This window comes from Dipodomys merriami, unplaced genomic scaffold, assembly GCF_024711535.1.
Source record: "Dipodomys merriami isolate MVZ:Mamm:240054 unplaced genomic scaffold, mDipMer1.0.p SCAF_106, whole genome shotgun sequence".
NCBI classification, from domain to species: Eukaryota; Metazoa; Chordata; class Mammalia; order Rodentia; family Heteromyidae; genus Dipodomys; species Dipodomys merriami.
Genome location: NW_027202338.1, coordinates 1,499,824 through 1,626,085, shown reverse-complemented (window position 1 = coordinate 1,626,085; position 126,262 = coordinate 1,499,824). Strand labels below are relative to the sequence as shown.

Sequence of the window (126,262 nt, the reverse complement as noted above, 5' to 3'; positions counted from 1 at the left end):
TGACATCATTGCCCAATGCAGAGAACTCTTGTGAATGTGGAATCTCATGATCTTAAAGTAATAGAGAAAGATGGGATGTTATATCTGGAACACTGAAGGGTTGTTCTGAAGGTTGTTTGTTTTTTTTTTTGGGGGGGGGTCTTGGGGCTTGAACTCAGGGCCTGGGACCTATTCCTGAGCTTCCCTCCCCCCGCCAGGCCTGCACTGTACTATTTTGTTTGTTTGGTTTTTTTGGGTCCGGTCATGGGGCCTGAACTCTGGGCCTGGGCGCTGTCCCTCAGCTCTTCAGCTCAAGGCTAGCACTCTACCACTTGAGCCATAGCACCACTTCCAGCTTTTTTCTTTTTGCTTATGTGGTGCTAAGGAATCGAACCCAGGACCTCTGGCATGCGCTCTACTATTGAGCCACCTTCCAAGCCCCGCACTGTACCATTTTGAACCACAGCACCACTTCCAGTTTTCTGGTGGTTAATTTGGAGATAAGAGTCTCACAGGCATTCCTGCTTGGGCTGGCTTCCAACTATGCTCCTCAGATCTCAGCCTCCTGAGTAGTTAGGATTAGTGCCACAGGCACCTGGCTTTTGTTGTTGTTGTTTTTCTCCAAATAAGACTAAACAGAGCCAGGCAAGGGTAGAGTAGCTAAGCCTGTAATCCTAGCTACTCAGGAGGCTGAGATCTGAGGAGCACGGTTCAAAGCCAGCCAGGACAGTCAAGTCCTTGAAAACTGGGAGTGGCACTGTGGCTCAAGTGGTAGAGTGCTCACCTTGAGCTGAAGAGCTCAGGGACAGTGTCCAGACCCAGAATTCAAACTCCACCACTGATATACACACACACACACACACACACACACACACACACACACACACAAAGTAGGGATAAAAGTGTGTGGAGAGGAGAATGATAGGGAGAAGCTTCTGGAATGCCTTAGGACTAGACCTCTGAGAGGTTCTGAAGGGTTAGTAATCAGAGCAGAATCCAGGGATGATAACATCGATAAGATTCTGGAAGATAGGAAAAGACTGGGAGCTGGGTACTCCAAATAATGGGGAGGGGAGGAAGGGAGGCCAATACCATCCCCGGAAGTTGCAGTGGTGAGCCAGAGGCTGTTACCTAGCAACGAGCATTGAAGATGCCCTGGATCTCAGGCAGAAGGGAGAAATTTCGGCAGCGCCCCCAGCAAATGCTCCAGCCACAGGGTAGGATGTGGGAAGGGGGATGGAAATGGGTGAGGGACCATGGTGGCCTGTAGGGCCATGTGAGTGGGGATTTTGAGGTCACGCAAAGGCAAAGGCAGAACTCGTGGGCAGAGCCGGGCACTCTGGCCTCCAGCTGGGTCAGTCTCTGAATGGCTGTGATGAGACAGCCATGCCATTGTTAACTGCCCCAGGGGGATGCCTGTCCGTGAATGATGGTGGGCCCAGATTTCTAGGTGTTTGTATGAGATAGGGATTGCCGTAGGTGGCTATCACGGTGGAAGTGTAGCAGTGTGAGTCAGCCTGAGTGTCTCACTGCGAGGGAGGGGTGAAAGCTTCACTCGGCACACCACTCATTGGCAGGAGTAAAAATAAGGAACCGGTGAACCTAGATTTTTGTTTTTAGTCTGCGGTGGGCTCTGCAGGTAGTACCAGGGGCCAGTGCCTTGTGTAAACTTAGCCCAGGAATACTGAAGATGGGCTATTGCTATAGGACTAAGGAAACCTCAAGAATCAGATGGCTGGGCTGGGAAGGTGGCTCAGTGGTAGAGCGCTTGCCTTGCATGCATGAGGCCCTGGGTTCGATTCCTTAGCACCACATAAGCAAAAAGAAAAAAGCCGGAAGTGGCTCTGTGGCTCAAGTGCTAGAGTGCTAGCCTTGAGCTGAAGAGCTGAGGGACAGCACCCAGGCCCAGAGTTCAGGTCCCATGACCGGACCCCCCCAAAAAAATCAGATGGCTGGGAGAGAACACAGAAGTTGAACAAACATAGAAAGCAGGGGAGGGCGGCTAGGATCCTAAGTATGGGACTTCTCTGGAAGAGGTATGGTGTGACCAATCAGGAAAATGGAGGTGGTTAGGGGGCAGGGTCTGAAGCCCTACAAGCAGGGTCTTAGGGGGAAGAAAAACAAGGCTTATGTGAAAAGAGGGCAGAAATTTGTATTTACCCCTGACTCAAGTATGAGCAAGAAAGCTGAGCGAGAGTGCAAACCCCTGAGTTCAAGCCCCAGTACCACCACCTCCACCACACACACACATGCAAATTACAATGAGCTGCTGGTCACTGGTAGCTTCATGCCTCTATTAGCTACTCAGGAGGCTGAGATCTAAGGATTCCAGACTGAAAGCCCAGGTAGGAAAGTCCCTAAGACTCTTATCTCCAATTAACTACCCAAAAAGATTGGAAGTGGTTTCAGTGGTAGAGTGCCAGCCTTGAGCAAAAAAGCTCAGGGACAGTGCTCAGGCCCTGAGATCAAGCCCCAGGACCAGCACAAATAAAAGATGCAAGCAGTAAAGGAATCTAGTAGCAGGAAAGGAATCTAGTACCTTCTAGGAGCAGAAGCAGGGTGGTGCTGAATAGGGCAGAGCTGGAGTTCTCTGGGAACAGAATCTGTGGGTAGAAGAAGCCAAGAGTGGTTCTCCCCACCCCCCAGGACAAGCTCTTGCAGATGTTGATCCTGGAACAGAGAGATAGGGCCTTGGGAAGGGACAAATCTTGGAAAGTTTAGGGTGGCTCTGGGACCCTCTGAAGAAAAGACCTGAACCTGGCCCATACTATTTCTCTGAAGAGGCAGGGATAGTCGGGGATAGGATCTTGATATGTGGGCCAGGCTGGCCTTGAACTAGAAGCTCCTACCTCAGCCTCTCTAAGTACTGGGATTATAGGTGTAAGCTACCAGGATTTTCACTCCCAAACCAGGTGTTTTGGAAGTGTTTTGGGAGTGAAAATCAAGAGGCTGGGATCTGAGGAATCTAGTTCCAAACCAGCCCTGGCAGAAAAGTGCATGAGACTCATCTCCAGGTAACCAGCAAAATGCTATAAATTCAAGGCAGTACTGGCTCACACACACACACACCCCAAAAGATTTTCACCCCCAAATCTTTAGTACCCTTGGCGTGGGAAATGGGTACTGTGGGGCTGTGACTTGTACACCAGTCAGAACTGTGAGGGAGGATGTGGCCTGCCCGCAGAAATCTAATTCAGGGACCCTGCGCCTCCTTGTGCATGCCTCCCGGTTGTAAGCAACCACCTCATCGGGAACCTTTACTGCCTAAGCGGGTTTGAGGACTCGGTGCCCGACTCCAAGATTGCTTCTGCCGCCTTGAAAACTTCAGACCCCGGCCTCCCTCCGCCGCCCCCGCCCCGCACCTGTCCATCTAGCCCCGCCCCTGCCACCCCTGATTGGCTAAATGCAGAGCGCTGGCAAGCGCCGGGGTCTGATTGGCGGGAAGTTTGCAGCCTGCAGGCTGGGACAGTGGAGAAAGTGAGTCGTCCCTGGAGCAGGGGCGGGGGCGGAGGCGGGGCTGGGGTCCCGCGGAGCTGGACCGGCCGGACAGACCGCCCGCCAGGAGCCGGACAAGATGTGGCAGCTCGGCCGCCGCAGCCGACACCCTCTCTTGACGCTGATATTGCTGATGCTTGCGGCCGCTGCCCACCCCAGACCCGACCCCAGCCCCGGCCCCAGCCCGGCCATGGAGGTCGCGGAGGACCTGGGCCGCCCGGCCGGGTAAGCCTCCCTCTGCAGCCCCTTCTTCCTGGTGCACCCTCCACCCAGTAAGTCTGGAGGTCCGGGAGAACCAAGGCTTTCGGATGTAGGGGCGTACAAACACACGGACATAGTGATGAGAAGAGGACCGAGCCCTGGGATCCATTAGGGTCCCTATTGTGTAGGGGTCAGACTCCTAGAAGGACTGGGATTTTAAGAGGAAAGCGCCCCTCCCCTCCCCTAGTATGGTGCAGAGAGATGGATAAGGTCCTGCAAATCCAGGGACTTACTTTTTTTGGGGGGGAGGGGAGGCTGGGGAATATCCCCAGTTGATTTCGGAGAAGAGGCTTCTTCGGATTCTATTAAGAATGATAGAGATGAGCTAGGACGGAGTTGCCCAAATTTAGGGAAGTTCTCAAGGAAGAAAGGTGTTGGGAGCCTCAGGAGAGTGTTTACGGGAAAGTTGAGATGTATTGGATTTCCAGGGACACTGGATTCATTTACAAGGACCTTTTGATTTTTCTAACAGATTAGGAAGACATGGATTCTGGGGGTGCTGGCATGGGGATTTGGGGGGAATCGTGGGAGGGAGGAGATCTTCAGGTTTGGGCATGCCCTAGGACTCTAGGATTGAATGAGTTACCATTTATTTCGCGGCGGGAGATGCAGAATGTCCTACTGATTGGGGAGTTATAGGCACCCCCTCCTATCCAGGGGTGACACGATCCAAACAAACAGTCTGCCCAGCACCCCACCCCCTTGCCCAGCGGCCCAGCACTCCGTTACAAAGGCCTCGGGCTCTGCTCCCGCCTTGGTCTCTGCGAATGCATTTAGTAACCCGAGCCGCGCTGGGGGGCGGAGCCGGGAAGGGGTTAACCCGAAGAAAAAGCAGGAGGGATCGTGACAGGATTGAAGGGGGTGTCAGAAGTCCCTTGGGTGGGGGAGGGGAGGCCTCCTTCTCCAGTGGGCCCCACGTGTCTGGAATAGGTCCAATAAGCGGATGACCCCTTTCTCAGCATCCTCCATTGCTCTGCTCTGGGGGTCTGGGCGCAAGCCCTCATCCCTCACTCCCCCCCTTAAGCCTGAGGATAATGGACTTGTCTGGAGGGGGGGGGAGAGTGGTGCAGGCTGGATTGCCATGTACTTGGCCACTGAAACTTTTCTGGGTGTAGAGATGTCTTCAGGAAAGAGTCCTTCCTCCTGTCTAGGCAGGAAGCTGAGACCCACTGATCAGGAGATGCTGGCTCCAGCATGGAAGGCAGGAACGGGGTAGAACTCAGGCCTGGAGATTGCCTATCCTGGATGTCAGTAGCCCCTTCCACATCTCAGCACCCTGCTGGACCTACAGTCACAGGGAGCAGATAGCAACGGTGCCCAGTCGCAGAGACCTGAGGTTGTAGCACCACCTATCGACCAGGCCTCAGGGTGTCGCCTGAATCTCAGATTTGGGCTGGAGGGTTAGAATAGGGGGGTGGAGTTCTAGATCCTAACCAGTCGGGCATTTGGGAATGTTCTTAGAAATCTTTATTTTTTTTTTCTTTTTGTCCGTCGTGGGGCTTGAACTCTGGGTCTGGGCACTGTCCCTCAGCTCTTCAGCTCAAGGCTAGTGCTCTACCATTTGATCCTCAGCGCCACTTCTGGTTTTCTGGTGGTTTATTGGAGACAGGAGTCTCACGGACTTTCGTGCCCAGGCTGGCTTTGAACCGTGATCCTCAGATCTCAACCTCCTGAGTAGCTAGGATTACAGGGTTGAGCTACCTGCACCCAGCTTAGTTATTTTTTTTAAATAACAATTTAAAATCTATCCTGTAACAAAGCCATAGCTGCCAAGTGAACCTCATAAGATTACATGAAAGTAACTTTGCAAGCCAGATGCCCATGGCTCATGCCTATAACCCTAGATACTCAGGTTGCTGAGATCATGGTTCAAAGCTTGCCTGTGCAGGAAAGTCCATGAGATTCTTATCTCCAGTAAACTACTCAGAAAAAGCAAGAAGTGCTGCAGTGGCTCAAATGGTAGAGTGCTAGCCTTGAACAAAAGAAGCTCAGAAACAGCGTCTAGGCTTTAAGTTTGAGCCCCAGGATTGGGGGTGGGGAGGGGGAATAACTTTGTTTTGGCCTTTATTCTTCTAGTATCTAAGCCCATTGCACTGATGGGGAAACTGAGGCAAGCAGAAATTAAAAAAAAATAATTTTAATGCAAGTTTGTCACACACTTAAAGAATCCTTTCCTCCTTCCCTGCCTTCCTTTAGGGGAAGTTCTGAGTTGGGAATGGGAATGGGGTTATTCTTCTCCCCTATTTTTTATAGCATTGCTTCTTGCCATTGCTGCTTAGACCAGGCACCTAGGAGGAGCCGTTGTATCCGAGGTGGGTTCTTCCTTCTTCCTGATGGGATATGGGTAGGGGGTGAAAGAGGGTAAGGGCTGGAGGCAGTGGGGGGGCTCCATTCCCCAGTTTCATTCTAGTGGGAAAATGAGATGTACTAGGTAGGCTGGTCCTGCTTCACTTAGCCCTAGCTGTCTCTGAAGCCTCCTGCAGGGTCCGAAGCTGCCCACCTGAAGAATGCACAGGCCTCCAGCAGTGCCCTACCCTAGTACCCCCAGTGCCAAGCCCTAGTCCCAGCCCCAGCCCCAGCGAGAGCAAGAGACAGGTGTCCCTCAACTGGCAGCCACTGACGTAAGTGACCATTCACTTTCCTATCCAATCTTTTTTTTTTTTTGGTCAGTCCTGAGGCTTGAACTCTGGGCCTGGGCACTGTCCCTCAGCTCTTCAGCTCAAGGGGAGCGCTCTACCACTTGAGCCACAACACCACTTCCTATCCAATCTTTTGGGGACACCCTCCCCTCCTTTCACTATTGGCCTGTGTCAGTATTTCTATTTCTTTTTTCCAGCCTAGCTGAGATTCTTCAGTGTTCTGTTTCTGTCTTGCTGCTTCTCTTTCTGAATTTGTTCTTTTTCTTTCCAAGCTGTCTACAGAACACTGAGGCCTGTTCACTGTAAAGGAGCTGGGGAGTGGGTGAGGTGGGGGAGGGGGCTCATCTCCACTGGGAGACCTCCTGGTGTGGGAGGCCCTTTCCTTGGAGGGGTGGGGTGTCAAGCTTCAGTGCAGCCCAGCCCTTTCTCTGCACCCCCCCCCCCCCCACCAGGCTACAGGAGGCCAGAGCCTTGCTGAAGAGAAGGAGGCTTGGAAGGCCAGGGGGCCGGGCACTACTGAAAAAGAGGCCCCCACAGCGCGCCCCAGTGGGCCAGGCTCCGGGTAAGAACATCCGCTTTTCCTCCGCCTGGGGAGGGGTGGGGGGGGGTTCCGGGTCTGATAAAACCGTCTGGTTCCCACGGTCCAGCTGCCGCCTGCAGGCCACCCCTCCCCATTGTAGCTCAGTCTCCCCCACCCTCTCCTAGGACTAGGCCACCTCTAGGGACCCCTGCCTCCGGCTGTGCGAGGTGAGCCCGGGACAGGACTAGACGCAGGCCAGAGGCCCTGACCCGTCGGGGTGGGGCCGGGAAGCCAGGCGTCCGGGCTCCCTCAGAAGAAGAGGGGGGCGGTGGCCCACTGGCCCAGCAGAGAACGAGGCTGAAACCAGCCCAGACAACAAAAGCGATTGTGCGGGTTGGAGCCTGCCCCAGAACAGAATGCCCAGGATTGGGGGTGGGGGGCTGGGGGGAGTCAAAGCTGGCCCTCCCCTGCTGTGCCCTGGGGACCCTTCCCCGGCTCTCCCCAGACTAGAACACCATCTAGAATCAACCATCCTAACCGTCCCCCTTCTGCTGTGGTCTTCGGCCCAGATGTGTCCCCTCCTTCCTAAAGTCTTCCAGATGTGGGCCCAGGGCCAGATGTGAGGACCCCTGCCCGCAACTTCAATCCATCCTTTCCCTTTATCCATTCTGCTGGCTTTCTCTGACCAGGTGTGTGTGTGTGCCCCCTCTCCAGCCTCCTCTCCAGGATCTCGACCCCTCCCCCCCAATTCATTTAGATGCCACGACCCTTCTCACCCCCCAGATGTCACCTGGCTGCTCAGATGGGACACAACAGCTGCCTATCTAGATGATCAACCCCAGGCAGATCAGCCTTCAGCTGGCTTCCCAAATGCGAGACCCTCCCTCCCCCAACTCCCCCCCCCCTGCCCCTCACTACATTTTATGAATTTCCTCTTGAATGGATTTAACTCTGTGTGGGGGGTGGGGGAGAGGAAGTTCTTCCACCCCCACCTGTTCGTTTCCCGGATGCTCCCCTGCCAGTTCCTGCCACTTGTTGGAGTGCGGGGTGGGCGTGCGGAGGGGGTGCCCCCCTTCCCCCTGCGCGTCTAGCGCCCAGCCTTCGCGCCTCTGGCTAAGCGCCCAGCCCCACGCGCCCCTGCGCGGCCGCCGGGGAGGGAGTGGTGGGGAGGGGGGGCCTGGGCGGGGGCGCGGCCGCCCTCCCCCGCGGGCGGGCGGGCAGGCGGGCGGGCGCGGCCGGGCCCCTCGGGCGGGCTGGGGCGGCGGAGCTGCAGCCATGGCGGGCGGCGCGCGGCTGCTCTGGGTGTCATTCCTGGTGCTGCTCGGGCCCCAACCCGGGCAGGGCCGGCCCCGAGAGCGGCTCCGCGTGCGCTTCACCCCGGCCGTGTGCGGCCTGCGCTGCATCCATGGGCCCAGCGGCTCCCGCTGCACCCCGACCTGCGCGCCCCGCAACGCCACCAGCGTGGACAGCGGCGCGCCCGGCGGGGCGGCCCCGGGGGGACCCGGCTTCCGCGCCTGTGAGTGCGGGGAAGGGGGGGCTGTGATGCTGCGAAGGAATCGGGGGTGCCCTGAGGGAGGAGGACCCCAGGAGATGGGGGGGAGAGACAAAAATCCTGCTGGGAGAAGGAGCCCAGATTTTATGTGCATCAGTGCTGAGGGGTGGAGAGAGTTAATGCTTAGGGTAGTGAAGGAAAGATGAGGGGCTCACACTCCTAGATCGGGGTGGTGGGTCGTCAGGGTCTGGATTTTGCAAGCAGTTTGAGGTCCCGGGGACCAGTGTTGTCCCACGTGAGGGGGCTGGGGCCGGCTTTTGCCTCTGAGTCAAAAGTGGGAGCGTCAGAACTTTTGGGAAGGGAATTAACTTGGAGTCTCTATGTAATGGGTCCCCGGGGAACCAAGGGAACACTTTTTTCCTTTTTTTTAGGGCTGTGTGGGAGCAGCGGCGGAGGGGGGGTGTGGGGTGGAGGCTCCCACTTTCTGTGCCTTTGGGGGGGGAGAAGGGCATTTTACAGGGGGGGGTCCCACATGCTTCAGAAATCCAGAAAGGAGGCCTGGGGAAGGGGCGCCCCCTGGGGGGCGGAGGAGACTGGAGAAGAGTATGCACCGGTCGTGGGGGGGGGGGTTGAGCCTTAGGAGTGGGGGCTCAGGTGAGATGGAAAAGAACGGCGGACACCTGTTGTTCCAGATTGTGGAGGTGGGCAGACTACAGGGAGGGTCGAATCCTCCCTGCCTCTCATCCCTCAGGTCCTTTGGAGTGGGGAGTGGGGGCCCCTGGCGCCGAGAACTCGCCCAGCCTGGCCTCTAGCCAGCCTAACCCGGGCCCCGGCGTGAGCTCATCTCCCGCCTGAGCCCCCGCCCGCTGCCACTCCCTCTCTCCTCCCCTTCCTCCCTCCTTCCTTCCTTCACTCCCTCCCGGCCCAGCCCCTACGTGCCCGTGCCAGGCGCCGTGCCCAGGCGGGTGCCAAGCCCCTGGAGGCACAAGGAGGGGCATGTGGAAGGAAGGCTGACCTCAACAGGACCCCTATGTCCTCATCTCATCTAGCTGAACGCTCCAGCCTGGGCACCTTTCAAGGGAATCGAGGCTGGTAGTCTCAAACCAGGCCCAAGATAAGGCAGAGAAGGACTTTCTGCAGCTAGGAAGTGCCTCTGGGTCTGGCTGGCTTCCCAGGATTTCCATCCGAGACCCTTCTCATTTTGGAATCTCGATTCTTAGAGAAATGAGATTAGTGAAGCTTCTTATAGGCCCTGCCACTCAAAGCCCCCCCCCCTTACAGTATTTGGAATCCAGATATGCTTCTAACCAGGGACCCCTGAGTTTCTGCTTCTAGATTTAGAGTTCCCTCCACACCCCTGCTAACAGACTCTGGAGACGAACTCCTCCTGCCAAGTTCCCTCCCAGTCTTTTAAAGTAATTCCCCCAAACTGTGGCCCTCTCTGGAGAATGCTAGTATTGTCCCTTGACCACTTTTTCCATTTCCAGGAGAAACCCGAGACTTTAAGCGCTGTGCAATGATAACTCCTCTCCCTGGTTGGGGAGCCCACAAAGGGGTCACATTTCCTTAGATTTCCAAGGGAATACCCCAATCCCATCAGAGATCCCTAATTCCTGCCTCTCCAAATCCAGCTGATTCCCTTCCCAGGAACTGAATCTCCTCTGTCTTCAGAGAACTTCAGAGTTGGTCCTGATGGGTGGATTATCCCCCAAACTCCAGATTCATCTCTCCCCTCCCCTAAGTCAATTCAAAAGACCTAGGGCAGGGTGGTACCTAATCTCTTGGTTGAAGGGGTTTCCACAGTATTTTAGGGTCCCAGCCAGTGAAGGTTCTTAGGTGCTGGAAACTACCACTTCATCCATGCTTGCTCTGATTGCCCTGATTTCTACATAACTCTCCCCTAAAGGACTTAAAAGGGATCCTCCGTTTCCTGAGTTAGCCTTCTCTGTTCTAGAAACTTTAAGCTGTCTTTGAACACCAGAGTACCGGGAACCTAGCTGATGTCCTCCCAGGACTCCTGTCCCCTGACCCTTCTAAATTGAGGTGGCCTTTTCCTGTGCTTTCCCCCCCCCCCCTACAGTGGTGGCTCAGAATCCCAACTCCCCTCTCTGGACCGCCCTGGCGGTCTGCCGACCCTCCTTCCCCTCGGCACAGCTGTCTCCAGCTGTTTTCAGGGGAGGAAGGAGAGGGAGGGGTGCCTTCCATAGACACGTCCAATCTCCCTTTGGCTCTGTGGTCCCGGGGCTCCCCAAGGGTGGGGAATGTGGGGACACCGCCCTGCCCCCGCCGCACGCACCCCCTCTCTTTTGTTTACCCCGCCGCACAGCTGGCAGTGCCCCGCCCAGAGGTGGCCTGGGGCCCGGCGAGGGCGTGCTAAGGGGAGAGGAGTCGCGTTCCTGCTGCTTATCCCGCCCAGGTTCTACTGGGGGGGGGGGAAGACTGGGTATAAAGGAAGGAGGGCAAATAGGGGTGAGGACGAAGGGTAGACGGGACTGAAGGTAATAGGTTAGACGATTGGGTGAGGCTGGGAGACCCGCAGCAACAGGTGATGAGAAAGGGGTGCTTGGCCAGTGGGCGGGGCCCATGATCAATGGCAGCGCTGGGGCAGTGGGCGGAGATTCATGGTTGGTGGGCGTGGTCGAGGAGGTGGGCGGGGCCGGGACACCTTGTTCTTGCAGAAAGTGGATATTGCTGTAATATAGGCGAAAGCAGGTGTCAGTTATAGGGAACTGGGAATGTGGCTTAGTGAGGAGTGATTACCTAGCTTGCATGAAGCCCTGGAATCCATTCCTCAGTATCACATACACAGAAAAAGGCTGGAAGTGGTGCTGTGTTCAAGTGGTAGAGTGCTAGCCTTGAGCAAACGTCCAGGCCCCGAGTTCAATCCTCAGGACCAGCACACACCAAAAAAGAAAGGCTGAACCACTGTATCCGGTCCAAGCAAACAACCAGAAGATGTCCTCCGCCTAACCCCCCCTCCCCCCGTAGCTTGGCGGCCTACTTGCCACGCTGGAGGCTGACTTAGCATGGGGTGCGTGGGCATGAGGGGAACCTGCCCTGTGTGGGCGCTGGTCTCGCATGTCCTCGATTCCTCCCCACCCACAGTTCTGTGTCCCTTGATCTGTCACAACGGCGGGGTGTGCGTGAAGCCTGACCGTTGTCTCTGTCCTCCGGACTTCGCCGGCAAGTTCTGCCAGTTGCATGCTTCAGGAGCCCGGCCCCCCGCCCCCGCCATGCCCGGCATCACCCGCTCCGTGTACACCATGCCCCTGGCCAACCACCGCGACGACGAGCACGGTGAGGGGCGCAGTCCCTTGTCCCTGTTGTCTGACCTCCAACTTGGTGACATTCTCCTGTACCTCTCCTCCCGGCTCCCCCACCCCCAGGAGACACCCCTTTATAGACATCCCTTTGCCCTCTCTGCCAGGCGTGGCATCCATGGTGAGCGTGCACGTGGAGCACCCGCAGGAGGCGTCGGTGGTCGTCCACCAGGTGGAGCGAGTGTCGGGCCCTTGGGAGGAGGCGGATCCCGACGCCGTGGCGAGGGCGGAGGCGGCGGCCCGGGCGGAGGCGGCTGCGCCCTACACGGTGTTGGCCCAGAGCGCTCCCCGCGAGGATGGCTACTCGGACGCCTCGGGCTTCGGTTACTGCTTTCGGGAGCTGCGGCGAGGCGAAGTGAGAAGAGGCCCGTGGGGAGGGGCCCGGGGAGTGCCGTCAGGTGGGGAAGCGCTCATCCAATGCATCCCCCACAGTGTGTATCACCGCTGCCCGGGCTCCGAACTCAGGAAGTGTGTTGTCGAGGGGAAGGCGTGGCCTGGGGCGTTCACGACTGTCAGCCATGCTCGGAGCACCTGGGTAAGCCTCAAGGGTTGTTCCCCCCCGCCCCCCCCCCCGCCCCCAGGTACTGGGAGCCCCAGTAACTTTTTTTTTTGGTCTATCGTGGAGCCTGAACCCTGGGCCTGGGCGCTGTCCCTCAGCTCTTCAGCTCAAGGCTAGTGCTCTTACCACTTGAGCCACAGCGCCACTTCTGACTTTTTCTGCTTATGTGGTGCTGAGAAATCAAGCCCAGGGCCCCATGCGTGCAAGGCAAGCACTCTACCACTGAGCCACCTTCCCAGCCCCCTAGTAACTTTTCCTACTGCCCTCCCAAGGGCAAACCTTCACTAATTCTAGCTAGGACTAGAATTTTATCATTTTTATGCTACATCTACAATTTTCTTTTCTTTTTTTTTTTTTTGGTCGGTCATGGGGCTTGAACTCTGGGCCTGGGCGCTGTCCGTCCCTCAGCTCTTCAGCTCAAGGCCAGCACTCTACCACTTGAGCTACAGCGCCACTTCCGGTTTTCTGGTGGTTTATTGGAGATAGGAGTCTCACGGTCTCTCCTGCTGGGGCTGGCTTTGAACCGCGATCCTCAGATCTCAGCCTCCTGAGTAGCTAGGATTACAGGCATGAGCCACCAGCGCCCAGCCAATTTTCTTTTGTGGGGCTTGAACTAAAGGCCTGGGCACTTTACCATTTAAGCCATAGTGCTACTTCTGTTTTTTGAGTGGTTAACTGGAGATAAGAGTCTCACCAGGCCTGGCATCTTTGTTCTGCACCCACTAATTTCCTCTCTGCCACCCCTCTCTTCTCTCCGCAGGAAACAGAGTGGGTGGAGCCGATGGACCTTGCCCCACTGGCTTTGAGAGGGTTAATGGATCCTGTGTAGGTGAGGCGTGGCTTGTTTCTCGAGTCGGAGGGCTAGTAATCACGTGGCCCTTTCCACGGTGAAGTTTTACCCAACTCACGCAGATGTGGACGAGTGTGCGACCGGAGGGCGCTGCCAGCACGGGGAATGTGCCAACACGCGCGGCGGGTACACGTGCGTGTGTCCCGACGGCTTCCTGTTGGATTCATCCCGCAGCAGCTGCATCTGTGAGCTGCCAGCAGAGGGGCTGGATCCCCAGTCGGCTCTGACCTCAGACCACATCCCAAACCAATCCTGGGCCCTTCATTGTCTTAAAACGTTCCCCCCAATTCTGCCCCCACCAAACTTTTCCTGGGGTGATCCCTCTACCTCCCCAATCTCGCAGTCCTACCCCCCACTCCCCCCCTGCCCCCCCCTCAGACAATGCTCTCGCCTTCCCCCAGCCCAACACGTGATCTCAGAGGCCAAGGGGCCCTGCTTCCGTGTACTTCGGGATGGCGGCTGCTCGCTGCCCATTCTGCGTAACATCACCAAACAGATCTGCTGCTGTAGCCGTGTGGGCAAAGCCTGGGGTCGAGGCTGCCAGCTCTGCCCACCTTTCGGCTCAGGTAAGTGCCTCCAGGTTGCCAGGATCCACACAGGCTTCTTCCTAGGAGGTTTAGAGCACTCAAGCCCCCTGCCCCCCCTCCAATGGTCCTAGCTTTGGCCACGCCCCCAGTGCCCTCTTGATTGGCTAGAGGTTTCACCTTCATCCTTAGCCACACCCACCCCGGCACCACTCCACGTTAAAGTTAGTCTGTCTCCAGTACATTCTCCTCCCCTCAACCCCCTGCTCCTGAGATATGGAATTCTGTCTCAGAGCTTTAGTCAGAGCCCCAATTCTGGAGACACAGCCTTCAGTTTAGGCGTCATCACCCCCCCCTTAGAGCACTCCCTAAGAAGTTCTACCACAGATAGGGTTCTGTTCCCCCAACTCACCCTTATAGCTATCAAATTAGATTCTATTCTTACCCCCAGTCCCTGCCATCATCCCAAATGGGTAAAAACTGTTTGTAGTTTCATCTTCACTCTCGAAGACTTGCAGGACACCACCCCGTCCCTGCATCCAAGCAAAACTCCTGGCATACTCTCTCAAACCAAGCCCTGTCCCCTAGCCAAGGCCCTCCTGTCCACTCTTCTCCTCCGCTTCTTTCCTCTTCCTCTCCCTGTCTTGTTTCCAGAGGGTTTTCGTGAGATCTGCCCTGCTGGCCCTGGCTACCACTACTCAGCCTCTGACCTCCGATACAACACCAGACCCCTGGCTCAGGAACCACCTCGAGTATCTCTCAGTCAGCCACGTGCCCCAGCGGCCACCTCTCGGCCACCTACAGGTGAGCTGGTTCTAGGAAGTGGGGGGACATTATTTCAAACTCAGTCCCCACTCCCTAATACCTTTTCCTTACCAGGCTTTCTGCCTACTCATCGCCCAGAACCTCGCCCTCAGCCTCAGCCTTGGCCTCAGCCTCGACCTGAGCCTAGACCTGAGCCCCGCCCTGAGTCCAGACCTGAGTCGAGACCTGGCCCTGAGTTTCCTCTTCCCAGCATCCCTGCCTGGACTGGCCCTGAAATTCCTGAGCCAGGTGATGTAGAGAATGGAGTGTGTTGGTGGCAGGGATTCTGGAGGGAAGAAGATGCCGGAGGAGATCAAATACAGATAAGGGTATGGTAGGAAGAGATAAGAATGTGTGGAGGGTTGCATGGTAATTAGATAGGGTGCTGGCACCAGAATTGGTCTAAGTTCTCTATTAGTGGAGAGAGACCTTTAAGTCCTCTGAGACTCAGTTTCTTGTGCTGTAAAATGAGGACGGTCATGAGGTTTCAATGAGATACCTCTGAAGTATTCACCAGCTAGAGAGCCATGGTGGGCAGATTCTGACAGCTCAAATGCAAGTATTTCAAGATAAAGAAGAATAAGATTCTCCTCTAAGATTGGACTTGGGGAGAAGTGGTCCCTAAAGGTGTTTTAGGTGGAGAATTTGAGGGAATTGAGATCAGAATTGGAGGAACTTCACTGACTAGACCTCTTTCTGTTTCCCCAGGTCCTTCTTCTGGTGTGTGTCAGCGCAACCCTCAGGTGTGTGGCCCAGGCCGATGTATATCCCGACCTGGTGGTCACACTTGTGCCTGCGACTCGGGTTTCCGGTTGAGCCCCCAGGGTACCCGCTGTGTCGGTGAGCTGGACTGAGGAGGTGGGCGGGGCGTGGGTGCTGGGGATAGGGTGGGACCCTGCCCATCACCTGGTGACCCTCCCCTTCCATTCACTCAGACTTAGATGAATGTCGCCGTGTACCCTCTCCTTGTGCTCCGGGGCGCTGCGAGAACACACCAGGAAGCTTCCGCTGTGTGTGCGGCCCGGGTTTCCGAGCCAGCCCGAGGGCTACGGAGTGCCTGGGTGAGACACTTATCAGCCTGGCTCCAGGTCCCACCATTGCCTGGCTCTGGGCTCTGCTCTCACTCCAGAGTCGCAGTGACCTTCCTTTCTTTCCCCATAGGGCCCAGCCCCCTCCTTTAGATCAGCTCCAGACCTCTTTTTGGCTCCTGCCCTGCCCCCTCTTCCCAATCTGGCCCTTCTTTTCCTGGCGGTTGGCCTCTACTGTTGCCTAGCTTTCTTCCAAACCAGGCCCTGGCTCGGCTCTTCTGTTGTCCCCTCCTCTTCCCCATCTCTGACTAGCTCCGTCCCCAGGCCCCGCCTCTGTCCTACAAACCTTCCCGATTGCCCTGATTGCATCCCTCTCGCACCAGATTCCCCATCTCAAACTGCCCTTCTTTCTCTATCCCTGCTCCTGCTTTCCCTTTCTTGTGCTCAGAGGTTCCTTCCATCTCCTTCTCACATTGCCCCCTCTCACGGTCTTCCTCTGGTCCTAGCCAGGACAGCCGCCCTTGTCTGGCCTCCTGGCTCAATCCCTTCCTTTAGGCCTTCCCACTTTCGGGCTCCGCCCCCAGGCTCCGCCCCCACTTGGGTTCCGCCCATTGAATCCACCCCAGGACCAGGACCACGCTCGCAGACTCCGCCCCCACTCTGATATCAGCACGCTGGCCACGCCCACGGTGGCCACGCCCCCTCCAGTCTCTCCCGGGACTCGCTGCCCGCTCCCCAGCCACCCCAGTTCTGTTCTGCCTATAGATGTGGACGAGTGCCGCCGCGTGCCGCCGCCCTGCGACCGCGGGCGCTGCGAGAACACACCCGGCAGCTTCCTGTGTGTGTGTCCCGCCGGGTACCAGGCTGCACCTCATGGAGCCAGCTGCCAGGGTGAGGGGCTGAAGGGAAGTGGGCAAAGGGGAGCCTCCAGCAGGGATGAGGGTTGGTGAGTGGATCATGGAGAAAAGTGAAGTTGGCTTGGTGGAAACCCCAGGTCCTGGAACCAGATCTAAGGCCTTTATAGAGTGACCCGAGGCAGCAGAGGCCAATTAATGGGATGCAAGAAAGGCTGAATGCGAGGATGGAGAATTAGAACAACAGGGACAGGCAGGGAGGGGGTATGATGGAGTTGTGGAAGGTCAAGTTGATGGTCAGGGAAGCCAGGTGGAGCCTCAGGGAATAAAGGAGCAAGTGATCCTACGTCCTCTTGCCCCCACCTCTCCACCCCACAGATGTGGATGAATGCACCCAGAGCCCGGGCCTCTGTGGCCGTGGGGTCTGTGAGAACCTGCCTGGCTCTTTCCGCTGTGTTTGCCCGGCTGGCTTCCGGGGTTCAACATGTGAAGAGGATGTGGATGAGTGTGCGCAGGAGCCCCCACCCTGCGGGCCAGGCCGCTGTGACAACACCGCTGGCTCCTTCCACTGTGCCTGCCCTGCTGGCTTCCGCTCCCGAGGACCAGGGGCTCCTTGCCAAGGTGAGGGTGCTGGGTCCTGCAGCACCACTGCTTGCTGTGAGAGCCGTATTACTGTGGGACAGAGCAGCCTAATTGGGCTCAGAGACCAAGGCCAGGGGCAGAGGGATGGGATACTGAGAAGGTGGGGAGTGTGTCACTAACAAAGAGGCAGGGAAAGGGATCTGGACGAGGTAGGGTAGGCCGAGAGCCTATGACATGGGCAAAGAATGGTTTCATCAGGCACCAATGGCTCATCCTAGCTACTCAAGATGTTGAGATCTGAAGAACCCGATTCAAAGCCAGCCCAGACAGGAAAGTCCCTGAGGCTGACATCTCAACTAACCAGTAAAAAGCCAAAACAGGAGATGTAGCTTAAGTGAAATGAGTGAAAAAGACCTTGAGTTCAGGCTCCAGTACACACACACCACACACACCACACCACACACACACACACACACACACACACACAGCCTCCTGGGAGGCTGACTCAAGGCTGGAAAAGTAGATGGAGCTGACAGTGGGGAGGTATCTAGATCCCTTTCACAGCTTGACTGGTTCCCCTCTGACCCAGATGTGGATGAATGTGCCCGGAGCCCTTCGCCCTGTGCCTATGGGCGGTGTGAGAACACAGAAGGCAGTTTCCAGTGCGTCTGCCCCACAGGCTTCCAACCCAACGCTGCTGGCTCGGAGTGCAAGGGTGAGGCCGGGGAGGGAGGGAGGAGTGTGGATGGGGGAGGGCTTGTCAGGTTGCTTCTTCAAGGCACCCTCTCCCCTGCACCCTCTCCCCTGCTCCTCAGATGTGGATGAGTGTGAGAACCACCTGGCCTGTCCTGGGCAGGAGTGTGTAAACTCACCTGGCTCCTTCCAGTGCAGGGCCTGCCCTGCTGGCCATCATCTGCATCGTGGCAGATGCACTGGTAAGACCATGACCCCTGACCCAAGACCATGACCCCCAGACTGCCCACAAGCTTGACCTGACTCCTAACCTAACCTGGACCTTAGTCCTCTTACCTGGACAACAACTCCCAGCTGTGACTCTTTACCTGACCAGACCACAATCCCTGAACCCATCCTGGGATCAATCTATCAGCCAATCTATCTTGAATCTTATCTATCTTGAACCTGTCTTAAGTCTCTCTTATCTTTCTTTTTTGGTCAGTGGTGGGGCTTGAACTCGGCCTGGCTTGAACTCAGCTCTTCAGCTCAAGGCTAGCACTCTACTACTTGAGCCACAGAGCCACTTCTGGTTTCCTGGTGGTTAATTGGAGATGAGTCTCCCTGACTTTCTTGCCTGGGTTGGCTTTGAACTTTGATCCTCAGATCTCAGCCTCCTGAATAGCTAGGATTACAGGCCTGAGCCACCTGCGCTATTTTATCTATCTTGAATTATCTATTTATTTTGAATCTATCCACCTATCAATCTACCTACCTCAATCTTTGTGCCAGTATTGGGGCTTATACTCAGGGCTTCAGCACTTTTTCCACTCAAGGCTGGTACTCTAGCACTTGAGTCACACAATTCTTGCTTTTTGCTGGTTAATTAGAGATAAAAGTCTTCACAGACTTTCCTGCTGGGGCTGGGTTTGAACCAGGATCCTCAGATTGCAGCCTTCTGAGTAGTTAAGATTATAGGCCTAAGCTCACTGGTGCCCTCCTGGTCCATGAATCTATTTTTTGGGGGTCCGGTCATGGGGCCTGAACTCTGGGCCTGGGCGATGTCCCTCAGCTCTTCAGTTCAAGGTTAGCACTCTAACCACTTGAGCCATAGCGCCACTTCCAGCTTTTTTCTTTTTTTGCTTATGTGGTGCTGAGGAATTGAACCCAGGGCCTCGTGCATGCAAGGCAAGCGCTCTACCACTGAGCCACCTTCCCAGCCCTGGTCCATGAATCGAAAGGTGACTCCTGACTCCCTGACCTGTGAACATGAAACTTGATTGTGTCATTTGACCCCCATAGATGTGGATGAGTGTAGTTCAGGAGCCCCCTGCGGTCTCCACGGCCATTGCACCAACACCGAAGGCTCTTTCCGCTGCAGTTGTGCACCGGGTTACCGGGCGCCATCGGGTCGACCTGGACCCTGTGCTGGTGAGCAGGGGAGCGACCCCCCGGGCCTGAGTTAGGGCCAGGGCTCCTGAATGAGGAAGCCAGTTGGAGAAGTGTGAGAAGCTGTGAGAGGGATGGGCACTTAGGTGGGACTTCAGGGCGGAGACACAACTGTTGTGGGCGTGGCCATAGATGGTGGAGGCGGGCTTACATCAGTGTGGGCGGGGCTTGTGTCTAGTGGGCGTGCCGCTCTCTGGCGTACCCTAGCCCGCTGTGGGCGGGGCTTGTGTCTAGTGGGCGTGCCTCTCTCCCTCTGGCGTACCCTAGACATAAATGAGTGTCTGGAAGGTGACTTCTGCTTCCCCCACGGCGAGTGCCTCAATACCGACGGCTCCTTTGCCTGCACTTGTGCCCCTGGTTACCGGCCCGGACCTCGCGGAGCATCTTGCCTTGGTGGGTACCTTGAAACAGTGGAAGAGGGTCGAATAGGGTCTCTACATAATTGGGGAGGGGAGGGGTGTCTCCTTGCAATAAGGGAGGTGGGACTTCCGGGAGTGTCAGGGTGAAGCAGGGGAACGCCGACTGGGGGAGGAGGAGGAGTCTGGGTAGTGGTTGGAAAGGATCTTCCCTAAACCTTTGGGGGCGGGATTTTCAGAAAGGGTCGGGGCCTCGCCAGGTGAGGTAAGGCTGTACGGGCCCAGGAGTGGCTGGGAAAAGGGCAGGGGAGGGGTGTGTGGCTTGGGATGTTAATGGAGGAAAGAGGTGAACTCTGGTTTGGGACACTCTGCAGATGTGGACGAGTGCAGCGAAGAGGACCTTTGCCAGAGCGGTGTCTGTACCAACACCGATGGCTCCTTCGAGTGCATCTGCCCTCCGGGACACCGTACAGGCCCAGACCTGGCCTCTTGCCTGGGTGAGGGGACCCCTGATCTGATCGCGCCCCAAAACTCTTCCTCCCTCCCCTCCCAGCTTCGACATCCCCTCCCAGCTCCCCCTGCCACCTTTGTGGGAAAGACTTTGGCACTTAGTTGGGACTTGTGGGTGGAGCTACAGGTATATGGGGGGCCATGTCATCATGGGGCGGGGCTATGTGGTTATGGGCGGGGCTTAGGTCTAGTGGGCAGGCCAGGTGACCCCATCTCTTCTCTACTTCCCCTCTAATTTGTCTGTCCCCTCCAACTCGCCTGACCTCCCCCCTCCTTACCCCATCTGACCTTCATGCCTCCCTCCTCAGACATTGACGAATGTCGTGAACAGGGCCCAGCCCTCTGCGGGTCCCAGCGCTGTGAGAATTCCCCTGGCTCTTACCGCTGTGTCCGGGACTGTGATCCTGGCTATCACACTGGCCCGGAGGGCACCTGTGATGGTGAGACAGACCCACCACTCCAATCTGCTTCCTGGGTGATGAAAAGGGTCTGGGAGGAAGGCACCCTTCCCCTAACTCTTACCGTTCCCCTTCTTCCATGTCCTTGCATTCTATTATGGAGGCACAGGCTTAGGGAGGACACTTCCCAGTCACCTGGACAAGCCAAGAATCACCTAGCACAGAGCTAACCAAGGCAGGAGGCTGTAGGGCTTGTGGGCTGTACTCCTACTCAGGAGACTGAGATCTGAGGATTACAGTTCAAAGCCAGGCTGGGCAGGAAAGTTTGTGAGACTCTTATCTCCAATTAACTACCAGAAAACTGGAAGTGGTGCTGTGGCTCAAGTGGTAGAGCGCTTGCCTTAAGCTGAAGGGCCAGCACCCAGGCTCAGAGTTCAATCCCTACAACCAACAAACAAAAAATGCTTGTGAGTTGCCTTGGGCTCTCTGCTTGCTAAACCTCAATTAGTGTCACTAGATCTCATGCATTAATTCCAAAAGAACTTATTAAGCACCTAGTATAGTATGTGCCAGACACTCAGACCACAAACAAGAAAAGAGTCAGGGCTGGGAAGGTGGCTCAGTGGTTAGAGCACTTGCCTTGCATGCTCGAGGCCCTGGGTTCGATTCCTCAGCACCACATAAGAAAAAAGCCGGAAGTGGCACTGTGGCTCAAGTGGCAGAGTGCTAGCCTTGAGCTGAAGAGCTGAGGGACAGCGCCCAGGCCCAGAGTTCAGGCCCCATGACCGGACCCCCCCCCCCAAAAAAAAAAAAAAAAATTAAAGAGTCAGATGAAAATCTCTGTTCTGGGCTGGGAAGGTGGCTCAGTGGTAAGAGTGCTTGCCTTGCATGCATGAGGCCATGGGTTTGATTCCTCAGCACCACATAAGCAGAAAAAGTCAGAAGTGGCGCTGTGGCTCAAGTGGTAGAGTGCTAGCCTTGAGATGAAGAGCTGAGGGACAGTGCCCAGGACCAGAGTTCAGGTCCCACAACTGACAAGAAAAAAGAAAGAAAGGAAGGAAGAAAGAAAGAAAGAAAGAAAGAAAGAAAGAAAGAAAGAAAGAAAGAAAGAAAGAAAGAAAGAAAGAAAATCTCTGTTCTCATGGATCTAATATGTAGGAGATAGGCAATATGTAAATTAGTTCAGGATTCATAATGAATATTATGGGGTCCTTACTATATGTAAGGCACTGTTTTATGTCTTTATTTTTATCTTTTATTTTTTGGTTGGTCATGGAGCTTGAAGCAAGGCAGATTGACATGAGAGAGGAAGCAAGGCAGATTGCTGAATGGCGGGTATACCTGACAGAGAAGAGCAAATACAAAGGCCCTGAGGTCGATTCTGATTGCGCCATTTGAGAAATGACAGTGTTCTGGGCACTAACTCATCTCTGGAAGCTCAGATTCCTTGAATATCAGATTCACGACAACTTCTCAATTGTGGGACGTGGAGGTGGCATTCAGAGCCCATCCATCCAGCCCTTGAGCTCACTTCCCTCTTTCTTTTTCTCTTGAAGATGTGGATGAATGCCAGGAATATGGCTCTGCTATTTGTGGAGCTCAGCGTTGCGAGAACACCCCTGGCTCCTACCGCTGCGTACCAGCCTGTGACCCTGGCTATCAGCCCACCCCGGGCGGCGGCTGCCAGGGTGGGTGTTCGTCATGCAGTGAGTGAGATGTGGGGGGGTTGAGGTGGAAGTTCCAGAGGTGTCCTGATGTCTTTGATGGTTGCAGATGTGGACGAATGCCGGAACCGGTCCTTCTGCGGTGCTCATGCAGTGTGCCAGAACCTACCTGGTTCTTTTCAGTGCCTCTGCGACCAGGGATACGAGGGGGCAAGGGACGGACGTCAATGCGTGGGTACGGGGCTCCTGGGGGTGGCTGGGGCCGGAGGGTAGGGAAGAACTAGCTTGTCAGTTCGTGTGTGTGTGTGTGTGTGTGTGTGTGTGTGTGTGTGTGTGTTGGTCTTGGTTCTTGAACTCAGTTCATGTGTGTGTGTGTGTGTGTGTGTGTGTGTGTGTGTGTGTGTTGGTCTTGGTTCTTGAACTCAGGGCCTGGATGCTGTCCCTGAGCCTTTTTACTCAAGGTTGGCACTCTACTACTTGAGTCACACCTCCACTTAGGACTTTTTAGTGCTTAATTGGAGATTAGACTCTCCCAGACTTTCCCTGCCCAGGCTGGCTTTGAACTATGATCCTTAGATCTCAGCCTCCTGAATAGCTAGGATTAAAGATATGAGTCACCAGCACCTGGCTGATTCTAACCTGCTTTCTTTCCTGTCTGTCCATGAATCTGTATAATTTTGGGGGCAGATTCTATCATTAGACTGTGGGCCCTGGTACATAAATCCCTCGAATTCTTCAGTATTTATGCATATCATTAACTAAAATTCAGTATGTTTTGTGGGTATTTTTATTTGAAGTCCAATTCATATATAAAGTGCATGATTCTTTTTGGCAGTACTGGGATTTGAACTTTGAGCCTTTGGTATTTTGCTAGGCAGATACTTTTTTTTTTTTTTGTCATCCATAGGGCCTGAACTCTGGGCCTGGGCACTGTCCCTCAGTTCTTCAGCTCAAGGCTAGCACTCTATCACTTGAGCCACAGTGCCACTTCTGGCTTTTTCTGCTTTTTTTTTTTTTTTTTTTTTTTTGGGTCTGGTCGTGGGGCCTGAACTCGGCCTGGGCGCTGTCCCTCAGCTCTTCAGCTCAAGGCTAGCGCTCTACCACTGAGCCACCTTCCTAGCCCCCAGATACTACTATTGAGCCACTATTTTTCTGGTGTGTGTGTGTGTGTGTGTGTGTGTGTGTGTGTGTTGGTTCTGGGGCTTGAACTCAGATATAGTTGCTGTCCCTGACCTTTTTTATTTTTTGCTCAAGGCTAGTGCTCTACCACTTGACCCATACTTCCACTTGCTGGTTAAGCATGCTGGGGGCCTGGCCCAACTGTGAAGTGCCTGCCTAGCAAATATGAAGTCCTGAGTGTTCCATCAATTTCTAGTACCAGACAAAATTTTTTTTTTCATTACAGTAGAAAGCACAGATTTTCAGAGTTCAGGGAATTACAGATGTGTGTTCCTATCTCCTGCTTACAGATGTGAACGAGTGTGCAACACTGCAGGGTGTGTGTGGAACTGCCTTGTGTGAGAACGTCGAAGGCTCCTTCCTGTGTGTCTGCCCTAGCAGTCCTGAGGAGTTTGACCCCATGACTGGACGCTGTGTCCCCCCACGGACCTCTGCTGGTGAGAATGGTTTGTTTATTTGTTTAGCTGGTGGCTGCTGACCCTGTAGGAAAGCACTGTGGCCTGACCAGCCCTGATATGGACAGCTGCCACCAGTTAGTGCTATTGTTTTCAACAGCAACAACAACAACAACAAGAGTCCTGACCCAGTGGGTTGCCATGGATATTAGGACTCTCTCAGGAGATCTACATCCTGGCCTAGATGCTGCCAAATTACTGCATTCAGGAGGTGTTCACAGAGTGTTTAATGTGTTGAGACTTTATTGTAGCCACTGAGGTCTCAGTAATGTTCCAAATCTCTGTCCTTAAGGCCTCAAAGTCTAACAGAAAGCTAAGCTTGGTGGGTCACACTTGTAATCCCAACACCAGAGAAACTGAGGCAGGGAGATGGAAAGTACCAGACCAGACTGAGCTCCAAAGTGAGATCATGTCTCAAATAACAACAAAAGAGATGGGGGACAGTCATCTTAGCTAGTCGGGGAGGTAGAGGTCTGAGAATCAAGGTTCACAGTCAACTCACCCAGACAAATCTAAGTGACTCTGATCTTAATTTCATTAGCAAAAAAGCCAGAGTAGAAGTATGGATTAAGTGATAGATTGCCAGCCTTGAGAGAAATAACTAAATAAGAGTGTGAGGCCACTGGGCAGTGGTGGCTCACGCCTGTCATCCTAGCTACTCAGGAGGCTGAGATCTGAGAGGATCGCAGTTCAAAGCCAGCCTGGGCAGGAAAGTCCGTGAGACTCTTATCTTCAATAAACCACCAGAAAACCAGAAGTGGTGCTGTGGCTCAAGTGATAGCATGTTAGCCTTGAGCTGAAGAGCGCCAGGACAGTGCCCAGGCCCAGAGTTCAAGCCCATGATTGACCCCCAAAAAATAAAAAAAGTAAGGCCTGGAATTCAAGCCTCAGTACTAACACACACACACACACACACACACACACACACGTGTGCACAAGGCATAAATGAGAAAGATCATGACAGATTAAGAAGTATGAAGTGTTCTTGTGCCACTGATGACTGGTGCCATGCTCGGGGCCTCGGCTTCCCCCTCTGTGACATGGAGGGTTAAGTGTTCGACCCACACTGACCTAACTCCCTCCCCCCTATTTTTTCCTCTCTAGGCACCTTTCCAGGCTCACAGCCCCAGGCACCACCTGCCAGTCCCAGTCTGCCAGCCAGGCCACCCCCTCCATCCGCACCCCGCCGGCCCAGCCCACCTAGACAGGGGCCTGTGGGCAGTGAGCGACGGGAGTGCTACTTTGACACGGCAGCCCCGGATGCATGTGACAACATCCTGGCACGGAACGTGACGTGGCAGGAGTGCTGCTGTACCGTGGGCGAAGGCTGGGGCAGCGGATGTCGCATCCAGCAGTGCCCAGGCACTGAGACAGGTGGGCACAGGGTGAGGGTTTGGATAGAATTAGAGGACCATGGGAACTGAGGAAGAGGTCACAGGTAGCAAGCAGAAAAGCCAGACTCTGGTGCTCACGCCTGTAATCCTAGCTACTCAAGAGGCTGAGACCTGAGGATCAAAGTTCAAAGCCAGCCCAGGCAGAAAAGTCTGTGAGAGGCTGGGAATGTGGCTTAGTGGTAGAGTGCTTGCCTAGCAGGCATGAAGCCCCAGATTTGATTCCGCAGTACCACATACACAGAAAAAGCTGGAAGTGGTAGTGCACTAGCCTTGAACAAAAAGAAGTTCAGGGACAGTGCCCAGGCCCTGAGTTCAAGCCCCGGAACTGGGAGGGAAAAAGCCAGAAGTCATGGTGTAGCTCGAACTGTAATGGGGAAAAAGCCAAACAAGAGCACAAGGTCCTTAGTTCAAGCCCCAGGACCAACACGCACACACGCACGCAGCAAGCGCAGGGGTCTATTAGCCTTGTCTCTTTGTGTAGCTGAGTACCAGTCACTGTGTCCCCGCGGTCGTGGCTACCTGGCGTCCAGTGGAGACCTGAGCCTTTGGCGAGGTGAGGCCAGACTTTAGCCCCCACCCACCCTCCATACCCTGACCCACCCTTGGCCGTGTCTCTCTGTCTCTGTCTCTTCCTATTTTCTTTCTCTCTCTGGATTTCTTGATCTGTCTTCATTTTTAATTTTAATGAATTTATTTTTTTTTTGCCCCTATGTCTCCTGAGACTCTGCATCCTCCCCCTTCATTCCAGCGGTCACACCCTCCCTTCATCCAGCCCGCCTCCCCCCTGCCCTGGCTGGGCTCCATGTCTCTCCACCCTTCCTGCAGATGTGGACGAATGCCAGCTCTTCCGGGACCAGGTGTGCAAGAGTGGGGTGTGTGTGAACACCGCTCCAGGCTACTCGTGTTACTGTAGCAACGGTTACTACTACCACGCACAGCGGCTGGAGTGTGTTGGTGAGGGTCCTACAGCTCCCCACCCCACCCCTGTGCTGTGTCCAGTCACAGCGGGAAGGCCTTCTTGGAGTCTTGACTCCGTCCATCATACTGTCAAGGGACGAGGGGAGAGAAATGGGAAGGAGAGGAGGGCTGCCACTTAACAATCAATCCCCTTCCTCCATTGCTTCCCTAGACAATGACGAGTGCGCAGACGAGGAACCAGCTTGCGAGGGCGGCCGCTGTGTCAACACGGTGGGCTCTTACCACTGCACCTGCGAGCCCCCGCTAGTCCTGGACGGCTCCCGGCGCCGCTGCGTGTCCAATGAGAGCCAGAGCCTCGGTAGCCCCGCCCCCGCGGTTATGCCACACCCACTGACCCGCCCACCACCCTCCTTGGCTGGGCCTTAAGCCCATCTCTGGGCCGTGCCCTCAAGGCGACCAGGCCTCCCCTGTGGCCACGCCCCCAGGAGGCCACGCCCATTAGAGATTTTAGAGGCAATCTTTCACATTTCTTGTGTACACACACACACACACACAAACACACACACACACACACACATTGCATGTCCCCCTCTTTGGCCCCCTTGTTTTGAGGTAGATTCTTCCCCTCATCTAGTTGAGACTAGCATCAAATTCCTGATCCTCCAGCCTTCTGATTCCTGATCAAATTCTTGATCCCACTGTGTTGGGATTACAGGCATGTGCTCTACCCAAGGCCTCAGCTTTCCTTTTACACAGTCTTTGACTCTGGATGTGTTTGTATCTCTCTCTTTAGGTTTTTTTTTCTTCCTTTCTCTAGTTTTGGCTCTGTCTAGTTGCTCCTCTCCACTTTTCTGTAAGCTTCTGACACACTGTTTTTATCCTTCAGCCCAAATGTTCTTCTCTCATTTCCTGTTCCTTAACATCTTCACATTTCTGAGACTTCACTCAAACATTTCCCATAGGATGTCAGGCATGGTGGTCAATGCCTATAATCCCAGCACTCAGGAAGGGAACTCAGCCTTGGAGAGGATCTGAGTACCAGTCCCTCCTTCTGATGCTTGTTTTCCCTGCCCACAGATGACAATCTGGGAGTGTGCTGGCAGGAAGTGGGGCCTGACCTTGTGTGCAGTCGGCCTCGGCTAGACCGGCAGGCCACCTACACAGAGTGTTGCTGTCTGTATGGCGAAGCCTGGGGCATGGACTGTGCTCTCTGCCCTGCCCAGGACTCAGGTACCGCCCATCTAGTCCTTTAGGCTACCAGTATCACAACCCCAGGTCCCCCCAAATGTAGCATCTTAATCTATGTCATAGCCTGTTTCCAAATCTTGGTCCCAAAGACACATTTTAATTTCATTTTTATTTTTTGGCAGTACTGGGGTTTAAACTCAGGTCATTGTCCTCACTAGGCAAGTGTTCTGCCACAGAGCCTTACCTTCAGCCCAAAGTCACATTCTGAAGACTTATTACAACAACAGAAATCCCAGGGCTGTCTCAGCAGATCCCTTAGCTCCAGCACCATAAACTCCCCGAGTCCCATCTCTTGTACCATCAACTCTTGAGCTCTTAGACCTCAAATGCCAGTGGTCCAGATCCCCACATCCTGGTCCACAGACCAGGGCCCCAGATCCTAACATATAGCCCCTGGAGATCTGAGATGCCCCCCTAATCCTCAGCCTTGGAGAAACCCAGTTCCCCAAAACCCTAGTCTTGAGTCCTCAGATCTTAGGAGCTTAGCACCATGATTCTCCAGGCCCTATCCTCTCTTCCCAACAGGGGTGGGTGCATGGGGAGCGGGGGGGGGGGGGGGGGGGATTACCCTGCAGATAGAGGCACCCAAGTGCCAACTGTGATGGCTTGCTCTTCACAGATGACTTTGAGGCCCTGTGCAATGTGCTGCGCCCCCCTGCATATGGTCCCCCGCGGCCAGGTGGCTTTGGACTTCCCTATGAGTATGGCCCAGACATAGGCCCACCTTACCAGGGCCTCCCCTATGGGCCGGAGTTGTACCCACCCCCTGTGCTGCCCTATGATCCCTACCCACCTCCGCCTGGGCCCTTTGCACGTCGTGAGGCCCCTTATGGAGCTCCCCCTTTCGACATGCCGGACTTTGAGGATGATGGCGGCCCTTACAGCGATTCTGAGGCGCCTGAGCCACCTGGGCGAGGCGCCGGCTGGTCCTATCGGTCCCGGGACACTCGTGGCTCCTTCCCAGAGCCTGAGGAGTCTTCGGAAGCTGGAGGCTACACCGGTGAGTGATGCCCTGGCTCAAGCCAGGTGAGACAGAGAGCAGAGAGTAAGGAGGCCAGGAGGGACAGGACTGGACTCGGGAAAACAATCAGAAAGTCGGATGCTTTTGCCTCATGCCTGTCTTATCAACCTAGCTGCTCAGAAGGCTGAGCTCTGAGTTCTGCAGTTGGAAGCCAGCCTGGGCAGCAAAGTCCATGAGACTCTTAACTCCCAATTAACCACCAAAAAGTTGGAAGTGGAGCTGTTGCTCACGTGATAGAGTACCAGCCCTGAGCACAAAACCTAAGGGACTTGGATTTCAAGCCCCAGGAGCAGCACTAAATAAATGAATAACTAAATGCAGAAATAAGGCCAGAAATCCTCTGTCCTTGTTCCCTCCAGGCGCTCTGTCTGAGCGTTACGAAGGGCTGGAGGCGGAGGACTGCGGGATTCTGGACGGCTGTGCCCATGGCCGCTGTGTGCGGGTGCCAGAGGGCTTCACTTGTGACTGCTTTGATGGCTACCGCCTGGACATAACCCGCATGGCTTGCCTTGGTAAGGAGCAGGGAAGGGCAAGGCCCAGCCAGAAAGGAAGGAAGCTGGGGCCAGAGGTAGGAGGAGTCAGGGACTCTGGGAAAAGGGGATGAGACCAGCCTGGAGAGAGCCGTCCTTGCTGGAGGTTGGCACTTGGATGAAGAAGGGGGGGGGGGGTGTCCGGGTGTGACAGAGGTAGGGCTGGACTCCAAGGCCTGGACAACCACCCTGTCCACCTGACTTCTGAGGACTGCCAGTGCTATCTTGGACAACTGCATGACCTCTTTGGAAAACATCAGTCTTTCCTATCTGTAAAACAGGAATATTAATAACATCTGCCTAGGTTAGACAGGGGTCAAGCCAAGTGGTTTACAGGAAAAAACAAAAACAGCAGCTGGGGGGGAAGCTGGGCGCTGGCGGTTCAGGCTATAATCCTAGCTACTCAAAGGGCAGGATCTTTGTGGTTTGAAGCCAGCCTGGGCAGGGAAAAGTCCATGAGACTCTTGTCTGCAATTCACCGGCAAAAAGCAGGAAGTGCAGATGATCCAGTGGTAGAAGCGCCCACCTTGAGTAAAGAGACACAGCATCCAGACTTTGAGTTTGAAGCCCCAGAACTGCCATAGACAGGGAACCCCAAAACCTTAGTTATTGGGGCCTACCGCACCCCTAGGACGGGACCCAGAGCTGGGGCGGCCGGCCTGGGCTCCTGGGTGGGGAGGGGCCGGCCAGGCAGGCCCGAGTGGTCATTGTCCTTCGGCCCCCTCCGCAGACATCAACGAGTGTGACGAGATGGAGGCCGCCTCCCCGCTCTGCGTCAACGCGCGCTGCGTCAACACCGACGGCTCCTTCCGCTGCGTCTGCCGTCCCGGATTCGCACCCACGCACCAGCCACACCACTGCGCGCCTGCGCGGCCCAGAGCCTGAGCGCGCGCGACCCCGCCCACTCCGCCCCGCCCCCCGCCCCGCGCGCCTGCGCAGCCCGGGGCCTGAGCGCGCCCGCGCCCGCCAAGGCCTGCCTAGTACGCCTGCCTGCGCGTGCCCCGTAGCCTGAGCTCCCTCGACCACCCACCCAGTGCGCCTGCGCAGCCCCTGGGTTAGCGCGCACGCCACTGCCTGCTCAGTGTGCTTGCCCTGCCCCCGGCCTGAGCCTGCACCTGTTGTGGGCTAGAATTCAGGGTGCACTGATAATGTCCTGACAGGAGTAGGCCCCCCTGCTGTCCGGCCCCTCCCACAACTCCCTGGACCTGGCCATCCTTTGATCCCCTTTTATGAAATCTTCAATTAAAACCACCTATTTTGTATCTTTTTGTTCCTGCTTGCCTTTATTTTTATTTTCTTGGCCAGTCCTGGGGCTTGAGCTCAGGGCCTGGGCACTGTCCTTGAGGCTTTTGCTCAAGGCTCGGGCTCTACTACTTGAGCCACAGCGACACTTCTTTTTCTGCTTATGTGGTACTAAGGAATTGAACCCAAGGCTTCATGCATGCTAGGCAAACGCTCTATCACTAAGCCACATTCTCAGCCCTGCTTGCCTTTATTTCTCCTCCTGCACCTTTCCTCTTCCTGCTTATCCTTTACCTCTCTCCCCTTCTCTCCCTTCATCCCTAATGCAAGCATGAGGTCCTGAGTTTAAGTCCTTAATGTTGTTGGGAGCCAGAGGTTCACACCGGTAGTCCATAGCCGCTTAGGGGGCTAAGAGCTGAGGATCATGGTATCCAGCCCAGGCAGGATAGTCCATGAGACTTTTATTTCCATTAATCACCAAAAAGCCAGAAGTGAAGGTGTCGCTCAAGTGAAAGTGCCAGGCCTGAGGGAAAAAGCTCAGGCTCTCACACACCAATACTGTATGACCCAAGAAAGAGATAAAAGAAATCCCAGGCCCCTGCTTTTACAGAACTCCTGGGGGAGGAGGTGTATGCCACACATATCAATCTGTGTTGTTAAGACATACATAGAAGAAAAGAATACAAATGTGGGGCTGGGAAGGTGGCTCAGTGGTAGAGCTTGCCTTGCATGCATGAGGCCCTGGGTTCGATTCCTCAGCACCACATAAACAAAAAGAAAAAAGCCGGAAGTGGCTCTGTGGCTCAAGTGGTAGAGCGCTAGCCTTGAGCTGAAGAGCTGAGGGACAGCGCCCAAGCCCAGAGTTCAGGCCTCATGACCGGACCTCCCCCCCCCAAAAAAAAGAATACAAATGTGGCAAGCAATTTCTAAACATTTCCACTCTCTTCCTGAGAGCTCCTGTGGGCATCTCATTCCCAGACTTCCTCCCCGATCACCTGGCTGTGTAGCTGTTCTGGAAGCAGGGGACAGGCAGGGAGGCAGGGGTGGTACACAGGGTTGGAAAACTTTGAGGTCAAATTTCAACCTCAGGGAGGTCGGGGTGGGGGTGGGGCGGCTAGTTGTCTGCTGAGATCCCTTACCTCCTGTGCAGTCTGGAAATTGCACCAAGCATCTCCATTTCCTCCTGCCTATGTCCCCTGCATTAGGCCCCAGCCTTGGCCTTGGGCTTTTTGGCAACACTGTCTAGGATCCACCAGTTCCCCTCTGGAATGTCCAAAGAGAAAAAGTCCAGCCGGTCACTGGGCCGGCGGGACAAGCCCCGCAGCGGCCCCTGGTGGTCACCATGCCCTGGTGCAGCCCAGGCTGGGCAACACCCCCTAGTGGCTGATACTTGTATGGTCATCATTATCATCACTGGTATGGTGGCTCAGGCCTGTTGTCTTAGCTATGCAGGAAGCTGAGATCTGAGGATTGCAGTTTGAAGCCAGCCAGGGCAGAAAAGTTCCTGTGAGACTCTGACCTCCAATTAACCACTCAAAAAAAGAGAAGTAGCAATGTGGCTCAAGTGGTAGAGTACTAACCTTGAGCACAAAGAGGCTCAGAGACAGCTCCCAGGCCCTGAGTTCAAGCCCCACGACTGACCAAAAAAAAAAAAAAAAGGAAGTCAGGGACAGTGCCCAGGCCTGTCATCCTAGCTATTCAGGAGTCTGAGATCTGAGGATCACGGTTCAAAGCCAGCCAGGGCAGGAAAATCCTTGAGATTTTTACTTCCAAATAACCAGCAAAAAAGCCAGAGAGTGGAAGTCTGGCTCAAGGGACACAGCACTAGCCTTGAGTATAAAAGCTTACAGGCAGTACTCAGGCTTTGAGTTTAAGCCTCAGTACTGGTGCGCGCGCGCGCGCACACACACACACACACACACACACACACGTGCAAAATATATTTTTTAATCCGGAATATTATGGTTTGTCCCTGAAGATTTACTTGTTGGAAGCTTGGGGATGGAAGAAGGCACAGATCCCAGCAGGAGGTGACGGAACACAGAGACACCGCTCATGGAGCACTTGAAGGCAGTGCTAGTGGGACTAGATTATCTCTCCCGAGAGAGCAGTTAGAAAAGAGCAAGGCCGGCACCTCCCTGGGCCCTGGCTTCCTGCCTGCCCATGGGAGCTTTCCCTTTCCAGCAAGTTCCTGACATGAGGCCCTCCTGGAGCCAAGCATGGGGTCAATGCCAGGCCCTGAACCTCCCAAACCATGACCTAAACAAGCCTTCCTTCTCCACATACAACCTCATGGGCTGAGGATGGCACTCAGGGCCTGAGGCTGTTTGATAAGAGCTCTACCACTGAACTACACAGCAGATTTATGTTGAGTACTTTGTTATAGCTGTGGAGAAAAGTTTAATTCTCCCTCTCCTCCCTTTCCCTTCCCTCCCTTCTCCTACCCTCCTGCTCTCCCCTTCCTTCCTCCCCTCTTCTCTTCCCTTCTCTTCTTTCTCCCCACAGGAGAACTCTCCATCTTTCTGCCTCAACCTCCTAAGTGCTAGGATTGCAGGCATTCACTCCCATACCAGCCTTTAGTGTGTATTTCTCTTCTTTTCTTTTATTTTTTTTTTTATTTTTTGGTCCGGTCGTGGGGCCTGAACTCTGGGCCTGGGCGCTGTCCCTCAGCTCTTCAGCTCAAGGCTAGCGCTCTACCACTTGAGCCACAGTGCCACTTCCAGCTTTTTTCTTTTTGCTTATGTGGTGCTGAGGAATCGAACCCAGGGCCTTGAGCATGCAAGGCAAGCGCTCTACCACTGAGCCACCTTCCCAGCCCTCTCTTCTTTTCTTTGGAAAATGATCTTGGGAAAGAGGGAGGGGGAGAGGACTGAAAGGATCCAGGAGGGGACTTTGGGGGATGGAGATGTCCTGATGTGGGAGCTGGGAACACAAGTTGGTTCCTATCCACCCAGCTCTTTCTTTCTTTCTTTTTCTCTTTCCTTTTTTTTTTTTTTTTTTTTGCTTATGTGGTGCTGAGGAATCAAACCCAGGGCCTCAGGCATGCAAGGCAAGCGCTCTACCAGTGAGCCACCTTCCCAGCCCCTTATCCACCCAGCTCTTATAGTTTATGCTGCTACTCGTGTGCATCTACTTCAATAAAAAGCAGTTCTAAGCTGCATACCATGCATGGATCACACCTGTAATACTAGCTACTCAGTTTAAAGCCAGACAGGGCAGGAAAGTCCATGACACTGTGATCTCTAATGTATCACCAACAAGCCTGAAGCAGAGCTGTAGCTCCAGTGATAGATCATTAGCCTTGAGCACAAAAGCGCATGGATAGTGCCTAGGTTGAGTTCAAGGCCCCAGGGTTGCACAAAAAGTAAAAACAAGTTTCTATCTCGGAAGACCTACTGGCCTTTCCCAAGCTTAGCAGAGCCTTCAAGGCAAGTGGCAGACCAGAGACTGTGCAAGGGTACTGGGGCAGTCTGAGTACTTGTCGGGTTTCTGAGACAGTGTGGGGGCTGGGCTTTCCCTAAGGGGCTGAAGCCAAATGGGAGGACTCTTCTGTAACATCCCTATCCAGTGCTAAGGTCTGATTAGCGGAGAGGGACTTTACAAGCTGTTCCCTAAGTTTTCCAGGAGTGGCCTCTCTTCTGATTCTTTCCTTGTCTCCTTTCTTCCTTCCAATTTTTCTCCTCCACAAGGAAAAACAAAGCCTCGAGATGATTTAGATAAAGTATCACTCTATTGTAGCTTACCCCAAAGGAGCCAAATTCAAATTTTGACTTTTTAACAAAATTTGAAGAAATAATAATACTTGGGGCTGGGAAGTTGGCTGAGTGGTAGAACGCTTGCCTTGCATGCATGAGGCCTTGGGTTCGATTCCTCAGCACCACATAAGCAAAAAAGAACAAAGCTGGAAGTGGCGCTGTGGCTCAAGTGGTCGAGCGCTAACCTTGAGCTGAAGACCTGAGAGACAGCGCCCAGGTCCAGAGTTCAGGCCCCACGACTAACAAAAAGAAAAAAGAAAAATGGAGTGGTGCTGTGGCTCAAAGTGGTAGAGCTCTAGCCTTGAGTGAAAAAGTTCAGGGACAATGCCCAGGCCCTGAGTTCAAGCCCCACAACTGACAAAAAAAAAATAATAAGGGGTCTGGGAATGTGGCTTAGTGGTAGAGTGCTTGTCTAGCATGCATAAAGCCCTGGGTTCGAATCCTTAGTACCACATGAACAAAAAAAGCTAGAAGTGGCCCTGCGGCTCAAGTGGCTAACCTTGAGCAAAAGAAGCTCAGCAACAGTGCCTAGGCCCTGAGTTCAAGCCCCAGAACTGGCAAAATAATAATAATAATAATAATAATAATAATAATAATAATAATAATAATAATAATGTTTTCTGGGGCAATCGTGGCTCACATCTGTAATCCTAGCTACTCAGGAGGCAGAGATCTGAGGATCATGGTTCAAAGCCAACCCTGGGTAAATAAGTCCATGAGACTCATCTCCAGTGAATCACTAGAAAACAGAAGCGGTGCTGTGGCTCAAAGTAGTAGAGCTCTAGCCTTGAGCAAAAGAACTCAGGGACTCAGGACTTGAGTTTACGCCTCACAGCCAACAACAACAAACAAAAAGGAAGACAGAAAATAGGGGGAGGCACAAATATTAAAACTCTTGATGATTTCTGAAGGTGGGTGAAGGGTGTGTGTAAGTTTGCTTAAGACTGTTGTATTATTGTTTTGCAGCTTCTTCTATGTGAGCTTTCTCTCTCTCTCTCTCTCTCTCTCTCTCTCTCTCTCTCTCTCTCTCTCCCTTCTGTGTGTGTGTGTGTGTGTGTGTGTGTGTGTGTGTGTGTGTGTGTTTTACATAACTGGGTGAGCAAATTGTTTACACAGCCTGTGTTTTCGCCTTCTTAAAATGTAAGTAGTTCCTAAGTTAAAATGTCTCTGTGTAAACACTGATTCTAATGTTTCCATTCTGTTTACTCAGAACGGTCTCATCACCAGGGGCTGAAGCTGCTCCCAGTTTCCTCCCATTAGAAATAACGCCCCAACAGGCGGCCCTGGGAGTCCCAGGGGTGGCATTCAGGGGCCAAAGGGTGAGGATGGCTTGCTAACCTGCCAGCGCCCAGCAGCTGTGCTCTCCTCAGACAGAGGGAAGACTGCAGTACTGCCGGCTGCCAGCATGACTCAGCTTCTCTCTGTCTCTTTCTCCTCTCTGTCAGTCTCTTTTTGTCTGTCTCTCTTCTCTATCTCACCTCTCTCTCTCTTTCTGCTGTCCCTCTCTCCTTTTAGCTGCTGGTGGCTCATTCCTGTCATGCCAGCAACTTAGGAGGCTGAGATCTGAGGATCTGGTTTTGAAGTCAGCCCAGCAAGTCAAGCCTATGAGACTCTTATCTTCAATTAGCCAGAAGTGGGGCTATGGTTCAAGTGGTAGAGCACTAGTCTTGAGTACAAAAACAACAACAACAACAACTAAGGGGAAATCCCCTCCCGGTCTTTTGACCCTTGAGTTCAAACCATAGGACTGGCACACACACACTCACAAAGAGGCTGTTGGTACAAATTGTGGCGTGGGGAGAGCTTTCTAGAGGAGGGAGGGGCTGTACCGGGCCTTGAAGGATAACTTTTTTTGTCAGTTGTGAGGCTTGCACTCTGGGCCTAGGCGCTGTCCCTCAGCTCTTTAGCTCAAGGATAGTGCTCTAGGGCTGCGAAGGTGGCTCAGTGGTAGAGTGCTTGCCTTGCATGACTGAGGCCCTGGGTTCGATTCCTCAGCACCACATAAGCAGAAAAAAAAAGCCAGAAGTGGCGCTGTGGCTCAAGTGGTAGAGCGCTAGCCTTGAGCTGAAGAGCTGAGGGACAGCGACCAGGCCCAGAGTTCAGGCCCCATGACCGGACCCCCCCCCCAAAAAAAATAAAGTGCTCTACCACTTGAGACACAGCGCCACTTCTGGTTTTCTGGTAGTTCTGGACTTTCCTGCCTGGGCTGGCTTTGAACCGAGATCCTCAGATCTCAGCCCCCTGAGTAGCTAGGATTACAAGTGTGAGCCACCTGTGTTTGGCTAGGATAACTTTTTTTTTTGTGCTAGTACTGAGGCTTGAACTCAGGGCCTGAGTGCTGTGTCCTCCTCCTTCTCTTCTTCTTCCTTCTTCTTTCCTTTTCTTTTTTTTTTTTTTTTTATTATTTTTTTTAACCGCGGGGCCTGAACTCTGGGCCTGGGCACTGTGGTCTTCAGCTCAAGGCGAGTGCTCTACCACTTGAGCCACAACGCCACTTCTGGCTTTTTCTGTGTATGTGGTGCTGAGGAATTGAATCCAGGGGCTTCCTGCATGCTAGGCGAGCGCTCTACCACTGAGCCACATTTCCAGCCTTACTGTTCCTCTGTGTGTGTGTGTGTGTGTGTGTGTGTGTGTGTGTGTGTGTGTGTGTGTGTGTGTGTGTGTGTGTGTGTGTGTGTGTGTGTGTGTGTGTGTGTGTGTGTGTGTGTGTGTGTGTGTGTGTTCTGTCTTCCTTGTCTCCTTTGGGCAGGGCCCCAGAGGGGACCGGCAGGCACTGCGCGGCCTCAGCCAGCAGGGGGCGCTGTCACCGCGTTTCACTGTCCTGGACCACGAGCCCCCCCTCCCCAGCCAGCAGGTGGCGCTGTCCCACCGTGCTGCCGAGTCCCGGACCGCGTGACCTCGTCGGCATTCGCTCCGGCTGGTCTCGATCTTCCAGCCAGAGTGTCTGGTGGGCGCATGTGGAGCTGGAGCAGCAGCAGCAGCCCGGGCATCCGGGCCTTGCAGTGGGCGGAGCTTCCCAGACATGACTGGAATCACAGGAGGAAGGGGGGAAGACAAGGCCAGGAAAGGCGCTGGGGAGAGCAGAGGCGCTGGGCGTGGGGAATGGCTTCAGAGGGGCCGGGCTTCCCGTAGGGCCAGAGAGGGGGTGCAGGTCAGTTCCTGCGAAATGACCTCAGCGCTGGGGGCTGGGGGGCTTTATTCCAGGGTTCCTGAGCTGATTCTGGGAGCAAGAAGTGGGGGGCTGGAGACCACCACCTCCTCACTTTTGTTTCCATCCAGGACGTGACGGGGGAGATCTGGAGACCCCCCCATCCTCCTCACAGGAGCTGGAGGGATGGCTCCCTTTCCCACCTGCTCTCCGGGCGCTGGGCCCAGGGGAGAAGCGGCTTCGTTATCTAGGCCAGCAGAGGCCTGGCCTGTCCCCGTCCCTGGGGCTCAGGAGCAGAGGGGGTGCTTCTGGCCCAGCCTTAAGGGTCAAAGAGTTGGTTCAACGGAGACAGGCTTTACAAGATGGTCGAACTCAGGGCCGGCCAGGCTGGGTGCAGGTGTGTGGGCAGAGGCTTGGGGATGAGTCCGTGGGGATTATCTCTGGCGGGTAGAGGGGGACTTGGAACCATGATCCTCCTGTATCAGCCTCCTGAGTGACCAGGAGTACAGGCATGAGCTGCAGGCACCAGGCCAAAAATCCCAAGAGAGCTTTTGGAGCTTGTGGCTACACCAGGTGGGAAGTGCCTGGCCTGAATTGTGAGACCCGCAGCATTTGTGGGCAGGGGGGGGGGGGTGTCTTTGTTGAGCTTGGCCCCAGCTATAGAAGCAGCTACTTGTTCTCAAAGTTGAAAGGGATCAGAGGTACTTTAGAACCTGCCCTTCTTATTTTCCTCATCCCAAGTCTGCTAATAATAGAAGTGGGGTGATTAACGTCGGGCTCCCTGCAATTGCCCACATTGCAGGAGCTGAGCCCCAGCCATGACTCACAGGTAGGGCTCAGGGAGTCCCTCCTCCTCCCACCTGTCTCCCCATGACTCAGGAAAGCCCCATCCCCCCACACCCTGCAGGCGTCCCCAGGGCCACCAGTACAGTCTTCCTTTATTGGCTGTCCTTGTATAGTACAAATCTGCAAGTTTAGATACAAAAAAAAAAAAAAATCTGGAAATAAAAGATAGAAAAGTACCCGCCAGGCACCCCATCTCCTTGTTCTGGGACCCCCTCCCCTCCCCAGCGGGCACCCACATGAGGTAACTGAGCATCTCCTCTCCCCCCTCCCCACCTCCTGGGCCCCCGACCTGGCCCCTGCCCCATGAGACCTCGGTCCCCCGGATGATAAAGAGCCCCGAGTGGTGAGGGAAGGCAGTGGGGTGGGCACAGCATTGGCAGTGAACGCAGCGTGGGCACAGGGGAGCCCTTAGCTTGTGCTGTGTTTAGGGGGGGAGAGGAGATAACCAGACTTGGGTGGGCCCAGGAGGGCCCCTAGGTGGGTAGCCCCTCCTCTATCCTGCGCGACACTGGCAAGTTGAAAGGGCAACAAGAGAAACTGGGAAATGTAGCTTGAACTGAAGGGGGGGGTGGGAGGAAGGGGAGAAGGGCTGGGGCCGGGCATTGCCAGCTTCAGTCCAGCAGTGAAATAGTTCCCTTAGCCAGGCTGGGTCGGTCCCTGAATTCCATCCTGTCGCAACCTGGGCATCATGATATTGGTTCTGTAGTGGTTTCTGAGGGGTGGTGGAGAGAAGGGCTTAGAGGGGGGCGCTGAGGGGCGCAGTCTTAGGGGAGGGAGGCTGGGTCCCCACTCCCAGGCATGGCACGCCTAGCGCGTCAGGGTGGGCAGGGCAGCTGGGGCTACAGTTCAATCTCGAAGGTCTTCTGCAGGTCTCCCGAAAAGGGGTTGGGGGGCCTCTCGGTGGAAGGTTTGCCTTCTAACGCTGCCCACTGGGCCTCGAAGGGGTCCAACTCAGGGGCTGGGGCGGGGGCTGGCTCTGGAGGCCAGGGGGCTCCATTGGGGCGTGGCCGGGCCTGGCCCCCAGGGACACTGGGGGCGGCCGAGGGTGGGAAGGCCCCAGCTTTGCCAAGTAAGGTGGCGGGCTGAGGCTGGAGCTGGGCAGCTGAGCAGAAAGCGTTGGCCACCATCTGTGAGGGGGTAATGCCCACCACGGGCACCCGGGGCATGGGGGGGTAGCCTAGGCCGGGGTAGGCAGGTACGAATGGGGGAGGCTGCATGTGGGGGGGTGGCAGGAACACCGCCACCTGGGCGGGTGTGGTGTCGAAGGGCCCCACGGGGGCAGGGAAGGGCTGTAGGGCAGGGGGTACGGTGGGCACCGAGGTGGCTTGCTGCTGCTGCTGCTGCTGCTGCTGCTGCTGCTGCTGAGCTTTGGCCACCTGAGACACTTCCTCCAGCCATCGTTCAGCCTCTGATGGTGTCCGTTTGTGTCCAGGCTGGAAGGTAGCTGCAGGGGGCACTGCGGGCTCACCCCAGGCAGACGATCCTGGGAGAGCAGAGAAGGTGGGTGAAAGGGCATGGGGCAGTGCCAAGCTGGGAGTGTGGATGGCTGGGCATCAGGGGGCGGCTCTGGAGCTACCTCACCTCTGATTCTAGCCTTTTTAAGACCCTAGGACTGCCAGGCGCTGGGGGCTCACGCCTGTTACCCCAGCTACTCAGGAGGCTGAGATCTGAGGACCATGGTTTGAAGCCACCCCAGGCAGAAAAGTCCCCCTATGATTTTACCCCCAATGAATCACTCAAAAAGCAGAAGTGGCACTGGCTCAAGTGGTAGAGCGCTAGCCTTGAGCACAAAGAAGCTCAGGGACAGCACCCAGGCCCTGAGTTCAAGCCCCACCACCACCAACAACAAAAAAAGATCGTAGGACTGCATAGATGTTTCTTTTTTTGCCAGTCCTAAGATGATCTCATGGTTCTAAGGTGATCCCACGGTTCTAAAATGAACCATGATGCTATGATAATCCCAGGGTTCTAAGATAATCCTACGGTTCTAAAATGACTCATGATCTAAGATGATCCCATAGTTCTAAGGTGCCCCCATGGTTCTAAGATGATCCCAAGCTTCTAAGATAATCCCATAGTTCTAAAGTAATCCACGGTTCAAAGGTAACCCCACGGTTCCCAGGTGATCTCCTGGCTCTAGATAATTCTATGGCTCTAAGATGATCCCATGGCTCTAGGATGATCAATGGTTCTCACTCTAAGCCATCCAAAATTCCCAGGTTGGGCTGGGAAGGTGGCTCAGTGGTAGAGCGCTTGCCTTGCATGCCTGAGGCCCTGGGTTCGATTCCTCAGCACCACATAAGAAAAAAGCCGGAACTGGTGCTATGGCTCAAGTGGTGGAGTGCTAGCCTTGAGCTGAAGAGCTGAGGGACAGCGCCCAGGCCCAGAGTTCAAGCCCCACGACCGGACCAAACAAAACAAAACAAAACAAAACAAAATTCCCAGGTTGTCCAAGGAGGCCGTAAATGGGGAAGGGGCTGTAGGAAGGTGCCCTGGAGGGTGTGTGCCCAGTGAGGGGCTGCCGTACCTGCTGCGGCAGGTGGTGGTCCTGATGCAGGGGCAGCAGCGCTGGCAAAAGAGGAGCTGATCTGTGTGCACAGAGCATTGATGCTGTCACTGTCGCTGGCACCTGGCGGCTCCATCTCGGGCACTGGAAAAAGGTAAAGGCAGAGATCAGTGAGCAGGTCCTTGGAGATCCCGGCTCTTTTCCTTCCCAACAGCATATATGCTGCTTTTCTTCTTTCCCTTGTGAGAGGCAGACTTATTTCCTGGATGTATTATGTCACTCATTTCCTTTATGTCCTCTTTCCTTCCTTCCTTCCTTCCTTCCTTCCTTCCTATGCAACCCAGACTGTTCTCAAACACATGATTTTCCTGCTTTGGCCTCCTGAGTGCTGGGATTACAGGCATGCCAACCACTCCCAGCTCTTCATACCCTTTCTCCAATTCCTTATTCTCTGCAGACATTATCAATTGATCATGATATGTCCCACCCATCGAGCCTTTGCTCCCAGCAGACAGTGCTCATCAATCACACGGTGTGAACCATCTTCCTCTTTCCTTGCCCACATCGGTGCTCCCCCTGGGTCCGGGCTCACCTGTGCCCTTCACCTGGAAGTCAGTCCGGCGCTGCAGAGTGGATGGCAGCTCATTCAGCCGCAGGCTCAGCTGCCGTTTGAATGGAGAGTTCTTCTGGCTGAGAGCTGGAAACCCTCGAAAGGAACCCTGGCGGACCAGCTGCTCCAGGGGGGCATGGCGCCGGGGGATGGCGGCTGCCGTGGTGCCTGCGGCCACTGGGGTGCCTGCCTCCCCTTTCTCACCGGGGGATGTGGTGGCGGGGGTTGGGGACACATGTCCAGGCTGGGCAGGGCCAGGGGCCACAGCCGGAGCAGCCACTGCCTCTGCTAAAGACATGAGAGATGGTCAGGTGACATCTCACATCCCCCACCTAAGTCTCCCAACCTCAGCTTCCTGCTGGCTGGGATTACAGGTGTGCACTACTGTACCCAGCTATTGGTTGAGAAAAGGGTACCCTGAGTACCCTACACTGATCTCAAACCACAATCCTCCCCATCTCAGCCTCCCAAGTAGCCAGGATTGCAGGTGTGAGTTAGTGGTGGCCAGCTTCCTCTCCCTTTTCATCATACTTCTCACCTCAATGATACCCCTGTTCTTCTTCTATCCTACACCTGGCTTGGCACAGCTGTATCCTTTTAGCTTTCTAGATTGTTCCAGTGCCTCAGACTGGCCTCCTGCATACTGAGACTATCTTCTGACTGCTGGGAAAGCCAGTTCTCCACACTCAGGCTTAAGAAGCAGGGGAAGGCTGGGAAGCAGGGGAAGGTGGCTCAGTGCTAGAGCGCTCGCCTCGCATGCATGAAGCCCTGGGTTCGATTCCTCAGCACCACATACACAGAAAAGGCCAGAAGTGGTGCTGTAGCTCAAGTAGTAGAGTGCTAGCCTTGAGCCAAAGAAGCTCAAGGACAGTGCCCAGGCCCTGAGTTCAAGCCCCAGGACTGGGGGAAAAAAAAAAAAAAAGCAGGGGAAAGCCAGGCACTGGTGGCTCACGCCTGTAATCCCAGCTACTCACGAGACTGAGATCTGAGGTTGCGGTTTGAAGCCAGCCCTGGGCAGAAAGCTGTGAGGCTCAATTCCAATTAACCACCAAAAAAGCTGAACGTGGAGCTGTGGCTCAAGTGGTAGAGCGCTAGCCAGTGCCCAGGGCCCCTGAGTTCAAGCCCCAGGCCTGGCACGCATATACACACTTCTCTGGCTACTCATGAGGCCGAGGCGTGAGGCTGATGGGTGCAGCCGTCCAGGCAGGCCAACAGGAGCCTCTAGTGCTGTTCCCAAGCAGGGTCCTGACTCCAGCAGCGCCCCTCCCCTCTCCAGGCAGCACCCACCTTTCTTCTTGTCTGAGGCGTCGCGCTCGGCAGGCCGCCCGCCACCCGACAGGCGGAAGGAGCCCTCGCGGGCAAAGCTGGTGCGGCTGGGGTCGAAGGCGGCCGTCACGCCGCACTCCTTCTCCCTCCGCTGCTTCCGCTCCAGGCAGGCCGCGAACGCGCAGCCCACGGCGTGGCTCAGCCGCTCTCCCTGTACATGCACATGGGGCGGGGGTCCGTCAGAGATGTCAGGGCGTGGACCCAGCTCTGGGTGTGGGGCTCCCAAAAGGGTTCCTGCACCTCTCGGGGCCTGGGTGGTTCATCAGTACTGTAGACCAGGGTGACAAGTGGCAGGTCCTGGGGTGGGGTGTGGCTCTGCATTAGGGAGATGACCCAGCACATGCAAAGGCCCTGGGCTCATCCCCAGCATGGGTATGTGTGTGTGTGTAATCATAGTCTCAGTTACTCCAGAGGCGGAGACAGGATTATGTCTTGAGCCAGGAGTTCAAGGCCAACCTGGGTGGAAAAACCAAGATCCTGGCTCAAAAGCAAACCCCAACTAACAGAACAACAAAATCTCCACCATAAATCAAATAGCAGCTGGAGTGAAACATGCCAGACACAAATTCTAGGAGCTAGGCAAGTGGCTCATTGCCTATAATCCTAGCTACTCAGGAGGCTGAGATTGGAGGACTGAAGTTTGAGGCCAGATCAGGCAGGAAAGACTGTGAGACTCCAATTAACCGCCCAAAAGCTGGAAGTATAGCTGTGGCTTAAGTGACAGAGTGCTAGCCACGAGTTTAAAAAAAAAAAAAAAAGCTCAGGGACAGTGTCCAGGACTTGAGTTCAAGCCCCAGGACTTGTGGTCACACACACGCATGCACACACGTCTCACACACACACACACACACACACACACACACACACAAAGATTGGAAAACTTAATTTATGGTTAAGATGGCTGTATGTCCCGAAGTAATTTACAGATTTAACCAACTATCAGAACCCCCAATTGTACTCTTTGCCGAAATGAGCCAACACTAAGATTCATCTGGAGTTCCAAAGAAATCCAGAATAGCCCAAACAACTCTGAAAGAAAAAGAAAATACAGAAGGAGAATCATCACATTTGCTGATTTCAAAACTTAACTATGCAGCGACATTAATCAAAACAGCATGGCACTGGCTCAGGGACACGCATGCATGCATGCTCACACATACACACACACACACACACACACACACACACACACACACACACACACACACACAGAGCAGTGCAAACAGAGTTGAGAGCAAAGAAATCAACCTCCACTCACAGCCTCTACTGTCCTCAATAAGGAGGTCCACAGGGCTCCACGGGGAAAGACAACTCCTCAAAAATCAATACCTGCATTCTTGGAGAGTTGGACTACCCCCCCCTCACACCCCACATACAGAACGTAACCTAAAGCCCAGCCTGGTGACACAGGCCTGTAATCCCAGCACTCTGGAAGCTGAGGCAGGAGGATTTCAAGTTCAAGGCTAACCTGGACTATATAGCAAGTTTCAGCCCAGCCTGAGATACACATTGAAATCTTATCTTAAAAAAATAATTCAGCCGGGCGCTAGTGACTCACGCCTGTAATCCTAGCTACTCAGGAGGCTGAGATCTGAGGATCATGGTTCAAAGCCAGCCCGGGCAGGAGAGACCGTGAGACTCCTATCTCCAATAAAAACCACCAGAGAACCGGAAGTGGCGCTGTAGCTCAAGTGGTAGAGCGCTCACCTTGAGCTGAAGAGCTGAGGGACAGCGCCCAGGCCCAGAGTTCAAGCCCCACGGCCGACAAAACAAACAAACAAACTCAAAGCCAGGCTCTGGTGGTTCATGTCTTTAATCCTAGCTACTCAGGAGGCTGAGATCTGAGGATCATGGCCAGCCCAGGCAGCAAGTCTGAGAGACTCTTATCTCCAATGAACCACCAGAAAAGTGGAAGTGGCGCTGTGACTCTAAATGATAGAGTGCTAGCCTTGAGCAAAGAGCTCAGGGACAGCGCCCAGGCCTGGAGTTCAAGCCCTACGATCAAGAAAAAAAACAACAAAACCCTCAAAGCCAGGTTCTGGTAACTCAAACCTGTAATCCTAGCTACTCAGGAGGCTGGGATCTGGGGGGTCATGGTTCAAAGCCAGCCCAGCCCAGGCAGGAAAGTCTGTGGGATTCTTACTTCCAATTAACCAGCAAAAAGCTAGAATTACAAGTATGGCTCAAGTGATAGAGCTCAGCCATGATTTAAAAAATAAAAAAGCAAAAAAGCTGGGGCTGGGAAGGTGGCTCAGTGGTAGAGCACTTGCCTTGCATGCATGAGGCCCTGGGTTTGATTCCTCAGCACTACATATGCAGAAAAAGCCAGAAGTGGTGTTGTGTCTCAAGTAATAGAGTACTAGCCTTGAGTTGAAGAGCTGAGGGATAATGTGCAGGCCTGGAGTTCAGGCCCATTACTGACCAAAAAAAAAAAAAAAGCTAAGCAAGAGGTTGAAGCTCTGAATTCAAGGCCCAACACAAACAAAACAAACTAAACACAGGCAAACATACCTCCATAAAGTGAAAACCTCCCAAAGGTGAAAACAACCCAAATATCCATAAATGGAGGGGCAGAATAGTATTAATCAATTGAAGAATCCACACAGTGGAATATTACTTGGCTATAAAAAGAAGAATGCAGGGCTGGGAATATGGCTTAGTGGTAGAATGCTCACCTCGCATGCATGAAGCCCTGGGTTCAATTCCTCAGTACCACATACACAGAAAAATCCAGAAGTGGTGCTGTGGCGCAGGTGGTAGAATGCTAGCCTTGAGTAAAAGAAGCTCAAGGACCGTGCCTAGGCCCTGAGTTCAAGTTCCAGGAATGGCCAGAAAAAAAAATTCAGCTCTAACACCTGAGGGTAGGAAACATCATGGCCAGTGAAGGAAGGCAGACATATGATTCTGTCTCATTCACAACAGGCAGATCCCTGAAGAAGGCAGAGTAGCTGCTGGCCAGGGTTCGGGGTGGGGAGGGGATAGGGCAGGCAACTTCATGGGTATAGGGGCCTCCTTAGGGTGGTGGGAATGTTGTGGAATCAGAGAAATGACAGTTAGTTGTCATTTTGAATACACCAAAGGTCACTGTACATATTTCTGTCTTAATTTGTGTCTTTGTGTGCACTTGCTGGTCCCAGGTCTTGAACTTAGGGCCTGGCTGGTTGTCCCTGTGGTGTTCTTTTGCTCAAGGATGGCACTCTTATCACTTGAGTCACAGTTCCACTTCTGGCCTTTCTGGTGGTTCACTGGAGATAAGAGTCTCATAGAGGGTTGGGAAGGTGGCTCAGTGGTAGAGCACTTGCCTTGCATGCCTGAGGCCCTGGGTTTGATTCCTCAGCACTACATAAGAAGAAAAAGCCGGAAGTGGCGCTGTGGCTCAAGTGGTAGAGTGCTAGCCTTGAGCTGAAGAGCTGAGGGACAGCACCCAGGCCCAGAGTTCAGACCCCACGACTGGACCCCCCCCCCCAAAAAAAAAAAAAAGAGTCTCATAGACTTTCCTGCCTGGGCTGGCTTCAAACGAAGGTGATCCTCAGATCTCGCCCCCCCCCCCCCCCCCCCGTGTGAGCCATGTGTCCCTAGCATCTCTAATATTTTGTCGGTGGTATTTTCTTCAAGGGTCTTGAAGGAAGGTATGACATTGTCCAAAAAAAGAAATATATCCATTACCTGACTTATGCAATGGTAGCCCCTCTGTACATTACCTTAATAATTATAAAATTGTATATTTTTTAAGTCTTCTGGCTGGGTGCTGCTGACTTATGCCTGAAATCCTAGCCGCTCAGGAGGCTGAGATCTGGGGATCCCAATTTAAAGTCAGACTCAGCAGGAAAGTCTGTGAGACTCTTATCTCCAATAAACCACCAGAAAACCAGAAGTAGGGCTGTGATTCTAAATGATACAGCACTAGCCTTGAGCAAAAGAGCTCAGGGATAGTGCCCAGGCCCAAGACCCATGACTGACTGAAAAACAAAAACCATCCTTTGCTATTTATTTCTGTTTTGGTGGTCCTGGAGTTCGAACTCAGGCTCTCAACGCTTCCTAGGCATGCACTCTACCACTTTGGCCAGCCTGGGATTCATGATCTATCTCAGCCTCCCAAGTGCTGGGATTAGAGGCGTGCGCCACCAACCGCACTTGGCTAAAATAACTAATTTCATGTGAAAGTCACTTAAAATGAACAAGGTTACATTTGAGGAATCCTAGGAATTCCACGAGTATTTTAACCCTGAAGCTCAGATTTGAGAAAGCAGTTACCTACTGCTCCTCGGTCTTCCCGAGCCTGATTCTCTCACAGTTTGGTTTGCTTCTCTTCCCTAAATATTTCCATCCACTGAGTCACTCTGGGCCTCGAGAGACCGTGCTGGGTGGGAGTACAATGAGCCCTCCTGTGACTCCTGAGGAGCCCCCCTTTCTCCCCAAAGGGGGTCATGGCACTGGGCCCACACAGCCGGGTGGCTAGACACCAAATCCACACCCCCTGCCATGCGCCAACAGATCTTCCAGAAATAGCCACAACAAATTTCTGGCCCACATGTGCTCTTCTAGAAGGTTCCACTCCCCCACCCCTGGTGGAGTCTTGGTCCTCTCCTGGAACAAACACAGTACCATGGTAGCCATGCTGGGTGACAGCCAGTCCAAAACCGCAATACAGCTTTCTCCTGGCCCCCCTACCTTCATCTCTTTTTTTGGGGGAGTGGGGCTAGGGGAGGTACTGGACTTTGAACTTAGCACCTTTGCTTGCTAGGCAGGTGTTCTATCACTTGAACCACACCCCCAGGCCCCTTTTGCTTTCATTATTTTTCAGATCGGGTCTTGTACTTTTGCTCAGTCACCCTTGAACTGTAATCCTCCGATCTCTGGAGCAGCTGGGATTGTAGACGTGCACCGACACATTTGGCACTTTCTTCCTTGAGACTTCCTTGAGCCTAAGTTCTCTAGAAGCTTCCACATTGGAAAGACGCCCTGGGGAGATCCTATCACCACAGGAAGACATCTGGCTAGTCTCCTGATGTCATCAGCCCAGAGGCTAGCAATGGCAGGAGACATCCTGGAGCCAGAGCCGTGCAGCTGGCCTTCCCAAAAAGGCCGTGATTTCAATTTCAAACTATAAAATTTAGGGGTGCTTTGTGACCCAGCAATAGCAAACTGACTCCGCCCTTGCGTACTCTGCTGAGTTCAGCGAAGAGCAGCTGTCCCAGGCGCCAGCATTCCCGTATCAACCCTTGCTAGCGCCATTTACAAGAGACTCAATCAATATAAATGTGGTTTCCACTCTTCTGTCAGTTCAAGTTACATGTGTAAGTGGGCAGATTGGGGGTACTAATTTTGGGGGCTCAGAGTTATTAGGATTGGGCTCTCTCTTGCTCTCTCTCTGACACAAGGCCTTACTACATAGTCCTGGCTAGCCTCAAACAGAGGGTCCTCCAGCCTCAACTTCCTGATTGCGGAGATGACAGGTATGCACTCCCAAGCCCAGCATGCATTGGGAAATTGGGAAATAAGAAGGGCAAGGTATGGGAAACACTTGAGTGGGGACAGCAGCAGGGTCTGCGGCGGACGGTTTGGATGACACTCACAGAGTCCTTGAGCGCCAGGAAACAGTGGCAGATCCAGCGGCGAGTCGTGCCATCCCGGCAGATGTAGGAGAATGCCTTGTCCAGGTTGCGGTCAGGAGCGCAGAAGGAGACTTTCTCGATGGTTTGATCCACCAGCAGGTCCTAGAAGGAAGCACGTGCACAGCGTGAACCTTCTCTCCTGAGTGCTGGGATTACAGGCGTGTACCCTCATGCTCACCTGACTGTGGCCAGTGTTTAAACAGGTTTTACAGACTTTCTCTCTACTGGAAGGATCTCTCACAACCTCCCTCCCTTTTTTTTTTTTTTTTTAAAGAAGAGGCCACTGAAGCCCGGAAGGGGTGAGTCTCCTGGCCAGGCTCCCCCCACCCTCCCGCCCCAGCTGGTGAGGGGGTGGCTGGGATCCGTGCTGAGGCGGCCGCTCCAGTTCGTGCTCTCACCCACTCTATACCAACTCGCAAATAACTGCAGCCCTCATTTCTGAATTAGGACTGTGCAGCGAGCTGCAGCCTTTACAGGAACACATGGCACAGTCTACAAGAGCCCTGTGGGAGAGGAGGGTCGGGAAGGTCCCAGGGGGCGTGGCCAGGTATCCTTGGCCTGATTGGAGCAGGGTGGGAGGAGGGGGCCTCCTACCTTGGTCTTGTCATCCACTACTCGGAGCCCATCAGCAGACACCCACAGGACCGACTTGACGGACTTCCGGCCCATCTGGGGGAGGGGGCAGGGCACAGAGGGGCCTGGTCAGGGCCGCCTGTGCCAGGCTGGCCTCACCTCCTCCCTGGCTCCAGCGGCCCCCCTCAACTCACCGCCTTCAGCTTCTTCACAGCATCTTCACACACGTGCATGCCTCGGGACTCCTCCACCTCCACGTGGCCCAGGTACTTGAGTGGAGATGGGGATGGAGAGACAGGAAATAATAAGCACCTGGGAGCCTTTCCTGGGTTCACTACCCAGATGCCACACACCCGGCACCGTGCCAGGCCCATCAGAGACGGGAATGCGTTCATTCTGCACCACCTCAAAGCAAGTTGAGGTGTGCAGTGCATTTCCCAGCCCAGATGTGCAGCTGAGGAAACACAGGTGTGGGGATTGAAGTGTTTTTTGTTTGGTGTTTTTGTGCTGCTCTGTCCTGGGGCCTTAAATGCTGCTTAACGATGGTGCTGGGTTTGCATCCTTGTGGCTGAGGGGACTGGTTGAAGGCTACACCAGGCTGCTCTGCCTCCTGGGACCACAGGTAGAAAGAGCCAGAGCCAGTCCCCCGCCCTCTGCCCTGGCAAGGACTGATGGGAGGTGGAATGGAGCTTGGCTGCCCAGAGCTGTAATTCAACAGCATATCCTCCACTGGCTGTCTCCCCTTCCTCACACTCAGGGGAAGGGAAAATTAGGCAGAAGAGCTAGCCTGAGCCCCCCCAGCCACGAAAGGGCTGAGCTCCACAGCAAGGCCCTCAATCCTGCTGTCTTCCCATGGGAACAGCACAACAAAGTATGTTGTACAGAGTTCTGGTTGTCTTAAAGCAAAACCCTTAAGCCCTTAACAGTTGAGGGCTTTGCGAATGCTACCAATATTTTCCAGCGTGACCTTCTAGTGGGGTTCTTGTGAGTCCCCAGGGAATTGGGTAGCCTCTCCCCCAATACCAAGCAGGACACCCTCCAGGTGCTATTTTCCTGGTACAAATTAACTTGTCCTGGGTTTTATGTCAACTCCAACAGGCTCCATAGCTTTTTTTTTTTGTCAGTCGTGGGCCTTGAACTCTGGGCCCCCAAGCTCTTTAGCTCAAGGCTAGCACTCTACCACTTGAGCCACAGCGCCACTTCCATTTGTTTGGTAGTTCATTGGAGATAAGAGTCTCATGGACTTTCTTGTCCAGGCTGGCTTTGAACCTCAGATCTCAGCCTCCTGAGTAGCTAGGATGACACATGCGTGAGTCACGGGCACCCAGCAGGCCATAGCTTTTTTTTGTTTTTGGTCCATCGTGGGGTCTGAACTCTGGGCCTGAGCACTGTCCCTCAGCTCTTCAGCTCAAGGTTAGCGCTCTACAACTTGAGCCACAGCGCCACTTCTGGCTTTTTCTGCTTATGTGGTGCTGAGGAATTGAACCCAGGGCCTCGTGTATGGCCCAGCCCCAGGCCATAGCTTTTTAAGAACAGAAAGCCTCTGCTCACAGCACCAGGCCTGGTATGGAGACTGGCAGGACCCAGCAGGTGGCTCCGCCCACTGCTGCACGCACGCCCCGCCCCTCACAGCCTTATGTCTCTCCTACCACTGCCTGCCCCACCTATCAGGGCCCTCTCATGGCCTCACGCCCCGCCTATCACTTTATGCCCCACCCACCACTGCACATCCTATCATATCACACCACGCCCAGGGCTGTATGCCCCTCCCATCACCACCCATTTCTCCCCCCATCACAACAGGCCCTGCCCACCACCACGTGCCCCGCCCCCACTACCTTATACCATTCCTATTACCGCTTGCCTTGTTCATCATGCCCCTCCCATCGCCTTATGCCCCGCTCACCACTTCACATCCGGCCCAGTCACATGCCCCACCCACCTCGCCCACCGCCTTCTGCCCCGCCCACTCACCCTGACCGGGAAGCTGCAGGTGCCCTTGCGCACAGCGTCTTCGTCCGCCTGCCACTGGTGCGGGCGCGATGCTTCGGGCACGTAGGCTGGTTTCCTCCGCCGCAGGCTCTGCCGTAACTTGTTCATGGTGCCCGCCCCGTCTAGTGACACAGGACAGCAGAGTGGGGCAAGGGCGGGGGTCAGCTGACATGGAAGTGGGGTTTCAGGGTCGGGGGGGGGGTCACAGGGTGAGAGGACATGAACCCACAGTCCAGGAAAGGGACACGGGGGAGGGCCGGGGAGCTGGAGTGTGGCACCCAAGGGGCTCAGAAACAAGGGACGAAGGAATAGGGCAGTTTGGGGTAGGGGTGAGGGTCATGATTCACGGCTTTAGGGGTTTGGAAGCTGGGATGTGAGTACAAGAAGCCTGAAGATCCAAAGGACGGGAAGGAAGTCAGACACTGGAGGACACTAGGATCAGAGGGCATATAGGGGTCAGGGGTCACACAGTCAGGGGCTTTAGGAGTATTTGGGTTGAAGGTGCACTGATGAAAAGGCCCAGGAGTTGGAAGTTGAATGGGTCAGGGGCACGGGGTTCTGGTGTGGGATTCAGGGGGCGTAGAAGGGCTGTGCTTGTGATGTCAGAGGTAAGAGTGTACATATGTGTGTGTTTATACCGGTACCAAGGCTTGAATTTAGGGCCTTGAGCTCTCCCTTGGCTTTTTCTCTCACAGGTGGTGCCCACTATTTGAGCTATGCTCCCAGTCTGCCTTTTTGCTCATTAATGAGAGATAGGAATCTTGCAGACTTTTCTGCCCAAGATGGCTTTGAACTGAGATCTTTAGATCTCAGCCTCCTGAGTGGTTAGGATTACAGATGTGAGACATTGGTGCCCAGGTTTTTTGTTTTTGACAGGGTCTCACTGTGTAGCCCAGGCTGACCTGAATTTGCCATCCTCTTGCTTCAGCCTCCTGAGTACTGGATTACAGGTGTATGGTACCAACCTGGCTTGTGCATTGTTGAGTGTGTATCTCATGAGTGCCTGTGGTTCCTGGTGAGTCTGGGGAATGTGTGTACAATCCATCCATGTGAACCCATGTGCCAGTTTAGCAATATGAAGGAATAGTTACTTAGCACATCTTCAAGTATGCCTGTCACTCATCGGTAAGTATGCATGGAGCTGAAAGAATCATCTGTGTGTGTGTGTGTGTGACTAAGTCAATGGCTGTGTAAAGAATGTATGAATCTGTAATGGTGTGATCCTGTACACAATCACTGAGAGTGTGAGGACTTTGGTGTGTATCTGGAACTCAGGGCCTTTGATGGCCCATGCACCTACCCAGCCTCTGTTGGACCCCAACAGGTCACTCACCCGACTCCGTCCTGAAGGTCTCAGGAGGCCCCGGGGCCCCACAAGGGGCTGGGGGCAAATGCTGTTCAGGCCTCCTGGGTCCGCCCTGCCCAAAGGAGGGAGGAGAAAGTAAGAAGTTTGTTTGGGATGGGGATGAGTTCCCCTACTTTGGACTTTAGCCAACCCCCTCCATCTCAGGCTCCCTGGTGAGAACCCTGGTTGCCATAGCAACTGTTACCAGGGAGACCAGCCACCTGGTTCTTCAGGCCTAGGAACTAGTAGGTGTACTGAGGTGTGGGGGGTATTGTTAGGGATGCGCTGGCCTCAGGAGGCCCTAGGTACTCAAGGGAATGATATGGATTTGTCATGACACATGCACAAGGCTACAGGTTAACATATATTTACATATATGAAGCCACCTCAGGGCTACAGTTGTCCGGCACACCCAGTCACAACTCTGCATGCTTAGTTACACACTGATACCATCACAGCCACACAGCACACTTCAGGTTACACTTCAGAGCCACAGAAACAGTCCTACAGTTGCCAGGAGGAAGATACACAGCTCTATTCAGGGCATTTGGGCCGCATCTACAGAGATTGTCCCAACCTCAGTAGCCTGGTCACACTAGCAAGTGGTCTTTGTTCACTCCCATTTTCTCAGCCATACACACAGAGCAGGGCCCAAGCATAGCCACAAGGACGACACATGTCCAACCACACCCAGCAACAGTTGTGTTTCCTCAGGCACCCACCCAGGAAACCCACATCCCAGGCCCCCAGACAGAATTCTATCCAATCAGAGTTCACCCATCAGGTTATCCACTAGGAACCAGACACGCAATGACATGATCACAGCTGTACATACTTGTCCCACACAGCTCCATGGTCACACAATAACATCTGTATGCCTGACAGGTGTTTGGTTTCATAAAACTCTCTCACACACACACACAGCCATCCAACCCAACCCTGGGCAGTCATACCAGCATACTTTTTTTTTTTTTTGGTCAGTCATAGGGCTTGAACTCAGGACATGGGTTCTGTCCCTAAGCTTTTCTGCTCAAGGCTAGCACTCTATCACTTGAACCACAATGCCATTTCCAGTTTGGAGGTGGTTAATTGGAGATAAGAGTCTAATGGAGCCGGGCACTGGTGGCTCATACCTGTAATCCTAGCTACTCAGGAGGCTGAGATCTGAGGATTGTGGTTCAAAGCCAGCCTGGGCAAGAAAGTCTGTGAAACTCTTTTCTCCAGTAAACCACCACAAAACTAGAAGTGGTGCTGTGGCTCAAGTGGTAGAGGGCTAGCCTGAGCTGAAGAGCTGAGGGACAGCGCTCAGGCCCAGAGTTCAAGCCCCACGACTGACAAAAAAAAAAAAAAAAGGAGTCTAATGGAGGGGCTGAGAAGGTGGCCCTGGGTTTGATTTCTCAACACCACATAAGCAGAAAAAGCTGGAAGTGGCACTGTGGCTCAAGTGGTAGAGAGCTAGTCTTGAGCTGAAGAGCTGAGGGACAGTGCCCAGGCCCAGAGTTCAGGCCCCATGACCAACAAAAAAAAAAAGCTTAATGGACTTCTGCCGGGCTGGCTTCGAACTTAGATCTCAGCTTCCTAGGATCATAGGCATGAGCCACTAGCACCTGGCCACCAGCACACCTTTTATGAGACAGAAAAACTTAGCTAAGTGCTCACATTTGGTCTCACTATTATTCACATGACAAATCACTCTTACATGACACTTCTTTCTACACACAAGCCATGTGCTGTACTAATGGCCATAGCCTATCATTACAGAGACAGGCAGCTACATGAAAGACCCAGCATACAACCCAGACACAAACATCCCTAAGAAAGGCCACTCTCACATAACCAACACATTCCAGAAAGGGTCCTGTGCACATACACACACAGCATCAGTGTCCACAATACCCAGACTTCCGCCATGGTCAGTGTGCCTACAATGTTCTCCTAGGTCACCCTCTTACACAGAGACACAGCCTCTTCAGGTAATGCACAAGTCATGTGTCATTACAGCTTCACATGAACAGGTGGAAAGTCACAGCCCCACCTACACACTTAATAGAGCCATTAGCACACAGCTCAATTGCCCATAACACAAGTACACAGTTGGGTGTGTGTACAGAAGAAACTATGTAGATCTAGGCACTGGTGGCTCATGCCTGTAATCCTAGCTACTCAAGAGGTTGAGATCTGAGGATGGTGGTTTCAAAGCCAGACTGTACAGGAAAGTCTGTGAGACTCTTACCTCCAATTAACCACCAGAAAACCGGAAGTAACCTTGTGGTTCAAAGTAGTAGAGTGATTGCCTTGAGCAAAAGAACTCTCAGCGACAGCCTCCAGGCCCCGATTTCAAGTCCTATAACCAATTAAAACAACAACAAAAAAAAGGGTGCTGGTGGCTCATGCCTGCAATCCTAGCTACTCAGGAGGTTGAGATCTGAGGATTATGGTTCAAAGCCAGCCTGGGGAGGAAAGTCAGTGAGACTCTTATCTCCAATAAACCACCAGAAAACTGAAAGTTGCACTGTGGCTCAAGTGGTAGAGCTCTTGCCCTGAGCTGAAGAGTTGAGGGACAGCGCCCAGGCCCAGAGTTCAGGCCCCACGACCAACAAGAAAAAAAAAAAAAGAGAGAGAGAAAAAAATGGAAAAAGAAGAGAAAGAGGAGGAGGAACAGGAGGAAGAGGAAGGCGAAAGAGAAGAAACGAGGTAGGCTATGCGTGGCATTTGTAACTTGTTTTACACGGTCCTAGACAGTTATTTGCAGTGTCATGGGCAGTCACCACCACACCAAATCTCAGAGATTCAAACTCAGGTAATCCAGCACATGTATGAGCATGCTCACATACACACAGAGCTACATTTTGCAGACACGCACATTCCCACCGATTAGGACACACACACACACACACACATACACACACACACACACACACACACACACACACACAGAGCCATTCAGGTTACACCAGGACATAGCCGGTCACATACCCCAAACACACACCCCAAGTCCCTGAGCCAGCTCACAAACATTAGATCTTGAGCCATACTTGATTAAATAAATACATAATCCAAATCACACATAAGAGACTGTAAGTACACACGCAGCTACAAGCAGAGTCATTTACACACACACAGCCTCCATCACATAGGCACGGATATGATGGCAGCCACACACCCAGACTTACACAGACAAGAGTGTGTCACACACACAGAAATACATTTTCAAGTCACCAGGAGAGTCACACATGAAACAAGGCCTCACAGACAGAACTCCACTGAACACACACAATCACCCACATCGTTGTTACACACCAAGGCACACAAAACACAGGGCCAGAAGACACAACCACACAACCACAACCATGTTCTCACCCAAACACAGACTCACAAGTAGAGGGTTCTGTACAAGGAGCAGCTGTCATTCACAAATACTAGGATCACCACAAACACCCCCTACCACCACCACAACATGCACACATACTAAGCAGGATTCCTCACAGTCACCAGCTTTAGTACACACACACATACATATACACAAACATGGGGTCACATTCCTAGTCACGTATGTCCCCATCCCTTGTTCCCTGCCCCCCCCCACCCTTCAGGTACCATATACAAAGCTGCTGGTCACTGAAGCAGCTCTGCATGGGGTCTCTGGGGAGTGGCCCCCAGCCCAGCCTGTATCCTGGAGCCTGGGAGGCTAGGTCTGGGAGGAGGGGGGCGGCTGTGTACCGTCTGTGGGTGGGGCCTTTCGGACAGCTGGGCAGCCCTAGGGACAAAGAGGGTGGCCTAGGAGACCTGTGCCCTGAGACCCTTGACCAAGCGTGGGGGTGGGGGTTGTCTGAATCCTCTGTGTTTGACTCCAGTGGAGATGGAATGAGGTGGAGTTCCAGGCACGGCGGGGGGGGGGGGGCACCTTGTTTTGAGGAGGGGATGTGCCTGGGACCCGCCCAAGGACTAGGGTAGGGGTGGGAAGACTGTTCTGGGTGCCTCCTTCTAAGGCCTAGGGGAAGACTGCTTGGAATCTGACATGCCTCCCAACCCCCATCCTCGGCTTGGTGGTTAAGTGGTACCCAGGCCCCCCACCCCAAGACCTTGTCTTTGAGGTTTGTGCTCACATTCCCCCTCAGGCTAGGAAAGATGAGGATTGTCTGGAATCGCTTCCGAGGCCATGGTTTTGATATTGGGGGGGGGGCTGTGTCCCAGACCCTATCCCCCAAACCTTGCTTAGGGAGTTGTCCCTAGAATTTCTGGACCTCTGTCCTCGGTCGGGGGGGGGGGTCTCCTATGTCTAAGATCCCTAGTTCCAGGGTCTTGGCCCGTGCCGGAACCCACTCCCCCCTACTCCCGTCTCCCCGTTTTTGGCTGGGGGGGAGAGCCTGTTCCCGGGTCCCCAGCCAGGACCCCCCTCTCCAGTGTTGGCATCTCCCCTCCATCCGGGCGCCGCGGCCGCCTCCCACCCTCCGCCACATCAGCGACACCGCCCCCGACCCGAGCCCCCCTCCCTCCCTCCCACCCTTCTCACGCTGGCCGCCGCGCTGCGGGACATCCAGGGCCCCGGCGCCCCCGCCTCCCGCGGCCCCGGCTGGGCCTGGCTTCCCGAGTGGCTGCGGCTGCTGTGGCGGCGGCGGCTCGGTGTGACGCGGACCGGGCCCGGGGCCGGAGGCTGGTGCGGGATGCACGCGCGCGAGCCAGCTCGGCTCCCCGGAGGGTTCCGCTGCGGGGGCGGGGGAGCGTCCCTCCCGCCTCGGCGCCCCGCCCCTCCACGCCCATTGGCTCGCCGCCGGCTGCACACGCAAAGGGCCCCGCCTCGTATGCAAATACAACCCCGCCCTCCTGGCGGACACCGCCCCGCCCCGCCCCCCTGGTCCGGTGGGGCTCGGCGGGCCGGGGGAACCCGGCTGGGTTCTCCAGCCCCTCCCCCGTCCCCGGGGCTGTCAAGCGTGGGGGTCCCCCTCGCCTTCTGTCACCCCTGACCTCAGATTCCCCCCCGACAGTGCCGCGTCCAGAAGAACCGCTCTGGGAGGCGCCGTGCGGCCGACTGTCCTCAAATCTTCCCGTAACCCCGGGCTCTCCCGGCCTGGCGGGGGCGGGCAGAAACGGTGACGAGGCGCTTTTCACCCTGAAGCGGGGGACGGACCCCGGCGTGAGGGCGGGGTGCGCCGGGCTCGAGCCCGGGGGGAGGTCCGGGACGGGACGCGGGGGGGGGGGGGACCTGGCCCGCTGCGCCCCTACTCCCCCCCCCACCCCTCGTCCTGTGGGTTTGGCCAAGCAGCTGGCGAGGGCATCTGAGCCCATTAGCAAAGGCGAGGTTGCTGGGAGTTAAGAAGGGACCAGGGGCCGGGAGGCCAGAGGCGGTGTGTGGGGGTGATGGGGGGGCGCTCCTCAGCTGCCACAGCCCTTCGAGCAGGTGGTCAGCACATTGGGGGGGGGCAACAGATGGCCCAGGCAGGGCTTTTAGACAAGGGGGCTTGGGGTGGGGGCTGACCATCTGCACCTGGAGGCCTCCCGAGAGCTCCTCCCCCTTCAGTGCAGAGAAAAAGAGCTGGGGGAAGGAAGGGGAGGGGCGCCTTTATTCGGAGGGAAGGTGCAGACCCCCATCCCACCCCCACCCCCCCAATACACAGGCTGGAGCCCGGGGAGCGGGCAGCTGGAGGAGTTTGGGAGGCTAAGGTAAGGGGCGCCTCTGCCAACCCCTATCTTCCCTTTCCACGCCGGATGGTGGGAGAGCTGAAGGCATGCAGGGGGACGCAGGGCTCCCTCAGAAATCCGTTAACTGGCTCCCTGGCTTGGAGTTCCCGGATGCCAACTTTGGAGTGGGAGGAGCTAATCTGGGTGCTCTCTAGCCCCCAAAGTTCCTGAGCTCCAGGGTTAAGAGGGGTGTGTATTTCCGAGGGGAGGGGTGCTCTTTGACCAGGACAAAGGGGGAAGGGAGAAGAGGCATAGCAGTGGGTGACCCCCACTATGGTGCTGTTCCCCAGCATGGAGGCTGTCATAGATCCCAAGAGAGGTCTGCTCTGATCAGGAGGTTGGGGCCAATGGCTGTGCGTGGTGCCTGGCCCAGTAGCGGTGGTAGATGTCATGGAAGAGGTCCCTGCAGGCTACGTGGGCTTGGAGGCGGGAGCAGGCCAGGAAGGCCCCTGCCAGCTTGCGGTGGAGGGCGTAGGTTTCTTCCGGTGGCGGGAGCAGCCGGTGCTGCAGGAGCACAGGGATGAGGCCCTGGATCCGGCGTGCTGTGTCACCTGCCCCAAAATTGTAGGGGCCAGGGGCAGCAAAGGGCTCTCCCAGGATCATCACTGCTTCCACGTGGGCATTGGAGAATGCCTAGGGGTGGGGACAAATGTGCGCAGAGGGACATGAGAGCCCCACACTTTGGGAGGCAAGAGAGACCTCAGCAATCTGGAGTCTCCAGTGCCAATGCAAGCCCCCCACTCCTCTAAGAGCGTGCCCTAAGTACATAGTAGCCTGTCCCTACTCCAAAATAACTGTGCTTCCTCAGGACTTCTTACAGACAAGGAGTCCTCCACTCCTGACCCCCAGAATCAACCCCTGCACCCCACTTAGAAAGGCAAGTAGTGCCTATTTTCCAAGGTTTTGTGTGTGCATTTACATGCAGTTCCTGGGACTTGAACTCAGGGCCTGAGTGTTATTCTTGAGCTTTTTTGCTCAAGGCTGGTGCTTTACCACTTCTGGCTTTTTGTGGCTAATTGAGGTAAGAGTCTTACAGACTTTTCTGTACTGCCTGGCTTTAAACCAACGATCCTCAGATCTCAGACTCCTAAGTAGTTAGGATTACAGGTGTGAGCCACCAGTGCCTGGCCCAGTGGTTCTTTTATAGTCAGACAGCTGTTCTGGATGCCCACTTCCCCAGGGTAGAAATATACCTTCCATATTCCCTAGTAGACAGGGGGCTCCCAACTGCTGCTCCCCATAGACCACAGTGACCTCCACCCACCCAACCACTATTCCCTAGTGTCTCCCAACCTTGGTTTCAAAGCCTGTGAGGAATTTTAAGTCCCGGGATTTCTGCAGGACACGGTCTCTGTCTCCATCAGCTGCAGCCTTCACCACCTGGATAGATGGGTGTTGGGGAGTCAAAGACCAATGAAGAAGCCAAGGAAGGTTCTAGATCAAAGGAAACACCTGAGCTCTGGCACCACTTGTAATGCAGCATAGGGGAGGCAAAGACGAAAGAGAGTTCCAGGCCAGCCTTGAACAGTGAAACTGCGGTTTACAGGAGTCTGGCAGGTGCATGGGTCCACACACAACCCAACAAGGATGGGACACTGGGTTCCCAATTGGGTTCAGTTACCCAGGGCATAGGGCCCGGGCACTCAGGATGCCCTGGGCACACCTGGCCTCAGCAAAGCAGCGGGTGTAGAGCTGAGCCCCTCTCCAGCCTGGAGGAGGGAGGCTGGCTCTGAGATCGGAGGCCAGGCAAGCCACCCACCTGGTGAGCCTCTGCTTTCCCAAGGAGAAGCCTGGATCAGGAGTGTTCTGGTCCTGGGGTGGTTGTGGACACACTCAACACAGGCTTGTGTGCAAGGAAGCACTGTGGACAACCCAAGCTGTTCCTCTTATTATGGGATGTGAAGAAACGGGCTCAGTGTGGAACTGGGTCCCCACTGTGTGGTCCTTTCTTGAGGGGAGGGAGAGTCCAGGATGAATCTGGCATTCTACTCCATTTCAGCAGTCCCCACCTCCCCCCAACCTGTGCCTGTCTGGCCATCTGTTAGGCCTTGTTCCCCGGGGGCCCATGTGACTGGGCAGTTTTAAACTCAAAAAAGCTACAGAGGCCTGGGGGGGGGGGGGGGGGAGGTTGTTGATGGGTGGCTTTGACTTTGTGTGGCCTGCAGAGGAGATCCAAAGGACCATGGGGGGGGGGGGAAGATGACAGGGAAGAAAGCTCTCCCCCGCAGCTTCCAGTTTATTCACTCCCATGGACTGCCACTAGGCATCCCAGTGCCACCCAGCAGGCTCCTGTGCCCATCTCCACAGCCTCCCGGCTCCAGACCCCTAGCTTCAGAGGGAGTTTCTTTTCTTCCTTTCAACCCTTCCTGCCTCCCCCCCCTCCCCCCCATACTGTCTTGAGGATTGAATTCAGAGCCTCAGACTTGCTAAGCAGGCACTCTACAATTTCAGTCACACAATCAGCCTTTTTTTTTTTTTTTTCCCACCCTACAGTTATTCAGATAAAGTCTCTGGCTATTGCCTAGGGCTGGCCTTAAATCCCATCTTCCTACCTCAGCCTCCAGCACAGCTGGGATTACAGGCTTGGGTCACCTCCCCTGGCCAAGACTGTATCTTTCCAAATCCTCTGGGTAGCTTCCTAGAACTCCAGATAAAGTACTGACCTCTGGGGCCCAAAATGATTTGGCTATGTGGGCAGCTGTCTGGCCAGTGAAAACAGCATCAGGTAGGATCAACACCGGCCCCACCCCATGGTCTGTGGGAGGCTCAGCATCTTAAGTCTAGCTTCAGACTAGAACCTGCATTTCATAGTATCAACAGCATCCATACACACAGAAAAGTCTGGAAGAGCTTTGACCTCTGTACATATTGTTAGCTGGAATCCCCTTCTAGCCTCCTCCTGATTGCTCCTCTGCATTTTTCCTGGCTGCTCCTCCAGGAAACCTTCCATCATGCCCCAGGGCAGTTTCCTGTTGTCTCCTAACCCCACATTTGATCTCTCTGCTCCTTACTGCCTGTGAGCGCCACCACAGACAAGCTCTGTGAAGGTAGGCCTGAGTGGGCCCTAGGTCCCTGGTGTGTCCTCAGTAGCATCAGAACAGAGCTGGACACAGATGGTTTCACCTAGATGATTAGAAGACTGGATGAGTGTCCAACCTTTAGATACTCACCAGACAGTGTTTTCTGAGGCCTCTGGGACCAACTGACCCTGATGGGGGTGTGTGTGTGTGAATGACAGATAGAGTAGGTGAGGAAGTGCTTCCTGAGGCCAGAGCAACCTGTAGGCAGAGGCTGGACACAGGCACTGGACAAGGTGGACATCACAGGCTCTCATGGCAAGGGCTGGGATGAGGACTCTGGACCCAGACTCCTGAAGCGCGCCTCCCAGGCCTGCGGGGATGTGAGGCAGCCCCTCTCCAGGCCCAGCAGCCTTACCTGTAAATGACCCCGAGGAGCTGCTGTGCACCACAGGGCCTGGCATACTATGAAGTGCTTGATATTTATGAGCTGCTTTTTTTTTTTTCTTGCCAGTCCTGAGGCTTGAACTCAGGGCCTGGGCACTGTCCCTGAACTTTTGCACAAGGCTAGCGCTCTACCATGTGAGTCACGGCGCCACTTCCACATTGCAGGACTCACCTCGATGTAATGATCTGTGAACTCGGTCCCAAATTCCCGGCTTGCACCAAAGTCCAGCAGGGTCACCTGGGAACAAGGATGTAGGGTAAGAAGAATGTGGGGGGACCCATTCACATGTGCCTCCCCCCGCCCCCCCCCCCCCCCCCCCCCCGTCCCGCCACTGTCTACCAGAGCAGCAAGTACCCAGCTCTCTCTCTTCATTCCTTACCGTTACTCTAGCCACAGTCCCCACCTGGCTACTGGAAACCTCCAGTTTCCACACTTCCCAGTCATCCCAGCATGGCAGCTGAAGGGGTCTGGCTTTCATTTTCTTTCAGTCCTGCTTAGTTTTCATTCATTCATTACAGTGAGGTCTAGCTATGTATGTAGTAGCTCAGGCTGGCCTTGGACTCATGATCCTTCTGCCTCAGACTCTCAAGTGCTGGGATTGCTGATGCACACTATCATATCCAGCCCTATTTTCTTTTATTATCTACTTTAGGCCCAGAAAAATCCAGAGAACAAGATATATAGAAAAGCAAATGAACACAAATCCTACCACCCAGCTGGAAATATAAAATACGACCCAAATAGGTAGAATCTTCTTGTATTCCACCTGGGACCCCCATATCTTTGGGTGTTTTGTTTTGTTTTAGGGTCATTACTTTCCTGAAACTATTATTGCAAATTACTTCTTAAAGTTCTCAGGCAGGGCTGGGAAGGTGGCTCAGTGGTACAATGCTTGCATCACATGCAAGAGGCCCTGGGTTTGATTCCTCAGCACCACATAAACAGAAAAAGTCGGAAGTGGCGCTGTGGCTCAAATGGTAGAGTGGTAGCCTTGAGCTGAAGAGCTGAGGGACAGTACCCAGGCCTAGAGTTCAAGCCCCATGACTGACTGATTAAAAAAAAAAGTTCGGAAGTGGTGCTGTAGATCAAGTGGTAGAGTGCCAGCCTTGAGCTGAAGAGCTGAGGGACAGCGCTCGGGCTGAGTTCAAGCCCCATTACCGACAAAAATATAAATAAATAAAGTTCTCATGCATGTGTTTCTATGTGTCACCTCCTGGAGTTAGAGAAACACTCCCCAGGGAATGCCCAAGCTGACCTCCTGGGTACCCAACCCAGGGCAGGCTGGGGCAGGCACATCTCCTAGGGTCCCACAGCCTCCCATATCCTCCCCCATCTCAGTGCCCTGAGTTTCTGCATCCAGGTACCAAGCAGATCATCAATGAAGTAATGATAAAGGAAATGACATGACATCATTATGGCCAAAGCAGTTAGGCAGGAGTCACCCTCTCCAGCTTTCTCCCCAACCATCACTGCAGGGAAAAGGGCCAGCCAGCCTGATGTGTGCGTAGTAAGGCACTCCTGTAGTGAGCTACTGAAATACTGGGGACTATTTGTTACAGCCGCAACTGTACCCTAGCTCCCATTACAAGGAACCAACCTGGTGGCTGGAGGCATCGTACAGGAAATTAGCCCAGTTGGGGTCTGTCTGCATGAATCTGAATTCAAACAGTTCCCGCAGACACAGCCTCAGGAGCTGGAAACAAATCTGGGCAGGGAGAAGTCATCTCAATGCTGTGCCCCTGCAGAGCCCCCTGGCTTGGCCAGGGAGCCTGGGCCTAGCTGGGCTCTCCCTGTTGTCCCACAAAGCACTGTACCTGGTTCCGGATGTCCTGGCTCAGGCCCTGGCACTGATCCAGAGGGACACCTCCAGCCAGCTCCATGGCCAGCACCCGCCTGGTGCACAGCTCCTTCACCACAGCTGGCACCCGGAAGAAGGGGTCATCTGTCAACAGCTGCCTGGGGCAGGAGGAAGCAGAGTAAGTGGGACATCATGCTTTAGACCTGAGGGTAGGTCTGAGTTGGCCTTCTTTTCTGACAAACCCTTCAGGAAGTCCTCTTCCTCTGGGTGATAGCTGACGTTGAACCAGTACCTCTGCACTTCCCACTGTGCTTTATTTACCCTTCAGCTCGGTGTTGCTGGAGACCCAGCGACCACTTCCTATCAGAAGGATTATAGATGTGAGAGCTTGAACTCTGGGCCTGCGCGCTGTCCCTCAGCTTTTCAGCTCAAGGATAGCGCTCTACCCACAGCATCACTTCTGGATTTTTCTGTTTATGTGGTGCTGAGGAATCAAACCCAGGGCCTCATGCATGCGAAGCAAGCACTCTACCACTGAGCCACCTTCCCAGCCCAATCCTGCAAGCCTTCTGAATAGGGTGATAAAATCCCAATTCTATCACTCCTGTGCAGAGGATGCACCATGTATATGCTACCTGCACATTAGTCACTCAGTAGCCAGCTCAGCTTTCAGTCTGACTCTCATCTCATGGTATTCCACTACCAGAGGCTGGAGGGGCAACCTGGGTGGAGGGGGTACCCCCTGAGGCCTGTGGGAAGTCAGCTCACCGGAAGTTCTGGGCACACGCTGCCTCCCGACGGTAGTCGCACTCCCAGGCCAGCTCCTGCTGCAGGCTCTGCAGGCTCTGTTCGGCAAACAAGCCTGGGGGATGGCATCCAGGTCAGCCGGGGATAGCCACAGCCTGTCCCCTTGCTCCAACCCTCAATCCCACCCTCCCGACACACAGCCCAGTCTATCTCTCTTACACCTATGTTGCCACCATCCTCACACCTGGGGGCTCTTTGGAAGTCTGTGGATTGGACTGTCGGTCATATGCACCCCGGATCCGAGTCATCATAGGCATACAACTTGACTTCCTCCCTGCCTCTGGCTCATGCTCTTGTCTTGCTTCTGCCTCTCATCTTGCTTCTGGGCCTGTCTCTGACTTTCTGCTGGCTCTGGTAAAGTACAGCCTGCTCCATCTTCCACAGACATGTCTCCCATGCCTGGAGACAAATGCACTGCACCTCACCCTGAGCCCCTACTCTGCTTGCTTGGTTGCATGGAACCTGCAGTTCCTTTTCCCAAACTGTGCATGCTCAGTGTCTGTTTCTGCGTGCAGTCTCTGGACTGTCATGTGACCTCTTCTCACTCTCTGATCAGCATGTATTCCGTCATGCAGGTGCACACACGCATACCTGCAGGCATACCCAGCCTTCCCTGCCCAGAAGCCTACTTCCTTTCCTCAGGCACCCCTACTTGGCTGGGGACAGAGTGGGCACCTCACCCTCGGGCAGGGCTGTGCTCATCTTCAGCACAGCCAGCAGGTTCTGCACGTCACTCTGGATGCTCTGGGCGACACCAGGGTACTGCAGGATGTGAGGGGGGTGGGGGGGCAACTGAGAATCACATCTCTGGAACAGCAGGGTGCCTGCTCCCCCACCCTGCAATCCAGCCTCACCACTCACCTGAATCTTCACAGCCACTTCTGTCCCATTCCTCAGCATACCCTGGTGCACCTGCCCGATTGAGGCAGCGGCAAAGGGCACCTCCTCCAGGAAGGCTACCTTGGTCTGCCAGTCCCTGCCCAGCTCTTCTTCCAGAACTCTCTGTGGGGAGAGGGGGGAAAGTGGTCATGACAGTCACCATCATGGTAATAGCCTGCTGAGTTATTTCCAGTGAGCTGGGCTAGCCCATCAGTAACCCTGACTGCTATCCTACTTCACAGATGGGGAAACTGAGGCTCAGGAATTAAGTCCCTTGCCAAGGTGACCAGGCAGGCACTGCCAGATGAGCCCAAATCTGTATTTTTCTTTTCTTTTCTTTTCTTTCTTTCTTTCTTTCTTTCTTTTTTTTTTTGCCAAATCTGTATTTCTTCCTTGCCTGTGCAAGTCTTTTGGAGACTGCTTGATAACCATGATTTTTGGGGATGGTACCAGTACTAGGGTTTGAACAAGGCCTATGAGCTGTCCCCCAGCCCTTTAGAGAGAGAGAGAGAGAGAGAGAGAGAGAGAGAGAGAGAGAGAGAGAGAGAGAGAGAGAGAGAGAGAGAGAGAGAGAGAGAGTGTGTGTGTGTGTGTGTGTGTCCTGAGACTTGAATTGGGGGACTGGGCACTGTCCTTGAGTTTCTTTTCAACCCAAGGCTAGTGGCTCAACCATTTAAGCCACAGCTCCACTTCTGTGTTTTTGGTAGTTTGCTGGAGATCAGAGTCTCACAGACTTTCCAGCCCGGGCTGGTTTCCAACTACAAATCTCAGATCTCAGTCTCCTGAGTAGGTAGGATTACAGGCACAAGTAACTGGCACTCAGCTGTATTTTGTTTTTTTGAGATAGGTTGCCCTGAGTTTATCTGGCCTAGATCTCACGATCCTCCTGCTGACCCTTCACATAGGGTGGCAGAGGCAGTTCTAGGTTCTTCATTATAAATTACTAATGATTTATTTCACCCTAGGAAATGTGTGTATGGCTACTATTCTATTTCTCAGATGAGGAGACTGAAGCCCAGAGAGGTCCAGGCAGGTGTGTGGGAAAGAGACAATGACAGGTAGCGGAACCCTAGCTCTTGCTGCCTGGCTAGAGCACTGAGTAACATCTAGGACTAAACAAAGCACCCATCTTTTTTTTTTTTTTTCTTCCAGTTCTGGGGCTTGAACTGAGGGCCTGGGCACTGTTCCTGAGCTTCTCTTGCTCAAGACTAGCACTCTACCACTTGAGTCACAGTGCCACTTCTGGCACTGTTTATATGGTGTAAGGAAGCAAACTCAGAGCTTCCTGCATGCTAGGTAAGCACTCTACCACTAAGTCACATTCCCAGCTCATTGTCCCCTCATTTAGTCACAGTAATGCCACTTGGAAATTCCCATTTTACAGCTGAAGAAACTGAGGCTGCCAGTCAGGCCATGAAGTATGGGGGGGGGTGGAGAGGGGAGGGCAACCGTAGGTATGGAGGAGACTCACCAGCATCTGCCATCGGGGCATGAAGTCGGCGCTCTGGCGGACCCGCTCGAAGATGTGTTGTAGTTGGGGGCTGATGAGACTGTTGTCTTAGGAGACAGTGGGGCAGGGGAACGGTGAGGGAGGAGGCAAGGTGGGGGGGTGGGCATGGGGAGGATCTGAAGCCAGTTTGTTGGTGGGTGAGGTCAAGGGTCAGGGTTCAAGGATCATGCAATACCCTGGATGCTGAGCATTTGGCCAATCTTGAGGGCGGCCCCCCGAACTGTACACAAGGTCTGCACAATCCGCTCCGCATTGGCCTCGGACAGGAAAGGGTTGGAGCCAGGCCTAGAGCCGTCCTCTGGGGAGGAGAGGATAACTGTTAGCATTACAACCAGGATGGCTCAAACCAGAAAGGCAATACCAAGTGCTGGCACAGACAGGGGTGTATGCTGGCATACACCCTTTGGGAGGGTTCCAGAAAAGCACTTGCCTTTTTTTTTTTTTTTGTCATGGGGCTTGAACTCTGGGCCTGGGCACTGTCCCTCAGCTCTTCAGTTCAAGGCTAGCACTCTACCACTTGAGCCACAGTGCCACTTCCAGTTTTCTGGTAGTTTTTATTGGAGCTAAGAGTCTCAAGGACTTTCTTGCCTGGGCTGGCTTTGACTCATGATCTTAGCCTCCTGAGTAGCTAGGATTATAGGTGTTAACCACAGGCGCCTGGTAGCACACACTTTTTTTTTTTTTGGGTCCGGTCATGGGACCTGAACTCTAGGCCTGGGCGCTGTCCCTCAGCTCTTCAGCTCAAGGCTAGTGCTCTACCACTTGAGCCACAGCGCCACTCCGGGCTTTTTTTCTTTTTGCTTATATGGTGCTGAGGAATCGAACCCAGGGCCTCAGGCATGCAAGGCAAGCGCTCTACCACTGAGTCACCTTCCCAGCCCCAACACACACCTTTTATCCTATACAATTCTCCTCCCAGGTGTATAGAGAAGAGAATATGTCCCCTGCCTGATATGCAAACATGACCACAGCAGCACTGCTGGTGACAATCCCAAACAGGCAACAACCCAAAAGGCTGCACACATGACTACTACTTACTTTCTTTTTTAAAATTTTTTGGGTGTGTATGTGTGTGTGCCAGTACTGGGGCTGGAACTCAGGGCCTGGGTGCTGTCCCTTAGCTTTTTCACTCAAGGCTGGCACTCTACCACTTGAGCCACAGCTTTACTTCCAGCTCATTGGTGGTTTAATTGGAGATAAGAATATCCCAGACTTTCCTGTCAGGGCTAGCTTTAAACAGCGATCCTTGGATCTCAGCCTCCTGAGTAGCCAGGTCTATCGGCATCCAGCTTGGTTTTTTTTTTTTTTTTTTTTTGGAGACAATGTCTCTCTATGTAGCTCAGGCTAGCCTGAAATCTTGCCTTGGCCTCTTGAGTCCTGGAATAACAGGCGTGCACCATCATGCCCAGCTTTAGATGATATACGTCTATTAATGGCTGTCCCGACAGGGGCTAAGCTTTGATTCTGACAGCTAAGAGATGGCTCATCTCTTAAATAATTATCATCACACTCATCTTCCAGAAGAGAAAACTAGGGCTCAGAGAAATGATGTCACTTACCTCAGGGCACACAAGGCCAGTACCTGACACTGGCAATGTGGCTCACTCACCTGACTGAAGACTTCCTCCAGGCAGGGACTTCTTGGCTACCTCGGCCAGCGCTCCCAGCCCCAAGCCCACAGCCAGTCCTGGGGAGCAAGAGAGAGGGGTCTGGTAGTCTGGGGCCTGCTTTCTCCTCCCTCTCCTTCCCTGACTCTTGCAAGATTGCCTTGCATTGCTATGTTGCCAACATCCTATATATGTCTCCAACTCAAGCTCTAGCTTGCTTTTTGCTGGAATTTCTTTCAAGGCTATGTTGCTTTCTTCATCCTTCTCCCCAGGACCTCATCTCCCTCCCAGCACTTCAGATCTCTGGCTATACTTCATGGTCATCTGAGAAGCTTCTGTAAATCTTATGCCGAGCTGGGTATGGTTTCTAATACCTGTAGCCAACACCTTAGAAGGCAGAGTTCAGAAGGATCAGATTTTGAGGCTAGCCAAAGCAAAAAGTTATCAAGACTACAGCTCAGTAAATAAATTGGTTTGGCAATTCATGCATGGCTGTGACCCCAGCTATATGGGAGGCTGTGGGTTGATTGTGGTCCAGACTGGCCATAGGCAAAAGCTTAGAACTTACCTAAAAATTAACAACAAAATGAGCATGAAGAACGGTTCAAGTGGCAGAGTGCTTGCTTAGCTGGTATAAGATCCTATATTCACACCCTACTACTGCCAAAAGAAAAATTAGGCCAGCTGGGTGCTGTTGGCTCACGCCTATAATCCCAGCTACTCAGGAGGCTGAGATCTGATGATCGTGATTCAAGGCCAGCCCAGGCAGAAAAGTACATGAAACTATGGCTCAAATGGTAGAGCACTCACTTTGAGCTGAAGAGCTAAGGGATAGCACCCAGGCTCAGAGTTCAAGCCCCAAGCCCCACCAAAAAAAAAAAAAAAAGACTCATGGAGCTGGGTGTGGTGGTATACACCAGTAATCCCAGCTATTTAGGAAGCAAAAATAAGGGAATCTATGTTCTAGTTGAAAGCCAATTTCAAGAAAAAGAGATTGCCTGACTCAAAAACACACCTGTAATCTCAGCTATTTGAGCGGTGGAAGTGAGCATGAGACCCTAGCTGAAAAAACAGGAAAAGGACTAAGAGTATGTTTTAAGTGGTAGAACATACAAAACTCTGAGTTCAATCCCCAGTACCATAAAACAAAACAAGACCCTAAACTGGGCACTGGTTACTCACACCTGTAATCCTAGCTACTCAAGAGGCTGAGATCTGAGGATGATGGTTTAAAGCCAGCCAGGGCAGGAAAATCTATGAAACTCTTATCTCCAATTGACCACCAGAAAACTGGAAATAGGAGTTGTGGCTCAAAGTGGTAGAGCACTAGCCTTGAACTAAAAAGGCTCAGGGAGGGGCTGGGAATAATGTTTTAGTGGTAGAGTGCTTGTCTAGCATGCATGAAGCATGGGTTCGATTCCTCAGTATCACATACTCAGAAAAAGCTGGAAGTGGCACTGTGGTAGTGCTAACCTTGAGCAAAAGAAGCTCAGGGAAGGGACAGTGCCCAGGCCCTGAGTTCAGACCTCATGACTGATAAAACAACAACAAAAAAAACCTGTCTGGTGCTGGTGGCTCATATAATTTCATGAAACAGTATTATTCCTCACTCTACAGGTGTATTCATACCCTCCCTCCCTATTGTTTTACTTTTTTTTTTTTTGGTCAGTCGTGGGGCTTGAACTCTGGGCCTGGGCGCTGTCCTTCAGCTCTTCGGCTCAAGGCGAGTGCTCTACCACTTGAGCTACAGCGCCACTTCCAGTTTTCTGGTGGTTTATTGGAGATAGGAGTCTCACGGTCTCTCCTGCCCGGGCTGGCTTTGAACCGCGATCCTCAGATCTCAGCCTCCTGAGTAGCTAGGATTACAGGCGTGAGCCATCAGCGCCCGGCTTGTTTTTCTTTTTGAGAGAGGGTCTTACTTTATAATCTAAATTGGCTTTATCCTCTTCAAGTGCTGGGATTACAGCTGTGTATCACCAAACATTATTCTGGCTGCAACCCTGTAAATTATTGCTTGCAGGTTTGAACAATTCTGCTGCATGATCCTATGTGTGTCACCTCACCTCTCCTAGCCTTGGTTCCTCATGTACATACTGGAAAGAAACCCTCATCAATCCTAAAGGGAGAACGCGATGGGGGGTGGAGGGTGTTCGACAGCTCAAGCTTTCAGTAAAGGCTGTCATAGGTGCATTCCCATTTATTTTGGCTTATCAGGCTTTTCCTTTGTCACTCTTTCCATCTCTCCCTGCTGTCTCTGATTCATCCCTTCTCTTGCTTCATTCCAATGCTGGCTTCTCAGATTTAGGTCACAGGTAGATTCCCCGAAAGTCACCTACCCCCAAAGCTGGCCAGGCGGCTGATGCGGGAGGCAGGCACCTTACGTTCCCGAGAGCGATCACTCAGCTGGGAAATGGGAACAGGTCTGAGGACAGGATAGTGGGCCCGTTGCCCAGAGAATCCAACCAACCTGCCACCACCCTTCCCCTTCCTCAAGATTGGGTTCCAGCAGTCTTCATGGGGAGTTGCTGGGCCAGGGAAGGGGGCAACGATACCTGGGGCCGAGGCATCTTCTTGGGACAGGCCTCCCGTGCCCTGTGAATATCCTCTTCACTCAGGCCTCTGCCAGGCCCATCCTGATGCAGCTTTTGGACCCAAGACCCCCCCGGTGGTCCCTGTAAGAGACACGGACTTTGGCAAAAGAGCAGACCACAAGAGGTCTGCTGCATGGCCCTTTTGGAAGCCTTCCTGTCCTTTTACTCCATGAAAGCCTCCCTCCACCTCTTCCCCTAGGGGTCCCCTCCCCAGCCTCTTACCCACCAGTGGGGCCTAGGCCCCAGGGCTGCACATGGCAGCCCAACATTCCGGCCCAGCTGTTTACAGGTCCCCCGCAGTATGCCTCCTACTTCAGGCCACATTGCCTAAGGAAAAGAGGATTATTCAGATATGAACTGTAGGACTGGGCCCCCACATACTCCAGTGCCCATCATCCATCAAAGGCCTCCTTCCCTGCTAATAGAGCCCCCATCCCCCACCCCTTCGTTGCTAGACATCCACATATCCTCTAGGGATACTTCTACTTCTTTGAGACCCCCTCCCCTCCCTTGTTGCTAGGCACCTACCATTCTTCCAGTAACCCCCCACACACACATACACACCCCGTTACTGGGCACCTCCCCCCGTTGCTAAGCACCCACCGCTCTCAGGCGCGGGGTCCAAAAACTCGTGGGCCCTCCCATGCTTCCGGGAACATGTGTAGCCCCGCCCTCCCCGGTCAGCTAGCCAATGGCGCTGCGGAAGCTTGTTGACGGGCACGAAGCGCACGTCCTTGGGAGAAAGGGAGGGGCAAGGGGCAGGGCCGAGACGCTAGATGTTGGTTTGGGTGGGGTTTCAAAGCCAGGCTGGATTGCCAAGGGCACTGCGGGGAGCAGTCGTGCCCCCTCATGCCCTTCTACTAACTTCAGAATGCCTTGTACGCGGCGGGCCTTTGAGACCACATCTTTCTGGCAAGCCTGCGCCACGCCTCCTTACACACATCACAGCCCTCTGCATAAACATCTTGCCCACCTCCCTTATTTTAATGCTTAGCAGGTTCTTTCTCCTCTGAATTCAATTCAATTAAACACTCCCTATGCACATGGAACACCTCTCTCTTTTGCACAAACACCCACATCTTGGCACCCAGCCTCCTTGTTCGTGCAGATAAATCCCCTGCCCTCACTACCCAACTGTCTCCACCTCACACCCTCCAACTTGTGTACATAAACCCCTTCACTTGCACACTGAGCCTCTGTTCCCTCACACACCCTGCTCTCTCTGATTCCCACCCACCTTCGGGATGGCTTGAGTGGGAGACCTCTGTTTCCTGTAGGCCTGACATTTCCCAGAACAGCCTCAGCCAAGATTCCCAGTGCTTACTCAGGAATCTTGGCCCAGAAAAATCGGCTCACAGACTGGCTCTGTGTGTGTGTGTGTGTGTGTGTGTGTGTGTGTGTGTAAAAGTGCTGTGGGCTTACACTTCTCACCATCTGGAATAGAAACAGCTGTTTTCTATTCCAGGGAGGAATGTAGATTGTCCCTCACAGCACCCAGCTGTCCCTGTCCAGCACTTCCACCCTTGCCAGGAATTGGGCCTCTTGGTCCTTATCCCTTTGCTGTGTGACCTCAGAAAAGTCCTGGTCCTCTCTGAACCTCAGCTACCAACATGTATGGTATAGCAGGTAGGCCTCTGCCTGTGATTTCTCAGTGGTCTAAAGCCCTGGGCCTGTGACCTGTCTCTCTTCCCAATAAGTCAATTTCAAGACTAAAAGCACCTAGCGGTCTTCCTTGAAAGGTGAGGATGTGACTTATGAGCTGGAGGCAGCTTACCATTGGGGCAAAAATGTAAAACCTATCTATAACCCCCTGAAGAGCTGAGATTGCCAGTACCAAGCCTGGCACCAGATGTTTCACATACAGAACATAGCAAATAGCCCCAAGGCTACAAAAGCTAGAGGCTGGCAGACCCTTTCACCTCAAGTGTCTTTATTTGTAAAATACGACAGCCCTTACTAGTCATTAGTAGTGGCCATTAGAGACAGTGAAATAATATTAGGGCTTGGTACAAACGACTGCTCTAGATACACTTACTTTCCTCCCTCTCTCGCTTCCTTCCTTCATTGAGATCGAACCCAAAACCTTTTGCATGCAACTCTGTCACTAAGCTACAAGCTCAGTCCTATCTATCTATCTATCTATCTATCTTCGTTTCTATTGAGAGACAGGGATTTAAAAACTCGGTCCTTGACGCTCTGCTCATTGGCTGTGGCTCTACCAACTGAGCCACGCCCCCTACTCCCCCCCCTTCTTTTTGAGCTAGCGTCTCAAAAAAAAACCTGGTAGCCCAAGCTTGCCTTCTCTTAGCCTTCCGGTTCTGAGTGATGGGATTAAGTGATAGCCTCTATGCGCAGCCGAACACATAGCATTTCTTACGGAAATTCAGTGGAGCATAAAGCATTCGCTCAAAGAAACGGCGGAGGAAGTGGCAGACACGGGTTTCGAACCCCGGCCTGGTACGATTCTCCAAATCTTTGAAAATTTCGTTTTGCTTCTGCATGAAGAGTGGGTGGCGCGGCTGAACCGGTCACTCGAGGGGTGTTCGGGAAGCTGGGATTCGAGACCCCGGAGAGGTGAACGGGAAGGGGGTCGCCAACAGCGTCTCCAGAACTACACCTCCACGCTGCGAGGCCCGGCCAGGAACAACATCCGGCGCGCGGAAGCCACGCCCCTCGACGCAGATGGAAGGAACGTGAGCGTCATTTCCTGTGGGCGGGGCCTCGGGGCTTTCCCTGGGAGGTGGAGTATCGGTTAACCCCTGTGTGGCTGGGCGGGCTGGAGCTCCCGCGGGCCGGAACCCCGCGAGTCGGGGCTCCCCAGCCACACCCCTCACGGGATTTAAAGCCGGGGAAAGCAAAGGGGGGCCGAGCCGCCCGAAGCCCGAGCTGAGGGAGCGGGCATGAGGCGCTGTCCGTGCCGGGGGAGCCTGAGCGAGGCGGAGGCCGGGGCGCTGCCGGCGGCGACGGCCCGCATGGGCCTGGAGACGCCTCGAGGTGGGCGGCGGCGGCAGCCGGGACAGCAACGACCTGGGCCGAGCGCTGGGGGCCCGATGGGACGGCCGGAGGGGGGCGGGCCTCCAGCCTGGAGAGAGGGCTTCCACTTGCACACCGAGCCTGAAAGAACCAGCCTGGGACCGGAGGTGAGGACAGACGTTCCACAGACAGAATCCTGGACAGATGGACAAGCTGATGAGCCCGAAGCAGCTGGCTTAGGAAGCGGAGAGACGGAGGAGCTCAGCCCCGATCCAGAACCCGACATGTCCGGCCTCCAGACACATCGAAGAAGAAGCCACCACAGGTCAGAGCTGGAGATGGCCGGTCCCTGGACGGAGATTGCGACAGATGGCGTTTGGACTGGTCCAAACAGATCCGACCTCCAGGCTCAGCCAGACTGTGCCAATCTCTGCACCCAGCCAAAGGTTGATGCGCCCTGGTCAGAGCTGGAAATACTTGGGTGGCAAACGGAACAAGAGGGTATCCAACCTTGGGCTGATAATCTCCGGACTCACCTAGATGGATCCTGCCTCTCAACAAAACCAAGTGCCGATGGCTTAGGGAGAGAATTGTACGCCCATAGCTCCAAGACACCCCAGGATCCTGAAGGCTCCTGGACAGACTCACATACTGATGACTCCCCCAAACATGCAAACACTCAGACATCTTGGAAAGACCCTGGGACTGAGGGTTTCCCCACACAAGATAGACATGGTCCCTGGAGACTGCATGGCACCGATGGTCCCCAGTGTACAGCCCTTGGAACAAACTGTCTTTTAGGGGAGCCTAATGGAGATGGTTCTTTAGAAGAACCAGAACCTGAGGAGTTGGTGACTCATCCCCATTCTCACCTGGAGTGCAGCTCCCTGTCCTCTGTCCCTCGCCTCATCATTACCCCTGAAACTCCTGAGCCTGATGCCCAGCCGGTGGGACTCTCCTCCCGGATTGAGGGGGGCAGCAGTGGCGGCTTCTCCTCTGCTTCATCTTTTGATGAGTCTGAGGATGACCTGGTGACTGGGAGTGGAGGTACCAGCGATCCTGAGGATCCCTCCGGGGTGAGTGGGACTCAGCCTCTTAGCTTCTTTCCAAAATCTCCCGCTTTGAGAGATACCTCTCCCCAAAAGCCAAGTTGTCAGAGGGTTCTCCTAGCATCTTCAACATCCCCTCCTTTCCCCTTTTCCCACTTTCTCCAGTTCTGGGGTCTACAGCGAAGCAATCTGGGAGCGGGGTGGTCTGATTCACTGAATGTTTTTTTTTTTTTTGGTAAATCTATTTTTTTGTGCCAGTATTGGGGCTTGAACTCTCAGTGCCTGGGTGCTACCCCTTAGCTATTTCCACTCAAGGCTGGTGTGCTACTGCTTGAGCCACATCTTTGCTTTTTGGTGGTTAACTGGAGATAATTTCACAGACTTTCCTGCCTGGGCGGGTTTTGAATCTTGATCCTCAGGTCTCAATCTCCTGAGTAGCTCGGATTTCAGGTGTGGAACCACAAGCACCCTGCTCAATTGTGTGTTTGGGTATATTTGTATTTACATAATTTTGCAGCCGGAGTCTGTGGCTTGACTTGAATCATCTGGGGGAGATGAAGAACACAATAGGGAGACGGAGTACCCTTTCTTGCCTAGATGTTTTAGTCTGGCTTCTGCCTTAAGTGGTCATGAACTTTCCTCATACCTTTGCTCGTTTCTCTATAGAATGCAATCACACACACACCCCTAACCTAAAAATGCTCAGCTTAGCCAGGGACCCACCTGATCTTCCTGTAGTCCCCAGCTCCCCAAGGACCCTGGGAACTCTTGTTTACCTCTTCCACCCTGTCCCCGAGCTCGGGTGTGGCTCTTCCCAGGTGAATCAGGAGGGCTTGCTGGACAGGTTTGGGGAGGGAGGGCGGGAAGGTTGGAGCAGATGCAGGTGTGAAAGGAAGCTTCACATGTGTCTGGGAGTGCAGTCCATAGTCCATCTGTCTGCCAGCTAGCCTCTGAGTCCCTAGCTGGAGTCTGCCCTCAGCGCAGCTCAGCCCAGGGGATGTGTTCATACACAGACCTACCTGGACATGCCAGTGCCCGTGCACTGAGCTGAGCCCTCAGGGGCTTTCTGCCATCACTCTTATGTCTACTCTCATCTCTTTGGCATCTAGGACCAGCTGAGCTGGAAGTGGGTGACTGATAGTAAGAATAACAGTGGGGCTGGAGGCGTGGCTACCTGGATTGCATTCAACCCCTCCCCCCCAGTTGTGCCAAACAATAATAACAATGTCAGAGTAATAATAACCGTGACAAAGAGTTCATGCTGACTCTTACTCCTGCCTGACCCTGTGTAGCCTCTCTGCTCTTTGCTGTGGTTAATTTACTCTTCACAGCAGTCCTATAATGTAGATACTGTGATTAAGGTGTAGACCCTTTAAAAAATATTTATTTACCGGCTGCTGGTGGCTCACGCCTTTTAATCCTAGCTACTCAGGAGGCTGAGATCTGAGAATTGCAGTTCAAAGCCAGCCTGGGCACAAAAGTCCTTGAGACTCTTATCTCCAATAAACCACTCAGAAAACTGGAAGTGGCACTGCGGCTCAAATGGTAGAGCACTCGCCTTGAGCTAAAGAGCTGAGGAACAGCTTCCAGGCCCAGAGTTCAAGCCCCACGACCGACCAAAAAAAATTATTTTATATTTTTTAGACATGTCTCTCTATGTGTCCTAGGCTGGACTTGAACTTTTGATACACTTACAGTTCTTGGGATCACCAGGCAATAATCTTAAGTGCTTTGTGTTACCTCTGAATTCAGACAGCAGCCAAGTGGGGGACAGTTATCTCCATCTTACAGATAAGGAAACTGAGGTACAGAAAGGTGATATCACTTGCTCAGGGTTCTCAGTCCTGCTTGAGTTTCAAACCTGTCATTTTTAACCCCTGTAAGGTTGCAGATCCATCCCTCACTTGTCTTTTTCCCAGGCCTCCCTGTCTCTAGCTTTTCCTCATCTTTTTTTTTTTGGCTATTCTTGGGGCCTGAACTCAGGGTCTGGGCACTGTCCCTGAGCCTTTTGCTCAAGGCTAGCACTCTACCACTAGAACCACAGCACCACTTCCGGCTTTTTCTGTGCATGTGATACTGAGGAATCAAACCCAGAGCTTCATGCATGCTAGGCAAGCACTCTACCACTGAGCCACCTTCCCAGCCCCTTCCTCATCTTTTTGGAAGCTACCTCTGTGGAGCCTGTGGGCCCCACTCTTCCTCTGGTGAGATGTCTCCCTGAGTGCTTTCGTGCTCAGCACTGCTGTTTTTCAGAGCTGTTTTGTCTCAGGCCTCTTTCCAGTGGCCCGCCATCCCTCCTGACCCGCCCCTCTGCTGTAACTAACCCGAGTACATAGTGTCCAAGAACATTCTGCCACTTTCCCGCCTCCCCACCAGTCATTGCTCAAGCTCTTCCCACTGACCGCGTGCTTTTCCCTTGTTTCCTTCTCCCTTCATTTGGAAATTCCATCTGACCTCAAAACACATAGCCAGCTTCCTTCCTCTCTCCCTTCTTCCTTTCCTTCCTCCCTTCTCTTCTTTCCCTCCTCACCTTCCTGTTCTGATCAGACACTAGTCATTCTCTGAGCTCCTACTGTGTGTCTGGCTTACTGCTTGCTTTGCTGAGAGGGAGAACAGGGCAGGACTGTTCTCCCAGGCTGGTGGGGAGGGAGACACAGCCGATCTCCAGACATTAGCAGTTCAGCACAGGCAGGGCAGATGGCAGAAATCCAGAAAGGTGTGGGAGCCTAGAAGATAGGATTGGCCTAACCAGAGCGATCAGTAAAAGCTTCCAGGATGAGGGAACATAGTTGCTGACACTGTCCTGAACATATCTGAATACTTAACCCTTGGACCGAAGATAAAAGAGAAAGGGCTGGAGAGTCAGTGGCAAAGCAGGTTAGAGGTCCTGGATTCTATCTAGAGCTTTGTGGAAAAAAGGAAGAAAGGAGAGGAATAGAGGGGAAGAAGAGGGCTGGGAAGGTGGCTCAGTGGTAGAGTGCTTGCCTTGCATGCATGAGGCCCTGGGTTTGATTCCTCAGTACCACATAAGCAGAACAAAACCAGAAGTGGCGCTGTGGCTCAAGTGGTAGAGCACTAGCCTTGAGCTGAAGAGCTGAGGGACAGCGCCCAGGCCCAGAGTTCAGGCGCCATGCCTGACAAAAAAGAGAAAGAAGAAAAGATCACCTCAAATTGGGTGTCATAGTGCACACCTGTAGTCCCAACCTTTGGAAAGCTGAGGCAGTAGATGCTCAAGGCCAGCCAGGGCTGCAGAGCCAGACAGTCTTGATGAACTTCCTTTACTCTGAGCACTGTTTCTGGAGCATCTCCTATGTGTCTATAGGCGGTGTGGTGGGGACACATATCTATGACAGTGGCATGGGTTCCTTCCTGCCCTTGTGGGCTCATGGGGTCAGACCCAAGTCAGAAGGCCATCACTTTGCTGAGTGGCATTAGGAGAGTGACTTCACCTCTCTGAGCCAGCTTCCTCCTGGGTGACACGGCTGGCCCCACTGTCTTCCCAGGGTTGTATTTTTAGGAGTAAATAGGGTATGGCATTCTGGCGTATTTGTCATTGTGTCTGGAATGTTCCAGGTGCCTAGTAAACAGGAACCTCGATTAATCATCTAGGAACAGCCTCTGCTGTCCAGCTCCAGTCCCTCCTTAGTCTCCTGCCCTGGCAGCTGGTAGCTGAGATCTCTGTTGGGAGAGAGAGAGAGAGAGAGAGAGAGAGAGAGAGAGAGAGAGAGAGAGAGAGAGAGAGAGAGAGAGAGAGAGAGAGAGAGAGAGAGAGAGAGAGAGAGAGAGAGAGAGAGAGAGAGAGGAGAGGGAGAGGGAGAGGGAGAGGGAGAGGGAGAGAGAGAGAGAGAGAGAGAGAGAGAGAGAGAGAGAGAGAGAGAACTCCCTTAACTCTGCAGGGCGGGGGCAGGAGGAGGACACAGCTTCCTCCTGGAGAAGACCCACCTCCCAAGAGCTGCTCAGGAGACAGGTGTCTGTGTGCCTGTGGGACAGACAGTCAGGTGGACTGACATACTTGCCTGCCTGAATCAGGCCCTGGCTCTTGGTTGAGGCAGTCCAGAATAATACAGCTAAATCCTGTGACTAGGTTGCTTTCTCCCTCCCTCTCTCCTCTTCCTTCCTTCCTTCCTTCCTTCCTTCCTTCCTTCCTTCCCTCCTTCCCTCCTTCCCTCCCTCTCTCTTCTCTCTCTCTTTCTTTCTTTCTTCCTTTCTTTCTTTCTTTGTTTCCCCAGGGTTTTTGCCTGCCTAAACTGTGCTCTATCACACTCCACTGGCTTGCTTGCTTCCTTCCCTCCCCTCCTTCCCTCCCTCCCAGCCCAATAATACTTATTATTACTCACAAGAAAAGTACAAAATAAAGAACAGAGGCAGCAATACTTTCCCCACCTTTGTTCACACCATTGGTGATCTTATGATGTCTAACCTCTATGAGGTCCCCTCACCCAACAAACTTGATCACAGGAAAGGGCTCTGGTCCCAGCAAGACCCCAGGTCCACCTTGTTTTCCAGCCTTTCCCTTCCCTGGCCTCTGCCCTCAATCCAACCTTATCTGCCCCACAGACCAAACCCTGGAAGAAGCTGAAGACGGTGCTGAAGTATTCGCCCTTTGTGGTGTCCTTCCGTAAACACTACCCTTGGGTCCAGCTCTCAGGACACGCTGGTGAGAACTGGGAGGAGGGGGGCAGAGGGTGGGCAGAGGTCTAGTCTCCCTAATTTTTAGTTTCCCTGCCTATAAAATGGCTTTGGTGAGGTGACAGTCACATCTCTTAGAGCAATTCGGAGGAATACTCAGGCCCCAGGCCTAGGCATTTTTTAACTCAGTACCTCTCACTTGCCAGGCAGGTGCTTTACCACTTTTGCCACACCTCCAGTCTTTTGGCTTTAGTTTAGAGAGTCCCCCTAAATTTTACTTTTCCTGGTTGGTCTCAAACTAGACCAACCATGATCTTCCTGTTTCTGCCTCCCGAGAAGCTGCAATTACAGATGTAACAAAACTCACCGCAGCCCTGAACTGGGTATTCTCATGTCAGGCTACAGGCTAGTGTGTGTGTGTGTGTGTGTGTGTGTGTGTGTGTGTGTGTGTGTGTGTGTGTGTGTGTGTGTGTGTGTGTGTGTGTGTGTGTGTGTGTGTGTGTGTGTGTGTGTGTGTGTGTGTGTGCGCGCGCGCGTGTGCGCTCGTGTGTGTATGCGCGTGTGCGTGTGCGCGCGTGTGCGCGTGTGCGCGTGCGTGCGCGTGTGTGCGTGCGTGCACGTGCGCGCTAATACAAGGGCTTGAACTCAGATCCTGGGCACTGAGTCTAACCTTTTTCACTCAAGGCTAGTGCTCCACCACTTGAGTCATGGTTCCACTTCTGGCTTTTTTTAATTTGGAGATGAGTCCCCGAGACTTTACTGCCTGGTTGGCTTTGACCTATGCTCCTCAGACCTCAGCCTCCTGTATAACAGGTGTGAACCACCTGCATCCAAATCACTCTGCTTTTTATTCATGAGTGGCCCTGGGAAGGTTACCTGCCCTTCTTGGACCCTTTTTCCATCCATTGCCATGGCTACCCAAACTCTTTGAGGACTGCTGCATGGATGGAGTCAGGCAGGGTGTTGGCTTGCAGGGAGATGGGAGTGGGCTTGGAGGGGTGGCTGGGGAGTCTCTCCAACCAGTTTCTGACTGGCCCCTTGGTCCTACTGCCTTTAGGGAATTTCCAGGCAGGGGAGGATGGCCGGATTCTGAAACGCTTCTGTCAGTGTGAACAGCGCAGTCTGGAACAGCTGATGAGTGACCCCCTGCGGCCCTTTGTGCCTGCTTATTATGGGATGGTGCATCGTGATGGCCAGGCCTTCAATCAGATGGAGGATCTCCTGGCAGACTTTGAGGGTCCCTCCATCATGGACTGCAAGATGGGCAGCCGGTAGAGTCTGGGCAGCAGTGGATGGGGTGGAGGGTGTGTGTGTGGGGTGAGGTGGTGTGACTCCCCTTGTTCCACTTGGTGGTGTTTTACTACTTAAATCCTTCTGATGGTTATGCAGAGGGATTCCTTCGTGGTCTTGATTGCTATTGTTCTCTCTCTCTCTCTCTCTCTCTCTCTCTCTCTCTGTGATTTTTTTTTCCTGTCCTGGGGCTTGAACTCAGAGCCTGGGCTCTGTCCCTGAGCCTCTCTCTGCTCAAGGCTGGTACTCTACCACTTGAGCCACAGCGCCATTTCCAGCTTTTTCTGTATAGTTTATTGGAGATAATAGTCTCACAGACTTTACTGCCTGGGCTGGCTTTGAACTGTGATCCTCAGATCTCAGGCTCCTGAGTAGCTAAGATTATAGGTGTGAGCGCTGGTGTCTGGCTTGTGTGTGTGATTTAAAAAAAAAAAAAAATTCAGGGCTGGGAAGGTGACTCAGTGGTAGAGTGCTTGCCTTGCATGCATGAGGACCTGGGTTCGATTCCTTAGCACCATATAAGCAGAAAAAACTAGAAGTGGCACTGTGCTCAAGTGGTAGAGTGCTAGCCTTGAGCTAAGAGCTAAGAGAAAGCACCCAGGCCCAGAGTTCAGCCCCCATGACCGACCAAAAAAAAAAAAAAATTGGTGTGGGTTGTGGGGCTTGAACTTAGAGCCTGGGAGATATTCCTGAGCTTTTTCACTTAAGGCTAGTGGTCTACCACTTGAGCCATATCTCCACTTCTAGCTTTTTAGTTTATTAGAGATAAGAGTCTTATAAAGTTTCCTGCCTGCACCTCATATTTCATCCTAAGTAGCTCTGATGATAGGCATGAGCCACTGGCACCCACCTTTATTTACATATTCTAACCCATCATAGCTTGAACTGTGTCTTCATGTAAGGAAGGATAAACCTGCCAGCCTTGTGCCTTCTGATTTTCTTTGTCTCATCCTTGTGTGCTCAGAACCTACCTGGAAGAAGAACTGGCGAAGGCCCGGGAGAGGCCCCGGCCCCGGAAGGACATGTATGAGAAGATGGTGGCTGTGGACCCTGGAGCCCCCACCCCAGAGGAGCATGCTCAGGGCGCTGTCACCAAGCCCCGCTACATGCAGTGGAGGGAAACCGTGAGCTCTAGCTCTACGCTGGGCTTCCGGATCGAGGGCATCAAGGTGAGAGCCTGCCACTGACAGCAGAACCAGACCTGGGGCTGTGTGTACTTCCTACAGAGCAGGGGAGGCTGAGAGGCTAGAAAGACACAGCTGTGAATGAGAAGCAGGCCTTGGAGGATGGACAGGCCAGGTCTGAGGAAGACTCCACTTTTCTTTCACCCCTGTAGAGATGCTCAGATCTCAGCCTCCTGAGTAGCTAGGATTACAGGCGTGAGTCACCAATGCCCAAGAGACGTATCATCTTCTCCTCTTGCTCTTTATGGCCATGGTCAAGTCCAACCTGTATCTTCTACTGTCCTAGCCTCCTTGGGCTCCTCAGCTCCTCATATCCTCTGGTCATGACCTCCAGTTCTCTAGGAAGTTCTTTCGTCTTTGCTATGAAGATTGAAGATTTCTATTTTTTCTTTTTTGCATTCCTTTTTCCCTTCTTTTTATTATTTTTGAAATAGCTATCTCAAAACGTAATTTGAATAGTCAAGAAATAAGCCAGGTGTGATGGTGCATGGCTGTAATCCCAGCACCTGGGAAGCTGAGGCCAGGAGGATTGTGATTTCAAGACCAGCCTGCACTATGAGTTTCAGGTTAAGCTAAGCTACAGAGTCAGACCTCCTCTCAACAAAAGGGTGAGCTGTGATTGTAGCTCAGTGAAAAGGGCTTACCTAGTATCTGCAAGATCCTGGGTGCTACTGGAGAGAAATAAAATAATAAAGCAAGCCAGGCACACTGGTTCATGCCTGTAATCCTAGCTACTCAGTAGGCTGATATCTGAGGATCGTGGTTCAAAGCCAGCTAGGCAAGAATAGTCAGAGACTCTTATCTCCAACTAACCACAAAAAGCCAAAAGTGGAGCTGTGGCTCAAGTTGCCAAGAGCTAGCCTTGAGCAAAAGAGCTCAGGGACAGCTCCTAGGCCCTTAATTCAAGCCCCAGTACTGGAACCAAAAAAAAAGAAAAAAAGAGAGAGAGAAGAAAAAAGAAAAGGGGGAAGTGCATAGAAGCCAGGCACCATGCCCCATCCCCTGTACCCTACACCCAAGTCTCCTCCAAGCCTCACATCAGCTTTAGGAAGAAGATCCAAATACACTTCCGTTTTCCAGATAGGTCACCTGAAGCTGAGCTGACTTAAGACTATCCAGTTAGAGACTGTCATAGTCACAACCAAAAGCCAGAACCCCCTATTCTCTAAAAGCCTGGCTGGCTAAATTGGCCCAATCAAAGTTAGGCTGAGAACTGAGCACAGTGGGTCACACCTATAATCCTGGCTACTTGGGAAGGAAGCAGAGATTGAGAGGATTATGTTCAATGCCAGCCCAGGCAAAAAGTCCACAAGTTCTCAATAAAGAGCTGAGCATGGTAGAGTGTACCTATCATTCCAGCTATGCGGGAAGCCTAAATAGAAGAATCACAGTACAGAACAGCTGGGCATATACGCAGGATATTATTATTATTATTTTTTTTTTTTTTTTGTCGGCCGTGGGGCTTGAACTCTGGGCCTGGGCGCTGTCCCTCAGCTCTATCAGCTCAGGGCAAGCGCTCTACCACTTGAGCTACAGCGCCACTTCCGTCGCAGGATATTATTTGAAAAACACCTAAAGCCCAAAGGGCTGGATGTATGGCTGAAGTAGTCTAGAGCCTGAACAACCCAAGATCTTGAGTTCAAATCCCAGTACACCTCTCCCCAAAGTTAAGACTTTGGAGCTGGGTTGAGCTGGGCCAGGCAGGTGGACTTGTTTGCCTTAAACATAGAGTAGGCTTCTTGGAGGCCCATGGGGGGGGGGGGCACAATCACAGCATTGACAACACCCCTTCACCCTTCTTGCAGAAAGCTGATGGCCACTGCAACACCAACTTCAAGAAGACGCAGGCGCTTGAGCAGGTGACGAAGGTGTTGGATGACTTTGTGGACAGGGACCGAGGGATTCTGGTGAGTGGAATGTCCTCGTCTCTAAATGCAGCCACCATCTATTGTCACTTCAAGTCATTTAGCTCTGGGCCTGGGCTGTTGCTGGCATGCTTTGCTCAGAGCTCACAGTCAGCTGGTGGCTTGGCCTAGGCTGGCAGAGTCTCGCCTGGCTTGACTTGGGTGTCTGCCTGCTGGCTCATTGTCTTGGCTCAAAATGGCCATCTGTCCTGATGGAGCAGACCAGCCCAGACTGCTTCTCACCTTGGGAACAACAAGCCAAGAGAGCAAATAGATGGGTCAGCCTTCCTGGTACCCGGGCCTGGAATGGCTGCATTCTGTTGGGCAGGGCAGGTCATGGCACATGACTAGGCCAAACCAAAAGGAAAGGGAAAGCCCGGCACTGGTGGCTTACGCCTGCAATCCTACTCAGGAGGCTAAGATCTAAGGATCATGGTTCGAAGCCAGCCAGGGCAGGAAAGTCCGTGAGACTCTTGTCTCCAATTAACCACTCAAAAACTGGAAGTGGAGCTGTGGCTCAAAGTGGTAGAGTGCTAACCTTGAGGAAAAGAGCTCAGGGATAGTCCCCAGACCCCAAGTTCAAGCCCCATATCAACCAAAGAGAAAAGGAAAGAGAAACAGGTCCAGCCCTCCATGCAAGGGACTGTATAACATGCTTCACTCTTGTCTGTGCCACTCCAATGAGTCCTACCCATTTCACACTTTGGGGAGGCTTCTAGGTGGCTGACAAGTCTCTAACCAAGACACCTATCCTCTCCCACTCAGAGAAAGTACGTGGCCCGGCTAGAAGAACTTCGAGAAGCTCTGGAGACCTCCCCTTTCTTCAGGACCCATGAGGTGCGAGCCCCTGGACACCGTGGGTGTACATGAGGGTGGTGGACCAGGCAGCATGCGGGGACCGTGGACAGTGATAAAAGGGAGGCTCTGCTGGGTGCCCATGGCTCATGCCTGCCATCCTAGCTACTCAAGAGGCTGAGGATTGCTGTTCAAAGCTAGCTTGGGCGGGAAAGTCCATGAGACTCTTGAGTTAACCACCAGAAAATGCAAAGTGGTGTTGTGGCTCAAGTGAGCAAAAGAGCTCAGGGACAGCAGCCAGGCTGTGAGTTTAAGCCCCATAACCAACAATAAAAACAAGAGAGACCCCAAAGTTTGGCTGGGCTCCAGGACACAGTCAGGAACAACTTTCAGTGTTACTGAGGTATGACAGAACCCCCGGAGACTGATTTTGGGGGCATACAAAGCATTCCAGCTCTGACAAGAAGTTTTTTTTTTCCTTTTTGTCCTAATATTCAGGCTCGAACTCAGGGGCCTGCCCTACTGCTCAACTTTTTTGCTTATGATTAGTGCTTTACCACTTGAGCCACACCTTCAGTCTAGCATTTTGCTGGTTAAGTGGAGATAGAATCTCACAGATCTTTCTGCCCAGACTAACTTTGAACCTCAATCCTGTGGATCTCCGCTTCCTCAGCAACGAGGAGACAGTAATTATTTATAGTGTCTGTTTTTATGTCTTCTTTATTTGGTGTCAGGCGCCTTTGCTGTATCACCCACATTCCCACACCATCTTTCTTGGGAAACATACTGCTGAGAGGGGTTGGGAAATCTATGAAGAGGTGGCCTCGCCCTTGGTGAGCATCCTCTGCTCACCAGGCTCCTTCATCTGACCCTCAGCTTCTTTCCTCTCTTTCCTGATGTCCCAATCTCCCCAGAGATCCAGAGACCTGGGAGTTCGATGGACCTAGGTTCCAATCCCAGCTCGGCCCCCTCCCTAGCCTCCTGAGCCTGGCAGCCATTCCAGGCAGTCTCAATGTCCATACCTGGAGGACAAGGGACAGCACCCCTGCCACGTGGGCAGAGAGAGGTTGACAGGCAAATTCATGAAAGCCCAGCCCCGAGTAAACCATTAGTAGGTGCCAGCTGTCACTGTCATGTTTGTTTTTAAACAAATGTCACCTTTGTTATCCTTGTCCCTGCCTTCAGGCATTAAATGGCAATCACAAAGGGAAGGCCCGAGGGCTCCCTCTCACCTCTGCTGCTCTGTGCCTCTGTGTGGTTTTGCCAGTTTGGTGATGCAACTTTTTTTTTTTTTTTTTGGTAATACTGGGGTTTAAACTCAGGGCTTGCCCTTGCTAGGCAGGCATTCTAATACTTGAGCCACACATCTGCTTCTAGCTTTTTTGCTAGTTCATTGGCGATAAAAGTCTCACAGATTTTTCTGTCTGGGCTGGCTTTGAACCTGGATCCTCTGATTGCAGCCTCCTGAGTAGCTAGGGTGACAGGCAGGAGCCACTGGTGCCCTGCTGTACCCACACACAGAGATTAAACCATCTCTCCAAGACAGCCCTGTGACAGTCAGTCAGGACTTGAACTCAGGCCAGCTGGGACCAAGGATCATGCCATCTACCAGCCAGTTCTCCTGCCAGCCAGGGCATAAACTTTGACCTTTGCCCACTCCTTCCTCACTGTCTGTCTCTCCCCTACAGGTGGTGGGCAGTTCCCTTCTCTTTGTACATGACCACACTGGCCTGGCCAAGGTGTGGATGATCGACTTTGGCAAGACGGTGGCCCTGCCTGACCACCAGACGCTCAGCCACAGGCTGCCCTGGGCCGAGGGCAACCGAGAGGACGGCTACCTCTGGGGTCTGGACAACTTGATAGGCCTCCTTCAGGGACTGGTCCAGAGTTGACCTACCCATCAGCTGCCAGGCTCATTCATGGGATGGCCCTGCTCTGGCTTGGGAGGAGCCCCAAGATTCCGTGGGAGTCTGAGCTGGTGGCACAAGACCTCTGTGTGGAAGGTCTTAAGGCCCTGGAACACTAGGCAGCAGCGGGCTCTGCTATGGTCTTGGGAAAACACCAGGTCTCCTGACCCACGGGGAAGGCTTCTCCTGATAGCTGGGGTGACCTGTGGCCACCCTTGTGAGCTCTTCCTGGTTCCCAGATCAGGCATCATTTACAAACATGGGGCCAAGTCTCCAGTCTCTCTGGAGGCTGTCCAAGTGCTGAGTGACAGGGCAGGACACTGCAGGGCACCTGCTGACACTGCCCGGGTCTGAAGTTCCTGGGTGGGGCACAGCCACTCCCTACAGCCGGGCTCTTTGGGATCCTCCCTTTTCCTCTGAGGACTCCCCTGATTTGCCACACACCCAAACCACAGCCACCTGCCTGCCGGCACTGTGACCAGCACAACCTCATTCCTTGGTGCACCAGATCCAGCCTCTGGACTGCCTCCTCTTCCTGTCAGCCCCCTGCCCTGGGGCTCTGGAGGTCCTTCCTCTCAGCACACTGGGGCTGCGGGAAGGGGGTTTCTGAGGCCAGGGTAACAGGTTTTTTTCCTTGGGAATCCCCGTGGCCTTGCTCAGGAGGCCCCTCCCCCCCTCCCCCCCCCCAGTGAAAGGGCAGGTGGCCCAGAAGCACAGGTGGAGGTGCTGGCCATGACCTTGGGCCTGCAGTCCAAGGTCGACACCAAAGATTCCAGAACCTTGGGTGTGGCAGATGTGTCCACTGTTCCACTGCTGCAGCATCTGTGACTTTGGCTTCCTGGCCAAAGGGAGGACAGATGGCCGCCGACTTGTTCCCCAAGCCAAGGATCTGGGCTGCAGGGCTGAGAAGATGGCCCTGTCCTTTTCTACTGATCATCTTCCTATGTATTTATAAACTAGGTAGTTGTTAGATTGGGGGTTGGGTGGGAAGGGGTTTGAGGCAAATGGTTTCACTGCGCCTTTACCCACAACACCCCAATAAACAGGACAAAGTCAATATGGTGGGTTGCTTTTGTTTTTCCTTTGTATCTGGGGTATGTGGGTTCACATTCGTATTCTATGTTTTAGTGCTAGAACAGAGAAGCAGGCTCAGGGCTGACTCAGTCCACATCTTTTTATTGATTTATTTTTAATCATGATGATCAGCCTGGTGCTGGTGTCTCATGCCTGTAAGCCTACCTTCCTCAAGAAGCTGAGATCTGAGGATCATGGTTCAAAGCTAACCTGGAGAAGGAAAGACAGTGAGACTGTAATTCCTACTTAAACACAAAAAAAGCTGGCAGTGGAGGTGTGGCTCATGTGATAAGCACCAGCCTTGAGCAGAAAAGCTAAGGCACAACACATGGGCCAGAGGGTGAGAAGGGCCAGGAGAACTCAGTGGGAAGTATTCTATGTGGTCTTCTAAGCAGGCTGGGGTTGGGGCCCAGGCAGGAGGTACCTGCAGATGTCCAGGGAGGTGACAGTTGCTTAGAAGATGCCCCCAAGAGGCAGGTGGGGGTTATATCAGGGTGGGATGGGAAGGATGTAGGTCTGAGTTATGTCTCCCCAGAGAGGGGGATCAGTATCCAACTCCAGAAGGGATGGGCTTGAGACAGTGGGGGGACCGGGGAAGGGTCTCTGAACTAAATCCACAGCTGTCACACGGGGAGAAGCTGGGGCACTTGTCCAGTGGTGACAGAGCTAAGGTGTGGTCAGGTCAGTGGCTTGACTCCCGTGATCTGAGGAGCAGGGCCTGGCCACAGAGGCCGGCACGCACCCCACCAGTGGGCACCACATACACCCGTCCATCGGTGGCCCTTGCGGGTGAGAAGTCTGTCAGCTGCAGGTTGCTATCCCGGACTTGGTCATAGTCCCACAGCTGGTAGTGCCAACTCTTGCCTTGCTTGGAGAGAAGGAAGACGGTGCCTGGAGTGCCTTCCTCTGGTAGGGATGGTAGGTGGCTGGCTGCACCAGGCGCAGGGTGGAAAAGGCCTGGCATCTCAGGGTCCTCCAGGTAGCCGAGGCTCAGTGTACCCTGCACACCCACCAGGATGCCTAGAGGAGAATAGGAGAATAAGAGGAAGAGGAGTCGGGATATGGCTCATACCCATCATCCTACCCAGGAGGCTGAGATCTGAGGATCAAGGTTTGAAGCCAGCTGGGGCAAGAAAGTCCATGAGACTCTCATCTCCAAAGAACCACCTGAAACTGAAGTGGAGCTATGGTTCCAAGTGGTACAGTGCTAGCCTTGAGCAGCAAAGCTTAAGGACAGTGCAAAGCCCTGAGTTCAAGCCCCGGTACCAGCACAAAAAGAGAAATGTTCAACTGCCTAATTTTATAGGGGCTCAGCAGGCACACAGCTAGGTTGAAAGTGGGGCCCAGGCATCTGATTCCACACTCCAAAGCTTCAGGCATCTGAGGCTCTGCCCTGTGGTTTAGGGCAGTGGGAGGGGGTGACACTGGAAGGAGGAGAGCCTGTCACCTCCAGCCCTGCAGGAAAAGATGCTCAGGAAGAGCCCTCAAGGCCCCAAAACCTCCATAAACAGGCTGAGCAGAGCTTCCATTCCAGCCTCATGACATGTACAATTGTGGCCTCTTCCAAGGCAGTGGGGTAATGAGGGTGACAGGCTGCTGATGCTTCCTGAACTGGGTCATGTGCCAAGCACTGGTCACATGCTCTACTGTCACCTTCCATTTCCAGATGCGATGCACCTTTGTGGAAATCCCAAACAGGGGAGCCCCGAGGCACCTACCGCTTGCCATGTCTCATGCTTGTGTCACCCGTGGGGGAAATGGGTGACCCAGCTCTGCTATGCCCCAAGTGCATGGCCTGGCTATACAGCATCAAGGCAAGGGCAAGAATGTGAGGAAGGCTAATGGGGGGGGGGTTGGGGAAACCCAGAGAGGGGGTACAGGGACAAAGGAGGGGATCTCACCTGCACACACTGCCCAGTGGGCCTTGTGGCCCTTCCTCAGGCATGGCTCATGATTGAAATCCTCATCGTAGCTGATGTGGATGTTAAGGACCAAAGGCCCAAGGACCCACCCTTTGCACCCCCTGCTTCCCCTGCCCACCCATCTGCCTCCCAGGCCCTGGGATACGGGATAAGCATGGGCTGTCCAGTGATGAGGTGCTGCAGGACACGAGTTCGGTTGGGACCACCCAGGCCACCATAGATCAGCTCGGCCTGGCAGCCCAATGTCTCCTGTGCCAGCCTGCCCATGTCAGCCACTGCAGGTGAGAAAGAGAGAGAGAGCGAGCTCACTATATGCCTAGCAACATGCCAAGGGCTTGCACAGGATCCATGTTTCCAACCTCAATACACCCACCAACACTTGGGGACAAATACAGAAAAGAAAGCATGAAAAGCCAACCAGTAGGCAGAGCTGGGCTTGGAACCCAGGCAGCCTGGCTCCCCAATTCAACTTGGTAACCATTCTGGCTGACTAGCCTAAGGGGAACAGGCCTGGAGAATGGAGTGAGCGGCTTTCCCCCTTATCCTGCCTCTTTAGCCCCTTTTAGGGAAGACCGAGGGGAGCACTGGCTTGAAGCTCTTTCCCACTCAACTCACCAGAGAACATCTCTCCCTGGGCTGTGTAGCCTCTCTCCATGGCTACCTGTACGAGTCTCTCCAGGGAGATGCCACTGGGGGGTGACAGAAGGGTGCCAGCCATCCACAAGGCCACCAACCCGCACCTGGGAGAAACAGCCCCAGTTCCTTAAGCCTGCTGTCTTTATTGGACCTCTGTGTACGTAAAGTAGAGATCAGAGGGGGTTTCCATTCCCTTCACCCAGGACACATACTGAGGGCCTTCTTGGATGAGGGATGGCAGGTCAGCACAGAAGAGAATCCACTGCAAATCACTCCGGAATCTGAAGGAAAAAGAAATGCCTGGATTCATAAACTTCCAGCACTGAGCATGGGAACTCATGCCTGTAATTCCTGGCTGCTCAGGAAGAGTTCAGGAGATAAGAGGATTAAGGTTCAAGGATGCACTGGTACAAGATTGAGACCCTATCTGGAAAACAAACTAAAAGCAAAATCTAGAGGACATAGTTCAAGTGGTATATTGAGGCCTTGACTTTTTTTTTTTGGTTGTTGTTGATTGTGTGGTCTGAGCTTTTGGGCCTGAGCACTGTCCCTGAGCTCTTCAGCTCACGGCTAGCACTCTACCACATGAGCCACAGCACCACTTCTGGAGGTAAGTCTCACAGAAGTTCCTGCCTGAGCTGGCCTTGAACTGCAATCCTCAGATCTCAGCCTCCTAAGTAGCTAGGATTACAGATGTGAGCCACTGGTGTCCGGCCAAGCCCTAACTTTAATTCCTTATACTACTTAAATAAATACTTCCAAATTCTCCAGCCACGTTGTATATGTGTATGTGCACACATGTGAGCATGCAAGTGCACGTATGGACCAGTCCTATGGCCTATGGTCAATCTGTCTTCTCTCATCACATACCTCCTGCATGACCTGCTTGGCAGCACTGAGGGTTCCTTTTCTCCCAGAAATCCTCAGACTCCCCCAGCTTGGATCAGACACCCACCTCTGGATTCTATCACCACAATCCTGGCTACTATGGAGATAAGTGGTGGACCCAAAATTTGACTGCCTTTTCTACTGGACCAGGCACTGGCACACCATGGCTGATAGGCCTTAATAGAGGATTGAGGGGTTAGGAAGGTGGCTTAGTGGTAGAGTGCTTGCCTTGCATGCATAAGACTCTGGGTTTGATTACTCAGCACCACATAAGCATAAAAAGCCAGAAGTGGTGCTGTGGCTCAAGTGGTAGGGTGCTAGCCTTGAGCTGAAGAGCTGAGGGACAGCGCCCAGGCCCAGAGTTCAGGCCCCACAACCACCACGACCACCACCACCAACAAAGAATTAGAGGACAAATAAACTCTTGAGAGATAACAAGTGATCTTGGGGACAAGGTCACTGTCACCCAGATGAGCCCAAGTGGGGTGAAATGTGGAGACCCTACCGGTCCTTGTGCAGCTTAAGGAGCCTTTTCACATCTTCTCTCCCCTTGGCAACAGGGCAGGATTTCTCCAAGGCTTCTTTCAGGAACTGACTCTTCTCAAGGCCATAGACATGAGGAGGAACAGTCCCCATGGCAGTGGGTGGAGGAGGCAGTGGAGGTGGTGGAGGGATGGGGGCCTGGATACCACAGAGAGGGAGTGAAAATGAGACATTCAAGAGATTTGTGGGTAGAGGAGGTGGAAGGATGGGGGCTCTTGGAGGGACTAGTGACTCTATGGGAAAAGGGCACGGAGAAGTCATTTTGGGGTCTTCAGGAGGCAGGATTCCCCAAAAGCGCTGGTCTCAGGGATGTAGATTTCAAAGTTTTAGTGCATCCAGATGTGGTGGCAATCTTGTAATCTCAGCACCTGGGGAGATGGGAGGATCATATGCTACATAAGAAGACCCTGTCACAAACAAAAAAAGATGTTAAGAGTTTAGTTGCCGACTGTGGTGGTTACCCACGTATTGTGAAGGAACAAAGACTAGAACCTGAAACCATGCGACACGGACTGGGGTTGACTCAAGGGAAGAGAGGCCTGAGTGGGGTCCTTAAAGTTGGAATATTTGTGCTAGGAGGCTGGGGTGAACTGGGTTATGTATGTATTGTAAGGCTTATCTTCCCCCTCTGGAGCTGGATTCCGTTTTGTGTTATAAGGGGCCAGATCTAAGCTGTGGACCCACAGCTTAGAAACCTGAGCAACTTAAACCCGAGGATCCCCAAAGCCACACAGCCCAGACCCAAGTTCAGAACCCGGGAGCTGACCTTTGAGCCAGAGGTCAAGAGGTCACAAGGGCATCAGGCAGGGAAAACGGCCTAGCAATCAGAGGTGGTCCCGGAATCAGCCAAGAGGAAAAGTCTTGAGATTGGAGACATCTGAGACCGCCAGGCTGTGGGATGAAGTTTAGGAAGTACAAGGTGCCGCCCTCCCGCGCAAAATGGCAGCTCCGGCACCCCGTCTTTGCCACGTCACGTGGACGATCGCGCAGCGAGGGCCCACCCCTTTCGCCTACACGTGACTCGAGCCGTGAGAAGACAGGGAAGAGGTGTTGCTTCCGAAAGACGACTTCCGGAAAACTACAGCGCGAGCAGATTGGCTAGGAACTCGTGACCTTCGCTGATTGGGCCCGTAGGCCGGGGCGCGGCGGAGCGCGGAACGCTCGCAGGGGGCGGGATTTTTCTACTGAGGCGGGAACCCAGGCGTCTTTTTGATTGGCAAGTTGGAGCCGAGGGGATGAGACTGACTCTGATTGGTCAATCTTCCGAATCTCCGTGCGGGGATTGGTTTTTCAGGAAAGCAGAGGTGGGGCCAGGGAGGAAGCTTTGTGGTCCGGTCTGAGGGAACGTAGTTGAAGCTATTTGCCGGAGCTGCGGCTTTTGTTGGTAAGTTATCTAGACCACAGAACAGCCATCGGCCCCCGGGAGGGTGGGCGGAGTACTTGGTGCTGGGCCTATTCGCACGTCGTTTGGGGATTTTTTTTTTTGCGTTGTAGGAGTTCAGGTTATCTGAAAGTATCGCCGCTTTCTTTAACTGGCTGTACATCCGGGGTTTTTCGCCCTCACTGCCCCTTTTCCCTATGGACCAATAGATATCGCCGCTTGGGACGCTCCGCCTATTGGCTCGCGTGGTGCATCTTGGGAGTTGTAGTAAACTTTTGGAGGTTGCTCTAAGCACGCTTTCTGGAGGAGCAGGAGTCCCACGCACGCATTGTTGTTTCCCTGGGTGTTCCGTCAAGTCCCACAACTCGAGAGCCTGCCTGTTTTCCTCTTATCCATCCCTGAGCAGACCCCGTAAGGCAGTTGAGTCAAAAGATTGGGAGTAACTCAGACTAAAGTCACTTTCTAAATTTTTTTTTTTAAGCTCTACCTCAGAATCTCACAGCATGGCAGTTCCTGAGACCCGCCCCAACCATACAATTTATATCAACAACCTCAACGAGAAGATCAAGAAAGATGGTAAGTTCTTGGTGTAGTCTGGATTGTAGATTGCCCGGCATGAGTTGATGCCTTTCCATTTCCAGCATTCACTCTTGCTGTATCCTCCAACCAAACGGGGGGGGGGGGGGGAGGGGGGGAGGCTAACCCCACTGGGGTTTGTAAATAACCTCTGCCTCCATGTCCAGCCTATGCTCTGCCCTTGAACCTGATTAGCATTGGTAATTCATTTAGGCACTAATTTATACAGGATCTTTCTTACAAGAAGCCTTGTTGGATTTCTCCTGCCTTCCCCTGAACCCCAGATCATTTTGCGAGTCATCAGGCTGTCTTTCCACTGGCCTGTGACATCTTCGAGCACAGAAACTGAGATTGTCTTGATTTCAGGGGTGTTCTCATTGTTTAGATCCTCTTTACCTCCACTCCAGAACTGGGATTACAGGTTTGTTCCACCATGTCTGTCAGGCTGTAAATGTTGAATATATGTAATCCTTACATTAAACCTGCAGGAGACTGCTGTTTTATTTTTTTCCCCCATTTCTTTGTTACATACTAGGATTTGAGCTCTGCCTTGATCCTCCTGGGCTGGCCCACTACCATTTGAGCCACACCCTCACCTCTACTTTTTATTCCTTATTTTGGAGATGGAGGCTCATAGACTTTTCTGCCTAGGCTGGCCTTGAACTACAGCTGTCTGGATATTGGTTTCCTGAGCAGCTAGGATTACAGGAATGAGCTACCAGTGCCTGGTTATTGGAATGAAAATCTATTTTAGAACAACTTATTCTTGGAAGTGGAGGTTGGCTTAATGGTAGAGGGGCAGCCTTGAGTGGAAAAAGCCAAGTGAGAGCATAAGGCCCCGAGTACAAGCCCCAGTACTGGCATACAAAACAAAAACTTATTCTTGAGCTGGGAGTAGTGGTGCACTCTGTAGTCCAAGCATTTGCAGGCAGAAAGATCTGAGGTTTAAGGGTGGCCAGTGTCACAGAGCTATGTCTTGTTTTTAAACAAATCAAGAACAATAACAAAAGCTCTCTCACCTCTTGCCTGGGATGTAGCTAATGGGGAAAACACACAACCTAACTATGTGTAAGGTCCTGACTTTGATCCTCAATACCAAAACAAATTCAAGCCACTTCAATTCTTGTAAGCAACAAAACTCTTAGAGTTTTTAGTTATACCCAGTGGACTGAAGGGAGAATGAATGGCAACTCTTACTACCATCTCTAGACAGTTGGTCACAAGATCAGGCATAGTGTTGTACCTCTGTATCCCGCCACCTGCCCTCCCCCCCAAATTCAGAAGTTGGAGCAGCTGAGAGTTCAGAGGCCAGCCTGAGCTACGTGAAAAGGGGAGGAAAAAAAAGAAAACTATCAGAAGAACCATAGGAGCTTGATGGAATGAATTTAGGTTATTACCAGGCACTGGTAGTTTCTGAGTGTTATCCTAGCTACTCAGGAGGCTGAGAGCTCAGAATTGTGGTTCAAAGCCAGCTTATAAAGGAAAGTGCAGGAGATTCATATCTCCAAGTAATCATCAAAAAGCCAGAAATAGAATTTTTGCTCAAGTGGTAGAGTGCTGGCCTTGAGTGAAAAAAAGCTCAGGGGGTTGGGAATGTGGCTTAGAAGTAGAGTGCTTGCCTAGCATACGTGAAGCCCTAGGTTCGAGTCCTCAGTACTCCATAAACAGAAAAAGGTGGAAGTGGCTCTGTGGCTCAAGCAGTAGAGTGCTAGCCTTGAGCAAAAGAAACTCAGGGACAGCACCCAGGCCCTGAGTTCAAGCCCTAGGACTGGCAAAAAAAAAAAATCTGAGAGACAGGGCCCAGGTCCCGAGTTCAAGCCCCTGTGTCAATGCACACAAGAGTAGATTTTTTTTTTTTTTTGGTTAGTCGTGGGGCTTAAACTCTGGACCTGGGTACTGTCCCTCAGCTCTTTACCTCAAGGCAAATGCTCTACCACTTGAGCTACAGCGCCACTTCCAGTTTTCTAGTGGTTTATTGGAGATAAGAATCTCATGGAGTTTCCTGCCTGGGCTGGCTTTGAACCGTGTTCCTCAGATCTCAGCCTCCTAAGTAGCTAGGATTACAGGTGTGAGCCCAGATACTGTTTTGAGCCCTTCCCATGATGCACTCCAGCACCTTCTTGTCCCCAACCTGCTTGTTCTCCGCTCTTGTGACTGTGCAGTCAGGAGAGGTGACTGACCTGTGACATTCTGGATGCTCTGTCCCCTAGTTGGTGCAGTCGAGTCCTAGGATATGGAACATAGGCATCTGGTTACAATGTGGTCTTCTCTTCCTCTTCCCTGCCCACAGAACTGAAGAAGTCCCTGTATGCCATCTTCTCCCAGTTTGGCCAGATTCTGGATATCCTGGTATCACGGAGCCTGAAGATGAGGGGTCAGGCTTTTGTCATCTTCAAGGAAGTCAGCAGTGCCACCAATGCCCTGCGCTCCATGCAGGGTTTCCCCTTCTATGACAAGCCCATGGTAAGGAGACAGAGAGAGAATTTTGTTAGAAAGTCCTTTGAACTTTATCAAAACACATAGCTACTGTCACCTGCTTCTTGTTTGTGGTTGTTGTTGTTGTCAGTTGTGGGGCTTGAACTCAGGGCCTGGGTGCTGTCATGAACTCTCGCTCAAGCCTACCACTTTGAGCTACAGGACCACTTTCAGTTATCTGGTGGTTCATTGGCGATAAGAGTCTCACAGACTTTTCCTGCCCAGATGGGCTTCCATCCTCAATCCACAGATCTCAGCCTCCTGAGGTAGCTGGGATTATAGGCATGAGCCACCAGCACCCAGTATATATTGCCTGCTTCTTGCACTTTTGTGCTTCAGGCCTAGTCAGAGCAGATGGCAGTTGCCTGTTCATGAGGGCCCTGCTCCCCAAGTTCCTTGTCCACACCACAAGGCTCCTTTCGAGACTTGAGTGAGGATTCCTTGCTCTCCTGCTTCCAACACTGTAGCCTTAAGCTTCCTAGGACAAATATAGTCTTCACTCATGATGGTTCCTGACCACCTGGGGCCTTTGCTTTCTTCCTCCCTCTCATCAGTGTCAGCAGGCCTAGCTCTTTCTGTGGCCATTCCTGTGCTAGAAGGCTCTGTCTCCAGATAGCCTCATGGTTGGCTCTTCCCCAACCCCCTTTGTGGTCTGGACAAATGTCACCTCCATGAGACCTTTCTTGGCCACCCTGTCTGCAGATGTCACTTGTCAACATGTTTGAAGTCATGTTTCAGCCTTCTTTGCCATGCTGACCGTGCTCCATTGGACAGGGCTTCTGTGTGCTCATCTGGCTGTCCTCCAGGCCTGGAGTGGGGGCCCAGCCTCAGATAGATTGTCCCTTAGAGGGCTGAGTGGGTGAGTTTTAGCACCTGCACCGCTGAGCTCTGTCCATGTGTGAGCAGAAGCTCCCCTGCATGGGGCTGGTGGTGAGGCGGTTCCATCTGTCCCCTAAAAACCCCAGCGTTCTCACTGTGTGTCAGGTACAGCCCGTTCTAGCACTTACACTCAACCCTCCTCTTTTCCCAATGGGAAGCATCCCCAGTTTGGGCATGAGTAAAATTGTAGCCAAGCAGTTTCTGTAACGGTTCTTTTCCAAGTTCCCGGTGGGTCCCAGGCAGTTTGGCTCTGAATCCCACACCTTCCCTTCTGTTTTTGGTAGCGCATCCAGTATGCCAAGACGGACTCGGATATCATTGCCAAGATGAAGGGGACCTTTGTGGAACGGGACCGCAAGCGGGAGAAGAGGAAGCCCAAAAGCCAGGAGACCCCATCGGCCAAGAAGGCTGTGCAGGGTGGGGCCGCTGCCCCTGTAGTGGGAGCTGTACAGGGGCCTGTCCCGGTAAGCCACCAGGCCTCCAGCAGCATCAGGCTCTGGCTAGGTGGGGAGACATCGTTCTTGGGATTCAGACCCCTTCCTTCCTTTTTTGTGTCAGTCCTAGGGCTTGAACTCAGGTCTGGGCACTGTCTCTGAGTTGAGTTGTTTTTTTTCCTCAAGGCTGCCACTCTACCACTTGAATCACAGCACCACTTCTAGATTTTTTTGGTGTGAAGATAAGCGACTCAGAGACTTTCTTGCCCTGGCTGGCCTCTAATTATGATCCCCTTATCTCAGCCTCCTGAGGAACCCTCCAAGGTTTACAGGTATGAGCCACCAGTGCCTGGCTCCATTTTTTTCTTTTTCTTTTTCTTTTTTGGTGGGTGTGGGGCTTGAACTCTGGGCCTGAGTGCTGTCCCTCAGCTCTTCAGCTCAAGGCTAGCTAGCACTCTACCGCTTGAGCCACTGTGCCACTTCTGGTTTCTGAGTGGTTTACTGGAAATAAGAGTCTCACAGACTTTGCTGCCAGTGCTGGCTTTGAACTGAGATCCTCAGATCTTAGCCTCCTGAGTAGCTAGGAATACAGATGTTGAGCCACCGGCACCCGATTCTTCTTCGTTTTTTTTTTTTTTTTTTTTTTTTTTTAAAGCAAATACAGTGTTTTTCTGGGAGGGGCAGGGGAGGTTCAAGCACCTCCCCTGGGTAGGTTCTCTTTTTTTAATACCTATCTCCTCTGCTGGACTATTTCTGAAGTTTATTTTTCTCCATTATCTATTGCCTGATTTCTTTCTTCACCTTGATTTTGCTGTTTGTCTGTCTGTCTTTCTCTCTTTCTCTCTCGCTCTTTTTGGTCAGTCATGGGGCTTAAACTCAGGGCCTGGGTGCTGTCCCTGAGCCTTTCTGCTCAAAGTTAGTGCTCTACCACTTGAGCCACAGTGTCAATTTGTGGTTTTTTGGTTGTTAATTGGAAGAAAGAATCTCATGGACTTTTCCTGCCCAGGCTGGCTTTGAACCACAATCCTCAGATCTCAGCCTCCTGAGTAGCTATGATTATAGACATGAGCTACCAGTGCCTGCTGTCCATGTCTTTTAAATCACTGTCTATGTAGAAAATTACTTTAGTGGATAAGTGGCACTGGATATAAGGCTAGTAATAAACAGGAAAAGACATACCAATGGGGCAGACAAAAGAGTCTAGAAATATCCATATATACCTATCCCTTTTTTATTTTCTTGACAGATTATGGCTGTGTAGCCCAGACACACCTTGAACTCAATCCTCCAGCCCAAGGGCTCAGATTACAGACATGCACTCTTACACCTGGCTGAGTGTGGGCTCTTTTCTCTCTCTCTGTCTTTCTCTCTCTTTTTTTTGGTTGGTCGTGGGGCTTGAACTCTAGGACTGGGTGTTGTCCCTCAGCTCTTCAGCTCAAGGTGATCGATCTACCACTTGAGCCACAGTGCCACTTCTGGTTTTTGAGTGGTTCATTGGAGAGAAGAGTCTCACGGGGACTTTTCCTGCCTGGGCTGGCTTTGAACCACAATCCTCAGATCTCAGCCTCCTGAGTAGCTGGGATTACAGGCATGAGCCACTGGTGCCTGGCTCTTTTTGTCTCTCATCTGAGGGCACTGTAACTTGCCTTCCCTTGGCTTCGCCTCCTTCCTTAGCGTGTCGATCTCATCCTCTTCCTCTGCAGGGCATGGGCATGCCGCCGATGACTCAAGCCCCACGCATCATGCACCACATGCCAGGACAGCCGCCCTATATGCCGCCTCCTGGCATGATTCCACCACCAGGCCTCGCGCCAGGACAGATCCCACCAGGAGCCATGCCCCCGCAGCAGCTCATGCCAGGGCAGATGCCACCTGCCCAGCCTGTAAGTGTCCTGTGCCTCCCCAGTCCTCCAAAGCAGAATAGGGGAACAGAACGGGCAGGGTGGTAGAGAGCTGTTTTAGATGGAGTGATCTGGGCAGCCCTCTTGGTACTGGAGCGGGGATCCCAAAGTATAGGGCAAGTAGCAGGGAGTGAGGAGGGCGGCCTAGTCAGAGGCATCAGCCTGTTGGGAGGTGTGAAGGCCAGGGGGAGGCCGGAGCAGAGGCCAGCATCTAGATTTATCTGCCACGTGCCAGTTTGTGCAGCTGGCCTTGTACCGCACTTTGGAGGCGTGGGGTGCAGATAGAAATGTAGGAGTGCATGTGGGGCCACCAAGCCCCCCCCCCTTGTGGCTCTGGTGTTCACACTGGGCCCCTCCCTCCTCTGCAGCTTTCTGAGAACCCACCCAATCATATTCTGTTCCTCACCAACCTGCCGGAGGAGACCAACGAACTGATGCTGTCCATGCTCTTCAACCAGTAAGTGCAGCCGCAAAGGGAAATGACGCGAGTGGGCCTCAGGGCTGTGCTCTTAGCCCCCTGAGCCAGCTCAGGCCTGGCAGGCAGCAGGGACTGCTATGGAAGGTGGAAGGTGGAGGATTCCAGTCTGGGGCTGTGGGAGAGGCCATCTGTGGAGATGGGGGTCACGCTGGTCTTGGTTTAGCCTCTGAGGAGGGGGTCAGTAAACTCCAGGTTCTGAGCCTTTTGTGTGTGTATGTGCATTTCCTGAGGCTTGAACTCAAGGCCTAGACACTGTCCTTGCACTTTTTCACTCAAGGTTGGTGCCCTGCCACTTGAGCCACAGCTCCACTGCTGGGGTTTTTGTTTGTTTGTTTCATTGGAGATAGGAGTCACATGGACTTGTCTTACCCAGGCTGGCTTTGAACTATGATCTTCACATCTCAGCCTCCTGAGTAGCTAGGATTGCAGGCATGAGCACTGGTGCTTGCCTGTTGTCCTATTAGCACTGTCCACATTTTGGGCCTGATAATCTGGCTGTTGTGAGAGCCTGTCCTGCCCTCTGTAGGATGTTTAGCATCTGTTCACTAGGTGCTGACATGAGGGGCGGAGCCCTGAGATCTGCTGTTCCCTCTTCATAGGTTCCCTGGCTTTAAAGAGGTCCGCCTGGTCCCCGGGCGGCACGACATTGCCTTCGTGGAGTTTGACAATGAGGTTCAGGCCGGGGCAGCTCGAGACGCCCTGCAAGGCTTTAAGATCACCCAGAACAACGCCATGAAGATCTCCTTTGCCAAGAAGTAGCACCCTTCCCCTGCCCCGGACTGCCCCCAACCCCGTCCTGGGGCCACCTCTGTCCCCCTTGGCTCAGTCCCTGAAGGTAAGTCCACCTTGGGGGCCTTCTCAGAGCCGTGTGTGAGTGCGTGGTCGCCACACAGCATTGTACCCAGAGTCTGTCCCCAGACATTGCACCTGGCGCTGTTAGGCTGGAATTAAAGTGTTGTTTTTTTTGTTTTTGTTTTTGTTTTTTGAGGTTTGTTTTTTTTCACAACTGTTTGTCTGTCCCATTATTTTTTTGCTTTCTATGGTTCCTTCCCTTCCCTTCATATCAACACACACCAGGCTTTTAGATCTCATGGAATTTTGGGAAAACACACAGTTTGTATAATAACATTACACAAACTTAAGTTATATTGACTTCTGGCTCTTTTTCTGTCTTGTGTCTTCTCTTCTCTCCCCTCTTCTCCCCTCCCCTCCCCTCCTCTCTCTTCCCCTCTCCTTTCCCCTCCCCTCCTCTCTTCTCTTCTCTTATGAGGCTTGAACTCAGGGCCTGGGCTCTATCCCTGAGCTTTTTTGTTCAAGGCTAGCATTCTACCACTTTGAGCCACGATTTCACTTCTGGTTCTCCGGGGGTTCATTGGATATAAGAGTTTCACACACTTGGGGCTGGGAAGGTGGCTCAGTGGTAGAGCACTTGCCTTGCATGCCTGAGGCCCTGGGTTCGATTCCTCAGCACCACATAAGCAAAAAGAAAAAAGCTGGAAGTGGCGCTGTGGCTCAAGTGGTAGAACGCTAGCCTTGAGCTGAAGAGCTGAGGGACAGTGCCCAGGCCCAGAGTTCAGGCCCCACGACCGGACCCAAAAAAAAAAAAAAAAAAGAGTTTCACACACTTTCCTGCTTAGGCTGGCTTTGAACCGCAATCCTCAGATCTCAGCCTCCTGAGTAGCTAGGATTACAGGTATGCCACCAGCACCCGACCGGTTCTATTTTCGACCTGCTCCGTTTCCGACCTGGGCCGGTTCACCCCTCCTTAGGCAACCTGGTGTTTCCCCGCTCCTGGGAGGTCACCATATTGATGCCGAACTTAGTGCAGACACCTGATCGGCATAGCGCACTGCAGCCCAGAACTCCTGGACTCAAGCGATCCTCCGGGCTCAGCCTTCCGAGTAGCTGGGATTACAGGCACGCGCCACTGCGCCCGGCTGACCGGTTTTATTTTCTAACTGCCCTGTGCAAGTTAGGCAGATTGTAGACCACACAAAGATGCACTTGTTAAGAGTACCCCATTTTGTCTGGATGCTGCTTCCTTCTCCTCCTCTCCCCTGTCTACTGTAGGGGAATGTGTAGTCTTTCTCCCCACATGACGTGAAGGTCAGGAAAGGAGGACGGGGTTGCTGCCATCATTCCGTGGTGCGGCCTTAATGCAAATGGGCAAGTGGAAATGTCTCACCTGGTGCTTGTGATGTGTGGCTTCTGTGATCAGCTGATCCTGATTTCCAGTCTGGGAAACCACCCTTCTTTCCCAACCCCCCTCCCCCACCATTACCCCAAGGACTATCCATGTCCTGGTGGTATTTTGATTTTCTTCTGTTAATACCAGGATAATGCTTGTGCACACACCCACAGCACACTTAGTGTGTGCTTGCTGTCTCCTGTGGTGGGGATCGGGTGTGCAGTAAGCCAATGGTAAATGTGCTAATGATAGCAAAAAAAAGTGCTCACTTGGCAATCCAGAGGTTGGGAAGCGGGGCGGGAGGTGGTTCTTGCGCATGCATCTGAAACAGGTGTACAGGTGAGAGAGGAGTGTTCATATCCACCACTTCCTGTTTCTGGCCATGGCATATTACTGGACTCCAGGCCCTGGGTTTCTCCTCAGCTTGACAGAAAAGGAAAACTACAGACAGCATTGCAGAAGGGTCTGTGAAGGCTGGAGCTGAGTACTCCCTGGGCTGAACCTCCAGAAAAGACCCAGAACATGCAGGCCATTGGAAAGGTCTGGAAGCAGTACAGAGGGCCTGGGGTCGAGTGAGAGACCTCAGGGTTCGAGGACTGTGAAGAAAGGAATGGAGCGGGGCTCCCATTTGCATTCTCATGAATAGAATTGTGTCTCTCAGGGCCCTGCTGGAATGCCTGTGTTATGGAGGAGAAATAAATTTTCCATGGGAGTTGGGGTGGAGGGTGGGGTCCTGGATGAAGTGGATATGGCCACATTGAATAACCTTCACCCTCTGTTCCTCATGCTTTTGAAATTTCCTGCCAGATCTACAGCACATGAAGACAGTGGGGGACCCCCCTCTGCTTTTCTGGGGGGAATGCCGCTGAACCTCTTGATCATACCTGAAGACACAGATAATACCAAATCTCTACAGGGTCTTTGCCAGTCATAATTACAAATTTGTTTAATGCAGCCTTGATCTAGGATACTTTGCTGTCATGAATTATGCAGCAATGGATAAGTAAAATTGAGATTTGGGAAATTAATTTCAACCATTATGGGCTACAGCTAATCATAGTGTGTTCTAAAATAATCATTTTTTGGGGGGTTGGGAGGGGACAGAAACTCTGGCCTCACCATTCAAAGCATACACTTCACCAACCTACCCTGATTTCTTCACACACTTGTTTAGCCGAGGTGGGTTTACTGCTTGTCTGCCCCTATACAAGTTTTTCACTTCCTGATGAGTCTCCAAGGCCAAGAATAGGAACTAACATAATGTGTATAATCATATTTATTCAATGAATATAAAAAATTACTCCTTTAATTTTAATTGCCAGTCCTGTGGCTTGGAACTCAGACCTTCCTGTTTTTGCTCAAGACTGGCACTCTACTACTTGAGCCACAGTTCCCCTTCTATCTTTTTAGTAATTATGATAACAGGCACAGGCTTTCTTGCTCAGGCTGGCTTTGAACCATGATCCTCAGATCTCAGCCTTCTGAGTAGCTATGTTTACAAGTGTGAGCCACCAGGGCCCAGCTACTTTTTAATTTTGAGTGGGGATCTCAATGTTTCCCATCCTCCAACTTCTCAATCTCCCAAGTAGCTGGAATTACAAGTATATACCATTAAATCTGGCTTTGTGTGTGTGTGTGTGTGTGTACTGTGGATTGAACTTGGGGGCTCTAGCCTTTTGAGTGATTTCTCCCAGTCCAAAATCTATATACACCATCATTGCCCTGTGAAATGGGATTATAATTGCCTCTCCTTAGGTGATGCCAACCATCTATAAAAGCTGGACTCTGGTGGCTCATTGCTGTAATCCTAGCTACTAGAGAGGCTGAGATCTGAGGATTACAGTTGAAAGCTGGAGCAGGAAAGTCTGTGAGACTCATCTCCAATTAACCACAAAAACCTGGAAGTGAGCCGGGCACCAGTAGCTCATGCCTGTAATCCTAGCTACTAAAGAGGCTGAGATCTGAGGATCGAGGTTCAAACCCAGCCCAGGTGGGAAAGTCCATGAGCCTCTTATCCAATAAACCATCAGAAAACTGGAAGTGGCACTGTGGCTCAAGTGGTAGAGTGCTAGCCTTGAGCTGAAGAACTGAGGGACTGCGCCAAGGCCCAGAGTTCAAGCCCCATGACTAACAAAAACAAAACCTGGAAAGCAGGAGAGCACAGAAGCTCAGGGACATCGTCTAGCCCCTCCAACCAATAAATAAGTAAATAAATCATCTGAAATGTACCTTTGGGAGACTGTAGAAATTTGCTTTTGTAATCTCCATTTTATAGCTAGGAGGGGTGGTTTGAGAGGAGGACTTAGCCTGGCCCTGGTCATCTGGTCCGCAGTTTGCTAGTGAGCAATAGAAGGGGAGGCATTGCATGAGGCCCAGAATAGGGGCTCACTCAGCATCTGAGCTCTGAGGCTGGCCCAGGTAATCAAAGGTTGCCTTGTTTTGCGCCCCCACCCCTCCCCTACCCCACACAAGGTAATTCCAAGATGGATTTCTACACTTGATCTAGTTCTGTCCCTGGGGACAATGGGAGATAGCAAAGTTCCAGAGTCCAGATTACTTAGCTGACTCAAAAGATGATGGAATTGAATATCTTGGCCTCAGGTTGGCGAGGGGAGGGGTGACTCACTTGGAGTGGCCTGGTTTGCTTTGGGGCCCATCTGGGGGCATTTTCTTGGACTGATTGCTCTTACCTTGGAAGTGCTTCTGGCTGCCAATCTGGATGGTGAGTGTGGTGGGGGAAGTTTGGTTTAGGGCGGAGACAAGGCTTGAGAACACAGGTTTCCTTGTGTCTCAGGAGGGGAGGAAGGGAGGGATGGCAAGAGGAAAGAGACCCCACTTGTTTGCTTGCTCACAATCCATGATGGCGGGGTCTGCACTGTTTCTTGTCATCCTCTTGCTGTGTGCTTTCCCGGGGCCTGGAGGGGCAGGCCGCCCCATGCCCAAGCTGGCTGAACGGAAACTCTGTGCGGATGAGGAGTGCAGCCGTAAGAGTGGGGGGACCCAGGAGTTGGGGGTTTGGGTTGGTGGATTGTGTGGAAGCTGTTGTCATTTCCCTTCTATTCCTTCCCCAGACCCCATTTCTATGGCGGTGGCCCTTCAGGACTACGTGGCCCCCGACTGCCGATTCCTGACCATACACAGGGGCCAAATTGTATATGTCTTCTCCAAGCTGAAAGGCCGTGGCCGCCTCTTCTGGGGAGGAAGTGTGAGTCTGGAAGGAGACAGACAGGGAGAGAGACAGGGAGACAGGGAAGGATATGGGGCTGGGGTCAGAGCAAAACTTGTTTCTCACCTGAAGGGAAAACCAGAGGCAGGGTGGGGTACAGTGGGGTGCGGGGGGGGGGAAGGGGAGAGAGTTCTGTGACATACCTTGTTTGTCATAGGGATTGAATTCAGGCCTGGGCACTGTCCCTGAATTTTTGTTCAAGGCTAGCATTCTACCACTTGTAGTTAGTTGGAGATGAGCCTCATGGATTTTCCTGCTTGAGCTAGCTTTGAACTATGATCCTCAGATCTCAGCCTCCTGAATGGTTGGTGATGTGAGCCACCAGCAGCCATCTAGCTACTTTATTTTTACTCTAGTAACTGTGGTATCATTTAGCACCAAGTCTTTTTCTCTTTCCCCTGGAGATAGGGTCTTGATATGTAGCTACACTGGCTTTGAACTCACTGTACACACCCCTGGTGCAAAAGTTGATCCTCCTATCTCATGCTCCCAAGTGCTGGGATTAAACGTATCCACCACTGTGCCTGGGACCAGCTTCTTGTCTTGAGTATCAAAGATAGAACGGGGAATGAAAACCTTTCCTAGTGAAGGAAGACAATAAGGAAACCATAAAAAAAAAAAAAAGTAAATGTGGGCTACTGTATTCCTACAGAGTGACTAGGAGTGCTCAGGGAGGGCCTCTGAGCAGTTGACATTTTAGTGGAAAGATGGAGGTAGGCATGTGGAGATCCAAGAGAGGAGAGCATAGAGGCTTTTAGCTGGGATAGGAATGCCGTCTTCCCAGATCAGGTTTTCAACAATTCTTCTTCAGGTCCAGGGAGAATATTATGGAGATCTGGCTGCTCGTCTGGGCTATTTTCCCAGTAGTATTGTCCGAGAGGACCAGACTCTGAAACCTGGCAAAGTTGATGTGAAGACAGATGTGAGTTTCCTGGGGCTGGCAGGGTTCTGGTGGGAAGACCCTTGGGAGTATGATGGGCAAATAGGCTCTGCAGCTGCTTTGCTGTTTGAGTTGGGACAAATTCATGTATGTGTGTGTGAGTGTGTGTGTGAGCGCTGGTACTGGGGTTTGAACTCAGGGCCTCCCTCTCTCACTTGTCTCTATTGTTAAAAACTGGCATTCCGGGGCTGGGAAGGTGGCTCAGTGGTAGAGTGCTTGCCTTGCATGCCTGAGGCCCTGGGTTCAATTCCTCAGCACCACATAAGCAAAAAGAAAAAAGCCGGAAGTGGCGCTGTGGCTCAAGTGGTAGAGTGCTAGCCTTGAGCTGAAGAGCTGAGGGACAGCGCCCAGGCCCAGAGTTCAGGCCCCCCAAAAAAACAAAAACAAAAAAAACCTGGCATTCTGTTGCTTGAGCCACACAGCCACTTGTGGCTTTTGCTGATTAATTGGAAATATGAGTATCGGATTTGTCTGTCATGGCTGGCTTTGAACTAGGATCGTTGGATCTCAGCCTCCTGAGTAGCTAGGATTACAAGTGTGAGCCACCTAATTTTTTCCTCCCTTTGAGACAATCCTCTCTGTTGCTTAGGCTGGACTTAAACTCTCCATCCTCCTGCCTCAGCTTGCTGAGTTGCAGGTCTTACCCAGTACCACTGTATCAGGCCCTTATCTACTTTGGAGGAGCATCAATTAGAAGACTCTCGGTCAATTTGCATAGGTCTTGTGTGGCCAAATCTGGTTCCTGTGGCTACACGTTTGTTTTTTTTTTTTTTTTTTTTTTTTTTTTTTTTTTTTTGCTAAAACCGCTAGATCCATTGTGGCATAATTCCTCATTTTCTTTCCAACGTTTTGCCTTTCTCTTTTTCAGAAATGGGATTTCTACTGCCAGTGAACTCAGCCTACCACTGTCCCTGCTGTGCTTTAAACAAAATATATCAGCCCAGTGCAACTGCCTCTTTCTGTGGTTTTTTGGGTGGGTTAGGGATGTTACAAAGGAAATGTTTCGCAGGGTCCTGAATCTAACCAATCATCTTCCTGAAAGTGGTGACATCACAGTTGCTAGGTTGACTTTCACTAGTGAAAGCCCGTACTGCAAGCTGGGTACCCAACAAGGGCTCCTAAACTTAGTTTGGGGACAACAAAGAGCAAGGGAGAAGACGCATCGTAAATAGAATATAAATTGCAGATGCAACTCAGGCTGATCTCCAACCCCGATCCCCCTACCACCGAGGTGGCACCTGCCGGACAGCGGCTTTATTTCATTTTTTTTTTTTTCCTTTGTGGTGGAAGAGATCCAAACCCAGGGGCACGGGCATACTAGACAAGCCGTCCTCTGCTTTATACCATCTTTTGAGAGCGAGAGAGCGAGCGCACGCGTTCGTGCATGCTTGTCTTGGGGCTTGAACTCAGGCCCTGAGCCACTGTCCTTTAGCTTTTTCACTCAAGGCCAGCGCTAGACCAGTTGAGCTTCTGGCTTTTTTTGGGGGGGGGGTTAACTGGAGATAAGAGTCTCACAGGCTGTGCTGCCCACGCTGACTTCCAACTGCAATCCAGAGATCTCAGCCTGAGAGTAGCTAGGATTACAGGTGTGAGCCACCGACGCGTTTTCTTTGAGACTATATGCAAAGGTTGTTGAAGAGGAATTGGCCACCTGTCCTTCCAGTTTTCTTCTTTCCTGCCTTTGGACTAACAACTGGCCCCCTCCAGCTCAAGAATCGTTCCTCTGCTGTCAATCGTGTCCTTGTCCCTTCTTCGAATTCGTATCCCCGCCCCTGTGTCCGCTCCTATCCAATCAGGAGTCTTAAATGGCCCCCCTGACTCCTGACCAAATCCGTTCCTCTGCTGGAGGAGCCGTCTCTGTCCCGCCCCTTCCCACTTGCCCCACCAATCGTTCGTCTTGGCTCCGCCCCTCTCGACTAGCCCCTCTTCCTCTACCAATCAATGTCTCTTATCCCGCCCCCTGCTCGCGGAGTTAACCAATCGCTGCTTTGAAAAGCGTGGCCTGGCATCCCGCAGCATTAGCGGGTCGCATCGGAGCGGTGTGTGTTGGGGAGGTAGTGGTGGTGGGGGGGGGCGGGTGGAGGCGGAAGTGGTGGCGCCGGGTCCGGGAGTAGGAAGGAGCCGGGGCTGCAGCCGGAGTGGAGCGGCTGCCTGCCGAGGAGCCAGGCGCGGCCGCGGCGCCATATTTGCGGCCCTTAGCGGCCGCGACCGAGTCATGGCCGAGACCTACGGTGAGGACGGTGGGCTAAAGCTAGAGGGGTTTCGGGGTCCAGGCCCACAGAGGATGCGGCCTGTGGGAATGGGGCGGGGCTCTCGGCGCAGGGGGCGGGGCCTACAGCAACAGGGGCAGGGCCTGGGCGGGAGCAGGGAGGGGTTTCGTGGGTCGGGGGTGGGTGGGCGGAGCTTGTGGAGGGTCCGAGGCGGGATTTGAGGGAGCTGGCCAGGATGGGTTCAGGATAGGCCTGGAGGGGAAGACGGGCACCCTCACGGAAGGGGCGGAGTCTGGAAGAAATGGGCGGGACACTCGCGAGAATGGCAGGGGTCGCGCTTCCGGGTCTAGCTCTGTGCCCTGGGCTGCTCTGGAATGAACTTGGTACCTAGGTTGTCCTTGAGTTAGGGTGGTGAAGGGATGGGACTTAAGCGTGAGAATAGGGTTGAGGGGAGTCTGGGGAGAAGAGGATAGGGAAATAGAAAAAAAATCAGTGTGAATGTACAATCAGGTGGATGCAAGGGTTTCAGGGTGCTGGTCATCGACTCATTCAAGTCCAGAAAAGCAGAGGGATTAAACACAAAGATCCCCTGTTCAGAGAATATAACTTGAAGGCTAGCTATATAGGTGCAAGAGTGCCAAAGGCCATTTGGATATTTATGACATCACTCAAAGGCCATACAAGATGATCAATACAGCTGGACTCTAGTGGCTCAGGAGGCTGATATCTGAAGCTCCCAGTTAGAAGCCAGCATGGGTAGGAAAGTCTTTGAGATTCTTATCTCCAAGATAAGAATCTTATCACCAAGAAAAAAAAAAAAAACCAACCCAAACAGACAGAGGTGGAGCTGCACTAGGCTTGAGCAAAATAAGGGACAAGGCCCGAACCCCCAGTTCCTGAGTTTAAGCCTTAGTAGCCTCACAAAATAAACTTTATAAAAAGGATGGGGCATGGCTCAAGCAAGTAGAAGAATTGCCTGGCAAGGGAGGCCTTGGGTTCAATCTCTAGTTCCATAAGAACAAAGAAGGACAGAGGCTAGATTGTCAACCTTGATTAAATGTCATTCTTTAGACTCTTTAGTGGTAGCCACGCGCAGGTTTCATGCCTATGTTACCAGCTGTTCAGGAGGTAGAGGCAGGAAGATCTTGCACTCATAAGATGTTTGGCTTGGGTTTGCAATTCAGCTCTTCCTGTGTGATGTCAGGCAAATCAATTAATCTTTCTGGCCTCATTTTTCTCATCTAGAAAAATGGGAAATCATAATTTATTTTATTTTTTAGTGGGGGTACTAAGGCTTCAACACAGAGTCTGGTCTCTGTCCCTTAGCTTTTTCACTCAAGGCTGACACTCTACTACTTGAGCCATAGCTCCGCTTTATAGTTTTTTGGTGGCTAATTGGAGATAAGCATCTGAAGGATTTTCCTGCCCAGGCTGGCTTCAAACCTCCATCCTCAGATCTCAGTCTCCTAAATAGCTTGGATTACAGGTGTGAGCCACCAAGGCTGGGCTCTTAACTCTTCTTGTTTCCCTTTTTGTCCTTGATTCTAACCCCATCCACATAGACTTCCTCTTCAAATTCCTGGTAATCGGCAGTGCAGGAACTGGAAAGTCATGTCTGCTTCATCAGTTCATTGAGAACAAGTGTGAGTTTTTGGCAGTGGCCTGGGAGCACTGAGCTGTGGATCTGGACCTAGATAAGGGCAGGTGGGCAGCTGGTGGCACGGGTTGGGATGGCCATACTTATACAATAGCTCTGTTGTTAGCTTCTTCACCCTTGCCTTGGTCTATGTTCTTTGCTAGGTCTTCAGTGACCCCAGTAATGAGAATGGGTCTGTAGAGGATGGGGGCTCCTCTTGAGTCTCTGCACTACTTTCTGTCTGTCTCCATCTCCCAGTCAAACAGGACTCCAACCACACGATTGGTGTGGAGTTTGGATCCCGGGTGGTCAGCGTGGGTGGGAAGACGGTGAAGCTACAGATCTGGGACACGGCTGGCCAGGAGCGGTTTCGGTAGGTAGCCTGGGCTCCCAAGGAGGGATGGCGGGAGACTGAGGTGTGCAGTGTCACCAGTGATTTCACAATAGTAGCAGGCAGCCATGAAGAGTAGGAGAGACAGAAACAGAGACCATTGCTCTCAGATTAAAAGTAGCAGGGTAGGGTGGTGCATGTTTATAAGACAGACAAACAAAGCGCGAGACTTATAGTCAGACTCAATTGCTCTGAGGCAAAGAAGAGAAATTGTATCTCAACCAGAGGAAAGCTAGAGTGTTTTTTTGTGTGTGTGGGGGGGTTGGATGGGCGAAAAGGTGAAGAGGGGCCTCCGAACCACCAGTCTCTCTCCGCAGAGGGGGGCAGTCCCGGGCAGACCCCAGCCTTGGGGGTGACTGGGTCCCCCTGGCCCCACAGGTCGGTGACGCGGAGTTATTACCGAGGGGCAGCTGGAGCTCTGCTGGTGTACGACATCACAAGGTGGGTGTGGGGGGGGTGGTGTGGGCCAGCTGGGCCCCAACGACCCCTCTCCCATGCTGCCTTCCTCCTCTTATTTCTTCTCCACAGCCGGGAGACATACAACTCTCTGGCTGCCTGGCTGACCGACGCCCGAACACTGGCCAGCCCAAACATCGTGGTCATCCTCTGTGGCAACAAGAAGGACCTGGACCCTGAGCGTGAGGTCACCTTCCTGGAGGCCTCCCGCTTTGCCCAGGAGAATGGTGAGGCCTGAGCTTGAGACTGACCAGTGGGGGCAGAGAGATTGGACAGTACATGGCGCCCATATGCTTCTTAGCTCTCAGTGGCTGTGTCCTGAAGGTGGAGACACAGGGATCTGGTTCATATGTAATTGTGGAGATGTGTGGCCACTTGGGGGTTGAGGACCCTTAGCTGGGAAAGGGGGATCCCTGCATTGCCCAGGAGATCATCTGCCCTCCCCACCCCAGATGGGGTTGGCTTTATAGAATATCCATTAGTCTAGGGAAATAGCACAGGATGTTGTAAACTCAAGATGGCCCTAGGTGCTGGGGCGCTGGTGGCTCAGGTCTGTAATCCTAGCTGCTCAGGAGGCTGAGATCTGTGGATCCTTGTTCGAAGCCAGCCTAGGCAGTCAAGTCCAAGAGACTCATCTCTAGCAAAACGCCAAAAAGAGAACTGCTGTGGCTCAAAGGTTAAATGTGCTAGTCTTGAGGGAGAGAAAAAGAGCTATGCCTCCCCACATTTTGTAACCTCTAGATATAGAGATTTTTGCCACTACAAAACTTGGGGTTTGAATCCTGTTTCCAACTCACCTTCCCTGAGATCTTATCCTATGGGTGATGGGTGACTGGTGGGTTTGAGGCTGTGCTAAGTGGTACTGCGGATTCAGTGGTGAACCCAGTCCAAGGCATAGCTCTCACAGGTCTCTCAGTGCAGTGGATTGGGGTCAGATACCCCATTGATAAGACAGTAAGAGTGAAAGCCAGAGAGGACAGACCAGAGACAGGGAAAGCTGTGGAAGCACCCAGGAGTCATGTGACTCAGGCTGCCTTGCTTGCTGAGCCAGGATGGAAGAGCTAGGTGGGTGCCAGGGAAGTGAGCAACTTGCTGCAGAGGGCTGCGGTGAGGGCAAAGGGTGGAGGGGACATTTGGGGAACCAGTCAGAAGTGGAGAAGAGACAGAGACTGATGGAGGCCTTGTCTCCAGAGCTGATGTTCCTTGAGACCAGTGCTCTCACGGGCGAGAATGTGGAGGAGGCATTCCTGAAGTGTGCCCGAACCATCCTCAACAAGATTGACTCAGGTGAGCCCCGTGGGGCTGGGAGGTGGAAAGCAGGGCTGGAAGGACTCCGAGGGGACAATGCTGACCTCCCCCATTCCACAGGTGAGCTGGACCCCGAAAGGATGGGCTCTGGCATTCAGTATGGTGATGCGTCCCTCCGCCAGCTGCGGCAACCTCGGAGTGCCCAGGCCGTGGCCCCTCAGCCCTGTGGCTGCTGAGACCTGCAGGGTCAGGTGGGACACTGGGGACATTGGGATGTAGGGGAGGGGGTGGTAGTGCGGAGAAGACATGGAGACACAGAAAATGTAGCTGCAAGATAAAAAATGGCCCTCACTGGACACTGGTGGCTTATGCCTGTAATCCTAGCTACTCAGGAGGCTGAGATCTGAGGATCACAGATTGAAGCCAGCCTGGCAGGAAAGTCCCCATGAGACTCTTATCTCCAGTTAACCACTCAAAAACCAGAAATGGGGCTGTGGCTCAAAGTGGTAGAGTGCTAGCCGTGAGCAATAGAGCTCCGGGTCAGTGCCCAGGCCCTGAGTTCAAGCCCCACAACTGCCAAAAGAAAAAGTGGCCGAGGGCTGAATAAGCCACATTCCCAGCCACAGGGTACCCATATGTCTGCCTCACCCCCAGGTCTCTGCCTGCCCTGACCAGCTCACTCAGGGGCTTCACCTATGCAGTGAGCACCTACTGTGTGCCAAGGCTTGGGGTCAAGGCTCTGGGGAGACTGTAGCCAGGAAAACAGGCCAAAAACCACTATCCCTTTGCATTGACAGTCTCTTGGGAGGAGACAGAGCATAAACAAACATATGTGTGGTTAGGGTGAGAAGAGCTATGGAGCAAATAACAAGCCTGCTGGGGAGGTGGATGGGGGATGAATGTTTTGATGGTTTCTGAGACAAGCTCTGGCTATGCAGCCCAGGCTGGCCTCAAACTTGTGATCTTCCTGCCTCAGCCTCTTGAGTACTAGGATTATAGGTATGGGTCACTATTTCCAATCCTCCCCCCCCCTTTTTTTTTGGTTTCTTCTTTTTGTGCCAGTTCTGAGGCTTGAACCCAGGGCCCCGTGCTTGTTTAGCTGGTGCTTTCCCACTTGAGCTATGCCTCTAGCCTTGCTTTTTTTCGTTGGTTGTGGGGCTTGAACTCTGGGCCTTGGGTGCTCTCCCTGCACTCTTCAGCTCAAGGTAAGCACTCTACCGCTTGAGCCATAGCACCACTTTTGAATTTTCTAGTGGTTAATTGGAGACAAGAGTCTCACAGACTTTTCTGCCCAGGCTGGCTTTGAATCGTGATCCTCAGATCTCAGCCTCCTCTGTAGCTAAGATTACAGATGTGAGCCACCGGTGCCCGGCCAGCCTTGCTTTTTTATTTTTGTTGGTCATGGGGCTTGAACTCTGGGCCTGAATGCTATCCCTCAGCTCTTCAGCTCAAGGCTAGCGCTCTACCACTTGAGCCTCTGTGCCATTTCCGGTTTTCTGAGTGGTTAATTGGAGATGTGAGTCTCAGAGACTTTCCTGCTTGGGCTGGCTTGCAACCATGAGCCTCAGATCTCAGCTTCCTGACTAGCTAGGATTACAGGCATAAGCCACCAGCATCTAGCTCAGCCTAGCTTTTTGTCGATTATTTTTGGAGAGGTAGTCTAGAGGAATTTACTACCTGGGACTCTGGAGTAGCTAGAATTAGAGGTGTGAGCCACTAATGCCTGGCTTAATCATATTTTATTGTTTTCTACCAATGTTCTTTGTGTTTTTGTTGTTTATTTTAGTTTAGTTTTTTCGGTCAGGGGCTTGAACTCAGGGTCCAGGTGCTGTTCCTGAGTACCTTTTGCTCAAGCCTAGCACTCTATCACGTGGAGCCACAGCACTACTTCCAGTTTTTTGGTAGTTAATTGGAGATAATAGTCTCATGGATTCTTGCCCCAGCTGGCTTTGAACTGCGATTTTCCTGAGTAGCTGAGATTACAGGTGTGAGCCACCAGTGCCTGGCTCTTGTTTTTATTTTAAAACTCTTATTATCTTTTTATTATTATTATTTGTTTTGTTTTATTTATTTATTTATTTTGGTTGTGGGATTGAACTCTGGGCTTGGGCGCTGTCCCTCAGCTCTTCAGCTCAAGGCTAGTGCTCTACCACTTGAGCCACAGCGCCACTTCCAGCTTTCTGGTGGTTTATTGGTGATGAGTCTCATGGACTTTCCTGCTCAGACTGTCTTTGAACTGTGATCCTCTGATCTCAGCCTCCTGAGTAGCTAGGATTACAGGCGTGGGTCACCTGCACCCGGCTTATCTTTATTATTTTTAATTGAGGTTAAGTTCACCTAACATAACCTTGATCTCACCTCTCTCCTTCCCTCCTATCTTCCCTTCCTCCTACCCTTCCTCCCTCTTTTCTTCCTTCTTTTTCTGTAGTAGGGAATTGAACCCAGGGCCTTGTAAAGTGAACAATTCAGTGACATTTAGTATGTTTACTAAGTTGTTCAACTATCATCTCTAAGTTGTAAGCGTTTCGTTTTGTGTGTGTGCTGTTTCTGAGGCTTGAACTCAGGGCATCATGCTCATATATTTTTTTTTAAAATCAAGTCTGGTACTCTACCACTTGAGCCACACTTCTACTTCCAGCTTTTTGATAGTTAATTAGAGCTAAGACTCTCACCCATTTTCCTGCCTGGGCTGGTCCTTAGATCTTAGCCTCTAGAGAAGCTACAATTACAGGCACGAGCCCCCAAGTGGCCCAGCTAACTTTTTTTCTTTTTTTTTTTTTTTTGCTGGTCTTAGGGCTTGAACTCAGGGCCTGAGCACTGTCCCTGAGCTTCTTGTGCTCAAGGCTGGCACTCTAGTACTTGAGCCACAATGCTTTCTGGATTTTTCTGTTTATGTGGTACTGAGGAATCAAACCCAGGGCTTCATGCATGCTAGGCAAGCACTCTACCACTAAGCCACATTTCCAGCCCGCAGCAAACATTTTTGATACCTTGAAGGAAAACTGCATGTTCATGACACTGTCATTCCCATTCCCCCTACACTTGTCAACCAGCAATCTGCTTTCCATTTCTATCCACCAGTATTTCTTCTGTGTATGTTTGTATGTACAGGTAATCGTTCTTGAACTTAGAGCCTTGAGCCTTTGCTTTGCTTTTTTGCTTATGGCTCAGGTTCTACCACATGAGCTATGTCTCTACTTCTGGCTTTTTACTGGGTTAATTGAGCTTGGATTGGCTTTGAACCTCAGTCCTCAGATCTTAGCCTCTTGAGAAGCAAGGATCATAGGTATGAGCCACCAGTGCCTGACTTCCAATATTTTTATTTCATATGACTCACTTTTTTTTGTGTGTGTGCCAGTAGAGGGGCTTGAACTCAAGACCTGGGTGTCATCCCTGAGCTTCTTTTTCTCAAGGTTAGCACTCTACCACTTGAGCTACTGCACCACTTCTGGCCTTTTCTAAATTGTTCACTGAAGAGGAGACTCATGGACTTTCTTGCCCAGGCTGGCTTTGAACCATGATCCTCAGATCTCACCCTCCTGAGTAGCTAGGATTACAGGCATGAGCCACCAGTGCCCGGTTTGCTCACACATTTTTTTAAAAAGAAATTTCATTAGTAGTTTATATTAATTGTACAAAATACTGGGTTTTACTGCAACATGGTCACACATGCATATGACACAGTTTGATCATATTTAACCTCCATTATTTTATCTCACACATCCCTGGGATGTCTTTAATTTAATTTTTTATTTTATTTATTTATTTTTTTTGTCAGTTGTGGGGCTTGAACTCTGGGCCTGGGTGCTGTTCCTCAGCTCTTCAGCTCAAGGCGAGCGCTCTACCACTTGAGCCACAGCGCCACTTCCAGTTTTCTAGTGGTTTATTGGAGATAAGAGTCTCATGGACTTTCCTGCCTAGGTTGGCTTTGAATTGTGATCCTCAGACCTCAGCCTCTGGAGTTGCTAGGATTACAGACGTGAAACACTGGTGCCAGGCATCTTTTATTTTTTATTCTATCTGATAAATCAATTAGTCAAGGCCTGGCATCCATGCAGTACTCTACATTGGATCTGTTAGAAAGGGGGCGTAAGAGCTACTGATGCCCAGGAATTACCCCAGAGATTCTGAAGTAATTTGAGGATTTCTAGAAGCTTCCAGATAATGCTTTATACAGTCAAAACAGGAACCACTAATTAATGTGTCTGTCTAGTTTGGAAAAAGCTGGAATGAAGCCTAGAATCAGGGTGAGATCACGGACATAGAAGGACAGAGATACAAAGGTGAGATAGTGGCCTTGTGGTCCTTAGACATTGCCAGGTTCCTTTCCAAGATGCAGACAGCTCTCCGGGCCAAACAGAGAGATTGAAATTCCCTGCAGAGGAGAAACAAACAATTGAGACTCTGGGAGAAAGCAAAGTGTATGGACTGGCAATCAGGAAGACACTCGGAAATGAGACACAGACACTAGCTAGCCAGGCCCCAAGACCCCTTAAGGTCACCAACTTCTTCTCTTTCAGCTCATCTGTTCTCCAAGACCAGCCCTGCCCTTCCGGCTGGGGCCTAGACCCAGGCCCCAGGAGGCCACGCCCCAACCTGCTCCAGCCCCAGAAAAGCTGCCCTGCCACTTTGTCCTCCTTCCCTGGCCTGGTGGGGCCTGGCTATGGGGCAAGACTGAGCCACAGGGGAAGGGAGAACCCATTCCTGCTGCTGCTTCCTCTGTCTTGGCTAACCTCTGTCTCCCTCACCCCTGAACCCCTAACCAGAACCCAAGAGCTTCCAAAGCTTGAGACCAGGGCCCTTTGGCCCCAACTTCCTGCCTGGCCCTGCTGTTGCGAGTACTGAATACATGTTATTTATTACCTGGAGGCCTGCCCCTGTCTCAAACCCTGCTCCATCCACCATAAAGCATTGTTTACACCAGCGTCTTAGCCTCTGTCATTTTGGGATGTTGGGTAGATGGAAGACGTCTCTGGTGGAAGAGTTGAGGGGTCTTGGTGTTTCTGGAGTTGGACAAAGTGTGGAGGTAATAGGGCTCATGTGGAAAGCCTGGAATTCAGAAATCCTCCTTCCTCAGCCTCCTCGAGTACAGGTATGCACACCACACCTAGCTTGTGTTCACACTGGTGACAGTGGGTGTGACGTGTTTATGACCTGTAGGTATCTCTCTCTATAGGTGACTGTGCCCGAGGAATGTGTGATTCTGAACATGAATGCCCTTTTCCCGGTGATCAAATTAGCGAGGCTAGTGGATCTGTGGGCATCAAGGTCAAGGATGGGCCCGTGGGGGGGGGGCGGTCTCTTGGAGCTCAGGGTGGCAGCCACCACCTTCAAGCAGCCTGCCAGACACAGTCCTGGCTGCTCTCCCAGGCAGTTGGCCCTGCAGGGCGTTGGCAGAGAGGCCGGCCAGTCAAAATGACCTTATCTCCACAGTCCTCCCCCGAGCGATGCCCCACATGTCCTCAGAAGCCGGTCACGCCAATGTCTCCCGCATCGCCGTCCCGGGTGGGTTCATTCCGGGCCGGCCGCAGAGCCGAGGTTCCTGGGGGAGGGGAGGGGGGCAGGGCAGGGTGGAGCGGGTCACGCAAATATTTGCTCACCGTTTCTTCGTCCGCTTTCCCTGTAGGACATCCCGTCCTTTCTCCGTTATAAAAAGTGCTTATGTAAATTACCGGCGCGCAAATTTACATACACTTTTTCCCAACTAACTGCGCAGCCATTTTTCAACACCCCTCTCTTAGGGCGGGCGGGGAGGAGCGGCCTATGCAAATGAGCTCACTTGCCGGGCGCTTTCCCAACCCGCTGCTCCAGGTTGCTCCGCTTTTTACAGCCCAGCAGCTAGGGCTTTCCATGTAAATGATCTCATTTGCATTTCCCCCCTCAGGACCGCCCCTTCTCAGCCGCGTTCCTACGCTCCGGGTGGAAGGGGGCGGGGCATGATAGGTAAATGAACCACGCGCCGCCGGCCGTCCCAGTTCTCCAAAGGGACTTTCTCGGGTTACCCCACCCTGTGCGGCTTTGCGCCTGCGCAATGCCTATCCCGAAGGGAGAGGGAGGGGTGAAGAGCGGGCGAGGTCACGTGTCCACCGGACGCGGCGCGGGCGGGGGGAGGAGGAGGTGGGGCGAGGGTGGAGCGGCGCGGGTGGTGGTGGGGGCGGGGTATGGCGCTCTGTGAAGCGCTGGGCGGTTGGCACAAACGGCGTCGCCGGGGCCGGAGGAAAAAGCTCGGTGAGGAGATCGCGGAGGAAATGGAGGGATGTGGGGAGGAGGAGAAGTAACGGGAGTCGGGGCGCCCTTGCGCGCCGGGCGTGGTGTGTGTGTGTGTGCGCGCGCGCGCGCGCGGTGGTGGGGGGCGCGCGGGGCCCGCGGCCCGCGGAGGGCGAGTGGGGGAGGGGAGGCACGCGCGGCGGCCGCACGTTGGGTGCCGGGCGGGCGTGGGGGGGCGGCAGGGGGTACTGCGCGCCCCGAGGCCCGGGGGCCAGGGGGGCAGGCGGGGAGCACGGGGCCTCCTCAGGGTCCCCGGAGTACGCGGACCCCCCTCGGTTGCCGTAGGCCCCTCCTCCCCGCTTCCCTTCCGTGTGTCCGTCCTCTCAGGACCTCCCTTCCGTCTGGGTGTGAGTCCAGCCCCCCCCCTCCAGCAGGCTTCCTCCGGTTGGGCACAGGTCAAGCCCCCCCACCCCCACCTGGCCTGTCTGTCCGTGTCAGGCCCAGCCCTCCCAGCTTCCCTCGGGTGTTTTGTTTTTGTTTTTGTTTTCCTCTCTGCCTCCCCCCCCCAACCCCGATCTCTTTGTCTCTCAACTCCCCAGTTTCCTCTATGTGTGCCTGCTTCTCTCCACCTACGACGACTTCCCCTAGATTCCCTCATTTCCTCTTTCTGTAGACCCCCCCCCTTCCATTTCTCCTTCTTGAGCCTCCCCTCCCCGACAGATCCCGCCTCCTGCCCACCCCTCCAACCACTCCTTTTCTGCCCCAGATCCCTCCTCCTCTCTGGGATCTGGATCTTATTTCCCCGCCTCCCTTCTCTGCCGTCCTCTCTTTGGGCCATCCCATCTCTTCCCCTTCACCGTCCTGTCACAGGTGCGCGATTCCTCCCCTGCCCTGCCCCACATTCTCAGACTGACCCTGCACTTGAACTCAGGTACCCGGGGTTTGAAATCACTAGTGTCCCCAGTCATCTCTCTCTACTGTCTATACCATCGCCTACCTGTTTGTCCGTAGCTCCTCTTATGTTCCTTTTTCTCTCTCTCCCTCCAGCAACCCCAGCCGGTCTCTTCTCACATCCTTAGGGACACCAGTGGACTTGGGGGCCAGCAAGCATCCCCAGAGCACCAAAAGGAGCTCCTGCTGCCGGCCCTGCCTTACCCTGCCCCACGCCAGGTCCAGCGGCCCCCGGCTGCAGCAAGTAGAGGAGGAGGAGGAGGTGGTGGAGGAGGGTGGCATCATGGGCCGGGGCCGTGCCCTCCATGCCCGGGGGATGAAGACACTGCAGCCATGGACAGCCCGTGCCAGCCACAGTCCCTGAGTCAGGCTCTCCCTCAGTTGCCAGGGTCTGTGTCAGAGCCCTTAGAGCCTAGCCGAGCCAGGATGGGGGTGGAAAGTTACCTGCCCTGTCCCCTGCTACCTTCCTACCACCAAAAGGGAGCAGCCGGTGAGGTCTCGGCTGGCAGTGGGACCTCCAGAGCCACAGCCACCGTTACCACTGCCAGCCCCCTGCGGGAAGGCTTCGGTAGTCAGGATGGCGGTGAGCTGTGGCCGCTGCAGAGTGAAGGTGCAGCGGCCCTGGTCACTAAGGAGTGCCAGCGACTGGCTGCCCAGGGTGCCCGGCCTGAGGCCCCTAAACGGAAGTGGGCTGAGGATGGCGGGGATGCGCCTTCACCTGCCAAGAGGCCCTGGGCCAGGCAAGAGGACCAGGAGGCAAAGGAAGAGGGTGATGTAGGCTGTGGCAGTGGCCCCAGCACTACCAGCAACAGCACTGGCAGCGTCGGTGAGGCGAGTGCCCGGCTGAGGGAGGAGACTCTACCCTGCGCTCCTGAGCGCCTGGCCCTGGACTACATTGTGCCTTGCATGCGGTACTATGGTATCTGCGTCAAGGACAACTTCTTGGGGGCAGCACTGGGGGGCCGGGTGCTGGCCGAGGTGGAGGCGCTGAAGTGGGGTGGGCGCCTGCGCGATGGGCAGCTGGTGAGCCAGCGGGCCATCTCACCGCGCAGCATTCGCGGGGACCAGATTGTCTGGGTGGAAGGCCACGAGCCAGGCTGCCGGAGCATCGGTGCCCTCATGGCCCACGTGGACGCTGTAATCCGCCACTGTGCTGGGCGGCTGGGCAACTACGTCATCAATGGGCGCACCAAGGTAAGGCTGGGTGGGAGGCTTTCACGGAGGGCCTGGGGAGCCCTTTGATTTCTTTAGTAGTACTGGCATGGGTGGATCGGAGGCAGGCTTCTGGGGTTCGGTTTTAGTCAGTTCCAGTGGGAACTGCGGGATCGCTGGCTTCCCTCTGGGCCTTGCTTTATGCACCTGTAAGCCGGAGGTTTAGCCTGGGGCACAGTGTTCTTAACCTTGCTGGAATCCTTTGGAAAGCCTGATTAGAGCTGGTGACACACACAGCCTCGCACCTGTGCACTGGCTGTGGCTGGTTCTTGGCCCCAGGTGTCTGCACACAGCCCCTGGATAGAGGATAGTCTGTAGGGCAGTGTTTCTTCCTCTGTCCCCGGCCCCTCTCCCTTTTGCCCTGTCCTCTGATTTGTTCCTGTCTGCTGGCCTCTTGTCCATCCTACCTTTGAGGTAGAAGACCTAGAAGGCCAAGGAGAGGGAGTTAGGGTGAGCTGGGATGAGAGAGGACGGGGGTGCTGCCTGCCATCTGAGCACTTGCCCCTGGCTACTTTGTGCTCTTGGGCCAACTGTGGCATTTGCCTCTGGGACAGCCTCTGGGGGTGACATTGTGTGTGTGCATTCGGTTCAGGCAGAGCTGTCCTAGACTGTCACTTCTTCCTCATTCTCGCCCCCTTTCCCCTTGTCTCTTCTTGGTCCCTTTTTCTTGTAGAATAGTAGTTTTTTTTTTTTTTTATGGAGTTAGGGCCTTTTTAGGAAAAGTGTTCATTGAGTTGGACTTCATAGACAATTGTCAAAGCTTCATGGGCCTCCAGCTACCATCCAGGGCCCATAGCCAGGCGCTGGTGGCTCTCACCTGTAATCCTGGCTACTCACAAGGCTGAGAACTGAGGATCACAGTTCAGAGCCAGCTGGGACAGGAAAGTCTGTGAGTCTTACTCCAATTAACCACCAAAAAAGCTGCAAGTGGAGTTGCGGCTCCAGCTGTGTAGTGCTAGTCTATGCCTGTGAGGGTCCTGGCCTCCAGTCTCAGGCTTGTTGTTGGACAGGTGTGTGGGGCAGGAATGCCCATTTCTCAGCCCCAGCGATGCCAGGCTGACAGCCCTGGCTGTACTCTGCTCCACAAGCAGGTGTGTTCCTGGTGTGTCCTCCCTTGTCGCTCAGGTCCCATCTTAGATTGTGGCTCTGTGGCTTTCCTCTCAGGCTGGAGCCTGCTCAGAGACCAGCCTCCCCACCCCCAAGTCAGGCCTGTGTCCTCCCCACCCAGCTGGACCTCATCCCCCGCCCCTCTCCCGTTACTTGATAGCCAACACCCACCCCTTCCCCTGGGCATGGCTCCTGTGCTGGCAAAGTCAGTGTGGCTCTCATGGCTCAGCAGCTGTATCCCAGGGTCAGCTCCCCCCCTGCCCCCCCGCCCCCCCATCCCTAAGGAGGAAGTGGGGAAACCAGAACTGCTGAGTGCCCAGGGTGGGAGGCCCTGAGTCTCCCTCATACACACAATTAGACAGTGCGGTGAAGTCTGCTGTGTGTGTGTGTGTGTGTGTGTGTGTGTGTGTGTGTGTGTGTGTGTGTGTGTGTGTGTGTGTGTGTGTGTGTGTGTGTGTGTGTGTGTGTGTGTGTGTGTGTGTGTGCTCTTGGCACCTTGTCCCAGGGTGGGAGGCCCTGAGTCTCCCTCATACACACAATTAGACAGTGCGGTGAAGTCTGCAGTGTGTGTGTGTGTGTGTGTGTGTGTGTGTGTGTGTGTGTGTGTGTGTGTGTGTGTGTGTGTGTGTGTGTGTGTGTGCGTGCTCTTGGCACCTTGTCCCTAATAGTATAACTCTTCAGTGTCTTTGCTGATCCCACCTGCCCACTCTGAGCAGTTTTCTGGGCTGTGGCTGAGGTTTTTGCTTGGGGGTGGGGTGCTGTCAGCAGGCAGAAAGTGCACTGGGCACTGGGCAGGGGAGCTTGACCCCAGAGGCTTCCATAGGGACACTTTTCAGACTAGCCTAATGTTGAGAGCTGTGGAGTACTTAAGGTGGCACGTGACCTGAGTGGCAAGGAGACGCGGGGAAGGGATCACTGGTGGAGTTGAGGCCTGGGGTGGGGATGAAGTAGATACCATGACTGAGCACAGGGAAGGCCGTAGCATGTGAGGCTGGGGATGCTGGGGTACAATGTAGGGAAAGATTCTAGGTGGAAGAGTCCAGTACTACCCTCTGACTGCATTTCCAGGTGGGGGGCCTTGCCCATCTCATCAGTGACTCTGTGATCCCAGCAGCTAGGCTGAGGCCCCACCCGGAGTGGAAGGGGGTGGGGGGGGGCTTCTCAGGACCACTCTTGTCTTTAGGGAGCTAAGCTGTGCAAGGTGGGCTCTCCCTCCTGATCCTCGTGGTCAGGCCCAGGGCTTGCTTTCTCTGGGGGCTTCTTCCTGTATCCTGGGGCAGGCAGAGAGCAGGTTGGGTTCTCTACTGCCTTAGGTAGTGGAGTAGATACCCACAGCTAGGCCTGAGAGTGAACCTAGGACTTTCCTTCACACCCCAGCCACCTTCCTCTTAGCTCCTGGGTGAGTGGGGTCAGGAGAGTGCAGGAACTCTAGCCAGATGGATGCATGCAGCAGCCCACACTGGGAGGCTAGACTGTTAGGTGTGCGGTGATCTGGAACCTTCTCTGTGCTCTGGGGCTGAATGCTCCTGTTGAAATAAGGTACCCTAAGGTTGCTTTACAGCTGGGGTAGGTGAGGCGGGTTGAAGCGACATGCCCAGCATCACGCAGAGTGTTTGGAGCGGGAGCTTGAGGATGAGACCGATGTGTGTGGATGTGTATTAGCCAGGTTCTTGTAGTCAAGGGCACAGGTTCTCCACATCGCAGCACCTTAGAACTTACCTGGGGGTCCTTTAAGAAAAGAACTCAGTCCCCACCTTAAGTCAAGCCTGGCAGCGCAGCCTCTGTGGTGAGGCTGGCCTCCTCAATGCAAAGCTGCCCAGGAGACGCCACTCTGCGGCAGCCAAGGGTGAGGGCTCAGGCCAGGTGCCTGTCCACCTGGAAACATTGAAGTTGGGTTTTGCTTCACTGAGATGTCTGAGGTGTAGGGTGAGGAAATTTTAAAAACAAAAACCAAACAGTTACTCATTGAGCCCCTCTGGGTCCTGGGTGGCTGTGGAAGCTTCTGATGAACGTGGGTGGGGGTAGAGTCTTGGTTGGAATTGGGCCCCAGATGAGGAAGGACTCCTGGAGGAGGAGGCGGCGGGAAGGTCCCGGCCTGGCCTCAGCACACCACTTCCCTGTCTCCGCCAGGCTATGGTGGCCTGTTACCCAGGCAACGGGCTGGGGTACGTGAGGCACGTTGACAATCCCCACGGCGACGGGCGCTGCGTCACCTGCATCTATTACCTGAATCAGAACTGGGATGTCAAGGTAGAGGGGGGTGGCGGGCGTCCTTTCCATTCCAGCCTGCATGGGACAGCGCAGGCTCTTCCTGGAGAATGGCACCTCCTTTCCAGCCCACTGCGGGGGGGACCTCCCCGCTTTCCGGGAATGGTGCTGCTGGCCCAGCCCCACCCGGCTGCCTTGTACATTCTCCCCCTTTTCCTGTCTTTAGTAGCTTCCTGCCCATTGCCATGGCGATGGGGACTCTGGGCTGTCATTCATTCTAAGAGCCCAGGCGGGGGCGGGGTAGGGGAGGCACTCCCCCTAGTGGGCGTGCAGGCGCAGTGCATGGCAGAGGCGCTGGGCAGGCTCAGCTAGCTGCTGCCTCTGGCCTGCCTGCAGGTGCACGGTGGCCTGCTGCAGATCTTCCCCGAAGGCCGGCCTGTGGTAGCCAACATCGAGCCGCTCTTTGACCGGTTGCTCATTTTTTGGTCTGACCGACGGAACCCCCACGAGGTGAAGCCAGCCTACGCCACCAGGTATGACCTGTGTTTCTAGGAACATGCACGCATCTCAGAACCCTGGAGAGGAGGGTGGGCTGAGATGCTGAGCCAAGGTCTGGGGGAACACAGCCAAATGCCCTAAAGTGACTTGATTGCCCTTGTGTGGTGTCGGGAATGCAGAACGCTGATTGCACCTATGATTTTTGTTCACAGGTACGCCATCACTGTCTGGTATTTTGATGCCAAGGAGCGGGCAGCAGCCAAAGACAAGTATCAGCTAGGTACCTGCTTCCCCAGCCCTCTTTGCAGTTGTCTAGCTCCCCGAACTCCCTGTGCCCATACCCTGCAGGCCTCTGCATGTGTACCCAGGGTCTTGCACACTCTACAGAAGTACTCTTCCACTTGAGCTACATGCCCTTTCTCAGTCTTCTCTCCCCCTTATGGTACTGGGGTGTGAACTCCGGGCCTCCTACGTTGTAGGCAGGCATTCTGTCACTTAGGGTCTCTTGTCCAGGGCTGGCCTTGGACTTGAGTTCTCCTGCCTGTGCTTCACAGTGGGTGGGATTATAGGCGTGAGCCACCCTGTGCATGATTTATGTGTTGAAATGGAGGTCTTGTTAACCATTTGCTTGAGCTGGCCTCCAGGTACAATCCTCCTGCTCTCTGCCTCCCAAGTAACTGGTATTACAGGCAAGCAGCACCATGTTCAATCTTACTGAGCCTCTTCCTTGAGTCTTGACTCCATGTAGTTCTTTCTCATCTCCCCCCTCCCCCCCACAGCCAGCCCAGTTTCCTATCGTCCCCATCAACAGCTTCATTTCTTTTCCCTTGGCCTCTTTGCGCCATTTCTAGTGACTCATGGTCTCCTGTCCCCTCCTCTCCCCGCTCAGCATCAGGACAGAAAGGTGTTCAAGTACCTGTTTCACAGCCGGCTACCCCTACTTAGCGGTCAGCCCTAGCGCTGCCTGGACGGACAGCTCGCCTGCCTGCCCAACTTCAGGAGAGCCTTGGGCCTGGCGGCTGCCCACCAAGCCTCAGTGCCCTCTACTCCCCTGCCACCGCTGCTGCTTCTGGCTTGCCTCTGTCCTTCCTGGCGTGGAGGACTGCATGGCCGAGGACCAAGGAGGATGAGCCTGTGGCTGCCCCAGGTGGGGGCAGGGCGGGGGCAGTTGTTGGGGTGAAGCGGAGGGTCTGTGTGTCCTGCCCGATCTGGCCGTTTCTCCACTGGGTGTGGAGAGGCAGGAGGCGCGATTTGGGGTTGAGGTGAGTCACAGCCTCTTGCTGGTGAGGGTTTGTTGGGGGGGACCTTCTCCAGTCTCCCCACTCCCCCAGCCTGGAATGTGAAGTGACTCCCCAACCCCTCCCTGCCATGGCACCATTCGGACTGGGCTGCCACCTGCTCGGGCAGGGCGACGGTGCCAGCAGGAGCATGGGTTTGAAAGTCCTGCCAGCCAAGAAATAAAGTTTACCTCAGAACTGCATGTGTGACTCCCTCCATGAGTACAGGACTTCATTGACAAAAAGGGGCAGGAGGACGGAGTGCCCGGGAGGCTGGGCAGGTGGAGCCTTGCCCCAGGCGGCTGTCAGCCCAAGCTGGGAGTGCACTGTGGGGTGAGGTGAATGGAAGCACTGTAGGATGGCCAGAAGGAAGAGGAAGCTCTGAGCACTTATCTCCCTGGGGATATGGGTGCAAGGTGAGTACCACTGTGCCCCAGGGCTACCCACACCCAGGGCAAAAATGCTGGAGGGCCTTATCTGGGACTTTCCAGATTGGTGGGCCTAAAATGGAAGTGGTTGATTCTGGGACTGGGCAGGATGCTGGTGGGCAGACAGGGGAGGAGGAGGACATGGGTGCTGTGTTCAGTGAGGGTGCCATCCAAGACTTAGTTTTGCAATGCTAGGATCAGCTTTGCACCACTGAGCACCGTCCTCAAATTATACAGCCCAGACTGGCCTCAAATTCTCATCCTCCCATCTCAGCCTCCAGAACTGGGATTATAGGTGAGGGCCACCACTACTGGCCCAAGACCTTTCCCAAATCAAGGCCCTTGTGTGGGCTGTACAGGTGTGTACTGTGCTGCATCCCTCAGACCTCATAACCTGGGGCTTGAATCAGGACCTGGGTGCTGTCCCTGAGCTCTTTTGCTCAATGCTAGTCTTGTATAACTTGAGCCACAACTACATTTGTGGTTTTTCTAGAGGCTAAGTGGAGATAGGAGTCTCATGGACTTTCATGCCTGGGCTGGCTTTAAACTGTGATTCTCAGATCTCAGCCTCCTGGGTAGCTAGGATGACAGGTGTGAGCCACTAGCACTCAGCCCCATGACTTTTTTTTTTGGTTGCTCGTGGGGCTTGAACTCTGGGCCTGGGCGCTGTCCCTGCACTCTTCAGCTCAAGGCGAGTGCTCTACCTCTTGAGCCACAGCACCACTTCTGGTTTTCTAGTGGTTTATTATCTCACGGACTTTCCTGCCCAGGCTGGCTTTGAACTGCGATCCTCAGATCTCAGCCTCCTGAGTAGCTAAGATTACAGGCGTGAGCCACCAGCGCCCAGCTCCCCATGACTTTTTTTTTTGGGTCCAGTCGTGGGCCTGAACTCTGGGCCTGGGCGCTGCCCCTCAGCTCTTCAGCTCAAGGCTAGCGCTCTACCACTTGAGCCACAGTATAACTTCCAGTTTTTTTTTTTTTTTGGGTCTGGTCATGGGGCCTGAACTCTGGGCCTGGGCGCTGTCCCTCAGCTCTTCAGCTCAAGGCTAGCACTCTACCACTTGAGCCACAGCGCCACTTCCGGCTTTTTCTTTTTGCTTATGTGGTGCTGAGGAATCGAACCCAGGGCCTCTGGCATGCAAGGCATGCGCTCTACCACTGAGCCA

General features: G+C 53.3%; 9 protein-coding genes across 21 annotated transcripts; 6 read left to right on the top strand and 3 right to left on the bottom strand.

Moving 5' to 3' along the window:
- Positions 1 to 8,152: 8,152 nt before the first annotated feature.
- Positions 8,153 to 29,963, top strand: LOC138813036 (latent-transforming growth factor beta-binding protein 4). 2 transcript variants are annotated; one of them, XM_070001317.1, is made up of 30 exons: positions 8,153 to 8,410; positions 11,492 to 11,683; positions 11,814 to 12,061; positions 12,139 to 12,241; positions 13,026 to 13,094; positions 13,178 to 13,300; positions 13,517 to 13,681; positions 14,294 to 14,443; positions 14,543 to 14,692; positions 15,152 to 15,283; positions 15,379 to 15,504; positions 16,237 to 16,362; positions 16,704 to 16,946; positions 17,497 to 17,622; positions 17,723 to 17,842; positions 18,882 to 19,010; positions 19,296 to 19,421; positions 19,759 to 19,881; positions 20,203 to 20,334; positions 21,849 to 21,980; positions 22,066 to 22,191; positions 23,426 to 23,572; positions 24,695 to 24,964; positions 25,466 to 25,537; positions 25,810 to 25,938; positions 26,114 to 26,260; positions 26,980 to 27,132; positions 27,770 to 28,150; positions 28,531 to 28,683; positions 29,432 to 29,963. In XM_070001317.1, exons 1-30 carry the CDS (start codon positions 8,170 to 8,172, stop codon positions 29,584 to 29,586), a joined length of 4,689 nt encoding a protein of 1,562 aa, XP_069857418.1. In that variant the 5' UTR covers positions 8,153 to 8,169; the 3' UTR covers positions 29,587 to 29,963. The 2 variants fall into 2 exon arrangements, with proteins under 2 accessions (XP_069857418.1, XP_069857417.1); XM_070001316.1 differs by having other exon boundaries at positions 14,519 to 14,692.
- An 8,017-nt stretch (positions 29,964 to 37,980) lies between these two features.
- LOC138811735 (numb-like protein) lies at positions 37,981 to 56,693 on the bottom strand. Of its 4 annotated transcripts, none has more exons than XM_069999529.1 (10): positions 56,625 to 56,693; positions 51,648 to 51,732; positions 50,297 to 50,436; positions 48,517 to 48,591; positions 48,344 to 48,418; positions 47,711 to 47,851; positions 42,096 to 42,285; positions 40,791 to 41,096; positions 40,220 to 40,342; positions 37,981 to 39,175 (listed from the first exon to the last, which is right to left on the bottom strand). In XM_069999529.1, exons 3-10 carry the CDS (start codon positions 50,420 to 50,422, stop codon positions 38,532 to 38,534), a joined length of 1,680 nt encoding a protein of 559 aa, XP_069855630.1. In that variant the 5' UTR covers positions 50,423 to 50,436; positions 51,648 to 51,732; positions 56,625 to 56,693; the 3' UTR covers positions 37,981 to 38,531. The 4 variants fall into 4 exon arrangements, with proteins under 4 accessions (XP_069855630.1, XP_069855598.1, XP_069855609.1 ...); XM_069999497.1 differs by lacking the exon at positions 56,625 to 56,693 and adding an exon at positions 56,173 to 56,342; XM_069999508.1 differs by lacking the exon at positions 56,625 to 56,693 and adding an exon at positions 56,173 to 56,342 and having other exon boundaries at positions 40,791 to 41,093.
- Positions 56,694 to 57,243: 550 nt separating this feature from the next.
- Positions 57,244 to 72,623, bottom strand: LOC138813007 (atypical kinase COQ8B, mitochondrial). 6 transcript variants are annotated; one of them, XM_070001287.1, is made up of 15 exons: positions 70,599 to 72,242; positions 70,218 to 70,322; positions 69,957 to 70,046; positions 69,741 to 69,807; positions 67,407 to 67,484; positions 65,973 to 66,095; positions 65,759 to 65,844; positions 64,270 to 64,410; positions 64,089 to 64,170; positions 63,370 to 63,463; positions 62,618 to 62,759; positions 62,401 to 62,508; positions 60,975 to 61,040; positions 58,632 to 58,718; positions 57,244 to 57,971 (listed from the first exon to the last, which is right to left on the bottom strand). In XM_070001287.1, the coding sequence occupies exons 1-15, from the start codon at positions 70,638 to 70,640 to the stop codon at positions 57,669 to 57,671; spliced, it is 1,614 nt and encodes a 537-aa protein (XP_069857388.1). In that variant the 5' UTR covers positions 70,641 to 72,242; the 3' UTR covers positions 57,244 to 57,668. The 6 variants fall into 6 exon arrangements, with proteins under 6 accessions (XP_069857388.1, XP_069857403.1, XP_069857397.1 ...); XM_070001302.1 differs by lacking the exon at positions 70,599 to 72,242 and adding an exon at positions 72,294 to 72,623 and having other exon boundaries at positions 57,245 to 57,971; positions 69,957 to 70,076; XM_070001296.1 differs by lacking the exon at positions 70,599 to 72,242 and adding an exon at positions 72,373 to 72,623 and having other exon boundaries at positions 57,245 to 57,971; positions 69,957 to 70,076.
- Positions 72,624 to 72,640: 17 nt separating this feature from the next.
- On the top strand, positions 72,641 to 86,752 carry LOC138813001 (inositol-trisphosphate 3-kinase C-like). The gene is made up of 7 exons (XM_070001266.1): positions 72,641 to 74,044; positions 78,575 to 78,674; positions 79,704 to 79,917; positions 80,901 to 81,105; positions 82,926 to 83,027; positions 83,790 to 83,861; positions 85,508 to 86,752. Exons 1-7 carry the CDS (start codon positions 72,896 to 72,898, stop codon positions 85,709 to 85,711), a joined length of 2,046 nt encoding a protein of 681 aa, XP_069857367.1. The 5' UTR covers positions 72,641 to 72,895; the 3' UTR covers positions 85,712 to 86,752.
- A 130-nt stretch (positions 86,753 to 86,882) lies between these two features.
- On the bottom strand, positions 86,883 to 91,758 carry LOC138812996 (actin maturation protease-like). 2 transcript variants are annotated; one of them, XM_070001251.1, is made up of 8 exons: positions 91,556 to 91,758; positions 90,752 to 91,157; positions 89,571 to 89,639; positions 89,338 to 89,462; positions 88,868 to 88,997; positions 88,702 to 88,772; positions 87,665 to 87,820; positions 86,883 to 87,010 (listed from the first exon to the last, which is right to left on the bottom strand). In XM_070001251.1, exons 2-8 carry the CDS (start codon positions 91,048 to 91,050, stop codon positions 87,006 to 87,008), a joined length of 855 nt encoding a protein of 284 aa, XP_069857352.1. In that variant the 5' UTR covers positions 91,051 to 91,157; positions 91,556 to 91,758; the 3' UTR covers positions 86,883 to 87,005. The 2 variants fall into 2 exon arrangements, with proteins under 2 accessions (XP_069857352.1, XP_069857342.1); XM_070001241.1 differs by having other exon boundaries at positions 86,883 to 87,820.
- Positions 91,759 to 92,074: 316 nt separating this feature from the next.
- Positions 92,075 to 99,886, top strand: LOC138812966 (U1 small nuclear ribonucleoprotein A). 2 transcript variants are annotated; one of them, XM_070001218.1, is made up of 7 exons: positions 92,075 to 92,173; positions 92,652 to 92,746; positions 95,037 to 95,209; positions 96,385 to 96,564; positions 98,238 to 98,417; positions 98,804 to 98,892; positions 99,513 to 99,886. In XM_070001218.1, the coding sequence occupies exons 2-7, from the start codon at positions 92,674 to 92,676 to the stop codon at positions 99,670 to 99,672; spliced, it is 855 nt and encodes a 284-aa protein (XP_069857319.1). In that variant the 5' UTR covers positions 92,075 to 92,173; positions 92,652 to 92,673; the 3' UTR covers positions 99,673 to 99,886. The 2 variants fall into 2 exon arrangements, with proteins under 2 accessions (XP_069857319.1, XP_069857320.1); XM_070001219.1 differs by lacking the exon at positions 92,075 to 92,173 and having other exon boundaries at positions 92,473 to 92,746.
- A 92-nt stretch (positions 99,887 to 99,978) lies between these two features.
- LOC138812986 (melanoma-derived growth regulatory protein-like) lies at positions 99,979 to 106,217 on the top strand. Its single transcript, XM_070001228.1, has 4 exons — positions 99,979 to 104,085; positions 104,173 to 104,306; positions 105,139 to 105,249; positions 106,136 to 106,217. Exons 1-4 carry the CDS (start codon positions 103,821 to 103,823, stop codon positions 106,157 to 106,159), a joined length of 534 nt encoding a protein of 177 aa, XP_069857329.1. The 5' UTR covers positions 99,979 to 103,820; the 3' UTR covers positions 106,160 to 106,217.
- Positions 106,218 to 107,343: 1,126 nt separating this feature from the next.
- Positions 107,344 to 116,131, top strand: LOC138812952 (ras-related protein Rab-4B). Its single transcript, XM_070001216.1, has 8 exons — positions 107,344 to 107,498; positions 109,040 to 109,120; positions 109,372 to 109,486; positions 109,883 to 109,945; positions 110,033 to 110,187; positions 111,152 to 111,247; positions 111,329 to 111,459; positions 115,729 to 116,131. The coding sequence occupies exons 1-7, from the start codon at positions 107,483 to 107,485 to the stop codon at positions 111,442 to 111,444; spliced, it is 642 nt and encodes a 213-aa protein (XP_069857317.1). The 5' UTR covers positions 107,344 to 107,482; the 3' UTR covers positions 111,445 to 111,459; positions 115,729 to 116,131.
- Positions 116,132 to 117,356: 1,225 nt separating this feature from the next.
- Positions 117,357 to 124,871, top strand: LOC138812930 (prolyl hydroxylase EGLN2). 2 transcript variants are annotated; one of them, XM_070001213.1, is made up of 6 exons: positions 117,357 to 117,436; positions 118,463 to 119,560; positions 122,816 to 122,935; positions 123,290 to 123,426; positions 123,604 to 123,671; positions 124,281 to 124,871. In XM_070001213.1, exons 2-6 carry the CDS (start codon positions 118,700 to 118,702, stop codon positions 124,334 to 124,336), a joined length of 1,242 nt encoding a protein of 413 aa, XP_069857314.1. In that variant the 5' UTR covers positions 117,357 to 117,436; positions 118,463 to 118,699; the 3' UTR covers positions 124,337 to 124,871. The 2 variants fall into 2 exon arrangements, with proteins under 2 accessions (XP_069857314.1, XP_069857316.1); XM_070001215.1 differs by lacking the exon at positions 117,357 to 117,436 and adding an exon at positions 117,722 to 117,820.
- Positions 124,872 to 126,262: the final 1,391 nt, after the last annotated feature.

Excerpts from the sequence above, each read along its gene's own strand:
- LOC138811735 (XM_069999497.1), bottom strand. The coding sequence starts at position 56,196 with ATGTCCCGCAGCGCGGCGGCCAGC. Across the intron at positions 50,437-51,647 it reads GACCTTCAGGACGGAGTCGG|ACGGGGCGGGCACCATGAAC; the intron begins GTGAGTGACCTG and ends CTGTGTCACTAG. Across the intron at positions 48,419-48,516 it reads CTGTGAAGAAGCTGAAGGCG|ATGGGCCGGAAGTCCGTCAA; the intron begins GTGAGTTGAGGG and ends CCCCTCCCCCAG.
- LOC138812966 (XM_070001218.1), top strand. The coding sequence starts at position 92,674 with ATGGCAGTTCCTGAGACCCGCCCCAACCATACAATTTATATCAACAAC. Across the intron at positions 95,210-96,384 it reads CCTTCTATGACAAGCCCATG|CGCATCCAGTATGCCAAGAC; the intron begins GTAAGGAGACAG and ends TGTTTTTGGTAG. Across the intron at positions 96,565-98,237 it reads CTGTACAGGGGCCTGTCCCG|GGCATGGGCATGCCGCCGAT; the intron begins GTAAGCCACCAG and ends CTTCCTCTGCAG.
- LOC138813036 (XM_070001316.1), top strand. The coding sequence starts at position 8,170 with ATGGCGGGCGGCGCGCGGCTGCTCTGGGTGTCATTCCTGGTGCTGCTC. Across the intron at positions 15,284-15,378 it reads CCAGGGTACCCGCTGTGTCG|ACTTAGATGAATGTCGCCGT; the intron begins GTGAGCTGGACT and ends CCATTCACTCAG. Across the intron at positions 27,133-27,769 it reads CTGCCCTGCCCAGGACTCAG|ATGACTTTGAGGCCCTGTGC; the intron begins GTACCGCCCATC and ends TGCTCTTCACAG.
- LOC138812986 (XM_070001228.1), top strand. The coding sequence starts at position 103,821 with ATGGTGAGTGTGGTGGGGGAAGTTTGGTTTAGGGCGGAGACAAGGCTT. Across the intron at positions 104,307-105,138 it reads GCCTCTTCTGGGGAGGAAGT|GTCCAGGGAGAATATTATGG; the intron begins GTGAGTCTGGAA and ends ATTCTTCTTCAG. Across the intron at positions 105,250-106,135 it reads AAGTTGATGTGAAGACAGAT|AAATGGGATTTCTACTGCCA; the intron begins GTGAGTTTCCTG and ends TCTCTTTTTCAG.
- LOC138812996 (XM_070001241.1), bottom strand. The coding sequence starts at position 91,050 with ATGACTTCTCCGTGCCCTTTTCCCATAGAGTCACTAGTCCCTCCAAGA. Across the intron at positions 89,640-90,751 it reads CTTAAGCTGCACAAGGACCG|ATTCCGGAGTGATTTGCAGT; the intron begins GTAGGGTCTCCA and ends TTTTTCCTTCAG. Across the intron at positions 88,773-88,867 it reads GGACAGCCCATGCTTATCCC|CTACGATGAGGATTTCAATC; the intron begins GTATCCCAGGGC and ends CATCCACATCAG.
- LOC138813001 (XM_070001266.1), top strand. The coding sequence starts at position 72,896 with ATGAGGCGCTGTCCGTGCCGGGGGAGCCTGAGCGAGGCGGAGGCCGGG. Across the intron at positions 79,918-80,900 it reads GACTGCAAGATGGGCAGCCG|AACCTACCTGGAAGAAGAAC; the intron begins GTAGAGTCTGGG and ends TTGTGTGCTCAG. Across the intron at positions 83,862-85,507 it reads CTTTCTTCAGGACCCATGAG|GTGGTGGGCAGTTCCCTTCT; the intron begins GTGCGAGCCCCT and ends TCTCCCCTACAG.
- LOC138813007 (XM_070001278.1), bottom strand. The coding sequence starts at position 70,640 with ATGGGAGGGCCCACGAGTTTTTGGACCCCGCGCCTGAGAGCG. Across the intron at positions 70,323-70,598 it reads GGACCCCGCGCCTGAGAGCG|GCAATGTGGCCTGAAGTAGG; the intron begins GTGGGTGCTTAG and ends TCTTTTCCTTAG. Across the intron at positions 69,808-69,956 it reads AGAAGATGCCTCGGCCCCAG|CTGAGTGATCGCTCTCGGGA; the intron begins GTATCGTTGCCC and ends CCCATTTCCCAG.
- LOC138812952 (XM_070001216.1), top strand. Across the intron at positions 109,487-109,882 it reads GCTGGCCAGGAGCGGTTTCG|GTCGGTGACGCGGAGTTATT; the intron begins GTAGGTAGCCTG and ends CTGGCCCCACAG. Across the intron at positions 110,188-111,151 it reads CCGCTTTGCCCAGGAGAATG|AGCTGATGTTCCTTGAGACC; the intron begins GTGAGGCCTGAG and ends CCTTGTCTCCAG.
- LOC138812930 (XM_070001213.1), top strand. The coding sequence starts at position 118,700 with ATGGACAGCCCGTGCCAGCCACAGTCCCTGAGTCAGGCTCTCCCTCAG. Across the intron at positions 122,936-123,289 it reads ATCAGAACTGGGATGTCAAG|GTGCACGGTGGCCTGCTGCA; the intron begins GTAGAGGGGGGT and ends GCCTGCCTGCAG. Across the intron at positions 123,427-123,603 it reads AAGCCAGCCTACGCCACCAG|GTACGCCATCACTGTCTGGT; the intron begins GTATGACCTGTG and ends TTTTGTTCACAG.